General features: G+C 31.0%; 14 protein-coding genes across 21 annotated transcripts; 6 read left to right on the top strand and 8 right to left on the bottom strand.

Moving 5' to 3' along the window:
* Positions 1 to 880: 880 nt before the first annotated feature.
* LOC114168963 (uncharacterized) lies at positions 881 to 2056 on the bottom strand. Its single transcript, XM_028053967.2, has 2 exons — positions 1851 to 2056; positions 881 to 1482 (listed from the first exon to the last, which is right to left on the bottom strand). The coding sequence occupies exons 1-2, from the start codon at positions 1978 to 1980 to the stop codon at positions 1112 to 1114; spliced, it is 501 nt and encodes a 166-aa protein (XP_027909768.2). The 5' UTR covers positions 1981 to 2056; the 3' UTR covers positions 881 to 1111.
* Positions 2057 to 18126: 16070 nt separating this feature from the next.
* On the bottom strand, positions 18127 to 19034 carry LOC114170392 (uncharacterized). The gene has a single exon (XM_028055869.2). It carries the CDS (start codon positions 18930 to 18932, stop codon positions 18225 to 18227), a length of 708 nt encoding a protein of 235 aa, XP_027911670.2. The 5' UTR covers positions 18933 to 19034; the 3' UTR covers positions 18127 to 18224.
* Positions 19035 to 26327: 7293 nt separating this feature from the next.
* Positions 26328 to 29249, top strand: LOC114168272 (uncharacterized). Its single transcript, XM_028053023.2, has 2 exons — positions 26328 to 26450; positions 28884 to 29249. The coding sequence occupies exons 1-2, from the start codon at positions 26345 to 26347 to the stop codon at positions 29171 to 29173; spliced, it is 396 nt and encodes a 131-aa protein (XP_027908824.2). The 5' UTR covers positions 26328 to 26344; the 3' UTR covers positions 29174 to 29249.
* Positions 29250 to 32922: 3673 nt separating this feature from the next.
* LOC114170559 (copper ion binding protein) lies at positions 32923 to 36124 on the top strand. Its single transcript, XM_028056062.2, has 4 exons — positions 32923 to 33076; positions 33482 to 33620; positions 34739 to 34777; positions 35526 to 36124. Exons 2-4 carry the CDS (start codon positions 33507 to 33509, stop codon positions 35724 to 35726), a joined length of 354 nt encoding a protein of 117 aa, XP_027911863.1. The 5' UTR covers positions 32923 to 33076; positions 33482 to 33506; the 3' UTR covers positions 35727 to 36124.
* A 1471-nt stretch (positions 36125 to 37595) lies between these two features.
* On the top strand, positions 37596 to 38489 carry LOC114168964 (Late embryogenesis abundant (LEA) hydroxyproline-rich glycoprotein family). The gene has a single exon (XM_028053968.2). The coding sequence runs from the start codon at positions 37649 to 37651 to the stop codon at positions 38207 to 38209; it is 561 nt and encodes a 186-aa protein (XP_027909769.1). The 5' UTR covers positions 37596 to 37648; the 3' UTR covers positions 38210 to 38489.
* A 3656-nt stretch (positions 38490 to 42145) lies between these two features.
* LOC114168292 (uncharacterized) lies at positions 42146 to 43039 on the bottom strand. The gene has a single exon (XM_028053049.2). The coding sequence runs from the start codon at positions 42956 to 42958 to the stop codon at positions 42242 to 42244; it is 717 nt and encodes a 238-aa protein (XP_027908850.2). The 5' UTR covers positions 42959 to 43039; the 3' UTR covers positions 42146 to 42241.
* Positions 43040 to 44582: 1543 nt separating this feature from the next.
* Positions 44583 to 48141, bottom strand: LOC114168291 (Rho GTPase activating protein with PAK-box/P21-Rho-binding domain-containing protein). Of its 4 annotated transcripts, none has more exons than XM_028053047.2 (6): positions 48060 to 48141; positions 47239 to 47632; positions 46300 to 46420; positions 45970 to 46089; positions 45613 to 45843; positions 44583 to 45396 (listed from the first exon to the last, which is right to left on the bottom strand). In XM_028053047.2, exons 2-6 carry the CDS (start codon positions 47622 to 47624, stop codon positions 44857 to 44859), a joined length of 1398 nt encoding a protein of 465 aa, XP_027908848.2. In that variant the 5' UTR covers positions 47625 to 47632; positions 48060 to 48141; the 3' UTR covers positions 44583 to 44856. The 4 variants fall into 4 exon arrangements, with proteins under 4 accessions (XP_027908848.2, XP_027908846.2, XP_027908847.2 ...); XM_028053045.2 differs by lacking the exon at positions 48060 to 48141 and adding an exon at positions 47716 to 48007; XM_028053046.2 differs by lacking the exon at positions 48060 to 48141 and adding an exon at positions 47709 to 48007.
* Positions 48142 to 55195: 7054 nt separating this feature from the next.
* Positions 55196 to 56026, top strand: LOC146881896 (uncharacterized). The gene is made up of 2 exons (XM_085669391.1): positions 55196 to 55412; positions 55533 to 56026. Exons 1-2 carry the CDS (start codon positions 55196 to 55198, stop codon positions 56024 to 56026), a joined length of 711 nt encoding a protein of 236 aa, XP_085525517.1.
* Positions 56027 to 62064: 6038 nt separating this feature from the next.
* LOC114169671 (sec23/sec24 transport family protein) lies at positions 62065 to 71503 on the top strand. The gene is made up of 14 exons (XM_028054929.2): positions 62065 to 62533; positions 62638 to 62703; positions 63479 to 63532; positions 63622 to 63794; positions 63913 to 64099; positions 64220 to 64365; positions 64439 to 64593; positions 65043 to 65124; positions 65211 to 65326; positions 67904 to 68002; positions 69426 to 69549; positions 69796 to 70073; positions 70724 to 70938; positions 71021 to 71503. The coding sequence occupies exons 1-14, from the start codon at positions 62203 to 62205 to the stop codon at positions 71230 to 71232; spliced, it is 2238 nt and encodes a 745-aa protein (XP_027910730.1). The 5' UTR covers positions 62065 to 62202; the 3' UTR covers positions 71233 to 71503.
* A 2124-nt stretch (positions 71504 to 73627) lies between these two features.
* Positions 73628 to 80131, top strand: LOC114169425 (heterogeneous nuclear ribonucleoprotein Q-like). Of its 3 annotated transcripts, none has more exons than XM_028054566.2 (9): positions 73628 to 73909; positions 74626 to 75105; positions 75187 to 75303; positions 75484 to 75624; positions 75851 to 76024; positions 78840 to 79047; positions 79125 to 79303; positions 79637 to 79722; positions 79854 to 80131. In XM_028054566.2, the coding sequence occupies exons 2-9, from the start codon at positions 74635 to 74637 to the stop codon at positions 80005 to 80007; spliced, it is 1530 nt and encodes a 509-aa protein (XP_027910367.2). In that variant the 5' UTR covers positions 73628 to 73909; positions 74626 to 74634; the 3' UTR covers positions 80008 to 80131. The 3 variants fall into 3 exon arrangements, with proteins under 3 accessions (XP_027910367.2, XP_027910369.2, XP_085524982.1); XM_028054568.2 differs by having other exon boundaries at positions 73767 to 73909; positions 74569 to 75105; XM_085668856.1 differs by lacking the exon at positions 73628 to 73909 and having other exon boundaries at positions 74389 to 75105.
* Positions 80132 to 80789: 658 nt separating this feature from the next.
* Positions 80790 to 82777, bottom strand: NF-YB11 (nuclear factor Y, subunit B11). 2 transcript variants are annotated; one of them, XM_028053900.2, is made up of 3 exons: positions 82512 to 82777; positions 82135 to 82253; positions 80790 to 81121 (listed from the first exon to the last, which is right to left on the bottom strand). In XM_028053900.2, the coding sequence occupies exons 1-3, from the start codon at positions 82667 to 82669 to the stop codon at positions 80943 to 80945; spliced, it is 456 nt and encodes a 151-aa protein (XP_027909701.1). In that variant the 5' UTR covers positions 82670 to 82777; the 3' UTR covers positions 80790 to 80942. The 2 variants fall into 2 exon arrangements, with proteins under 2 accessions (XP_027909701.1, XP_027909700.1); XM_028053899.2 differs by having other exon boundaries at positions 80790 to 81124.
* A 1626-nt stretch (positions 82778 to 84403) lies between these two features.
* LOC114168242 (glucan endo-1,3-beta-glucosidase 14-like) lies at positions 84404 to 88207 on the bottom strand. Of its 2 annotated transcripts, none has more exons than XM_028052989.2 (4): positions 87992 to 88207; positions 86549 to 87576; positions 86268 to 86413; positions 84404 to 84666 (listed from the first exon to the last, which is right to left on the bottom strand). In XM_028052989.2, exons 1-3 carry the CDS (start codon positions 88017 to 88019, stop codon positions 86342 to 86344), a joined length of 1128 nt encoding a protein of 375 aa, XP_027908790.1. In that variant the 5' UTR covers positions 88020 to 88207; the 3' UTR covers positions 84404 to 84666; positions 86268 to 86341. The 2 variants fall into 2 exon arrangements, with proteins under 2 accessions (XP_027908790.1, XP_027908789.1); XM_028052988.2 differs by having other exon boundaries at positions 87944 to 88202.
* A 6354-nt stretch (positions 88208 to 94561) lies between these two features.
* On the bottom strand, positions 94562 to 97145 carry FD3 (ferredoxin 3). Its single transcript, XM_028056299.2, has 2 exons — positions 97012 to 97145; positions 94562 to 95276 (listed from the first exon to the last, which is right to left on the bottom strand). The coding sequence occupies exon 2, from the start codon at positions 95267 to 95269 to the stop codon at positions 94802 to 94804; it is 468 nt and encodes a 155-aa protein (XP_027912100.1). The 5' UTR covers positions 95270 to 95276; positions 97012 to 97145; the 3' UTR covers positions 94562 to 94801.
* A 9362-nt stretch (positions 97146 to 106507) lies between these two features.
* Positions 106508 to 109076, bottom strand: LOC114168697 (myb-related protein 2-like). The gene is made up of 7 exons (XM_028053605.2): positions 108783 to 109076; positions 108480 to 108698; positions 108280 to 108356; positions 107933 to 107990; positions 107757 to 107850; positions 107592 to 107661; positions 106508 to 107422 (listed from the first exon to the last, which is right to left on the bottom strand). The coding sequence occupies exons 2-7, from the start codon at positions 108691 to 108693 to the stop codon at positions 106748 to 106750; spliced, it is 1188 nt and encodes a 395-aa protein (XP_027909406.2). The 5' UTR covers positions 108694 to 108698; positions 108783 to 109076; the 3' UTR covers positions 106508 to 106747.
* Between the last annotated feature and the right edge of the window lie 16790 nt (positions 109077 to 125866).

Below are 125866 nucleotides of genomic sequence, written 5' to 3' on the forward strand. Positions count from 1 at the left end.
ATGATTTTAGTTCCTAAATTTTGATGTGAAGTTAGAATTAGTTTTTGTCTAAAATTTTGATACAGTTTAGTTATCATATTTTAAAAATGAATAAATATAATTCTTTAAACTCAATTATATTAAATTGTTGACGTTTCGAACGTATTTCGTGGTAGTATTAGAATTATTTACACCATTTGACACATTTTCACTTTAACATCTACTTGGAAATGCCTTCAATATGTCAACAAAAGAATTAAAGTAATTGGGGGTTAAAAGAACTATATTTATTTATTTTTAAAATTTAGGGACCAAAATGTATTAAAATTTCATACAGCGATGAATTCCAAGATTGGATCAAAGTTTAGGTACTAAAAACATACTTAACAAAAAAATATATAAATTAATCGGTGATATAAAAAAAGGTCATCATATATACGTGTAAAATCAATATCATATATATATATATATATATATATATATATATATATATATATATATATATATATATATAACTATAGTCTCTCAATAACTATAACCCTATATAAAAAAACGAAAAATATTTTTTTAACAAACATTTGATTGATAAAATTACTAAATAGAGTAATTTTTATTTTTATATAGAAGTTACAAAATTAAAGTAATAAAATTTTAGATTTTTTTTTTATCAAAATTGGTTGTTTGTCAAAAGTTTATCGAACAAATATTTTTCAAATTATCATTTTCCCATGAGAAAAATATATAATCCCATCAATAAACCGTAACAGATTTAGACACCAACATCACTTTCCTTAACAGATAGCAGTGAAGAAAAATTACAAAGAACTAATAATGTTATAGTTTGACATATATTTATAAGCACTAAAAAGATGAAAAAAAGAAAAAGAAAAACTGAAAACAGTTTCATGATTTGCAAAATACATATATAAAAAGGTAACATAAGTTGACAAAAGCAATTAATACAGTATTTATGAGCTTTCAAACCAGGAAATTAACTTTCCTCACAAACTATATCATACACTGCATATATATATATACCACAACTATCTGTGGCATTATATCTTTCACACTACATATGATACGACATCTATAATCATATGTTACAATAAAGTGACCTTAAATGACATGATGATCAAGGTATTCCAATGATAGGGAAGAAAGGAACATAGTAGCTACTTGGTGCCAAACCCCACTCCGGAGGAAGAGGAAGATCCACAGTTTTGGATGAACCAACCTGTTTCCCACTCTTGCAGTTTGTTCTTTGGGGGCACGATGTTCTGAAACTCAGAGGGGTGGAGATGGTGTACCTGTTATACTCTTTGCCCTTAATAATCTGGGATATCTGCTCCTTCCCTGAGGCATAAAGCTGAACCGGTCCACCCAGGACTTTTGCAAAGCAATTCTTTTTGTCTGATGGAAGGTTAGCTTTGAAGGAGCCATCATTTTCTGTAGTCGCCATAACCAGTTTTCTCACACCATCACACTTCACTGAAACCTTAACATCTGCAACAACAAGAAAGAATACGAGATGCCTAAAACACACGTACAAAAAGTCAAACCAGACAATTTTGGTCCTAATATCGTATTAGAATTAGAAGTGTAATTTAAGCCTAAATCAATTTCACAAAATCGACTTGTAAGTTGAAGTTTACACTTCATTGTACATTATGAAATTGTCTTATCTCTGGTCGAGACTTCTTATCGTGAGAGAGTGTGTGTAATATGCATGAGATTTTAGGTTATGACAGTAAAACAAAAGAGATAAACAAAACATGCACGTGCTATTTGGCTAAGAAACAGAGTAATGGATATAATGAACATTGGTTTAGATATAACTAAAGGAAGTAGAAGATGGAAGAAAGTTGGCAAACCAGATAAGGGATAGTTAAGAGTGCAGTCAACGCAGGAGACTTTGCCCTGTAGCGTTTGAGATGTTGAGGGTTGAATTTGAGCTAGGGCAAACGCTAGGAGAAGAACTGTGATAACTTGAAGAGTGGCCATGATATGGAAGGAAGAAGAAGGTGACAAAATAGAAGGAAAAAAGGGAAAGGAAAAGTGAAGAGAAAGTGGTAAGTTTGGAGCTTATAAATACAAGAAACAATGAAGTGAGGACATTAAATGTGAGGGGTCCTTGGCTGATATTAGTAGTTGGTGTCAACAGAGTGTAGTTAAGATACCTTTGGTAGAGGTTATCAACATATGACAACAACTATAGTAGCTATAGTGTGCATTGGAAACCAACCTACATATATATAATATTCCTATAAAAATTATTTATTAATATTAGAAAAATTGATGTATCAACATTTAATATTTGTTTATAGAAAAAAAATTGACAAGTTCATTGATTATCCGAGATGAAAGGAAAAAAAAGATGAAAAAGAAAAAAGTTAAATACATTTTTATTCTTAAATTTAAATATGAAATTAAATAAATATAGTCTTTTAATTCAATAATATTTTTTTATGCATTAAAAAATATCTTAACTTAAATATTTGAGTTAGAACGTTAAAAAAATTAAACACGAATAAATTAAAAATATTATACTTTTTTAAGAAAAAAAAAAGCTAATTTTAAATTTTTATTAAAATTAAGGCACTAAAATATATTTAAAGGATATCATTACTCACGTGTAGTTAGATAACTCTGAAAAGCACTGTCTTATAGGTAGAAAGATTGAATTCTCACTCCATAACTAAATCTCTTAACAGAGTTACCTATATATAAGAAAAAAAGATGTTTTGTTCTATTAAATGTTCATGTTTTTATTTATGAATAAAAGTAATTATTAATGTTAGTGAGAGGTCACAAATGTCATGCTTTTAATTAAGATTAGTTATTTTTATTATCATTTGTAGAAAATTAATTAAAGAATTGAAAACATGATTTCTTTTACTAAAAACCATATCAAAACATATTAAAAATTATAAAAAAGGAATTTTTTTTCAAATTTTGATATAAAAATATTGTTAACCCGTTAGGGATGTTAAAGGTAGGTATAGAGTCACGGAACACTAGTTGTTCACATTAATTTAGTCCCTGCAGCTTGTACCAGGTAAAGTATTGGCCAATTTATAATTGTGAGTTTACACGGGTTAATTTACCTAATTTGGTTCAATGTGTGGATTAATTTCGTGAGTTTGAAAATTTTAAAAATATTTAAATTTTTTTTTAGTTGTTCTAATATACCAAAATTTCATTTTAAGACGACCCAATCAGAACCAACAAATCCAAATTTTTTGCTGAGTATTTTTTTGTATTGTTCTTTATTGAACATAAAAAACATATTATTTTTATTTTTTAAAAATAAATTTAATATATTTTAAAATTTTAAAATTATTGTACATCAATATATTTTGAAGACAAATATCAGACCAAAAAATTAATAGAGAATCCAAACTATTGAATCAACTCACAAAGCATTTTTTTAAGGAAGTTTTAAATCAATCACGTATGAGTTTTTTTTAGCACCAAGTAATCATATAGTACTAATTAACGTAAGGAAACAAATAAGAACAGTATAAAAATCCCCATGCATTTGTTGATTCATCAATTAATTTAAAATGAATAGGGATTATGGTTGATCCTCCAAAATCCTAAAACCTAATTTATAATAATTAATGAAACAACAAACAACACATTAACAATGGAATTTGGAAAATGCTTTTAAAGAGGGTTTTGATGAGTAATGTGTAAAATTTTAAGTTGTACATGTCGAAATATTTATTATCGTAATAATCTATCCATTGATTGGTTAAAAGAAAATTCCAATTTGATTACGATTTTCAAGGTAAAAAATTATATTTTTAGAAAAATTAGAATTGGAGCAAATGATGTAAGATAGTTTAAACAACTATAATGAAGTTGCTTAAAAATTATGCTTTGAAGGAGAGAAATGAATATACAAAATATTTATATGTAGGTCAGTTTTAAGATTTATATGATTAAGTTAAATACTTTTGTTCTCACTATTTTAGTTTTAAAGTAAATTTTTGAATATAATGGTTATGTAATTTGTTGTCGAAATTATCTTATTTGATATGTTTTTGACTAATTATTGAGGACAACAAATACGTTGATCATCATTCATGAAAGAAAATAGGTAAAATTAAACAAATAAAAATAGTGACATTTTTTTTCCACAAAACTTGTTGTGTTGAAAAACACTTTGCTATGTGGCATGAATGAATAAAGTGTCTGCAACAAAGTCAATGACAGTTTTAAACAGCTAGCATGTACCACATACTCACTTAGCTTAGTTGTGTTGAAAATTCATGCAGTGTAGAAATTTCTGGGTTACAGTGTTTTGTCAACCGTAAGATAAACCTTGAAAAGAAAGAAAACAAAATAGCTGATTATTGGGATTAAGACGAAATTTATAAGTTTAATCACCTTGAATGATAATTTTTATATTTGTTTATATATCATAAAAAATAATTTATTTTCTAATTAAAGTTAAATTTTTAAGGTTAATTATGTTTTTTATCTTTAAACTTTGACGTGAAATTGGAAATTGAAATCCGTTAATGTCCGAAATTTTGATATTTTTTAATCGTCAAGCTTTAAAAAATGAATGGATATAGTTTTTTTAATTTAATTACATTAATTTTTTTATGTGTCAAACACATTTTTTAATAAACATTAAAACGAAAATGTGTCACAGAATGTAAATAACTCAAATACTAATATAAAATACATTTGAATATAAAAAAAGTTTAACGTAAGAATTATAATAATTTATTTTGAAATCTTGAGAATCAAAATGTACCAACATTTTATATATAAATGAATTTTAATTTTGTATCAAATATTAAAGAGGAAAGATACATAACCCAATTTTAATATATTTTACGAATCAAAATATAATATTTTAAATATAGAACTAAATATTAATAATTATCTCATAACAAGTGATGAATGATAATATATATATATATATATATATATATAATAAATAAAAAATCTCGTTTAAATTTGTTTTAGATAGTTTTAATATCGTCTTGAAAAATAAATTTGAAGTTCAACTTTACAAAATTTACTTAAAAATAAGATTTATATCTATTATATACTATAAATTTATTTCATTTTGAATGAATGAACTCTCCTATTATTTAACTCATATTTCATTTAATTTTGGGTTCAGAAGAAATTATTGGAACTGGAAAGAAAAGAAAGTAAGAGGAAAGAGCGTCAAAGATTTTCAACATGGAAGTCAGAAAGAGTTTTCAATTTTGGTTTGAATGTGAAGAATAGGTGAGATGAATTAGATGGGAATAATAAAGAAGCTAGGTGATGCAGTGGAAAGTAGATATATAAGAACCAATGACAAAGATTTTTGAAAATGAATGCAAATATTTTAAACAAAATAAAAACACTAAGCTTTAACTCATCATCACCTTTGTGTTCACCTTTACTCCTACTTCTGACATGCCATTAAATTCACTTTAATGCTACTTTGCATCTGTGGATGAGCTTCACTCAACAATTTTCTTCACCCATATTAATTTTACTATTTTCGCATTTATGCTTCCTCTGCAAATATCTCCTTAACTTATTACTTTTGGATACGGGTCTCTTCGATTAAACATTATACCATTTCTTTAATCATAATAAAATAACAATAATTAAGACAATACAAATAAAAACTTTAATGGGACTTTAACATTATTTTACCTTTATAAAAATTACGTTTAGTATCCGAAGATTAAATGTATGTCCATCTTATAAATTAATTTTGTAAAATTAAATTAGGTTTAAAATCTTCTTTTTAATATAATATATAAAATTGTTCTTATTATGTTTAATAATTTTGTATTGTGTGAGAGTCGAGGTCAAAGATAGTTTAAATATTTTTTTCTCCTTTTATCCTCTTAAACGTCTTTTAAAGATCAAACGGTGATGAAACACAAATTTTTAATTGATATGAGACTATTAGACGTGTTATCTATTGCAACCAAACTCGTGGGACAACAAATCAAAATAAAGTTTAAAACAAAGAGAGTTTGAAGTTGTCATCATAGTTTATTTGAAAAAACAAAAAAGTAATAAAAAGTCCACACAAAAAATCAGATTTTGGGTCTGAGAGGTTTTTATGTGTGGAGATGGTATATTAACACTCCACAATATCCGTTTTATGCTGTGAACCCAACGAAAATTGACTTTTCTAAATAATTTAGAAGTGTAAAATTTTATGAGATTGAAATAGACATGCATCTTCTTAACAATTAAGAAATATTCATTTTCACAGTATAAAAATGGAACTCCCCTCTCTCATTCTTTCCGTATCATTCTTCTTCCATTTTGATCCATAGTGTAAAGTTTGAACAATGAGTACACGTGACTTTAAATTGTGTTGGATGAATATGAGTTCCTTTCCAATGTTTTTAATGGAGATATATGCAATGATAGTGTCACCCCACAGAATGGAAATTCCTTTTAACGGTTTGCGAAGAACATTCAAAAAATGAATAGGAAGAACCAAACTTTACATACTTTTTGGATGATTGTCTAAATTAAGAAATAACAAAAAAGAAAATTACCTCTCAGTCCAGGGCCCGATTTAAGTCGGTTCCGAGGCTTGCTTGACACAAAATCCAGGTAACCATTCTCATTTTAAGAAGGGAAGTGGCAGTGATTCCAACGCAAATGTTAATAAATATATTAAATGTTTTTATAGTATGTAATAAAGGAAGGTATTCTTTTCTTGTTTAACCCGATTGATGATGATGTTTTTTTCTATTTTTTTATCGGTAATGGTAATTGTTAGAAGTTGCTAGCACACAGAGTTGAATGCATTACTGTTATTAATACATCTAATAAAGTATCACATTGTTGAGATCTAAGTAAATTTAAATATTTTTTCTTTTTTCACTTTTGATATGTCTTTTCAAAACAAAATTGTGATAGGTATTTTCTAAAATAAATAGGTTTAAATATATTTTTAGTCTCTGAATTTTAAAATTAGTTCATTTTCAAATATTTTGACTAATTTAGTTTTTTATTTTTAGAAATATTTGAATTTAGTCATTTTAATCAAATTTTGTTAGATTTATCTGACTTTTCAAGCACATCTCATAATAGTATTTGAATTACTTATCCTATTTGACACATTTTCGTTTTAATGTTAATAATTTGATCGTAAAGTGCGTCTGAAACGTCAAAGAAACTTAACAAAATTTGGTTAAAATGACTAAATCCATGCATTTCTAAAGTTTGAGGACTAAATTAAATCAAAGTTTCACAAAATAACTAATTCCAATTTTCATCTAAAATTAAAGGACAACAACATATTTAACCCAAACAAATAATATCAATTCCATCGTCAGATTTGCAACTAGTTGGAGCACACACTTATCTCTTCTAATTTTACCATTAAGTGATCTTTACAACTTCACTTATTGAAGATGACACTAATTCAATTGAAAGCCTTAAGGAACGGAAGAGGGACCATATGATGCTCCATGGCTCTGCCCGCGATAAAAGGAAATGTTTTTGGAAGTGAAGTGTGGTAAGTGTTATGAGAAGAAGATTGTGATAGGGTTAGGTGGTGAAGCCTTTGGAATATTTATAAGGTAGAAAGAATAATTATTTAGGAACACCTAACATTTAAATGTTATCTAAGTGCTGGGAAAGTTTAACTCATTACAAAAACACAGGTTGGTGTTAAACAATGTATTGTCATCTCATGGAGCAAGTGTTGGAGAATTAATATAAATTATTATTTTTTAACTCATCATTCTAATCACTCTTATATTATTATTAGCGTACACACAAACACACAACAATTGTGTGTACCTATTTTTTAAAGATGCGTAATATTATATTAATAGGTGATGATAATGTAATGTTTTTAAATTAATATATAAAATAAAATTATATTTCGGTTAAATTACTCTTTTGGTCATTTTATTTGTCATGAAATTTCAGTTTGGTCCTCAAGTTTTTCGTTGTCTCAATTTGGTCCTCATTTTCTTAAAAATGACTCAATTTGGTCATCACGGTTAGTTTGACCAAACAGTGTTAAAGTCAACGCCACGTGTCAATTTCTGGTTTTTTTTAATTTTTTAATTTTTTTTTTAATTTTTTAAAATTTTTGACACGTGTCACTTCATAGTTGTGCCACGTGTCAAAATTTTTAATTTTTGACACGTGGCACAACTATGAAGTGACACGTGTCAAAATTTAAAAAAATTTAAAAAAATATTACAAAATATTAAAAAAAAAAAAACAGAAATTGACACGTGACGTTGACTTTAACACTGTCTGGTCAAAGTTAACTGTGATGACTAAATTAAGTCATTTTTAAGAAAATGAAGACCAAATTGAGACAACGAAAAACTTGAGGACCAAACTGAAATTTCATAATAAATAGAGGGACTAAAAGAGTAATTTAACCTTATATTTATTAAAAATAAAGTAAAATATTAAAAAAAAACTTGATAAATAGAGAAAAAAAAAAGAGCAGAAATAAATGATTTTTTCAAGAAGCTTCTAAAAGTAACGATCAATTTTCAAAAATATAATAAATAATTATATTTTAAAAGATAAAATTAATATTTTGAAATGTGAAGACAAAAGAGAGAATTTCTATTGTTATAAATATCATATTATTAAAAAAATTAAAATAAATAATTTAAATAATAAATTAAAAGTTTATCAATAAATAAGCGAAATGCGGTGCATTAATGGGTAAAAATAAGTGAATTATGGAGAGGAAACAATAATGCAGGAACCATAATCTTACCTGTCTGCATTAGTCTTCCTTACCTTTAAATGTTAAATGGGCAATAATGAAGTAAGATTTGATATAAATATATGGGTTGAAGGAGGGGTGACGTGGATATCATGATCATCCTAAATCCTAAATACAATTATGACTTTTTATTTCCTTTTTTTCCAACTTTTGTTGAAAAATTGTAAGTAGAATTTATCTATGTTTTTATTTCAGTTAAGTTTTAATTTTTTAAAAATTTATTAATTAAATATTTAGTATCGTATCAATGTTAAAAATATGTTATGTGGTGTCCGTTTGTAGTTTTTCTTTTTTACTTTTTTTTTCAAAAAAAATTTGCCCATATATTAGGAGACGTTGATAGCGTCACGTGTTAGTGTTAATATTAATATCGCGTGTTAAGTGTCATTATTTTATATTTAAATTAAATTTAATATATATATTTTTTATTTAATTTAATTCTAATTTCTTTTAAATAAAATAATGTTATCCCGTTATCCCTCTTCAAATTAAAATAAAATTTGTATAGATCTTATAATAATATTTTTATTAAAATTTACTTTCTAACATATTAATTATTTAAATTATTGAATATTTGTATTTTTTTAATTAATAACAAAAATTGATTTTTTAAATTATTTTTATTTTTCATAAAAGAGTAAGTATTTAGAACTATTATATTATTCATGCATATATTTTTTATAAATAATTTATTTAAATAAAATCTAATAATATTGTTAGAGGTGATTTAAAAATGATTTTAGAAGTATTTAATAAAAAAAATCAATTTTAAGATAAATATCACCATAACATTTATTCAAATAATAAATTTGGTCTTAATCTTGAGAGTGTCAACATTACTCCATTTTAAAAAATTTAAAAGTTGATTGAATCGAGACCACATACATATGGACTGAATCAAATACAACACAATGACATTTGACACGCAGCACTAACATTGTAAGGTGAGGATTGTTGCATCTACCTTACTTATCTACACCCCCTCACAACATAATGACATTTGCACTTAGTGGATGTTTTGTTAGTGGCCCGATAGCGGGTGTAACATAATGTCCAAGAAATCTCATTGGGATAGGCTCTAATTTGATTCTAATATCGTGTTAGAAGTGGGCTCTAAGCCTAACTCAATCCCACAAAACCAACTTGTAAAATGAGGATTTCACCCACTTATATATTGTGAATTGACCTTATTTCTAGTTGATGTGGGACTTCCAACATCTACTAACTAACACGTGACATGTCTTTAACGTTATTGGTTTGTTGGTAAGGTAGTAATTGAAATGACCTAATTGAGTCATTTGTTTCAAAAATTAGGACTTCAATTGAAACAAAAACAAAAGTGAGACCTATTTACAACTTTTCAACAAAAAATTTAACAAAATGAGTAATTAAGACAAAAAATATTAAAGATGTCATGGTATTTAGCACATGATCCATAATGATATAGGGATGACAATGCACGATAGGTCATGGGGGCTGCAAGAAGAAGTGTGGGGTAGGTTGAGTATTTTATTCTGTTGGCCTGTTTAGGCTCGTCTCGCATAACCTATCGTCGATTGGCTAGTCTGCGTTTAGCTCTCATAGACTTAACCTTTTAAAATCCAGGAGCATTAACACAACACATCATTTATATTTATGTTAAGCAACTTGCTCATCATTTATTCTCTTACTCATTCAAATCTAATAAGAACTCTCTCATTCACGTTTCTTTCTTTACTTCAATCTAGTTTAAAATCATTTTTATTTTTAATAAATTTTTACTTAAAATTAAAATTATAAAAATATAAATATTACTTATTTTAATAAACAAGCTTATAAAAATAATTATTTCTACTAATTTAATTAAATACAAATAAAATTATTAAATTTATATGCAGGTCACGAACTAACCCATGAACTAATAAACTAAACATTCTCGAGACGAGAAAAAAAAAATTAACTTGGCATCTTTTGTATGGATAAACCAATCTAATTCACTTTTTATAGACCAAATGTAGGACATACCAAAATAGTGTGAATATCATAATGATACATGATTTTGATTGTGTTTTCCAAGTTCCAACACTTATATAATAAACAGTTTTGTGTTCTTATATGTATCAGTAAATTTAGGTTAACATTTTTATTCTAAAATTTTGGGTGAGATCGGGTGAAAAAAAGCCTTAAAAGTGTCATTTTCTATATGAAATGAAGCTTCCTCAAGTGTTTTAATTATTTATAATTATTTTATTTAGATAGAATAATTAAAATGTTTTATATTGTTTTATTTAAATAAGATAATTAAATTTCTTTTTAAGATAAAATTTCATTTAAAAACTGTACTAAAAGTAAAATTTACAAAAAAATATTAGTTTAATCTATATATTTAAATAATCTACGTAGATGTGTTCATTCTTTTCATAATAAAATTATTATTTATTATAATTATAAAAAAAATTATAAATAATTTACACAATTTTACTGTAAACAATTATTCTAGCTTTAAAAATGATTAAATTTTAAAAAAAAATATCAATTATCAAATCTTTAAATTTTAAAAAATGGTTACTTAAAAGATAAAATTAGTAAAAAAAATATTTTAGTTTAAAAAATTGTTATTTAAAGGATAAAAGTGAAAGAAAAAAAAAATATGTGAGAGAAATATCTTTATATAATGGTTTAAATAATTTTTTAGATAATCTATACTTATAAATATGAAGAAATTATTTTTTTTGTGTACATAATTTTTATTCTCATTTTATCTTTTATAATATAATTATTAACTTAATTTTTTAAGATATATAATTGTTAACTAATTTTTTAGAAGTAACCTATATTTTAAAATATTTGTATAAGATTGTCACATGTATTTTTTTTTTATTATTATTATATTTATAGTTTCTACTACTAACATTGCTGACATTTAGTTAATTACTTACTTCTTACTATTTTTATTATATTTCTCTTATATATACTTACATATAAAGATAATACCTCATTTTTATATACACACTTTTTATTATTATTTTATCTTTATAATATAATTATTAATTATTTTTTAAAATATAAACTTTAACTGATTTTATAAGAGTAACCGATAGTTTGATAGTTTGAGACATTGATATAAAACTGTCAGGTTTTCCTTCTTTTCTTTTTCTTTTTTATTCTTTTACTATATTTTTAATAATTATTTTTCTATTATATATTATCTTAATCAATTTACATATATTATTAATTTATAACACAATACAAATATTTAAAAAATACACATCTATGTTTACACCAGTGTGTATAAAAAGAATAGTTAATTATAGAATTTTTAATTTCTTTTGTGTGAATTTTAAATTTTATAATTATTTTTATTTAAAATATTTTTTTAAAATTTTGAATTTGAATTTTCTTTAATTTTTTTTCCAAACAATTATTTGACTTTAAAAAAATTTCAATTCACGAAATAAATAGGTCATTATCTTAAATTATTTCATCCAAATATCTTATAAAAAATTTCATTTTTTTTCAATTACGGAATAATGGCCAGGTTCTTTTTTCTGGATTTTTCCCCATAAGGCATTTTCATCAGTTTTTGTTTCTCTCTATGACAAAGTACTTTTAAATTTATTCAACATTCGTTAATCGGGTATTTATTTTACTTGTGTATATTTCTTCTTTTCATTCTATACTCATCTAAAACATGAGAAAACAAATTAACTTTCTTTCCATTTTCCTTTTATCAAAAACCGGCTAACTAATAATTTCAGTTTCTATTTAACATTTTCATTTCCGATTTTTTATTATACCATTTATTTTAGTAAGCTAAAATTTAATATCTATATTAGTTTTAATTTTTTGTATTTATTTAAATAAAAATATGTATTATTACTTTTATATTTAATGTGTAACCTACAATTTAAATGAAAAGAATCTTGGAGAAATAATATAAATGACTAATCTGGATGAAAGAAATTAAAAAGAAGAAGAAGTAAATGTAAAGTGGAATAAAAATCCTAAAATGCACTTATTATATACTCTTTTTTTCTGCAAATTTCTTTCAAATTGCACTTGTACCATGAAATATCTCCAATGCATGACGCATTTTAAGTTTAAAGATTATATCTTATTTATATCATATTGACATGACAAAATTTTAGAAAGTAAATCTTATGATCCTATACCATAAGAATAAAAAAATATTTTAAATTTAAAAAAAAAAAAGTTCAGTGTAAAAAAATTATTAAAATGTGAACAAGATTCTTCTATTAAAACAAAACTTGCAAAAAGATTTTAAACGGATCTCTCAGTAGTCATTCTAATTAAACGTAAATATTTATTTTAACATGAATTCGAAATTTAATTTCTTGAATTTTGAAAAAAGCAACTCTTTCTGTTAGATTCAATTTCTAAAAAATAATTCTAAAAGAGAAAAACAAGAAGGAAAACAAAATTAACTATCTTCATAAACTAAAACTAACTTATAAAATAATCAGAAAATTTTCTCTTCTATTATTCTCTAAAAAAATCGATTTCTATGTCATACATAAACCAATTTTATTAGTTTAAAAAATTATTTCAGTTTCTTTATTCTTTTCTACAAATTTAGTTTATTAATCTATATGGTTAGTGTTTCGGGGTAGGGACCAAGAGCCTACTAAAAGAACCTTTCCCAAACTTGCGCTACCCTTCTCCACACCAGTAACTTCAGCGAAATCCAATCCTTAGCTCGATCGGCTGGAATGACGATCGGGGTACCTATCTAAAGTACTCCGATGCTTAAGTCAGTAAAGGACCGATCGGTGTATCAATATATCTGCTGTAATATATGCGAAATTAAGATCCTCACCAACCTACCTTTGGGCCCTATTTATAGTTTTCTGTGTGGGCCTGTGATTAGGGTTCCTTAATCACAGCCCAATGATCCTTTAATCAAGATTATTGACTCGTTTAACGTTAATTAACTCGATTGACTGACTGTCTGATCATGCGACCGATGGCCGCTTGGCTGGGTTAGTTATACTGTTTTTAATAAGTGAACCATTCATGTACGTTTAGCCGACCGACAGACACATGCGAAGGACTACACAAGTCTAAAGGGATTGATCAACCGAGGGTTGGTTCATTGATTGTCGTGTTATGGTTAGGTGCTACACATACTTGTCCGATCGACCGGTGTGCCATCGAGGGTCCGTGTCGCTCATCCAGGTGTTACTGATGGACCGGTGGGCATGAACATGGTTGGCTCATGACTTATTTGTTTAACCGTTTGACCGATGGTCTCATAGTTTATTCGTGATCCGTTCGACCGATGGTCTTATAGTTTAACGATGCTACGTTGATGGTTGACATAGCCGATTCTCTGGTGGTCCTGCAATTTATTCGTGAGGCCGTTCGACCGTTCGGCCGATAGCCTTTCATGTACTAGTTTTTCAACTTTGGCTGATGGGTCTAAGAATTAGATTTGGCCGATTGACCGATGGGACATATAGTACAGTTAGTTTACTTCATACCTTTTTAATTTGTGACAAGTATAAAATGATATATGATTAAATTTCACCTGTGAGAACACGACATAAAAGAGTTGTAGATGTTGAGCTTCTCCCAAAAGACACTAATAAAATCTTTTTACCAATGGATCATGACATGAGTCAATTATAAAAGTGATTTTGTGGGCACACATTATATTTAACCACCACACTAAATTTTAAACCTACCACTAACTCTAAAACTATATTTATAAGGATAAATAATAAATTTAATATAATAATTATTGATTTATTTTATTTTCAAAACATTAAAAAAACTAAAGTATCAATACAATAACTTTAAATTTGTTAGTTTTATAATCAGGGATTTGGTCTTATAATTTGTTTTTTACATATTTTGATCCTCTTCTATTATTTTTTAATTTAATTTCGTTCTCTAATTTTTTTAAAAAAATTTCGGTTAAATTTAAGTTTATATAAATATTGTGTCCATTCATATCAACTGTCATTTTTGTATAATATTTTTAAAAAAATATAAACAGTCATGTGACATGTTTATTCAAAAAAATTTCAATTTTTTTAATTAAAAAAAGAAATATTCACGTTTTAGTCATGTTCAAACCATGTGTCAACATAATAGTTTTTTCAATTTTGTACTGTATTCAACTTAGTATCCATATTTTTCAAAATGTTCCACTTTCGTTTCTTAAAGGCGAAAATTTTAATTAAATCTATTTACAATTTATATATACATGTTAAAATTAACTTTTATAATTTATATATCAAGTTATTCTACCTCAATATTCAAATTATTTTATTTTTTACATTAGTAAAAAATTTTAAGTATAAAAAATTACAAGTGAAGAAAATATAAAATATAAAATAATATAAGTATTTATGAGTGATTTGATATTATAGAAAAACATTTTAACATAAATATATATAATAAATATATATAAGTTATAATTAGGTTAATTATTAATTTGATCTCAACTGAAAAAGGATAAAATTAAATAATTTTTAAAAATAGAGAAACTAAATTGAATAAAAAACTTTGAATAAAATGATTAATGAAAACAACCAATAATACAGTGATACATGATACAGTTATAACTAAACATGAGATAATTATTTTTTTAAATTAATTTTTTTTAAAATAAAAAAATGTCAATTCAATATAAATGACTAAATTAAACTTTTTCAAAAAATTAAAGATTAAATTGAACCAAAAAATAATAAAAAAATCAAAATAAACAATACTAACAAATTAGAAAACTAAATCAATAATTAAGCTCATAATTAAATATATATTTACTTTTTCTAATAATTAACACATGTCATTATTAATAAGAAAATAATATTAATAACCAATTACCATTGAACTAACCACTAAAAATTTTAAATTTATAAAATAAAAAATAAAGAATTAAATTCTCCTTCACAGTTAATCACATTACAATTACTAAATATCAAGCATTGCTACTGATAAAAAAATGCTAAAAAAATTGTTTTAATTATCCCAACCATTAAAAGAATCCAAACAAAATTAAATTTTTATAATTTTTATATGTAATTGTTTCATTATACTAAAAACTAAACATATCAATACTTATTGTCTTCAAATGATTATTTATCATATTTATAATTAATCTCCAGAAAATAGTTTTGAAACATACAATTTCCTATATCTATAAAAAATAGCAAAATCTAATAATATCTATAAGAAATAACAAAACAGTTTCACTCAATTATAAATTTCTCTATAATCTAGTCAGGAATTAAAACGTACCAAGAAAAAAAAAAACAGCTTTTTCTCTTGTTTTTAGACCTCCTTTTCACAAGATCAAAGAACAACTCTTAAGGGAATACATCTATGACAGCAACCAATCCACATTCATGACATATTAAAATAATGATAAATTTATATTAAAACCTATGTTAAAATTGTTTTGATATTATTTTGAGCTTCTAATTAATTAGACACTTGCAGACACTATATTCGCGCAACAGTTGTTCAAAATTGTCATCCTACTTTGCCCACACCATCGCTTTTTTCTGTTTCATAATTTTGAGGACTATGAGAAACCAGATGCTCAAAACTCTCTTCACCCAGGCCATTTCCTTCGCCAGCGGGTTCTCTTTCACAAGAATTTTTGTGTCCACTTTTAGAAGCATATTATAATTATAAAGCTACTAATATTATAATAAGCTCATTGCAAATGACCAATCTTTCTGTTTCCCATTTTATCGCACTGAAATCACATTGAAGCATACTAAAGAAGATAGAAGGTATTAAGAACATCTTCAAACAGAATTTCATATAATGGCCACAAAAACAAAACTCTTATTATCACATTTGTCTGACTTTAGGTTATCCTTTTACGTTTAAGTGAGATAGGAATAGAGAGAGGGAGAGAGAGAAACACAGATATAGAAGTTAAAATGTATGTCCAAAAGCTCTAAACCATCCCTCATCTTTTCTCGTCTATTTAAGGAAGAGAATAGATTGGTACTTAAGAGAATGTTCCCATATCGGCATTGCTATTGTATCTGTAACCTTAAGTATTCATATACTCAGACCCGAAACCATCTACATATCACAGTTAAACTTGAATATGGTATTTCAAAATAATATAATGCATTTGTTCAACCAACTAGCAAGAACAAATGTTACTATAATAATACATTAATAATAATAATAAGCCAATAAAAGAAAATATAAATTGATGTACATTCTCTTCATTCAAATATATTCAATGATAATTCATTTCTACTTATAAAATATTCCAAAATACATAAAAATCTTTCATCTTCTAATCATAAATACATTATGCAGGTTTTCGCAAGTTTAAGTACTATAACACCTATAATGTTGTATCCATACACGAAAAAAGTCTTGGTAAATATCTATACAGGATCAGATCCATTGCAAGAAACTTATATTAATACTCATCAAATTTGGGTTTGATTGTCATCCCTATTTCCATTCCATTCTTTCATTCATAAGCACAGATTAAGTTTTCTACATAGTTGCTAACCTACGTAACCAGAGTAACAATATTTCCACCCCTACCTGTTTTTAGTCTGTAAATTATTGCCGATAATACAAATCAGTGTCATCAACACTGAAATAAATCAGGTCCCCAATAAACAAGACCAAACAGAACCACCATATCCGAATTTGCCAGATACATATATCTCACTGTTCACTGTGGGGGCAAAGCAACGTTGGGTAATCAATGCCCTGACCAATCTGTTTTTTACTAGATGACCAAACATTGAAATTCAATGGAACTACAGGTTAAAGGAGAAGTTATCCATTTACCATTAACCCTGAAAAGGGGAGCTAGACCAAATCTGAGCATGACAGCTTGAATGTACCAACAATATTCATTAGATTTAGGGTCCAGTTGGAGCTTCCAATTCCATGGTCACATGTTTAAAGCAGAGAAATAAACCACACTCAACCCTAGGAAGATAGATGCATTAAATCATCCAAGAAGTCATAGTATGTCAGAGATTACATAGTCCATTACTACATATGCATAACCTCCTTAAATCATCAGCATTCCACAACATCTAAATGCCCAATTTTACATAACTCATTCTAGAAAGTAGATGTCAATATAACTCATTCTAGAAAGAAGATGTGAATATAAAATTATTCCCTAATCTTCACATAATTACTTACAACTTTTGAAATAGTCAGATCACAGCATGACACCAGAGCTTCAACAGTTCCATGAGAGAATAGATGGTCCGGGGTTACACACTCTCGTTCTTAGACAAACTAAAATTCATTTTCTCTATATACTTCACCATCGTTAATTAATTATTTTTTCATTCTGTAGGTAAGCGCATGATTCACATTTTCTCAGGCAAACAAAGCGAAACGAAAAGAGGAAGTGAGGAACCTAGGAGTTGCGATAGATAAAGAGATTCACTAGTTCAGGACAAATCCAGATTCAGTAGAATAGAATTCAATCAATAAGTTAAAATTAAACACTAATCGAACAATTTGAATTGAATTGAATGAATCAACCGAGGAAACCTGTTTGGCGCCAAACAGCATTTCGAACCTGACGCAGGTCCCTCCCTTTCAGGGTTCTCCCTATCCCTTCCATAACCGAATAAGCAAGAATCGGGGATTGCGCTGAGTTCCTTGCCACGATTTCGTGCGGCGGCACCATCTCCTCATCTTCATCCTCCTCGTCGTCGTCATCGAACTCACACTGCTTCCGCTGTGCCTTCACCGGCAAGATCGGGACGTTCACTGGCGCGGACTGGTGAAACTTGAAGGAGGATGGTTGCGCCGGAGGTAGAGGCCGCGGGATGGCGGGAATGACGCGCGAGGAAGAGGAAGAAGAGGAAGCGGAGGATATGGAGGAGATTGAGGCTTTGTGGAAGTGCTGCGAAACGTTTCGGAGGCTGCGGGAGGTTTCGTTCTCGGGAAGTGCGGCGAGTATGCCATGAGAGTGGTGGCTGTGATTGTGATGGTGATGGAGGTGGTGGTGGTTGGGTGTGGCGGAGACAGAGGAGGACGTGGAAGAGGAAGGAGTGGAGGCCTGGTAGTGGTTTAAATCCGTGTGGTAGTCGCCGTTGAAGAAAACTACGTCATCCTCTTGGAGCTCAACGTTGGTGGCGACGAACGGGGAGTGCGGCGGCGCGTGAGATGGAACGCCGAGGTAGCGCTCTGTGGCGGAGGGCTTTCGGTTTGGGAGACGGTTCGGGCCGAATGGATCCATGTCTGTTCGGTTTGGAACACCGAGAGAAACGGAAAGAAAATAGGAATAACAGAGCACTGAGTGGTGAACGGTGGACTGAAGGGGCTAATGGCTAAGCTTTTTCTTTCCTTTTAACAAAAAATACTTTTCCTACATATTAAAAAAATTTGGTAACTGAATTGGACGGTTACAATTTTTTAATACAGAGAAAGAGTTACCTTAATAATTTTATAATTTTATTTCACATACATATAAACACACTATTCAAATTACTGTCTGTCATGACAGTAAATACCATATGCTTTATCAGAATTTTAACTGGTTTTTGTATGTTTAATGATTCTTCTTATAAATGTTTGGAAAGTCATATCTATCATATATTTTGTTAATTAATAATATAAATATAAAAAGTTAAACTTTCTGTTATTTTTATTTAATTTTATTCTTTCTGTTATTGATTATTTTTCTTTTTTACTTATTTGAGTAATTATTGACAAGCTTATAAATAATTAAGATAACATAGCTTTTTATAAATTGAATTTGAATATTTTATTATTAAAATATAAAGTTTTTACAGAAAAATCAATTAGTTTAGTTTTATTTTATGGAGATTATCATTCCTTAAAAACTTTTTTTTCTTTTAATTAATTTTTAAATATTGAAAACAGTTATGAAAATCTTGGCATATAACAGAGTAATTTTATCTAATCTTAGTTTATCAAAATTTTCTTGTGAATAATTTATCTTTACTTATATTTTAAGTTAATTGTTGAAATTTTGCAGGTGTTTATACCGTGGTTAAAAATCGTTCAAGATGAATATTTATTTAATTAAGATTGTTAGGACATTTAATTAATGTAATAGTTAAGTATATTATATTCATCTAAGTCAATATAATCTTATTAACAAAGTGGATTCAATTTAGTTTTAATTAATTTGCAAAAAAAATTAAATCTATTTGATCTAGTTAAAATGAATCTAAATTTAAATTTAAATTCGTTTTAATGAAATGGACTAAATTTTTGTTTATAGATCCAATATAGTTGTGAAATTTCAATTTTCTTTCTCTCGAACTGAATTTGAAATTCAATTGTTTTAGTTATTTAGAATACCTTCTTAAAATTCTTAAATTTATTTTTCTTTTAATTTTCACATACAAACAACTCAATTTACTTTAAATATTTTCAATTTCACCAAATAAGTTAGTTATTATTTTAAATTGTCTTATTCAAATACAATATAAAATATGGATATAATGTATTTCTTATTATTTTTTAAGTATTTCCTTTTATCTTATACCTATCATAATCGTTTATCTCTTCATTTAGCATCACCCCCTTAGTCCCTCTCTCCTTTTTAGTTGTCATTGTTGCTCTCATGAAACATTTTTTCTTCATTATGAGTCTCTCTTATTAACCTCCATGTGACTCTCTTCATTAGAGTTCATCGATTGTAAAGTTAAAATTTTCACTCTTAACCACTCATATTTCTTATTACTTAATCCTACTTACTCATTTAAATTCAGTTTAGCAATTCATTTGGTCTTAATATTTGTCAATTTTTTTCATTGTAGTTCCTTAATTCTTGTTGTTTGACGGTAGAAAGAGTTGATGTGTTCTCTATTGTTGTTAGATTGGTGCTGACACCATCTAAAAAGTGACAATGTGATAATATAAATGATAGGTGTCAATGAAAGGTTGGGGTCACATTGTATAGTCCAATCACATTGGATAATGACACATGTCATTTAATGTTGTCACTTTCTAAACGATGTGACATTATAGATGACACGTGGTAGTCAAATATGGGTATCACATTGGATAGTTTATCATACTAAACAATATCAAATGAAATGTAATTTACACTTTTATGTTGTCATTCTCTAAATGGTGTAAGTATAAATTTAACTAAATGAATCACATTCAAGGACGGCTCAAGAGTTTGGAAGATCTCAAGCAAACTTAAAAAATTGAGGCATTTTATTTAAAATTTATTTTTCGAACTTTTTCCGATGCAAAATTATTTATTAAATTATCAAAATTAATTTAATTTAACATTCTTTTTTAATAGATAATAGAACAAATTCATTTGATTTTTCTTGAGACATTGTTGATCTTAAATAAGTTTTTTTATTATCTTTAGTTATGAGAAACTTCTCTCGGTCGAAATAACTGAGAGTGAAATTGCTAATATTATCCTCATCACTAAATATTCCTCTTTCTCTATTGTTGTTTTCACCTATATTTATATGGTTATTATCTTGTTCATTCAAAGAGTACCAACTTGTATTTTCTAATTCATTTTTCTTATATATTTTTATAAATTTATATATATCTCCTTTTTGTGATGCAATTTGTGTCTCAATTCTTCTCTTTTTTTTTTGGATTTCTGAATAGCCTAATTCAATTTTTCTAGTTGACATATCTATATATTTTTATATGAAATAAAAATTATAATATATATAAAATACTACTAAAGATAAATATATAAAACAAATGAATTAAAATAATGAAATCTAGTTTTGGTTGTCAAGGGAGTCAACTTGATAGTAGACTAGTAGTATCTTGAAATTTCAAACCTCTTTCTCCTTCTCAAGTCTCAATTTTTTCACAAACCTGCGGAATTTATTTTAAGAATAATCATTAATGAAAATAATTAGAAAAAAAATATTGTTCTTCGATAGTAAATTGACAATATATATGAAAAAAAAACTCTTGAATTTCGTAAATCGAAAATTACCGAAAAACAACACTAGACAGAAGAAACACAATTCCATTTCTAATACAAATTCAAAACAAAATAAAAATAACAGCAAAACAAATAGAAATAAAAAACATACTAACCAGATATGAGGATGAAAATATTGGTACACATAGACAACATGAGATTCAAGATGAGGAGATTCAAGGAATGTAATATGTTAAAACAAAAAAAAAATGACTCGTAGAAGAGAAGAAAGTAAGGAGAGGCAAGAGAAGTCACCAATAGATAAATGAGGAAACTAGAATAGAGATTGATTATAAAAGAATAAAGATATCCCTTCTCCTTCTCGTAAACAAAATTATAATTTACTAAAAAAAGTTTTAACTCATTAGTTATCATTTTTAATACCAATAAAAAGTATCATACAATAATAATTTAATTAAATTTTATTTTCAAACATAAAGTTATAATTAATTTAATAGAGTTATATTAATAAAAAAATATTTTTTGGGACCTTCTTTTTTTGAAACATAATTTTATAATTAATTTAACAGAGGTATATTAATACTAAAAAAATTTTGAGGCATTTTTTCTTAAACATAATTTTATAATTAATTTAAATATGAAATATTAGTAGTAAAAAAAAATTGAGGTCTTATTTTGCTGGAGGCCTAAAACGAGAATTTTACTCGTTTTACTCTTGAGTCGGCCTGATCACATTGACTCTTTTAATAAATAAAGATTATATTGAGTCAAAACATATTAAATAATTCCAATAAATATCAAGAAAAAATGATATTAAATTTTTAAAGCGTTACTTTTTTATATTTGTTTATTGTTTATTGGCTTAAATACCTTTTTCGTCCTCATTTTTCATTTTTCGTAGTTTTTGTTGCGGATGGTCCTCATTTTGATAAAATGTTTAAAATGGTCCTCATTTTTACCAAAGGTTTAAAATGGTCATCATTTTCGCAACTCGTGTTTTATTTGGTCTATTTCTCTGACGCCGTTTAAATTAGTAACGGAGCAATGTACAGGTGGCACTATTTTGTATTATGTTGCATTGGGGTGTGTTATGTGTACTGTACAAATGACTAATTAACGTTAACTTTTCAATTTGGGGGAAATTTTGCAATTAGGGCTTGAGTTGGATTGCAGTCGCGCTCTTCATCGTTGGATGTGATTTTTTCATTTTCGTCTTTCTTGAGCTCAAATTTGCAGAAGAAACAGCTAATACTTGTCATTTCATTGTTGGATTGCAGTTGCGCTCTTCATTTCAAATTTCCAGTTAATCATCATCAACGAGGTAAGTGGGTTTAGGGTTTTCTAGGTTGTATTTGCTCGTGGGTTAGGGTTTTCGTAATTCTATTTTGGAGTTTGTTTGTGCTTGGATTGTTGTGATGTTCTGCATGGTTTCTAAATTACCACATATGTACAGTACACATAACACACCTCAATACGACGTAATACAAACAATATCACCTGTACAGTGCTCCGTTACTGATTTAAACGGCATCACAGAAAATGACTAAATAAAACACGAATTGCGAGAATGAGGATCATTTTAAACATTCGGTAAAAATGAGAATCATTCTAAATATTCTATCAAAATGAGGATCATCTGCAACAAACACTATGAAAATGAGGACGAAAAATGTAATTAAGCCTTGTTTATTTAAGTACAAACATTATTAGTTTCAAATTTAATTTAATAGATTCTCATATTTGGGTTGTTTCTGCTTGTTTTTATTGTACAGCCAAAATGTTTAATTATTGTTATTATTTTGTTCAAATTTAGTCATATAAAATGTTGATTTTGCTAAGATGATTTTGTTTAAATTAGGTAGATTTGGAACAATAACACTATACTAAAATTCTATATCCAATAGACCTATAATTGATAAAAAGCGGCACATTCAATATCACTAACACCTATATAAACTAATGTTGAAATCCACACTTTCTAGATATGTGATATTTACATTAATTTGTCTATTAATGTAGAATATAGAAAATAATAAATGCATAAAGTTTATATTACATTATAGTACAACTATTAATTGTTTTACAAATTTCTCATATATTACATAATAAATTAATGAGAAGTTAATAGATGATTTGTAATTGTACATTTCCTTTGAGAAATAATATTAAACAAATATAATTATGATAAATATTTTTATAATATTTTTTAAAATATGTCTATTACTTTTATAATAAATACAATTATAATATATCACAAAATATTATATTATAATAAATACAATTATGAGCATAATATGCTACAAATACTATTAAATTGATAATTGATGCAACATTTTCATATAAACTATCCACTCAATCTCATATATTTTTTTTTTTTACCTTTTTATACATCGTGTGCTCTTCCGACATTCGTTAATTTGCTTAATAAAAACATCGACAACAAATTTGATAACTTTTTTCTTTTTTCATGACAAAGTCCACACTATGGATGACAATGTATCGGATCGGGTCAGGTGCAAGTAGTGTCTATTCGCTACCTGACTCGCAATAAAATATTCGTTCATTACCTGGTCCCGTTCATTCTCCGCCCTCGTTACCTATCGAATATATGTTTAGAAAGTACCCGTAGACTTTTTATAACCCGTGGGTATCCTTTAAAAAAATTAATTTAGGGCAACCATTCCTTCTCCTCCCTCTTCCAATTAGTGGAAAGCGACCTTGGTCAAAGAAGTCTCGCCCTTGGCCGAAATAGTTATCATCGTCGTAGGAGACTGCTATCGTACATGAGCGCAAGATCGAATCTCTACTTGGAAATTTCTCCTTTCAACAACGCCGCCGTCGCGACGGTGACCAAAGGCGTGAAGGAAGAAATTATCTAAGAGATGAGACTGTTCAAGTTGGTGTAGGTGGGTCTCTTTTCCTGTAGATATCATAAATGACTTCACTGTCCAACAGGACAATCATGTTGGTGTGCTCGAGGAGAGAGTGGAAAAGGAAAATGATGAACCCTAGGTCAGGAAAGGAAAACCTAATTTTGAAAGGATGTGTTAGGTTAATACAAATAAATTATAAAATTATAAATTGGTTTTTAACGCGTAATGAATATTACAGCAATATAGGTAGTTTGATGTGAGATCTCATCCCATTAATAAGTGGGTATTACTTCTTAAGATATCCACAAATTATTCGTAAACAAGTTTTATCAAGAAATATGATGCAAGCGTAAATATTTGTCACTCTTAATCCAAATTATTTTATAATTGAATTAATTTTTGTTTCTCCATACTACCCAAACATGATGTACTTAAAAGAATAAAAGTATAATTACTGATTTGGTACCCCAACTTTTTGGTTAAGTTCAATTTGGTACTCATACTTTTGGTTTGTTCAATTTAGTATTTCACTTATCTAAAAAAATTCAATTTGGTTTTCTCCGTTAAGTTAAAGTTAATAGCGTGTTCGTACATGACACGTGTCAAGCTGTGAAATTTTTAATTTTTAATTTTAAAATAAAAATTATTTAAAAAAAATATATTTTTTTTCAAAAAATTTTAAAACTGTCACGTGTCAGTTTTCCATCGTGCCACGTGGCAGCTTATAATCATGACACGTGACAATGGTAATAATTGTGTTCAATTTAGTCTTCTATCTAAATTTTTGGTTTAATTTAGTAACCAAACTTTTTAAAATGATTCAATTTCGTCCTCTCCAATTTGAGACCAAATTAGTAAATAAGCTTAATTACAACTTATATATACATGTTACAATAACTTTTTCTAATATATACATCAAATCAATTCACCTAAATACTTAAATTATTTTATTTTTTACATTTTTTACCTTTGTAATTTTTTACACATGAAATTTTTTATACTTGTAAAAAATTAAATAATTTGAATATTTAGGTGTAGTGATTTGATGTATACATTCAAAACAATTATTTTAACATGTATATATAAATTATAATTAAACTTAGTTACTAATTTGGTCTCAAGTTGAAAAGGACGAAATTGAACCATTTTAAAAAATTAAGATACTAAATTGAACCAAAAATTTAAATAGAGGACTAAATTGAACATAAATATTACCACTGCCACGTGTCATGATTGTAAGCTGTCACGTGATAAACTGACACGTGACAGTTTTTAAAAATTTTTTGAAAAAAAATTAAAATTAAAAAAATATTATTTTTTTAAAAAAATTAAAAAAAAAATTCACGGTTTGACACGTGTCCTGTACGGACACGGTGTTAAATCCAACTTAACGAAAATGATCAAATTGAATTTTTTTAGATAATTGGATACTAAATTGAACAAACAAAACATATGGGTACCAAATTGAACTTAACCAAAAAGTTGGGATACCAAATAAGTAATTATACCAAGAATAAATGCACCGACAAACTATTTAAGAAATTGCATGGACACATTAGACACAATAAGCATTCTAGCCTAAACAATTTTCACTTTGAAGATCAATTTGGGATTGAATAACAATTAATTATTTTTAATCTAAAATCTTGAAATAATAAATTAATTTTATTTTTGTATAGTGTTAACTTTTTCTTGTGTTCAATCCACACTTACACATTACACTATATTTGTATAAATTCATCAATTTAAAATATATAACTAAGTTGCTTCAACTAAAAGAAAAGAATCAGGAATGGAAGAAACTGGTGCTATATAACACAAGTTAATTTAATGTTGATGTCAAAAACCAATTGAAAGCATAGCTTGCTTATAATGGAACACATTTGGAAGCATGTGAAGTTACTGTACCTGCTGCTGCTGCTTCATCTTCTTCTTCTTCCCGTCAATTCAGAACACCAAATAAACTCTTCTAATTTAGGTATTTTCCTTCTCATTTATTTTTCGTATATACTTGTGATTCTCTAAACTTAATTGGTAATACAACTTATTATTAATTTCTTAAACTTGATTTACGTTATGTTTGAAAAAAAAAAGAGGTTAAATATGTTTTTGTTCATTAACTTTCTGTGAATTTTGGAATTAGTTCATTATGAAACTTTGGACTAATTTAATTCGCCATCTTTCGAAATACGTGAACTTAATCATTTTAATCAAATTTTGTTAGGTTAATTTGATGTTTCGTATACATTTTAGAAGTGTCTTTGAGTTGTTTTAATGTTAAGTCACATACTATTATGAAACGTGTTTGAAATGTCAAATAAACTTAATAAGATTTGATTAAAAAAGACTAAATTCACATATTTTGAAATATGAAAGATTAAATTGGTTCAAAATTTCAAAATGAACTAATTCCAAAATTCAGTGAAACTTAAGGGAAAAAAACATATTTAACCTTGACAAATTTAAACCCATTTGATATTCATAAACAAATGTGTTTTGTGAGAAATTTTTGTAATACATACATTATCTAAAGTATAATTATAACTTTTATATTATATGGAAAAAAATTAAGTGTTACTTATTTCATTCATTTATTTAAAAGGTAACTTCGTTTGGAATTTATTAATGTTTGAGTAAGATTATTCTTGTATTAACAGAAGACATTTTCTATTTATGTGCAAGCAACACATAAATCTTACTTTATTTTATTCTCAACTTGAAAACAAAGCAACCAATTTTCTGCTTTAATAATAATAAAAAAATAATCAACCGTTTAAGGACCATCACGTTGTGCGTTTAAGTTGTTAACTAACTTCATTAATGATTTTATGATTTAATCTTGTTTGTTTGAAGCCCTTATTTAACTTTATAAAACATGTTTAAATAGTCATGTGGTAGGTTTCATGGGAAAATAATTATATTCTTGTTTATACCACTAGGTGTTAGACCCTATTTTTTTTTATCATTCTAATTTATGTATTCGTGGTTGGACATATGAATGGAATGTTTAATACCTAAGATAGAACATGCATGCAATTATCTTAGCCGTCATCATTCACCTATTACTCCACTAAGATATTGTTAAATTATCGTCAAAATTTCACCAATAAACAAAATTCTGCCGGTCAAATAAAATTTATTAATGAATTTTACAAACATATATTGTTAATGGATAAAATTCATCGATAGATTATAATTTTTATTATTGATAAAAATATTTATTGGTAAAACTTGTTAGTTTACTGTAATTTAAATTTTTTGTTAGTGGTAGATATTTTCATCACTTAAATGAACATCAAATTTTATGCTTTTAGGCTTTAACAATTTCGTAGTAAAATCTATCATAAATTTATTTTATAAGGATTTAAAAAAAAAAAATCTTCCATAAATCTATCGATAATTGAATTTTTTGAATACCTTTACTGTAAATTCAATGGTAATTAAATTTTCTAACTTGGATTAAGTATGTTTTTATCCTTTAACTCTTAGTGAATTTTGTAATTAGTTTATCTTAAAATTTTAGACCAATTTAGTATTTTATCTTTCAAAATACGTGAATTTAGTCATTTTAATCAAATTTTGTTAAGTTTATTTGATATTTTAAGCGTATTTCATAATAGTATTTGACTTAACATTAAAGTAAAAATGTGTCAAACAGTATAAACAACTCAAATACAATTTTGAAATGCGTACGAAACATAAAATAAAACTAACAAAATTTGATTAAAAGGACTAAATCCACGTATTCCGAAAGATGAAAGACTAAATTGATCCAAAGTTTCAAAATAGACTAATTCCAAAATTCACTAAAAGTTAAGGGACCAAAAACATATTTAACCCTTCTAAATTTGTTGGTAAAATAAACAATTTTTTTTTTTGTAAGTTTGATGAAATATTAATTATAATTTAATTTAATATGAATGAGAAGAAAAAATGATAAAGAAGGAGAAGGGGTAGGAGCGAGAGGAAGAGAAAGAGGGAGAACCAAAGGTAGCACGAGTAGAAACAATAATGGTTGTGCTGAAGTCAAGAAGAAGAAGAGAATAAATGAGGAAGAAAAATTGTAATATTTATTAATGGTCAAAATTGCTAATAATTACTGACAAATAATTATTGTCGAATTTGATTTATTTGTTATATCAATAGTTTTTTTCGTCGTTCGTAATTTACGACATATATTTCTTATCTGTTGGTCAAATTGATCGATGAATATTTTATAGATGAATTTTTAATCATTTACTCCATCTATAACTTTTTATTGACAAAAAAGTTGGAATTAGACAATTTTTTTAGACAATTTTTTGGTAATTCTATATATTTTTTGTAATAAATTTTGGCATTAAAAACATATATTTTTTTTATTAGGGTTTATCAAATATTCCATTTGTAACAAGTTCAACAAATATTGTAGCATCAATTAATAGAGTTGGTTCTGGTGGTGGAGGCCATGGATCTGGTCATGCAAGCAGCATGGGAATGCACGGTGGTAGTAATGGTGAGCATGGAAATTTGCCACACTCGGAAGATGGAAGCACGGTCCCTTTATATGGTGCTGCTGCTGCTGCAGGTTCTGCTCGTGAGAGAAACAATAATCATCATCACCATGGTAAAAGCAATGCCACATTAACTTCTCTCTGCTTTTATAATTGTCTTCTTCTTCTCTTTTTCTCTGCACCTATGGGGATTTTTCTGTGTACCTGACAATATCCATATTACATAGTCATTTTATGTAACCACCACATGCGATCATAATAAAAATTAATTCAATTTATATTAATTCTGCAATTATCGAATTAAACGATCTTAAAATAGAAAACCAAGAAAATATTCTTACTAAATAAAATAATTTTTTTTGAATGGTCCGGTAAAAATATTCAACCGACAAACTTTTAGATGAAAACTTACGCTTCTTCAAGGTCTGCTCGTTTGAACAGATTTTCTGTTTGAAAATAAATCAAAAGATGGATTAGGCGTTCGTTTCAGATAACTTAAAAAGACGAGTGATTGCAACAATTTGTGGGGTGCATGCATTTTCAAATATCTTGAGAGTATAACATATTTGAAGGGATCATTGTAGCAAAGACAATTTTATCATGAGTCACGATTTATCTACGTGTTGTTCATGACTTTTACAGTGTTGTGCCAATCCACTTAAGGATCGATCCATGGATCGTTGGATCCAATCCCATGGTTATTTGGAATGGATCTAGGAAGTTTCATAGTAGAGTGGATTGATCCCATGTATGGTTGGAACCAATCCCAACTTGTAGCTCCGATCTCTTGTTTGTAATGGATCTGGTCGACTTCGAGAGTGAGATTTGATCCCTTACTCGTGGATCCGATCCCTTGTGTGCATAACATTTTTTACAATACAATGAAAATATTAAATTATTTTATTAATTTTTATAATTTATTTCTTTCAATTGTAGTAGTAAAAAAAAATTATAACTCATACAAATACTAATTTATACTACTTACTACACAAATCGTAATATGGTAATCTATCTTTTATATCTTTTTAAATATTTTTTAATTTATCATATCAAGAAAATCAATCACCTATAAATCTCTTAACAAAAAAAAAAACAACCCACATTTTACTCTCAAATTCACTCAAACCCATCAGCTCCCTCTCCCTCTCTCTTAGAACCACCACAAAAGTGAACAAAGCCTCAGTGAGTTATTTGAATGATGTCATTGATTAAAAAAATTAATAAATAAAATTTGACAATGACTAAAATATCATTGATGGTAAAAAATAAAATTAAATGATTAGTAAATGAGTTAAAAATATTAAAATTCAACAATATTTTAATTATTATTAATTAATATACATATTTATATTTTTTGTCTTTATTAATTATTATATACATATATTAATAATAGTAATAATACTTATTATATATATATATATATATTATTTTTTAATAATATTTAAATTATTATTAATTATTATACATATTAATTATCATATACGTATATTAATAATAATAATAATTATTATTATTATTATTAATATATATATATATTTATTTATTTATTTAATAATAATATAATAATAAATATTAACTGTTTTTTTTTTTCATCTCATATGTACATAGGGTTATAAAAGTAAAACAATTATCTGTCCAAATCTTTCCACAATTGAAAGGATAAGTTTGAGACTGATCCCCAAATCCGTCTTTGCCTTTCACATTAAATTGTTTCACGAAAATACGAAGATATTTCATAATTCATCTTTACAAATGAGCAGATTTACACAATCACTTCAAACGAACATAGGCTAAAAATCATACTATACTTTTTCTTTTTTGCAAATTTAAAATTATTAATAGTTTCTTCAATATAAAAATTAAATGCAGTAGTAAAATAAAATTATTGTATTAAGATTGTAATTTTTTTATTATTATACACTAAAAATAATATATAACGCTCTAAAGTAATACTTACTAATAAAAAAATTATCTATAAAAAAAAAATATATATATATATATTAAATTTAATTATATTTTTATTTTAATTCTGATAAACATTATTTGTTTATTTATTTTTATGTTCTCATAATAAAACTAAGCAACTAAGCTTTGGTGTTTTCATTAGATAAACTTTATATATTTTTAGTTCCCATTCTAATTTACTCTCCACATAAATAATTGAGAAATATACCTTGAGATGATATACTTTGATTCTCACAACAAAATAATTAGATGACTGCTGTTTCAAGTAATTACAAGGTTTAAATATATATTTGGTACATAATTTTGTTATTTTTATTTGATTTGGTCTCTATTTTCGTTTTGTGTTCAATTAGGTTTTTATTTTTGTAAAATTATAGTTAATTTTATCCTTTTTACTAACGGTGTTTAAATAGTTCACGTTTTTTAACAATACATGACACACAATTCCTGTATTTTTTTTTATTATTATTTTCTAACTTCTTTAATTTTTTTAATTTTAAAAAAATTGTCCACATGTCAAGTCACAATTGTGCCACGTGTCAATGCTAGTGTCACGTGTCAGTTTGTGGTTGTATTATTTCTTTTTGTTCAATTTAGTCCCGATAGTCATTATTTTTGTTCAGTTCAGTTTTTATATTCATTATTTTTGTTTAATTTAATCCAAAAATTTTTTAAAATAGAATCATTTAATTTTTAAAATTGACATTATTATTAGTTATTTTTTAAATTCAATTATAAATTGTAATATTTAATTATAAATCGAATATAATTTTTAGATTTAATTGTTAAATAGAATATAATTATTTAAATATTATTAAAATATAATTATTAAAATTTTAAAAATATATATTAACATTTGTAAAATTCACATTTTAATTTAAAATATTTAATATTTTTATTACATTTTAGATATTAAAATCTAAAATATTTTATATTTAAATATTAATGTTACAAATATTAGTTTACTTTTCTAAAATATTTTGAATATTTAAAATATTTTTATATATCATTTTTAAAAGTATTTTAGAATATAAATATTAGAAAAAAAATTAATAACTATATTCTTATAATATTTTAAATAATTATATTCTATTTAGTAAATAAATATAAGAATTTTATTCAATTTATAAGTAAATTTAATAATTTATAATTGAATTTAAAAAATAATAAATTCAAATGTCAATTTTAGAAAAAATATTAATATAATTTCTATAAAAGATATTAAATTTAATGTCAATTTGAAATTGACAAAATTGTTTTATTTTAATAAAAATTGTGACTAAACTGAATAAAAATAATAAATATAAGGAATAAATTGAACAAAAATAATAATACTACCACAAACTGCCACGGACACGTGGAAAAATTTTTTTAAATGAAAAAAATTAAAAAAAAATCAAAAAAAAAATCAAAAAATTAAAAAAATCAGAAACTGATACTTGACGTGTACTATTAAGAAACGTTAACTATTTAAACACCGTTAGTGAAAATGACCAAATTAATTATAATTTGACGAAAATGAAGACCTAATTGAACATAAAACAAAAATAAAATCCAAATTGAATGAAAACAACCAAAATAGGAACCAAATATATATTTAAACCTAATTACAATAAAATAAGACGTGCTCTTTACAATCATATATGCTACTTTAATTTATTTATTTAAACAATAAATTAATTTTATACTTTATTTTTTAACAGGCTGTTTAAATGAATTTCTCCGTAAACAATTTTTTAGAAAAATACAAAAATTTAAATTATGCTAGTCTCTGATGTCTCTTCTTGCTCTTATTTACTATTAGAAGTGTTTATCAAAAAAAAAAAATATTCTAGACGTTTTAATTCTTTTAAATATTAAATTTTAAAAATTATATTTCCCAAATATTTGCTTACATTGAATTGAATTTTATGACAAATAGTTTCAATAAAAAAAGTTAGAATATTACTATCTATTTTAATTAAAAAAAAAAAGCATCATCTTAAGGAAGGAGTCGAAATACTTGGTGCTAATGCAAAGGCAAAATAGAGTAGTTCCAAACGGTGCCGTATATGAACCCTCAACCACAAGGGAAGGGCTTCAACACTAATATAACTCACGTTGCTTCTGCTTCCTAATCTCTGCGCTCTACTCTGAATTCAGTCTGGTAATTATTCCGATTTTTGTTATTATGGATTTAGTGTTTTCTATACAAAATTTTTCAAGTAAAGTTTGATCGGGTTTTGTATCTCTCGCGAATCGGTGTGTAGGAACTTCCGAAAAATGCAATGTTTTAAGCTGACTAGAATCACGTTTTCGCATCACTTGTTTATTTAACCAATCCACGAAAACGAGAGATTTTCAGTTATAGTCTTAATATAGCGCCATTTCTCGGAAAACCCCATCAGATTTGCGTACCACTTTTATGTTTTCTTCTTGCTATATACACAATCTGAAATTGTTGAGGTTTTTGGGAAATGTTTGGAATATGTGAAATTGAGCTCTGATTTTAATGTGAATCTGTTTTTAATTAATTTAACGTCGGTCTTATGATTTTTTGTTTTATTTGCAGTGGAGAAGAAATACAACTAATTGCAATGGCTGCGCGTGTGGCTGCACGGTACGGATCTAGAAGGTTGTTTAGCAGTGGTTCTGGTTCTGGAAAAATACTGAGCGAGGAGGAAAAGGCTGCAGAAAATGCTTACTTCAAGGTAACCTCCACAGTTTTGCATAATTATGCTATGGATGGACAGTTTTTCTAATGTATTTCTATTTCTATTGGAGTACATTCGCGAGTTCAGAAGTTTTGTCTTCGCATTTTTCTTACCTGTGTTGCTGTTGTCCGTGTTTGTTAGGATTGAGGTATGTCTTTATGCTAGGGATATGAATACCGCTGTATAATTAAGGTTTGATTTGGTTTTCTAGGGTTTCGGAAGTTTTGTCTGACATGAAGTGAGCTATGGTACCCTTATACTGTGATGCAAGCGTTTGTGTCATTTTTCTCACGCCTTAACGTTTTTTGAATAATTGGTTCATGATGTGGAATCAGAGCCTTTGTGATTAAGTGGGTAATCTAAGCACAAGGTAGGGTGGGCCTGTGCATTGTCTTAGTTAAGACTCAGAGGGCTTTTTGTGTGAAGGGATATGAGATCTGAGACTATTTATCTGCTTTCACTCAACAGCTTAAGCTTTTGGTAATTGGGAAAGTTGCTGCGTAGCATGTGTGATGAGTTTTTATGCAGGCACAATATGATTCTGAGACATTCTTAGAATTCATGTTGAAACCAGATCTTGGAGAAAATTTGCTTCTAGCATGCATTGCTAATAAAATTTATGATGTTCAGTTATGTTAGTGCAGACAACAACTTTATGCGTCATTGAATCATTATTTTCTAAAATGCATTGAAAATTTTTGTTTGTTTTAAACGATCCTGCTATTGAATCATTATTTTCTAAAATGCTTTGAAAATTTTTGTTTGTTTTAAAGCTTACTTCTTTGGCCTTTAATAGTCTATTGAATTATGTTGTTTGGATCATTCATATTGTTTCAGGCTCTAACTTCTAACAGAAGGAAACAATTACCTTTTTATTTTTGTGCTCTTCTAATATTCAATTATAGTCTAGCAGTTGCGTACAAAATAGATTACTGTTCAACATTTTCGTCATGTTATTGAAAATATAATGGTATAGATCCATCTCTTTTGCTAATTCAATCTATTACCGTGGAGAAAGTTGCTGGTTCTGGTTTCTAAAGTTTCCTTACATCAGTGGAGGTTTGTGCTTGACAGTAGTATACATGTTGGGTGTTTATTTATTTTTCATTTTGCAGAAAGCAGAGCAAGAGAAGTTGGAGAAGCTTGCTCGCAAGGTATGTCTTAAGTTATACCCTCTTAGTCTTTATGATTTATGTGCAATATTTGATAACTTCATTGGATCAACAATTTTCCTATGTATATTTTTCTGAATGTGAATGCTTACTGATTTTATTTGGTGGAAAATAGATGGATTAGACGGGAGTGAATTTTTTACACATTTCAAGGCCATTACACCCACTCAAAAGAATATACTAGAGCCAACCAACATATATGCCCGATCTGTTTTAAGTTTTATTTTGAAATTCAAATGCTAAGCTGTTATTTGTATAAAGCCGAGGAAAGTTGTAATTGGGTGTAGAACATGTTTTAGAAAAAAGAAAAGTTGTCACCCCTTTATTTGGAAATTTCAGTGTTGTCTGCTGTAGGTTCAGCATAACTTGTTGCATCTTCATGAAGATTATTCTGTATACACGGATCATGATAACCTTGGTTGCTCATTAAACATCCATAAAGAAATAATATGAACATATTTATACACCTTTTCTTTTTTTTGCTAACTTGGGTTAGATGCCTTTTTTAAGTTATATTGAAAGCCCATTGCATATTTTATCCTGCTCTTGGTTCTATCTTAAAGACCAAATAACTACAATGTTGATGTTACTTTATATCCTGTTACTATTGTGTGTTTGTGACTCTGTTTTTGTAACGTTTTCAAGAATTTTTTCTCCAGTTTCGTATGCATTTGTTTGTCTATCGGAAGTCTTACTTTGAAGCTAATGATAATTGTATCCTCTAATTTAGGGTCCTCAACCAGAAGCAAGCTCAGGGGGTTCAGTAACTGATGCCAAACCAAGTGGCTCAGGACACACTGGAGCATCAGCTGAAAGAGTTTCAACTGACAAGCACCGGAATTATGCAGTGGTAGCTGGCACCATAACAATTCTTGGGGCTTTGGGGTGGTACCTTAAGGGCACTGCAAAGAAGCCAGAAGTGCAGGATTGAACATTTCAGCTGTTCATTTTCTCATTTTGGTATTGGTTGCAGCAAGTCGCACAAAAATAAATAACCACACTACTAACTATGATTTTATTGCATCGTTCTATTATCACGAATTACTACTTTAATGTTTTATGTTTAAACATGTTGGTGATATTTTCTCATGCTACTTAGCATGACGAGCATCAATTTTTTTCCCAATCGTTCAAATGTCATTCACCAGCAGCGGGTGAGAGATGGTGATGAAAAAGGAGTGGAGATTGTATGTTGCAGGAGCCGCAATTAGCGTATGAATGTAATGTCTAAAGTGAAGGATATTTGGAATAGTAAACGAACCTTCATCGAGATATAGTTTAAATCTATATCGATTTTTTTTATAAAGAATTCCCATATTGACTGACTGAGGATGGGATGAGTACTTACTTAATTTTTTTTTAATTTCAAATAGCTAAAATCTTTTAAATTTATTAGGTAATTACAAAATTTGTTTTGATTTTTTGATAATTTATTTGTATAATATATATTTAATTATTTTTATTCTTTTTCATAATTATTTGATTTTTGTCATTGTTATTTGATAATTTTAGGTGATATTTACATAATTATAATTTTTGTTTTTTATATTTAATATTGGAGAAAAATAAATGTTTTTTTATTTGAATATTTACTAACTTCTTTTAACGTTAAATGGATGAATATATAAGATAAAAAAAATAAAATCATATATCATGTGATTTTATTTTCATCATTTGACTTTATATACTATTATATATATATATTATATCTTTTATATTTTTATATGTATTAAAATTTATGATATTTTATACTATAATTATATTATATAATTCTTAATATTTCATATTATAATATGATTTTAAAAATTTTATAAATCTACGTCAAATTTTAAATATTATGTTTATGTAATTGAACGAAGATAAAATGAGATTGTCAAATTAGTATTACTTTGATTGTCATTTCTTTCCATGTCTCCTTGATTCTTTCATCCTGGGTACCTTGGGATGAAACTAGATAAATTGAAAGCATATTAATCGATGTAATAGATAGAAAATTATAATTGTTCCAGTGCAGAGAGATGTTGATCTCTTCTCTTAGAATACTTAATATTTGTTGTCTTCTTTTAGGTTTGATGATCAACTCCTTTATAGTTGCTCATAGACTTATAATTTTTATACTAAAATTAAGATTTGTATCCTTTATTTACCTAGGGGGTTACTGTTTATTTTTTTAATTACATATTTATTCTTTAACTGTAATAAAATCTTTTTATATTTATATGGTATACATATTCTTATTGATTTGTTAATATGTATATTACTTTATTCTTAATTAATCTTAAGTGATAAATCTTATTCTGAATATAGATGTTCACTAGTTACTACATATTTTTTTTTTAAGTCCGATTGACAAGATTTATCTTACACCAGGTGAGGATCATATCCATCATCACACACTTTCAAGTTTTTCAAGCATAAACGACTTATCTTAAAAGTTAAGATCCTACTTTTATTGATACATTAAGAAAGATAGATGCAACGTACTGGGAAAGACGAATTGACAATTGAAGAGAGGCATAGTTAAGGTGTGTTTTGTCGTGATTTCAATCTCCTGTTTCTACCCAACTCTTTTTTGGTGTTTAGTAAGCTGTTGGGTCAATTAAAATGGAGCTTATTAGTGATATAATATTTAAGGTAATTAATATAAAACCTAACAAATTTAGAATTAAAGGTATTGTGTAATTGAAATAAAAACTCCATGCTTACATAATCACGTTTTGTACATGCAAAAATTAGTAACGTTTTCTACATCACAAAATTTGCTTATATAAAAGTACTTAAAAAAATGTATAAAATTTTGATTTCATCACTACACTCACACCAAGTCCACTGTATAATCGCACCCGAATTGCAATGGGCAAAAAGATAAAATGGAGCTGGAGTTCTGCGATAATCGGAGCAGCGTCCGCGGTTGCAGCCACCGCCATAATCTCCGCCAAACCGAAGGACCCAACGTTCCACCTCATATCCATAAACTTGACATCCTTCAAACTAAACCTACCTCTCCTCGACGCAGAGCTTCTCCTCACCGTCCACGTCACTAACCCCAACATTGCTCCCATCCATTACTCCTCCACCTCCATGTCCATCTTCTACGAGGGTTCTCTCCTCGGCTCGGCTCAGGTTCAAGCCGGCTCTCAGCCGCCACGCTCCTGCCAGCTCCTCCGCCTTCCCGCCCGTCTCCACGCGCTCCAGCTCGCGCACCACGCCAAGCGCTTCCTCCAAGACGTCGCGCGCCGCGAGATGGTGCTCGACGCTACCGTCGACATCTCCGGCATCGCCAAGGTCGTGTGGTGGGACCATAACTTCAAGGTCCACGTCGACAGCCACGTCACCGTTGATCCCGTCTTTCTCGACGTCATTGATCAGGAGAACACCTCCGAACTTGAAGTCTTCACCACCGCTGCAGCTTAGGCCAGTGAGAGTGTACACTCTGTGACTAGTTGTTGTATTCTGCAATTGAATTAGATTTTTCAGTTTAGGTTTTGTTTATGCCTTCGAGATTCAACCTGTTATTCCGTTTCTCATTTCTGCATACGCAATATTGGGTATGCTTCTGAAGCGAGCTTAGAATCTATTTTGAGACCAATGATTGTGGAAAGTTGTTGCTTATAGTAGGCATTGTTATCAAGAAATGTGATGCTCAGTTATGATAGTACAGAATCCTTATCCTATGAAATTTTGTTGTCTTGAATGATTTCCTTGTGGCTTTGATTAGTTTTTTGAAATTCTATGGATTTGGGGCATACATATTGACTTAGGTAGTATCTACTAACAAAGGATACTATTGTTTTTCACCACTGTGCTTCTCTTTGTTAATCTTCAATTTTAATCTACCTCGCTTGCTTAGAATTAGAAAATAGATTGTTGTTCATCATATTCTTGTACTGTTGGTAAAAGTATAACAGAAAGTATACATTCTTATGTTGTGATGATACACCCAATTAATGTAGATAGAGATGCTAACTTTTGTTGGTAGTGTTTATCAATAACAGTAGAGACTTGTGCTTGCTTATCAATATCAGTAGACGTTTGTGCTTGATGATGGCAAGAGAAGCTTGCTCTCGAGGTATGCCCTTGAATTTTACTCTCTTATTCTCATGATTTCGGTAGAATATGTAATGAAGTACTTGAAAGTTGAAAGTGCTTAATCCATGGGTCATCAAAGCATTGCTCTGCATTTATTTTCTGATCGGGTCTGTTCAATGATCTAGGACTGACTTGTTTTCCCATTTAAAAGCCATTACACACACAAAAAAGGGAACTCTAAAATCGTAGCATGAAGGGTGTATTGTGCATACGTTTTCAATGATATACTTGGCTACTCATTAAACAACCATAAAGAAATACTGATACCATCAAGTTCATGAGTTAATTAGTCTATTACAGAACCTATGTACAGTCTGATACAATAATCATTCATCATGTCATTTTTATAGGATATTATAGACTGTTTCCCAAAGATAAACTGTTGTTGACTTTCTTGCAGCATTTTATAATCACGTCAATAATTGGTGGTACCTTCACGTGCTTAAATGTGCTAACAAATGCTACCATTGTTATGTAACTTGATTACTATTTGCCGGTGCCAGAAAATGGTGCATCATGTATTGTATGAGTCAATGAATTGTGATTCTAGATAAGGTCCCATAAGGAGAAAGGAACAACATGCTTTTTTTGACACTTGGTGATTGGTAAAACGGGAACTCACAATGGGTTAATTGGCATAACGAAAAATCCTATGTGGATCACTTTCAATCTATGTAAATTGTCTGCCAAAAATTGTCCTCCCTAATATGTGTATGCATTTGTTTGTCCATTAATACATGCTTTGAACTAAATGGTAAATTATATACTGAACTTTAAGGTGCTCAATCAGAAACAGAGCAAGATGCAGGCTCATGGGATACCAAAACAAGTGGCTCAGTACATGCAGGAACATCAGCTCACAAGGTGAGGAGAAAATATTTCTATCCTAAATCGTCAATCAGTTGAGAAGAAAATAAAGATGTATGAACTTCATGTAAAATATTCTGTGATCAAACAACATACATATTCCAGATCTGATATGCAAATGGTTTCTACATATTGAATACCAAAGGTTAAAAGTTCACATGCTGAATCCAGCAAAATATTTGAAGCCTTAACGCAAAAATATTTTGAAAAAAGAAGAAAAAGGGTTTTTGCATCACGTAAAAGAGAGAAGTGCAGAGCATGATGATGACATTAACCACGCACATTGAAATAAAAAGTCTTAATAATTCAGAATAAAATTACTATGCTACCAAACAAGCCGACCCTTCTTGGTTTGTGTGGGTGACAACAGAGTGAAGTGCACAGATACTTATAAGATTCCAATTCTCTACAATAGAATAATAGAATGTTTTAATTAATAAGATAAGATAATTTTTAAACATTATATTATTACCAAAGCAAGACAAAGTATCAAAATATACCATTTTTACGTTAAGCTCCTCGAAAATTGGAGGACACGACTTTTACGTTTAAACAGACGAGGTGGAAAGTGATATCAGTAATATATGATGCCACTAACAAAATAAAGCAATTACTTCCATACATTTTTATTTGTCTTTGCTTCATCTTCTTCTTACATTGGTGCTGCACTCTTTCTTCCACTCCTTAAGTTTTTGTTCCAGACTCATTGCTAGAACACCTTATCACTAAGACACCAACTGTCTTGTTATGTGGATCGAAGAGATTAACATTTGTTTTTGTTTGACTTGCAAAATATAATTTAGATTTTAGATTTTACATCTTATAATATATAATTTTATATTTAAAATTGTATATTCTGAATTATTTTTGGATTATACATTCTAAAGCTCAAATCTAAAAAATGAAAATCTTTAAATAAAGAATAAAATTAAAATTTGAATGTGTATGAGGTGCGGTTTGAAACCAGGAAGAAACTACTTAGAGACTAATCCATTTATATTAAGATATATCAAGATTGATTTGCTAAATATATCAATGGTTTTATCAACCAAGAGTATTCTTGTATGCTGGGTCTTGAATGAATGGTTTACTGAATAGATACAATATTAATATTAATAAGACACTAACTCAACCTTCATAACACTACATCTAATCCAAATTTTTAAGACAGTAAATTTAAGAATTCTTTTGTCTTATATATTATTCAAATTTTTTTTCATTTCTATCCGATATTAAACTTAGACTCGTACAATTTTCTAACATACATTATTATAAAGAAGGATCTTTGTTTAACTATGTGAAGAAATAAATATAGGGCTTCATTCTGATTAAACTAGCTAATATAAACACTTCAACTAATTATGTCTTTATAATCTGTTTACTTTGTGGCGTTTTAATTAGATAGACTGATATAAACTTTTTGTTTATCTTCTTATATGTTTACTTGTGTTTAATTATACGAGACATATTAATAAACTTATTTCAAGTAATATTTAGTAAATAATATATCATACTTATTTTTCGAAGAAAGTATAACTTTTTATTATTTTTAGTTAATGAAAAATGGCCTGTTGGCCTGTGATTCTAAGATAGGATTCAACTAATTACAAACTATTCTATGAATATCTTTCTTTTATCTTCTTTGATTCTTATCAGTGAAAACACAGCTACAATTATTTTGTATTCGCATTTTTTAATTTTTATAAATATTTGAGTTAAAAATATATAATTATTTTTTAAAATAACTGTTAAATATAAAATTAAAAAAAAAATATATTAAAATTTTTAAAATAACTGTTAAAGATAAAAAAGATTTTTAGAAAATCATTAAAGATAAATTATTTATAAAATTATTTGTAAAATAATTAAAATTAAAACTAGAATAATAAAATGTGAAAAAAAAAAGATATTTATATTGTTATAGATATAATATTCTTCATTTTCCCATCATGTATTTGTATATTGCTTTAGGTGTTTGAAAAGATATTCAACCATCATATTTTTTCTTTCCATTGATCGAAATCAAGTGTTCATCACTCGTGTTTGTGATCCATTCAAAAATAGGATGCAATGTATATCAGTATTCGGAAGAAGAATAAAGGAAAATGTTCTTATTTAAAATATTTTAAAATTCTCTTTACGTGTATTTTTTTTTCATGGGTTATTATTTTAAATTATTTTACACATCTTTTTATTTATTTATCTTTAATAAAAATCTAAATATAATTTGTCATTACTAAGCTCTCATTACCACGATAGAATGTCTCTTTATCACCGAGATGGGATCCAGAGACTACATTTAACTGCTTATACAAAATAAAAATAATTCTAAAAGACATAAATATAGTTTTACAATATGTTTTGAACAAGGAACACAAAAGTAATCGCCAAAAATAAATACACAAATATAAAAATTTCCTTTATTTATTTATCTGCAGAGTGGCTTACACAAGAGTTTCCTTTTTCTTCATTTACTTCATATCTGTCACACTAACAATTTTCTTTTCCCAGATTTTCTTCTCCCATTTCTACAACTTCTGCTTCATCTGCTTCTCCATGGTTGTCACCATCAGCACCATCATAATCATCACCTTCTTCTTCTGCCATAAACTCTTCGTCCTCATCATTCTGCACAATGTGAAGCTTTAACCTCCCATCTTCCCTATGAGCTCGCAAAAACTCTTGAGAGGGTGTTCTTATTTTCTTAAGAACAAACCTTCCATTGTTTCTATAAGAGATGAAGTTCCCCATGCACGAAATCGGAGGAGGGTATATATATTCCACCCTATATGCACTACTCACCCTTCTCCTCCAATGTTCTCCCAAACCTAAACGCTTCTTCCCATAATAAATCCCACCATCTTTCTCTCTCTCATCACTTTCCAAATCCCTCACCTCCTTCTTCCACTCTTCACCATCATCGGAGCTCTCAAAGCCAAGCCCTTCGGTGCACACGTGCAGGCTCTCAGAGCCCAAGGAGGAAAAACTGTCACTTCTCTTGTGGGGTGTGCATGTTCTTGGGGTGATGTTTGAAACAGCATTTGTGTGGTGTATGGGGTTTTCCTTGAAATGGAGTTCACCAAATAAGTCAGTGAAGGAGTAGAGGGGTTGTTTGATTTGGCTCCCTGAGAAGGATTCAATGAGGGTAGGGTTTTCTGGCAGTGATGGCTTCTCAAACATGTGTTGTGAGCTTCCACACACTGACATGGCTTGTTGCTGTTGATTTTGTGGAGAAAATAATTAATAGCACAACCGAAGATTCAGAAGGAATACAGGGAAAAAAATCTAAGGGAATGTGTTGTTGATGAGTATCTATTTATAACAGAGGAGTCTGTGATTTTTGGTATCTTTTTATCTGATGATGATGTTGACCTGCATATGAATGAGTGGTTATAGAACTAGACCTGTGGAATTTTCACACATTGTTCTGAGATTTGCTATCTCATTAACTTAAAATTGGAATCTTGTATGGTACCAAGTAGCAACTGGAGTTATGCATGCTGAAAACAGCATCACCAATATTCGGTTACCTCATTTTTACACTTGCTCGTTCAATAATGGTTTATTCTTCTCACTTTCACTATCAGATCTTTGAGATGTAAAAAGGAATGTCAAAATATCAAATTTTGTGTTGGTCATGCTCTACACCTGTTTTCCAAAGTTACATATCCGTATATGCCAAAGCATCGTATTTGTTATTGCACTACTACTGGTACCACTTGTGAGAGCAAACCAAAACCTACACAAATTCTAAATTCTAGATCACCCTTTTGTCATCGAAATGTACTGATTCTTATTTTTGTTGGGGAATTTAAATCTTAGATCAAGTAAAAATAGAAAAGTTAATTATATAGTTCATTATATAATAAGAGATTGAAAGTGGTGATGTCAATCCATTATATAGTTCATTATATGTGAATTTAACTCATGTTTCGTTGGTTTTATATATTTCTTATTATACTCCTTCTTGTCTCATTATTGGTCTCATCTCAGCCTCATAGTGTAGTACATGTTTCTTTTTCTTTGTAAATAATAAGAGATTTTAAAGGAAGATATTTATACAAGTTACTTAAAGATTAGAATAAAATACAAATGATAAACCAACTGTGGCCTCTTATTATACATAGCCATGAAAGCACAAATTAGAACAAAAAATAAAAACCAGAGAAAAGGAACACTTAGGTTGACACTATATAGAAGTTGACAATACCTTTTAGCAAGTCAAACTTGGGTTGGTTGGTAACAAACCATAATTATTGAATGTTTCTAACCTTACGCAAATTACTCATGTTAGAGAGAAAGGGAATTCATGATCCAAAGTTACTCACATTGTTAGTCCATTATGGTCCAAAAACAAAAAGCATGATGCAGGAAAAAAAAAAAAACTGATCTTCGCTCAATACCCTGGTAAAAGCATAAACTTTTTCTTCTGTGGGTCCGACCATTCCCATGCATGATTCTTCCCACTTTGAAAAATGGGAATTCCATTGTACAGTTCCAAATTGATAATCTGACATGAGTTGAAAGGGGGAATCATGAGTTATGATTGTGTCTATTGTATGTAAACTTTAGAGCCATGATGAATAAAAAATACTGTAGTCAGCTTTTAGGAAACTAATGTGTCTGCAATAATTGCATTATTTCCAAAGAAAAGTTGAGGTTCATGCATTACAATGTTGAGTTTTTTCATCAAAGTTGATACAGAGGATCCTTTACTATTGGAAAACAAAAAATCAATTTTATACACAATTCTTTTAACAGATTGTTGTGAGAACTGAGTTAGGTATTAATTAGCATACCGTATTTGTACCTTAGTATTAGCGAACTGATAGAACAAGAATCCAGAAGTTCTTATTTATTTCTACATTGCAACATTGACATGTGAATGGCCTGCAGTTCAGGAATAATTATGAGAAGTTGAGAACACAAATGAACACACATAGGAAATGTTATTTCGGTACAATGTCAGTGTGATTCTAGAATCCAACAAGTTAAACAAACAGAGGAAATAAAACTTGAACCACTTCACAAACTTGTACTTCAACCAAACTTCAATTACAATGCACAATGTCAGAATCAAACTACATTTCACAGGGATGATTCTTTCACCGCCAGGCTTCTATTCGCTCTGATCTTGAATCTATGCGGCTCAGATTACTGATACCCTTTTTCTCAGCAGACACTGTTGCATTGATCACAGGTTGTTGCAGACCTCCGGTTTTTTTGGACCCCTTTTTAGCAATGGAATCACTTGATTGTCCACTCTTACTCTTTCCAAGGTTTCCTTTGGTTGGAAACTCACAATGCAGTTCCTCCTCAAAATCCAGATTCTCAGAAGAGCCTATCAAACTGCCACATTCTCCAATAGTTGAATATTTGTTTTGGAGAGATTCAGAGGAACATTCTGATACATTTGTCTCAGAAACAAAGGTTTCTCCAGACTCTTCACTTTCAGTGCCAACATCATCTTGCTGGCAGGACTCCAAAAGACTGTGATCTCCATTCTCATCAGAGGGCTCTAAACAAAACCCAGGAAACGATTCTACCACACAATCCTTTCTCTCTCGCAGTGTCCTTAACACAAGTGTCTTCAGAAAGTTCATCACTTGAACTGCATACATCAATGCAGTCAAAGGGTCTGCCATCTGCAACCAGAAAGATAGAATTCTGTGACTGAAACCTCTACCATAGTAAGATACATCAACTATATCACATTGGCCTCTTTTTACCTATATACATGACCAATATCAAACAGATAGCACAAAAATAGCTTCACTTTGAGAATAAAACTTGATTTGGATTTCCATGATGTCTACTTTCAATGTTGTACATTAGAGAAGAAAAAAATAACAGGAACTCACATGAGTCATGTTTGGTGCAAAAACCATTGCGATGTTGCGTGCATTCATCTTATTCAGACGTTCCTCTTGAACAACATCAGCCATCAGATTAATAGCCCAGTCCAAGAGGGAAGCTTCAGTGTGAGGAAGCTGACTAACCAGTTCTGCACAATCATCTTCGGTCTGGCATTGCATTACATGCTCTGGTGATAAAGAATCCAGAACACCACTAGGCAGTTCCCTAAACCAAGCCTTCAAAAGCACAAGAATTTCAAAATCAAATTATCAATGTAGTACATACACATACACCTCTGATCACACCAAAACAGAAATCATGGTATTTCCAAACATGTACCATGTTTCTCTTTTATATTATACCTTAATCAGTCCAGCTAAACAATGTATATCAACATCTTCTGGGACCAATCCCCTGTTCAATTGATCCCTAACATTCTCTTCTTGAGTATTGTCTGCATTAATTCTGAAAATCCCCTCTGCCTGCAAGGGTAAATTCAATTGTTTAACTGAGAAGGAGCAGACATAGAGTCATTTTGTAAATTGAAGTAATGATTAAATTTGTATAGAGTGGTGGATTACAAAACAGGACTGACATTTTTCTTTTTGGCATATTCTAAATTGTTCTCAGTTGTTTAATTCATTGTGAATTGAAAAGAAAAATCAAAACTGAGAAATGTGTAGGTGATTAACCTGCAACCCTCCGAGAGCATACAAGTGCCTTTGCATTAGTAGAAGTATGGTTGGAACACTGTTCCCTCTCGTGTCATATGATAACTGCATGGATTCTGTTGAAACTCCAAAAACAGTGGCACTGCATGTGAAAATCAAAACAAATACACCAAAATCAAACAACATAATAGTTATTTTCATCATAAATCATGATAGAGACAAGTAACAAACTGAGTTGGCAGAGCTCTCAAATTTTCAGAGCAAACTTTTTATACAGTGTGTCATATAACACGTGCAGGTAACAAGCAGAAATAATCCATCATAAAACATGCAATCCACAAATTAAAATGCTTTTAAGTGATTCAAAAACATTAATAAATAGTGTTGTACCCCTCTTTGAAGGATTCACACATGCAGAACCTTCCAATAGAGGATGAACCTCATCGTAACCACAAATCACTGGATCATAGCCCAAAAATCTTTTAGAGGCAGATTTTCTTAGAGTTTCTTCCTCAGAGGCATTTCCAACACCACCCCAAGTCAGAAACACCAAAATAACTCAATCATGAACAGTAGAAATAGGCCAAAAGAGATCTACTAAGGTATTTTTCTCTAATTTTAACATTCAACTCACGTTATGTAAACATTGCTTAACTGTCAGAATCATATTCTATAATGTTTGACTTAAAATCATATCTCTCCAATTTGAACAATTTACTCACATTCTACAATCATGGACTAGTATATTGCAAGAGATTATTACCATAAATATATGTCACTTCCGAAATAATTTTACTAAAATGGTTTCACTTTTTTCATAAATGCAATACTTTTTGAAAGATAGATGTCAGAAAATTTAAATTTTTTGATCAGACTAAATCTGAAGTAATCATAAGCAGCATGATAACATTATTATGACATAAGATAAATCAAAAAAGGAACAGTGTGGTGAGCACGTACCTAGCACTGGGAGACCTTGTGGAGACTTCTGGTTCGAACTCACGTGGCAAGCCCAAGAAGCCATTGAACCTGTCGAAGGTGACATGCGCAACATGGCGCACGTTAGTAGGCCAACTAATCTCCATGGTGCAGAGGTCACCTCTCCCCTCACTCTTGCAAGCAATCAACGATTTCCTCAAAAGGGTCACAAGAATGGCCAGCAGCGACAGTTCCTGCTGCGTTCTGTCTGTGACCCCGCGCGCCTCACAGTCGGTGACCGTGGCAAACCCTTCCACCACCGCAGACGAGGGTGGCGCCGGTTCTTGCTCGGCGGAGACAACCAGAATGCCGTCAGAGGAAGAAGCGGTTGGCGACGAAGAAGAAGAGAAATGAAGCACCTCGGTCATGACTCACACTGAAATGGAAAAACGAAAAAAAAAAAACTCAATTTTTTTCTTGGAAGATAAAAAAATAGAAGAGAAGAGAGAGACCCTTAACCAGAATTAAAGAAAATTTTCGGTTTTGATGGACAAGTTGTTGTCTTTTTGGTGTTGGATCCAAGAAAAGTGTCCAGAACAATGTGGAACGTGAGTATCATTAACTGGGATTTATCTTTTTTAATGTTGTTTATGTTGAAGTGTGTGTTTTGTTTTGGAAGAAGTTGAAGAAAGATGATGAAGAAGGTGTGAGAAAAGTGGTGGGAAAGAAAAGAATTGAAGAGGGTGAAATTTTACAGCACAACAGTAGTTAAGAGCAATAATAGTGTTTGGTGGAGAGAAGGTGTGTGAGTTGTGTCATTTATCCAACTTCCATTTCACAAGAATCCAAAGCACCAGCCACACCTGTAAAATCTGGTCTGCAATTTCCTTTCCATTGTCAATGCCAGAAACCTCATTATTTGATCATTCAGTCAATAGAGTTGTTAGGTGTGAGGATAACAAATAAGAGAGTTATGTATTTATATGGAAATTATTAGCTGTAAATTCAATTCTAAAAGGCTATATTTTAGTAATTCAAATATTATATATATATAGTGAATTTAACTAATAAATGAAAATTTTCATATTATAATAACTATTTATGTTAAACAGTATTAAAATTGACGATACACAATAATTTATATTTTAGAATAAGGTTAAATGTGTTTTGTCCCTTCATTTTCAGTGAATTTTAAAATTAGTTTATTTTGAAATTTTAAACCAATTTAGTTATTTATCTATTGAAATACGTGAATTTAATCATTTTAATCAAATTTTGTTAGGTTTATTTTATGTTTTGTACGCATTTCAGAATTGTATTTGAGTTGTTTATATTGTTTGACACAATTTTATTTTAATGTTAAGTCAAATACTACTATAAAACATACTTGAAATGTCAAATAAACTTAACAAAATTTGATTAAAAGGACTAAATTCACGTATTTCGACACATAAAAGACTAAATTGGTCTAAAGTTTCGAAATAAATTAATTCCAATATTCACTTAAAGTTAAGGGACCAAAAATATATTTAACATTTTAGTATAATTTAAAATATATATTATATAAATTTTATTTATATAAATCAAATATTAAATAAATTTATTTTATATGAATATAATTTTTTGTATATGTAACAGGAAACAGGTTTTTAACTACAGATTTTTAAAGCAACATAATTTAATTGAAAGATCTATATATTTGATGTTACATTATTTAAACTATCTCTCTATTTTTTATATGATATCATTAATGAAACATTTCAAATTTGTATATATAAGTAAAAGAAAATCATCAAATAGTTTTAATAAAATCTTCAAATAGATAAGTTAAATAAGAATATAATATATTAAAAATAACTAAATAGTTGTCTAAAACTAGTTTTAGACGTCCGTTTTGTAAGAAAAATAACGAAATTGATATTTTTGTTTAATTTGATAAATAAATAAAAATAAATTAATCATCATAAAAATAATATATTTATATAAAAATATTTAATAAATTAGTCATCATGGCTAAAAATCATCATTTTGTTATTTAGACGTGCAAAATCACGTTTAAATTGATAGTTTCGTATTTCAGCAATTTTAAATCATCAATAAGTTAAAATTAAATAATGTGTAATACTTGAATTCTTTCGATGCGTCAAGATACTCATTTGGATAGAACTTAATTCGAAAGAAGTCAAAATGAGCTCATTTAAGGATTACTAATTTCCTTACCATCCGGACTAAAAGGTATTTGGCACAATTTTCTTATTGATAGTTAAATTATTATAAATAATCAATGAGAATAAAAAAAAAACATAGTTCTTCTTAGTTCGCAATAAAATACAATTTCAAGATAATTTTCTCATAAAAAACTTAAATATAAAACTACTTGCATTTTTTAACATTTGAACATCGTAATTCTAACTTAATCATAACACTTAAAGCTATATTTCGATAATGGTTTAATTCTCTTAAAGAATATTAAATTTGAAAGTTTTTGTCTCTAATATTTGACATTTACCATAATCAAATAATCTTATGGTTTGATTCTAATATTTGTTGTGTTTACTTTGGTATATAGTCTTGTCCTTTCTATTTTATCGTGCATTGAAGACATTACATCAACTCATACAAAATTTTGTATACTTTAATTTTTTAAAACACCATGTAGATAAAACATTCAATGTTACTTTTAATAAATAAACACAATACTAAGTTTTCATAAAAGCTACAAATCTCTACTTAAAAGTAAAATATTAATCACTTCAACTCGTTAACTTTAATAAATAACTATGAGGGATACGGGACAAACAAAAAAGTTGTGACATATAAGATAAGTTGTTGCACAGGTTAATACTAAAATATTACGTGTTTATACATTGTCTATTTTATTTAACATGTATAGTATGCCAAAATTTACATACTAAATTATTTACATGTGTTGTTTATTTTGGTTTTTACGACTTTCTTTTTAAAATGAAAAAGTTTATTTTTTTTTTATTTTTTTGATTTTCTAAGAGGGATTAAATCTATGACCTTTTTCTTCTTTCGTTTTTTCTGATCACAAGATCATTTTATCACTCATTTTTTTTTTGTATAGGTAATTGGTTACATTGAACAATTAAGCTCATGGTTTTTTATGTTGAAGGAGACTGCAAGTAAGTTTTGGTACCCAGTTGTATGCACATTGCAAGTTCATTGATTCTATTTTCCTGAGTTATTGATTTTTCTGTTCACTTCTATTCCAATAGATATGTATTTTTGAATGTATGTGTCTAATATGTGTGTGCATATGCTCTTTATAAAGTATAATTTGCTCTCAAGCTTTAATATGATGTTGCATAATTTAAGAGGCAAAAGCCTTATTTTTTGTTGACTTTTTTATTTCATTTCTGCAACAATGTAGATTCATATTCTAATCAAGGTATTTCTTGGTTAAATTTGGCGCAAATCTGTATTTTCTTTTAATTCCATTTATTTTTACATTTGGAGCTTTTAATTTTTTTTTTCATTTACTTGCACTTTTATTTTCTTTTTTCATTGTTGTTCGCATGATTATTACGATTTGGAGCTGCTTGCGTGGAGGGAATTATAGAGAATTTAAAACTTTTCCACTCATTAGGCGAGCTAGAGCTCATTTAGAGAGTCAAAACTCGCTTGGACAACTCGATAAAAGAAGTTCTTAGGGCTTGAGTCACTAAGTGAACTAAATAATCACTAGATAAGTTACTTTAAAATTTTCAAAAGCTTGGATTGGTTTGGGACCGCAATAAGAGGACTAGCTTCATTGGGCTAATTTCAAGTATTTTAGTTCTAGTGGCAAAGTCGTTGTGTGAGTTACCTATTCGTTGGGCAAGTTTACATGCATAGGTCTCATTAAGCGAAAAAGGGAACTTGTTGAGCGAGTCTGAGATGGTTGAGTGATATATGATGAGTGAAAATATGAGGTTTCAACTATGTTTATGATGTTGATTGAATGAAATGTGATTTTAAAAGCTTGAATACAGTGAAACATAACAGGATGATAATTTTGGAATAATGATGAATGTTAAATTGCATAGAGAATGAGAGTTTTGTATTATATAATCATGGTGTTAATTGTGCTATTTTATGTGTGGACTAACTTAGAAAGATGATAATGGTGTTTTCTAGATTTTAGCTTGAGATTTGTGATTGAAAAGTATGGTTAACTTGTATATTATGTAAATGTGGTTAATTCTAATTGTTATGTTATCCAATGTTAGGGTATGTATTGAGTAGGAATCTAGATAGTGAAGTCATTGTAACTCTACTAAACTCACATACTCATGTAGAGAATGGAGTTTAGGTGATAAGAGCTTAAGGAGATTAGGAGATTCATATAGCGGGATTTGGTGTGGGATAATACATTTCTAACTAGGCTATAGTGAACTAACTTTGTCATAAGGGATTTTTAGACTAAGTGGAAGCCATACTGGATGTTACACTGTTTTGCAAGGTTACATGATAGGTGCATGACTTCATGGACAATGTATTTATGTAGACGAATTGTTATTATATTATATGTTTATGAGTATTTTAAATTTTATGTGTTGATAGATGTGTGAGCCTATAAAATTTCACTTACTCTTACTTTTTGGTTGTGGTGGTTTCATGATCGTATATTATAGGTTAGGAGAGATAATGCATATAAGAGATATTAGCAATAGTAATACTCTTAAGAATTATTGTGAGTAACTGTAACTTAAGTATTGTGATTTATGGATATTTTATATATATCAAAATCTTAAATTATAATTTAAAATGAAAAAATACAAATACATATTGTAAACCCCATTTTCCAGTTTATAAATCTTTGGGCCTGGCCTTTTCGTAGGACCAAGGCCAGCCCTACTGTAGGACCCCAATACCCCTTTCAGCTCACTCAGTATGCTCTTGTCTCCTTTTTCAGAAAACAATTTCCTTTCCTCTCTTGTCTTCTGTTAGGAGCTCTGTTAGGGCACGATCTTCATCCACCTTCGAGCTAACGAAACCCATCTAGTACCTTCTGGTAAGTTGAACTTCAGAGTTCATTGGTCTATTCCCTCCTCATTTCGTTGTTTGAGCATGTTGATTGGGTAGGGTTCCAAGTATTTACCTCGTTTTGTCCTGGTTTTCACTTTTCAGCTCACTCCTCGAGTTCCTGGAGCTGTAGTACCCCTTAATTAAGATCTGTTTGCTTTTGGTGCTCAAAACATAGGTAAGGGAAGCTAGGTTTTGAATCTTTAAGAGCTATTTCTGCATTATCTTTGGTCTGTACCATGATTTTCTGCTTGATTGATGTTTTGGATAGTATGAACTGGTTGTTTTGAGCAACACGCTGTCTCGCTCAAGCGAGAGTGACTCGCCCAAGCGAGTTCTCGAAGAAAACTTGGTATCCTCTGCTTGCGTTCTCGTCCAGGCGAGGGATTTCGATTTTGGGCGAAGTGTGATCTCGCTCAGGTGACGGAGTCTCGCCCAGGCGAGAGCTCGTAGAGTGCCTCTGTTGCAGATCTCGCCCAGGCGACTTCGCCTAGCTTAAGCGAGACAGTTGTGTAGCTTAAGCGAAGGCATTTAGCCTAGGCAAGAAAGGGGCCATGTTTGGGTCTATTTCCTTTGGTTATTTGTGGGTTGGCTGTATGACTTGAAAATGCATGAATTCCTGATATATATATATATATATATATATATATATATATATATATATATATATATATACACATATATGCCCTGGAATTGGTATGTTTGGTATGAGTAATGGCATGGACTTGTACATGATGGTTGGGTGAAATGAGAATTGAATGTATGAGATGAAAGTGGTGGTTGTGGCATGAGAGACATGAAAATTGTATGTGATAGGCGTAAGTCCATGAGTCTCGTGGGGAGACTTCGTGGTGGCGTGTAGTGTATATATTAAGATATGAATTCAAGTAAGGATCGCATCCCGAAACTCTAAAGGGTCAGTGAGTCTCAGGTAGAGCAAACTGACCCAAGTGGTGAGAGTGGCAGGAGGCCTTAGTCTTTGGCAGGATAATGGCCTTAGATGCTTGAAGGTTAACCTTGTGCGTGGTAGGGTGAAACCCATTAGCAATGGCTCTACAGAGCAGTAGAAGCCACCACGAGTGCAAGCGTCCAGAATTCGATCTTAGTATATGTATCCGGATAATTGAGTCATAGTGTCCTGTGTGTTTGCTATAATTTGATTCTTTGTGCCTACTGTGATGCATGATTGAACTGTTTAAATACTTGTCTGCTATACCCTGATAAAATCTATATTGCACTAGCTTATCCTTGCATTTTTGTTTATGTTCCTGTTACGTTTTCTCTTTTGCGATGATCATCCTTGGTGGGAGCAGATGGAGAAAATTCTGGGAGTATGCCTGGTGGGAGTAGTAGCGCAACTTAGGGGATCTGTTTGTGTGCCTCTCAGGAGCATTCTATGGCCCTAGTGCCTTTGTAACTCCTAGCTCTAGGAGCTTTTCTTTTGCATAACTATGAACCTTGTTGTTTCTGTTTTGGCTATTACATGGTTGTATGCCTAGAACCCCTTTCAAGTACTCTTTTGGATGACTGTAAAAGTGAATTCCATGTTTATGGTTTTTCATCAGTTTGCTTTGCTCTTTATTATTATGATCATGTGATATATTATTAAGTAGATTATTCTATTTAAATGGGATGTCACATTTTTATGGTATCAGAGCCTTCGTTCCTAAGTGTCTGTGGGCTATGTGTTTGCTTAGCTTTCGTTGTGTCTTTCTTTTCGTGTTTAGATGAGTTTCCAGTCTAACCAAGTTCTGACGATTCTTTCTATGTGTCCAGTGTTACCCCCGCGTATCGCTCCTCCTCCAGCCCCTCAAGGCGATGGGCAAGACCTTGCTAGGGCGATCAAGGCAATGGCTGCTGCTTTGACCCAGCAAAGCAATGCCATGTTGCAGCAGCACGAGGCGGTGATGCAGCGCCAAGAAGCCTCTCTTGAGCAACAGAACTTTGTGATGCAGCAGATAGAGCTGCTAAGCAGGCTGCTGAGGACGCTTAGAGGCAGCACATGGATGCTCTCCGCCAGTTAGGGGAGAATGCTGTTGGTGCTCAGATATATGGTCCTCATCCCCAACCTCCACCCCCTGAATGGAGTTTGGAAGACTTCTTGAAGCACCACCCCGCCAAGTTTGATGGTAAGACGAGTCTCGACCAGGCGGACCAATGGATGAAGGATATGGAGCGCATCTTTGATGCCAAGAGGTGCCCCGATGAGAGCAGGCTTGCTTTCACGATCTACATGCTCATTGGAGAGGCTTAGCATTGGTGGGCCAATATGAGGTTGGTAATGGAAGAGAAACATAAGGATATCACGTGGGAAGCCTTCAAGAGGAGGTTTCTTTCATAATACTTCCCTGACAACGTGAGATACGCAAAAGAGGTGGAGTTCTTCCAGCTGACATAGGGGAACAAGTCAGTGGCTGAGTACGCCGAGAGGTTCAAACATCTGGGGCGTTTCTACACCATGCCGCTCGATGAGGAGTGGCGTTGCAGAAAGTTTGAGAATGGTCTCAGAGGAGACATTCGCTTGATGGTGGCCCCGCTGTCCATCAAGGACTTTGCGGCCTTGGTGGAAAAGGCCAGGGTCATGAAGCGAATGAAGGTGGAGGTGGAAGCCCATCATCAGCCACAACAGAGAGTTAGTGGACCATCTGGGTCCAGGCCGAGAGTTGAAGAGAAGAATAAGCCATATGCTAGGCCTCATCCACAGCCACAGGGGTCTAGAGGTCTTTCTTCCTCGCCCAGCAGAATTCAGTGCCATCATTGCGGAGGGCCGCATGTGAAGAGTTTCTGCCCGCAGCTATCCGGGTTTCGTAGGTGCAACCATTGTGGCAAGGAGGGCCACTTTGGTATAGATTGTCCCATTTTGAGGAGGGCAGTGGCACGACCTTCATCACAGACTCCGAGCCAGATTTCTGGTCAGACTCAGTAGAGGAAGGGAGGCAGCAGGCCTCAAGCTACATGCAGGGTTTTTGCGATGATTGGGTCAGAGGCAGCAGGTGCATGTAACCTCGTCGTTGGTTGTTGTGTGATTTCTGGCAAAGCTTGTTGTGTTCTTTTTGATTCTGGAGCGACACACTCGTTTGTGTCAGAGTCTTGTGTGCGGGAGTTGGGTCTGCCGGTGTGTGAGCTACCGTTTGACCTTGTGGTATCTACCCCAACATCTGGGTTGGTTAGGACTTCTTCTGTGTGTGGTAGATGTCCAGTTGAGGTAGAGGGACGCATATACAAAGTCAATCTCATATGCCTCCCTCTGCAAGGGCTATATGTGATCTTGGGAATGGATTGACTCTCTGCCAATCATGTTCTCATAGACTGTCGGGAGAAGAAGTTGTTGTTCTCCAACTCAGAGGAGCCTGAGTTGTTGTCTTCTAATGGGGTTATGAAGGAAATTCAGAACGGTGCACAGTGTTATATGATCGTTGCCAGGATAGAGGTTGAGAAAGAGGAGAGGATCACCGTGATATCAGTGGTCAGGGAATTTGAGGATGTATTCCCCGAAGAGGTACCCGATTTGCCCCCGAGGAGAGAAGTTGACTTCTCCATAGACTTGGTACCGGGAGCTGGCCCTGTGTCGATAGCTCCTTACCGCATGGCCCCAGTAGAGTTGGTGGAGTTAAAGAAGCAGATAGAAGGACTGCTCGAGAAACAGTTTATACGACTGAGTGCTTCGCCGTGTGGAGCGCCCGTCTTATTGGTAAAGAAGAAGGATGGCGGCTCGAGGTTGTGTGTGGATTATAGGCAGCTGAACAAGCTGACTATCAAAAACAAATACCCCTTGCCAAGAATAGATGATTTGATGGATTAGCTACATGAGGCGTCGATGTTCTCCAAGATTGATCTCCGGTTAGGTTATTATCAGATTTTGGTAAAGGCAGAAGATGTTGAGAAGACTGCTTTCAAATCCAGATACGGGCATTACGAGTATGTTGTCATGCCATTCGGTGTTACTAATGCCCCGGCCTTGTTCATGGACTACATGAACTAGATCTTCCGTCTGTTTCTAGATAAGTTTGTCGTGGTCTTTATAGACGACATTCTCATTTACTCCAAGACGCAGGAGGAACATGCCGAACATCTGAGGATAGTGCTTGGTATCTCGAGGGAGAAACAACTGTTTGCCAAGTTGTCAAAGTGTGACTTTTGGATGAGAGAGGTGCAGTTCTTGAGGCATGTGATATCATCTCAGGGTATAGTTGTGGATCCAGCTAAGGTGGAGGTTGTGATACAGTGGGAATGTCCCAAGCCAGTGACGAAGATTCGAAGCTTCGTGGGTTTAGCTGGCTACTACAGGAGGTTTATAGAGGGGTTCTCCAAGATAGTGGTACCCCTGACACAACTGACTAGGAAGGACCAACCGTTTGCATGGATTGATAGGTGTGAGGAGAGCTTCAGAGAGCTTAAGCAGAGGTTGACGAGTGCTCCGGTGTAGGTGATCTCGGATGTGAGTAAACCCTTTAAGGTTTACTATGATGCCTCTCATCAGGGCCTGGGGTGTGTCTTGATGCAAGAGAGGAAGGTGGTGGCTTATGCTTCAAGGCAGCTGAAGGTTCATGAGAAGAACTATCCTACTCATGATCTCGAGTTAGCAGCGGTGGTTTTTGCTTTGAAAATCTGGAGGCACTACTTGTATGGTGCACAGTTCCGTGTGTTTAGTGACCACAAGAGTTTGAAGTACCTTTTTTGATAAAAAAGAGCTAAATATAAGGCAGAGGCGGTGGATAGAGTTTTTTAAGGACTACGACTTCGAGCTTCTCTACCACCCAGGGAAGGCGAATGTGGTGGCAAACACACTGAGTAGGAAGACAGTGCATGTGGCACACTTGATGATAAAAGAGATGGAGTTGTTTGAAACCTTCAGAGACATGAAGCTACAGTTTGAGCTAGAGCCGAAATTCATTAGGTGTAGCACCTTGGTCATATCTAGTGACTTCCTGAGCTTGATTAAGGAGAAGCAAGCAGAGGTTTGCAAAAGGTGAAAGAGTTACTTGGATCGGATCAGGCCAAGGAGTTTGCCTTGGGTAGTGATGGTGTGTTGAGGTTTAAAGCGAAGGTCTGTGTACCAGAGGATGTTGAGTTGAGGAGATTGGTCCTTGAGGAAGGACATAAGAGTCGTTTTAGTCTGCACCCTGGCATGACTAAAATGTACCAAGACCTCAAGGAAAACTTTTGGTGGCAAGGCATGAAAAAGGAAGTTGCACAGTTCGTATCGGCCTGTTTGACTTGTCAAAAGGCTAAGGTGGAGCATCAGAAACCTGGTGGAACGCTTCAGCCCTTGGATATTCCGATGTGGAAGTGGGATAGCATAGCTATGGATTTTGTTACCCACTTGCCTCGCACCGTGAGAGGGCATGATGCTATATGGGTGGTGGTGGATCGGCTAACGAAGAGTGCTCACTTTTTGGCAGTGAATCTCAGAATGTCTATGGCCAAGTTGGCCCAACTCTACATCCGAGAGATAGTGGGACTTCATGGAGTACCCAGTAGCATAGTGTCTGACAGAGACCCCCGGTTCACTTCAAGGTTCTGGCAGACGCTGCAGGAGGCTATGGGTAGTAGGCTAAGGATGAGTTTTGCTTATCATCCTCAGACGGATGGCCAGTCAGAAAGGGTGATTCAATCCTTGGAGGACATGTTTAGGACATGTATCTTGGACCACCTTGGCGGTTGGGATAAGGTGTTACCGCTGGTGGAGTTTACCTACAACAATAGTTACCAGGCGAGTATAGGGATGGCGCCTTATGAGGCTTTATATGGGAGGAGGTGTAGGACTCCCTTATGTTGGTACCAGGATGTCGAGTCGGTTTTAGTAGGACCTGAGTTGTTGCAACAAACCACAGAGAAGGTGCAGTTGGTGAGGGATAGGTTGCAAGCATATCAGAGTCGGCAGAAAGCATATGCAGACCGAATGAGGAGGCCCCTAAAGTTTGAGGCTGGGGAGCATGTGTTCTTCAGGGTGACTCGAACCACTGGTGTGGGGAGGGCTATCCGCTCAAGGAAGTTGTCTCCTAAGTTCTTGGGTCCGTATCAGATCTTTAGGAGGATAGGGCCCGTGGCTTATGAGATTGCATTGTCACCCCAGTTGACTAATCTACACCCAGTCTTCCATGTCTCACAACTACGAAAGTATGTTTTTGACTCGTCACATGTGTTGGAGGTGGAGGATGTGCAAGTCAGGGAGGATCTCCGGGTAGTGGTACAGCTCGTGGCCATAGAGGATCGCCAAGTTAAGGAGCGCAAGGGAAAAGCCACTAGCCTTGTGAAAGTCATCTGGGACCGGAGGACAGGTGACTCTACCTGGGAGCTAGAGGAAGATATGAGGAGTTCCTATCCACATCTTTTCTGGTAAGTCTAATTTTTCGAGGACGAAAAATTTTTGTTGTTGGGGAGATATTGTAAACCCCATTTTCCAGTTTATAATTCTTTGGGCCTGACCTTGTCATAGGCCCAAGGCCAGCCCTACTATAGGACCCCAATACCCCTTTCAGCTCACTTAGTATGCTCTTGTCTCCTTTTTCAGAAAACAGTTTCCTCTCCTCTCTTGTCTTTTGTTAGGAGCTCTGCTAGGGCACGATCTTCATCCACCTTCGAGCTAACGAAACCCATCTAGTACCTTCTGGTAAGTTGAACTTCAGAGTTCTTTGGTCTATTCCCTCCTCATTTCGTTGTTTGAGCATATTGGTTGGGTAGGGTTCTAAGTATTTACCTCGTTTTGTCCTGGTTTTCACTTTTCAGCTCACTCCTCGAGTTCTTGGAGCTGTAGTACCCCTTAGTTAAGATCTGTTTGCTTTTGGTGCTCAAAATAAAGGTAAGGGAAGCTAGGTTTTGAATCTTTAAGAGCTATTTCTGCATTATCTTTGGTATGTGCCATGATTTTCTGCTTGATTGATGTTTTGGATAGTATGAGCTGGCTTGTTTGTGTTCTGGTATGTTGCTATTGAATTTGAGTCCCTGCTGCATGCACGTAACAGTGGCGAGTACTGTTATTCTTGCCCAAGCGAGCTCGTCTCGCCTAGGCGAGAATAGTTGAGACTCGCCCAGGTTCTTTTCGAGCAGCTCGCCCAGGCGGAGTGCTCTTGTTTTGAGCGACACGTTGTCTCGCTCAGGCGAGAGTGACTTGCCCAAGCGAGTTCTCGAAGAAAACTTGGTATCCTCTGCTTGCGTTCTCGTCCAGGCGAGGGATTTCGATTTTGGGCGAAGTGTGATCTCACTCAGGTGACGGAGTCTTGCCTAGGCGAGAGCTCGCAGAGTGCCTCTGTTGTAGATCTCGCCCAGACGACTTCGCCTAGCTTAAGCGAGACAATTGTGTAGCTTAAGCGAAGACATTTAGCCTAGGTGAGAAAGGGGCCAGGTTTGGGTCTATTTCCTTTGGTTATCTGTGGGTTGGCTGTATGACTTGAAAATGCATGAATTCCTGATATATATATATATATATATATATATATATATATATATATATATATATATGCCCTGGAATTGGTATGTTTGGTATGAGTAATGGCATGGACTTGTACATGATGGTTGGGTGAAATGAGAATTGAATGTATGAGATGAAAGTGGTGGTTGTGGCATGAGAGACATGAAAATTGTATGTGATAGGCGTAAGTCCATGAGTCTCGTGGGGAGACTTCGTGGTGGCGTGTAGTGTATATATTAAGATATGAATTCAAGTAAGGATCGCATCCCGAAACTCTAAAGGGTCAGTGAGTCTCAGGTAGAGCAAACTGACCCAAGTGGTGAGAGTGGCGGGAGGCCTTAGTCTTTGGCAGGATAATGGCCTTAGATGCTTGAAGGTTAACCTTGTGCGCGGTAGGGTGAAACCCATTGGCAATGGCTCTGCAGAGCAGTAGAGGCTACCACGAGTGCAAGCGTCCAGTGAATCCGATCTTAGTATATGTATCCGGATAATTAAGTCATAGTGTCCTGTGTGTTTGCTATAATTTGATTCTCTGTGCCTACTGTGATGCATGATTGAACTGTTTAAATACTTGTCTGCTATACCCTGATAAAATCTATATTGCACTAGCTTACCCTTGCATTTCTGTTTATGTTCCTGTTACGTTTTCTCTTTTGCGATGATCACCCTTGTGGGAGCAGATGGAGGAAATTCCGGGAGTAGGCCTGGTGGGAGCAGTAGCGCAGCTTAGGGGATCTGTTTGTGTGCCTCTTAGGAGCATTCTATGGCCCTAGTGCCTTTGTAACTCCTAGCTCTAGGAGCTTTTCTTTTGCATAACTATGAACCTTGTTGTTTCTGTTTTGGCTATTACATGGTTGTATGCCTAAAACCCCTTTCAAGTACTCTTTTGGATGACTGTAAAAGTGAGTTCCCTGTCTATGGTTTTTCATCAGTTTGCTTTGCTCTTTATTATTATGATGATGTGATATATTATTCTATTTAAATGGGATGTCACACATATTATTATAGGTTAAATTATTAATTTGGTCCCAATTTTCGTAAGGAAATATGAATTTGGTCCCTTAATTTTTAAAAGTGTTATCCAAGTCCCTAATTTTGATATTTTGTATCAATTAAACCCCTTCCGTTTAAATGGAAGAAACGGCGTTAACAGCACAGTGACGTGGATATATTCATATATTATACTGAAACGTGTCATAGATTGATAAGAGAATTGATTGAAAGAGAAAATGAAACAGCAGGGTGTGACTTGAGAGACTACATTAGTTTTGTGAACGAAGATGAATGAATGCTTTGTTTAGAATCAACTAAAAAACAAAATATTTCTTAGGTTGTCTATTTCGAATTTGCAGTCACCAAATGTTGTGAGCCCCAATCAGGATAATCCCCAAATCTGATTCTCGAGGGTTTCGAAGAATCCTAAATCCCCAATTTCTTTAACCTTTCATCTCTCGCGTGGGTTTCAAACCCTTCTTCTTCATTAAGCACGACCAAATCACGATGAAGAAGACTGAACCCTTTCTTGAAGTTGCGTTCTCATCGACGATGGGTTGCTTCGCGGTGGTCTGTTTGGTCTGGTTTTTTGCAGGTACCGTGGTGGTTGTTGCAGTGGTGCGATTGACATCGGTTTTTGTCGTGGTGGCCTGCTGTTCTGTTTCGAACGGAGGTGGAGGATTCTCGCGATGTAGATGTGTTCGCATTGGTTTCGCGTCTTCTCCGAGAAATGTTGTTTGCATTTGGGTTTTGATTTCCCCCAACATTGCATGTGAAAGATGAACATTGCACAAACGAAAGTTTTTACTCCACACACAGAACTTGGGAGGGATGAACATCAACAATAGAGTATTTACATATGACAGATGACACGTTTCTATTAAAAATTTTACATCGTTTTCAAATGTATGTAAATATAAATGACATAATATATCCACGTCATTGGGTTATTAACGTCGTTTCTCTCATTTAAATGGAAGGGGTTTAATTGATACGAAATATCAAATATTGAGACCAAATGAATAATTTAACCTATATTATATTATATTATATACTTATTAGTTTGTTTACGTTTAATACTTAATCCATACTATTTTAATTAGTAAAATAATTTATGGTGTTACTCATAAAATTAAATATTATGTTTAAGACTGCACTATAATTACGTAAAAATGTAAACAGAAGAAAAATGAAATTTATTTTGGATTTAAAAGATTAATTATAAAGTAAAACTAAAACCATTAAAAATATGAATGCATTATTAAGCTTCTCTCACAATGATTACTAAAATATGTTTAACAAATGAATGATCTTATTTAAATATAATTTTTTAACTTAATTTAGTATTGTATATACATTTAGGGAATTATTATTCACTGTTTTTTTCATATTTATTCTGCATTTTATAAATTTAAGTAGTTTAGTGTTAAAATTCAAAGCACACCTGAGAAAAATAGAAGAGCAAACCAAAATCGTGAGACAAGTGCGGGAACGAGTCTAACTCGGTCTCCACACACTGATCTCAGAACACAACAGAACGCAAACAGGGTCGCGGCGAGGAAGAAAGAAGAAACATGGCGGTGCGGGCCACAGTGTCGCGTTTCCCGATGGATACGGACGCGCGCGAGGCCTCCGGCCTTCTCTGGGGAGTCACCGTCACGCCTTTCGCCGCCGCCGACGAGAACAATCGCGCTCCGTCGTACGGTTCCGGAGGAGACCTTTTGCCGCGCTGCGAGAATTGCTGGGCCTACTTCAACACCTACTGCGAGCTCGAGCAGTGGGCCTGGTCCTGCTCCCTCTGCGGCAACCTCAACGGCCTCTCCTCTGACGCCATCGACCGCTACTCTCGCCCTCAGTCATCCGCCGAGATGATGTCCTCCTTCGTAGATCTCGAATTGCCTACGCGTAATTATCGAATTTACCTATCGATTTTGTTTCCTCGCTGTTGAATTGGATTGCTCTTGTGCATTGTTTTCAGATTTGAATGTTTTGAATTGGAATTGTTGCAGAGGAATCGGCAGAGGAAGCGGCAATGCAGGCGTGTCCGGTATATGTTGCTGCTGTTGACTTGTCCTGTAAGGCTTCTCATATCTCATTGCTTATTGATGTGCTAATTGTGATAATTGGAACTTGATTTTGACAATTGGATGGTTCGGTGAGGTAATTGATTAGGAGTTCGTGGTATGCTGCTGATTGTGAGTTTTTGCGTTGGGTTCTCTGATTAGGACCTGGTTCCTGCCTAATAATTTTGTGTGTGAGAGAGCAGTGTGGCATTTTATTTATAATTCTGTGGGCTATGTTGCTTATGGCGATCATAACTTTTATATGTCTAGTTTCCATATGGTTTTAATATTATCAAATTTCCCCTTATTTAAGACTTGAGACCGTCGGTAATTTTTTTTTTCTGTATTAATTTTATCTTAACAGACTGGGGAATGAGACGCAGATTCGAAACACAGAATTTTGTGTCTGGATATGGGTGAATGATTATTACATTATGTGGCCATATTTTTTAAGTTGTACTGGCCATGATTGCTACATGATAGACTGATATAGGATTCGGAACTGTTATGAAGGCTGTGTTAATACCTTTGGTTTTGATACTTTTTCTCCTATTAAGTCATTTTACCCATTTCTGCCTATTTGTGGTCCTTTTGAATCTGTATAGAAGGATGCAATGATTAAGGTGAAGATAGATGTGCCTGGTTTGCATGTTTGTTATTCTACTCTGTCATTTGTTTCCTTCATTAGTCTTCTTCAAAACGTCATTGATTTCCTAAATATACAGATGTGTCTTCCTTATCATTGTCATTTTTGTGATCGAGAAAAATGTTTTTGGTTGTACTGCAGCTTCTGAGGAGTTTCTAGAACTTACCAAAAGTGCACTGCTGGCTGCTCTGGAAGGTATTATATTGACCTAACTATTTATTTCCTGCACAAGGGCGATATTTTGGATGTTGCTCTTATTTTTTTCGTTTTGAGTTCTATTTCAGCTCTTGCTCCTGGTTCACTTTTTGGGCTTGCTACCTTCAGCCATAAACTAGGATTGTATGATGTTCAAGGTCCAATACCTGTTGTGAAAAATGTTTTCATCCCTCCTGATGCAGAGGAAACCTTGCCTATTGAGCTGGAAGATGTCATGCCTTTGTTACAGTTTCTGGCTCCTGTATGTTCATCATAAGCATTGTTTTTAATATTTCAGAAATGAGTTTTCATGTTGAAGAACAGAGTTCACAGTATATGGAAAAATGTGTCATATCTAAATTCTGTATTTTTAATGGAAGGTGGACACTTGTAAGGACCGCATTGCATCTGCACTCGAAACACTTAGACCAACAACTTCATGGGAGAGAACCACGGCAGCAGGTCAAGGACTGGATGGTGTTCTGATAGGTGGACGTGGTTTTGGGATGGCAATGGAGGCTCTCTGCAATTACCTTGGATCTGAATATGGGAATACTTTTGCTTTAGGTTTGAATGGACAAATACAAAACTTGCCCTTTATGACTTTTGTTAGTGTGATTCTTTTGATGGTTAATCTTCTATATTTAAAAAACTTTAAGAAGATATTGTTTCTGCTGAGAACTGCAGCTAGAGTCTTTGCCTTCTTGTCTGGTCCCCCTGATTATGGAGCTGGACAATTGGACACAAGACGATATGGTGAGCAATATGCAAGCAAAGGAGAGGATGCTGATCGTGCTTTACTCCCAGAGCAGACACCCTTCTATAAAGATCTGGTATTTAACTTGTGTTATTGTTACTCCTGTCTCCCATTTTTTAGAAATAGAAGAATTGACATATGTATTACAGGCTGCTGTTGCTGTTCAAGCAGGTGTATGTGTTGACATATTTGCTGTAACAAATGAGTACACTGATTTGGCATCCCTAAAGTTTCTGAGTATTGAAAGTGGGGGTTCCTTATTTTTGTACACAAGTACTGAGGATTCAACATTGCCACAGGACATGTAAGTCTTGTGTGTTTACATAATATGCCAAGACGCGCTTCACCAGTAAATATAGATCAGTAAGAGATAGTTGTTCGGTATTTGCTGATTGGTTGTGTGACTGCGTCTCAATACAATCTCAACTTGAGTTGGTATTATGTACCACTTTTCTCCTTAATCTCATCAGATTTAAATTAGCCACATATGTTTTATGTTAACCATATCAAAGTAATGCTTATTATTTTGTTTAGCTTCTTATTACTTAAACTAATCAATTGCAATAGAATTTACCACATATTGTTTTATTAATCACTTAATTTAAGTGATAAGCATTAAATATAATTTGGTAACTGAATCCAAATGTAGTTGAAATTACAAGTGTTAGCAATAGCACCTTACCTATCAATATTTGTGTACACACTTTCACATATATCAGAATGGGTGACTATGGTGATCTGTCCTTTTTGCAGGTATCGAATGCTTAGTCGACCATATGCTTTTGGTTGTGTCCTGCGACTAAGAACCTCAACTGAATTTAAACCTGGCAATTCTGTATGTGTTGTTTGGAATGGATTTTTAATTCACAATTTTGCATGTACTTATTGTAGTATATAGAATAATTTGTTATTTTATTGCAGTATGGTCACTTCTTTCCAGATCCACAGTATGAAAATGTTCAACACATCATATGCTGTGATTCTTATGCTACATATGCTTACGACTTTGTATTTGAGAACAACATTGGATTTTCAAGGTATAAACTGCTACTGTTTACAACCAGGGCTTTCAAGCTTTAATGCTTATACATTTTTAATGTGTTTATTTAAGTGAAGTGAATTAAGATGCAAGTGTCATGTTAAGCCTTATACTTGTATTATTTAGATTTGATACTTTTTATCATGACATATCCCTTCTACTTCATTACTTACTCCACCAATTGCCATGTCTGTCATTTGTCGTCTTGTTTATTGTAAACATGGAAACTCTTCATTCTTTGTGCATAAGCTTTAACTCCAGTTTTTGGTGTCTTTTTTGGTGATTGGAGTTCTGGAGAAGTAATTTATAACATATCAAATACAATCTTATCTAGGCAGTTGAAATCATCTTTATATTAATCCATGCTGCTTTTGCCAGACAATTGTGATTTTCATTCCTTGTGATCTAAATTCCTAGGGTATCTTGTTGGCAAATGCTTAATTAATTGTCTGCTGCCTGCTTTAATTCTTCATGTGTTGAAGTGCTGAACTTGAATTACATAGTTCTTACTGGTGGAAAATAAATTGCTCTTCGTACTCTATCAAACAGAAATATTAATATTATCTCTATTAGAATATGCAAAAAATATTCAAAACTAACATAGGTTATCTTCTATACTTAGTTTCCTTTTTTAATTACTATATTTCCTTATCATAATTTACTCCATTAATTAGTTCCGATTAGAAATAAGGATTAGTAGTTCAGGGTTTATGAATATATCAAACATATCAACACTATATAATACATTGAAATTAATATCATTTATTATTTCATTCTGTTTCATCTCTCTGTCTGCCTCTTCTCCTAAATGGTAAAATCCCATAAGTCCACTATGACACACCTTGCCACTACTTCATTGCCAAGCTTCCTAAAATTTGGATTTGTGCTTTAATTTCCTAATTCATGCTTCAAATTAATCATCTCGTGTTGAATCAACCTTTTGTCATCTTTTTATGTTTCTCTCCCTTCTGCTATATATATTTCTTCTGAAGAATTGAGCCTTCTTCTGGCTGAGGTTCTTTCTTCCAATCTCCTCTTTCTCCATCTTAGCTTTTGTTGTGCAGCTTTTACCGACATGTTTGTAATACTTTTTGACTTATAAGGTGAAATTTGTACTTATATACTATAATTTGATCATATCTCTAGTCAGTATGTGATCTCCAATGCACTCGTCATGCCGGATTGGACATATCGAGCAAGATACTAGATATTTGTGAGTTGTCTGATGGAGGGTGACATAATATAATCAATAAATATTACTAGAATATACTTCGATACCATCTTAGAAAGTGGATTTCAGCCTCATTCAACCTTGTAAAATTAATTTGTAATGTGAGATTTATACTCACTTATATATTAAAATTTAACATTATTTCTAATTGACGTGATGTGATATCTCAACAAACCTGTGACTTCCTTGACTCAATTTTGCAAATTGGCTCAAATCATGCTATGCAACATAGTGACATCAGTTTCACCGCACAACTTTCCTAAATATGAGCCTCGCCTGTGGCTTTCTCATAGAACTCAGCTTGGTTTCTCAGCTTTACTGAAAGTCGATTTGGTCTCTTGACTTTGCTAGAGACATCAACTTGCCTCTGCTTTCCATGAGATATACTCTTGGCCGCTTATATCTCAGAGAATCTTTTTGATCCCTTTATTCCACTGACTCAACTCTAAATTATATGTTTGATTTTTCATATTACCATAACTTAGATTATCATATAGGATTAATGTCTCTAGTACTTTAGGTTTTAAAACGGCTACACATTGTAATACATCTCACTTGATACCAATTCAGAATTTCATTATATTTTATCTTTTCCTCTCTCTACACCTAGTCTCCCATAATTCCAACAATCAGAATGACAAAATTAAATTGTTAATAAGGTTATATGATGCAAGGATATGGTACATGTATTGAATGCAATGATATGCTCTTTTTGAAAATAACATGATACAATTCGTGATAAATGTACATTTAAATTGTATAAAAATTCTTAAAACATAATAATATATAATTGCAATTGTGCGGATTCAAATTAAAATCACATTTGTTAGGCATTTTCAAAATAAAAAAAATTATAAATTATTATCATCCTAAAGTATTAGTGTTTCATAGATTGGATACTTCATCCTAAACATGACACAAATTGAAGTACCACTGTGCAAAGAGATTTACTTTAGTTTTCTCTTAAACAAAGAAATCCTAGAGTATGACAGGCATGCAAAAGGCAGAAGGAGGAAAAGACTAAACCTCCAGATATTTGGCCTAGGACTACGGTGAATTCCTCAAATATCTAAATAAGCTTTTCTCTACATACCAAAGGAACTCTTCATCTTTGATTACGGGGTTTAGTTTAGACAGTATAAATATATATTGTTGTTAGTTTGAGTATGAATGCAAAACATAATTTTTGAAATTAAAGAGTAGCGGAATTAATTTTTATATTATATAACATAGCTTCTATAACTTGATATTATTTCTTTCACAAGGTAGCTGTGCCTTTTGTTCGATACATTTCCTGTTCTGATAATCTGATTATGGTTTACTGCTACTTCTTCGTTTTGGCAGAACTAAAGCAGATGTTCCTACAATTCAGATTGCATTTCAGTACTCAGTTGTAGTTCCTCCTCAGGAACTTTCTAATTCAGGAGGGGTTTCTACAAATAGGTATGGTAATAAGCAGAACATTACATTGATTGTACTCATGTTCTTCTGTTGTTGATGTATGTATGGATGTTTTGAATATTTTCTATGGCAGGTGAAGTCCAATTCATTCGTTTAAACAGGTTGATTATATTTTATTTAGTTTTATCTATTTTTCATGAATGGGCACACACAAAGTATGTCTCTTCCAAATTTGATAGCTTGTTCTTTGACCCTGGCTTTTCTTGTGCCACTGGAGTTTCTGTTTATTATCTGATTTCAAATTCCAAGACTATATCCATGCTGGTTTCTAAAATATTCCAAGACAATTAGTGCATGGAACATGTGTCCTGATGTCTAGCATCTCTAATAGCGGAACAGAAATTATTGATGGAGTTTTGTACCACTTTTTTCTGTCATCTAGTATAAGTGGCATTATCTGTTGGTTTTACCAGTCACGAAACATTTTTCATTATTTCTTGGTTTTATTGAGAATACATCCTCACTTTAGTCTCCAAAATTGTAATTTGTAACTTTTAAGCATCAGTTGCTTTGGTAGTTATTTTACAAAATTCTCAATTTATTCACTAATTTTACAAATGATATTCTCTTTAAATCTTTTGGTGCAAAACTAGTGGAAAAGCATTACACAATGAATGATATTTTTGACAAAGCTAGGGACTAAAGTAAATATTTTGTGAAGTTAGGGACTTGTGTGATTGATGCTTACAATTTCAGACTAGGATGGGAGTTTGCTTGTTTTGTTTAATGTGAACAAAATTATAATTTATCAATAAAAAGGTGAACGTGAGCATGTGTATGATGGTTTTCACATCCTCTTTGAGAAAAGCAAGTTTGAACCAATGCGTCAGCTCATTTCAAACACACCTCTTCAATGGAGTGTCCCTGTGCCAGACACGTATCAAACATATTGACACATGTACAACACTCATACAATATGTCAATATGTGATATCTTTAAATGAATTATATTTAAGTGAATTATATTTCTTTCCTTCTGCCTGGTACTCTGCTTAGGACTTGCTCCATAGTGATCTTTATCATTATGTGATATCTCTAGAGGTTGCATTGGTGCATAAGGAAATTTATAACTGGAGTAAAGAGTATCAGTGTTTCGGTCTTAAAATTACTGTTGTTAATCTGATAACTTTATGTGATCATGAAGTAACTTCTAATGCTCAATTTTGCAATAGTTACACTTGTTCTGCATTTTAAAAATATGGTTTGGGTTTGTTTTGTTCTGTAACAACTGCTTTTTGGAATAGTTTGTATTTCACTGTTGGAACTTCTAATGGATATAATCCTGAGTCCCTTGTTTTCTCGATGATTTTACTTAAAATTATTATTTCCTTCTAATATCCAAAAATTACTTAATTATGGAATGAAGGATTTTGGGGCTTAGTTTGTTGTGCTGACTATTGATACAGAACCAAGCATTCCCTTCAGCGTCGGCTAAGGATCCGAACATTGCAATTTGGTGTTGCTCAGAACATTCATGAACTTTATGATAGCTGTGATCCTGAAGTTGTTCTATCTCTGCTGGTTCACAAGGTGAATTATGAAATCAACCTATAACTTTGCCATTTGGATTGATGTTTGTTTTCAATCCCATTCTTCAAACTTAATTCTATATGCGGTATGCTTGCTCACTTTTTTTTTTTGGTTTTTTAGTTTTTTAAATCTTCCTACTGTTGTTACGAAAGGACCACAATAATATTAATGTCTTACCTTTGACCCTTTTTTTTTAATCTATTGTGTTTCTTCAACTTTTTTTTATTAGTATACTCTACTCTGCAGGTTATATTAGCCTCTTTGGAGGAAGGAGTTAGGGAGGGTAGAATTTTGCTTCAAGAATGGCTAGTGATCCTCACAGCTCAGTACAACGATGCATATAAGCTTATTCAGTATAGCAATGGAAGTTCCTTAAGATCTCAGATTGATGTTGCATTGTCTCAATGTCCTCAATTGCAGCCCCTACCACGCCTAATTTTTGCTCTCCTTCGGAATCCTCTTCTCCGCTTCCATGAAGAAGGGGTTCATCCTGACTATCGCATATATCTTCAATGCCTTTTCAGGTAATTACACCTCATGTTTATTTGTGCTATTTGTACTTTGCATAACCATGCCATCGGTGTCCTGTCAAAGGAATTAAACAGAATAAAGTAAAGCTTTATGAATTATTTTTGACCGGGTAAAGCTTAATGAATTTGAAGCCAAGATTTTTTCCATAAATAATGGGCAATATATTTTAGAATTGCTAACATTGTCCGAGCCTTAGCATTAAAAGTAATGTAGTAGCATTTAATAAAGAAAAATAATATGGCAAATCTTTTAGTCCGGTTACATTTTGTTACAAGAAAGCACATAGGACTTCGAATCATATTCAACATGGATTTTAGAAGCAAGCGAATGTATAAACAAAAGTTATATCTGGTTGTTTTCCCTGTTTGTAACGTATCATGCCCAATAAATCAACAGGTGTAGAATCTGTTTCCTAGGTTAAGCTATGAACTTAGGATGGGCGAAATTAGAATACTTTTCACAAAAAACTGACCGTGCAACACTTAGTACCTTCAATGAAGGATAAGGCAATGAGAATTGGGAGGTTAGTTGGGTAAGTGATTAATAAACATTTCAAGCTTCAACAACGTGGTCTGTATTGTATTTCTAGCTTTGAATTTATATTTTCAAGAATTGATTGTGTTCATTTTCATTTGTTTTGCAGCATGTTGGAACCCAGTTCTCTTCATCGTGCTGTGTATCCTGTGTTGACATCATATGCTACACCGGATAAACAAGCATATCCTCGTCATTCATTAAGTCGCGCCGCCCTGATTACCAGCGGCAGTCCGATATTTTTCCTTGATGCATTCACAATTCTTATTGTGTTTTACTCTTCGACTGCAGACAGGACAATTCCTTTTCCTCCACCCCATGATTGTAAGTCTTCTTTTTGTATCTTCTGATTGCATTAAGTATACCGTTTTTCTGCTTAAATTGTATGCAAAAAATACCCTGTCAGGTTTGTTAAGGACTACAATCAACAAATTGAAGCAAGATAGATGCATCACTCCCAAACTCCTTTTTATTCGAGGAGGGCAGGACGATGCGTCAATTTTTGAGAACTTTCTGATCGAAGAGCAGGATGTTGATGGAAGTGGTCTAACCAGTGTAATGGGTTTTGTTTCTTTCCTAGAAGATGTTACACAAAAAGTTTTGGAGTTCGTGAAATAGGGAATCCCTTTGGAGTTCACTTTCTACCTATAGATACAGGAGTTATATACATTGTAGGGGCTTCCATTTTGTAAGGATGGGTTCTAGTTCGTTAAGAACCAACCATGGAATCAAGTAGGTGGTTGGTTATCCTTGTTGTTATCATTTATACCCTTTTTTGAAGTGCTAGTTAATGTACATTATAATACTATCTTTTCATTTGTAACACCCTTTCTTCTTTGTGTATGGAGTTAACGCTGATTCAGCAAAAAAATAAAGTAGAGTTAGCGCTGATGTTAGTCTTTATTGGCACTAACTGATTTTCTAGATTTAAGTAAGTAAATTAATTGATTATATTAATGACCTAACGTGTTGGAATTTGGATGACAAAGTTATGTGTCGAGAATTCAATCTCTGCGAGTCGTTCTTTCAGACTAGTTCGCAGACAAATTGATTGTCTTTTGCAACTTATATTCGAGGTGACAATTTATTTGTGCATAATTATTCAGTAATTTTGTTTGTTTTTTAATGTTACACGATTTTGATAATCACCAGCACAAATGTCTAGCAAATAAACTAATAGGATATTCTAGTACGTCTTTATTTCGAAACCCTTCCTTTTTCGCTACTTTATACTAACTTTTAATTTATGTAAGAAATATATTTTTGATTGTTTGAAAAATATTACTGCATGAGAGGGGATGTTATAACAGTTTTCATTCTTGTTTGGTAGAATAGTTGATCTCAAACATGATTTTTGAATTTCAGATAAGGTAATAGCAATAGTGAAGTAGACGTTATGAAATTTGTAACCCTGTATTGTTATGGATTAAATATAAATATACATATTTTTAATGATCTTTCTCAATTATGTATCTATTTTTGGAAATTTGTTTCGGAATGTGTTAATAGGATTTTGGATTGTCTATTTTAGAAGGCTCCAAAATTAATTTAGTTGTAGATTGCCTAATACAAAAACTCCTAATACATTGGACACAAAATTTAAGCTTCTAGAAAAAACAATTCCATAATATATTATCGAATAGATCACCTTGGTGCTTATCTGGAACACGTAACCGGAAAGGAGGTGTTCGATGTGATTGAGATCCAACCAGAGTAACCAAGATCAGTGAAGAAAAATGGCTATATTTAATTCATCTGGTAAAATTGCATTATGAATATTTTAAGGGCATCTAGACACCCAAGTAGGGAATCGAGGTAGGAAGAGAAATCGACATAAGTAAGAGATCGATAAGTAAAATAGAAATAAAGAAGGTTCAAATAAACAAAAGATAGTAAAATATTTATAGATCAATGCGTCATGAAAGATAGTATTGAGAGAAATTCACTCTCGATAAGGTTGAGAAAGACTAAAGTTGAAACAAAAAGGAAGGAAGTCAGTTTATGATAACTACAAAAATACGTGAGAAAATAGACACAACTAATATAATATGAACGATTTTAAAGTCGTTATCACAAGTTATGTAATTTTTTTTAATTTTATTTTGGATTTAATTGTCAAAAAAAAGTTAAAGATATAATTAGGCTATTTAAATGTGGAATAGTGATGGAAAATTGTGGTTACAATTTAAAAATTTTGTGAATATAGTAAATATGAGAAATGACAAATTCAGTGATGAATATAACAATTTGGGTCATTGTTTCATATATTTTTTTATCAATTTATACTTTATCCTTGGTAATATAGTTTCTCGCAATTTATATTCTTGCAATATACATTTCTATATATTCTATTTCAAATCACTTTCATCTTGGTTTACATTTTCTTTATTTTCTTTAAAAAATAGTTATAATTGTTGAAAAAAAATGTATGAATTCTTCATTAAAATACACATTAAAAAGTAAGCTAATAAATTAAATATATTTTTGAAATTGATCCACAACATAAGTAATTTATATATTAATTTTGTCTTGTAAAATCTTAGACATCATCACACTTTAATTTAGATTGAAAATAATAGTTTGCTAGTCCAATCCTAAAAATACATATAGAGGTTTGATTTTTCCTATATTTGTCGTACCAAAATCTTCGAGTAACATAATAATTAATAACTAATAAATAAACAATTAATTACTCTTAAATGATTATTTTTGAGAAGCAAAAATTACATTCAGACAAGTCCATAGAATAATAAATAAAAGAGATGAAGTTTTAAAAAATGGTAGATAATTAAATGGTGAAAATGAATTGAATAAGACTAAATTATTAGGCTTAACCGCATGAGAGAAAAATAATAAAAATTTATAGAATAAATCTCTAACGAAAAAAGAAAGAGGTAATAGGAGATATAATTGTGACATAATATAAAAATCGAAAAAAATATTATCATCTAATATTATTAAATAATACAAAACCTTTAAAAATCTAAAAGTCGAATTCCCACAATTGTACTCAGACTGGTCCTCCGTTTCTTGATGTCTTTAGACGGAAAATCGGAAACGGCTTGTAGCATACCGTTATTTCGACAAACAAGAAAAATCCAAAACTTTAATTAACGGCGGCATCACAGTTCCCGTTTTGCAAACATCAGTGACACAGCACTCTCTAGGGTTCGTAATTCGTATCTATCTAATTTAAAAGCTCTTCTCCGAAGTTTGCAATAAATTCGTTTTCGCACCCTAAATTTTCGATCCTTTTGGACAACGTTGTGCTCCAATTTCGGCAACTTACCTTAAGGTACTCTCCTTCCTTTCTCGCTCTGAAACTCTGTGCAGAGGCAAGTTGGACAGAGATTTTGTAAAATATTTGTTATTATATTTCATTAGGGATTTACGTGAAATTTGATGTGTTGTGGTTTAGGTTGTATTAGTAATTAGCTGGTAGAAGTGTATAATTGAAACCCTATCTTAGTACGTATCTGTAAATTTGTGGCAGGAAGGGGCACAGATTGGTTTTGTTTGGAAACTGCTATTATTTTTCTGAGATTGGACACTTCATAATTCTCCTTTTTGTTCTGTTCTGCCTTCTCGTTCCTTTGATGCCTAATTGTTTGTTCATCACCTTGCATTTGAGTGGAAAATTTTCATATTTACATTTCATGTTGTTCCTGTAAATCTGGATTTTCATTGACCCTCGTTTGCCTTTGTGTAACATAAGAGCTTGTGCTCGCCAACATGCCTATTGTTCTCGTTTCCTTTCGCCGCCTTCGTTAGTCTCTTTTATTGTGATAATTATGTAGTCATTGACCCTTTAATAAAAGTCTATCGCGTTGCGGCCGTATAAGTCTTGTGACTCTTGTCTCATTGCACGGCTTCCACTGAGATTCATTCGCTGCGACCCCTTGTTTGGCCTTTCTTTTTGTTTCCTCCTTTCGATATGTGTATACTTCTTCCCAGGATTTCTTCTGGCCTCTGTGCCTTCTTCACAGTTGCCTCACGAGCTTCTTTCATTAGTTTCATAAGATGCCTCGGGGAAAAGCAAATTCTTCATCAGCTGCTAAGCCATCTGACCCTGAGAAGCCAGTTGAATCTGATGAGAAGGTTGATTTTGAGGAGGAAAATGATCCAGAAGAAGCTATGGAAGAAGAAATTGAGTATGAAGAAGTAGAAGAAGAAGTGGAAGTGGAAGAGATAGAAGAGGAGGTGGAAGAAGAGGAGGAGGATCCAGAGGAGGTAGAGGTAGAAGAAGAGGAAGAGGAGGAGGAAGAGGAGGAAGAAGAGGAAGAAGAGATTGAAGAAGTGGATGAAGAGGATGCCATGCAAAACCATAGCAGTGATGAAGCAAAGGTGGAAGATGAGGACGAGAAGAAAAAGCATGCCGAACTCCTTGCTCTTCCTCCTCATGGGTCTGAAGTATACATTGGTGGCATTCCTCATGATGTCTCAAACGAGGATTTGAAATCTTTTTGCGAGAGAATTGGGGAAGTTGCAGAGGTAAGTCTGTGCCATTGTTGCTGTATTGTGCTCATGTTTATAGATAATGTCATCCCCTAACTTGAATTTTGAGGAAAATAGGTTCGAGTAATGAAGGGAAAGCATTCCAGCGAGAACAAGGGATTCGGTTTTGTAACATTTAGAAGTGTGGACTTGGCTTCTAAAGCCATCGAAGAGCTGAATAATACTGAATTTAAGGTAAGATGTTAATCTCAGACATTAAGCATTCATAACTGATATTCCTTGTAAGTTCATTGCTTTGTTATTACTACTCTAGTATTATAAACATTGCAGATGCTTTATGCAAAAATTCTTAGCCACAATGCTTTATGCAGATTCTTTGTTGTTCCTAACTGTGTTAATGATCAATTCTTTAAGGGTAAAAAAATAAAATGTTCTACATCTCAAGCCAAACACCGTCTTTTTATTGGCAATGTTCCTAGAAGCTGGGGTGTGGAAGATCTGAGGAAGATTGTTTCTGAGGTTGGACCTGGAGTTACTGGTGTGGAACTAGTCAAGGTATGTACTTTTCTGTTGTGCTATGCTTTCCATTTCCACATTAAATTATAAGTGTTGTCTAGGGATTTTTGTTCTAGTCATTCCTAAATCATCATGATAGTCATGCCTTGCAAGCTTTATTATACTGCTTTGGCATTATGCCCAGCTACATGTACACAAGAGTTAGCAATGTGTTTTTTTTATTTAATTGCTCTTATATTTCTGTTTGTTCAATCCTTTATTTCAGGATATGAAGAACACCAATAACAATCGTGGCTTTGCTTTTATTGACTATTATAATAATGCGTGTGCTGAGTATTCTAAGCTAAAGATGATGAGCCCAACATTTAAGCTAGGTGAGAATGCTCCAACAGTGAGCTGGGCTGATCCTAAAAATGCCGATTCCTCTGCTGCATCTCAGGTTTTGACTCACATGTCTTCCTTCTCTTAAGCTTGGTTGATAATTGATAGTTATGGTTAAAGTTATGAGAAACTTTTTAGCTGACTTATGTGGTACACAAGCTAGATTTTTTGGTTTATCGTACAATAGGATAAACCCTTGAAGGAAATTTGTTATATTGTGAATTTCAGATTTCCATTTATTTTTAGTGAAAAGTAGTTTGTATTGCTGGAGAGAAGGAAGTTAAGGTTTGCTTATTGGGAAAGAAATAGAGGATAAAGTGGTGTTTTTAAAGGTGACAGCGATCGAGGACAACAACCACCTTTTAATAGGAACTGATAATAACTGGTATGAGCAGTCATGTACTGTTAGATGCTAGTATAATAATATCAGTCATGTTGGCAGTTATGGGTAGAATATGTGCTAGAAAATAACTCGCATTGCGTCAGCAGTTCTTTATTAGAATTAGATACTACTGTAATGACAGTTATTCGTAGAGAATAACTGAGGGCAGTTATTTAGAAGTTGTAGAGTGTGTAATTAGGCAAAGGGGATTGCTATTTGCAGTTTTTTTGCCGAGAATAATACTGTGTAGGATGTCTGTCGGACAGCAAGTGCATTGCTACATTGTTTTTGATTTCATGTTCAGCGTGCTGGTTCACCTATTGGTGCTTTATCACTTTTAGATTCTAAAGTTTTGAAGATCAAGGAGGGTTGTTGGCAAGATTGTCAAACTTGAAAGTTTACGTAAACTTGTGAAAACTGGGTAAACACGAGTCGTAAATTCATAAGAGTTTACTTTGACATGAAAAAATTATATAAACAATAAAATCCTAATTCAAATCAGTCCACAAAATTATATAACTTAAAACATAAAGAAGTTCATACAAATATTATAAAACTAATTCAAATGTTTAGTGTCTATGCATAATCATCTAATCCTCTAATATCTAATGACATCATCACCCATTAATATCTATCCCATGTTTCCATCTAATATCTGACCTGTTCTCTAGAGCATTTTTACTTTTATTTTTAATAGATGAAGATGCACGTGGATTGCTCTCAATTAAATTAGAACCATTCCTAGACATCCTGTTTTAATTTCAATTCACTTCAAAATTCCAAAATAAAAAGTAATCTAAGTGCAGGCAGAGGGAAAAAGGGTTATAAAATAGCTTATAAAAAAAATTTCACTATGGTAATAAAAAATAATCCTAATTGCTGATAAAAAATTTTCACAGTGATGACAAAAGGGACATAAGGGTTTGCAGAAGGGACAAAAGGATTTAGTGCTGCAAAATGAAAAATGCAAATGTGAACAGGCACGAAACACGAATAACTGAGAACGAAAACCAGATGCGAAGGGCGAGGTGGAAAACGCAGACTCAACCACTGCAAGAAGCGACGACCCACAGCAAGCGACGACGACCCACGATGAGCGACAATGACCTTGGGTAACGGTGACCACGACTGTGATAATGGCTGACGGAAATTGCGAGTGATGACGCCAAATCGAGAGCAGATTGTTGCATTAATGGAATCGCAGAAGACAAAGGAAGAAGATGGGCTTCGTGAGTGACCCTAAATTAGAAACTCCTAATCTGGTGAGCCCTAAAAACGACTTTGTTTCACATTAAAATAAAATCTCGTCGAACTCGCCAAATTGGAAGCAAGCTTGAGAGTTCGATCGAGACTCTTGATTCTACCACCAATCCCATGATCCTACACCAAAACTGAGTTTGCTTCCGAGTTAACTCGAAAGTACTGAGTGAACACGCAAATTCGTCCGAGTTAAGGAATTAACTCACGAGTTTGATAACCATGGTTGTTGGAATTCAAGAAATTATTACAGCCAAATAACAAAAATAAAGAATAAGGTTGAATGATCACGATCCACACCCATTGTTGTGGGGAGAGACAAAAAATGAACCAAAATTAGTGAGAGAAACAGATACTGAAATAGTCAAGATCAAGATGTTGGTCAGCCATTTGAAAGAGTGGAAATTTTGGGGTAAAGAGACCATCTTCAACAGAAAAGAAAATTGAAATGCTGAATCAGACGGGATGGAACAAGTGACAGCAATGGAGGTTTGTGTTTCATGCTGTCTGGTCAACCCTTCACTGTCAACCCCCAGGCTGACTTGGATTGACCATGCAGGCCAACAGATCATCAATGTCGGGTGATCTTTGGATCTCATGGAAGCTGCTGAATCAGCCACTGCCAGATCTACCAGAATTGGTGCACAGCCAACTGGAAGAGAGTAATGGGACTGAGACATAATGGGAGATGCGTTTCAGGTTTTAGGAACTTGGTAGCAGAATAGTGACAGATTACGGTCATGGAGAATCTTACTGCTTTGATACTTTGATGAAAAAGAGTAATTTTGTTTGGGCTAAATTTTTTTTTTTTTTTTTTTTTGGCTCAGTGCATCTTTCTTTATATCATGGGGGGATTGAATAATACGTACAATAACTCGTCAAGGACTAATTACCGCTACTCACTACTTTTGAAACTATAGGACTAATATCCTAACATGAGCTAATTGTGCCAATGGATGTTGAGACGGTGTATTTAGCTTTACAGGAGCTGTCAAATAGTCTATATTATAACTTAGTACATTGAGTGCAAGAGTTAATTAATAGTAATTAAGTATTAATAGCATTACTACATTAATTGTTATAACTTACAAGTGACTAATATTCTGTCATACGCTATATGCTACTGAATGTAGACTACTATGCTGTTGAATATGGACTATATTTCAACCGTTTATATCCTATGTGCATTACTCTGTAAACAAAGAATTTAATAAAGTTGCACATGGGTGAACAGGTGAAGGCAGTATATGTGAAGAACCTGCCGAAGAATGTAACTCAAGAGCAGTTGAAGAAGCTTTTTGAACGTCATGGGAAGATAACTAAGGTGGTTCTTCCACCAGCAAAATCTGGACAAGAAAAGAACAGAATTGGCTTTGTACATTTTGCAGAGAGGTCCAATGCTATGAAAGCACTGAAAAACACTGAAAGATATGAATTAGAAGGTAGCACATTGTCTAACCTTTTGTGATTGTTTTTGTGAATGCTTGTCAATATTCATTAGCTTTGTTCTATGTTTCAGGTCAAGTTTTAGAGTGCTCTTTGGCAAAGCCACAGTCTGATCAAAAGTCTGGAGGGTCAAACACACAGAAGCCGGGACCAGGATTGCTTCCAAGTTATCCACAACATGTCGGTTATGGTTTGGTTGGCGGTGCCTATGGTGCACTAGGTGCGGGATATCATGCTCCAGGTCTTGCACAGGTGACATGTTTTTCATTTGTTTTTCCATTAGATGCTTGTTTCCAGATCTAACATCACTATATTATGGTCTTTATTTTTGTGTTAACAGAAATCACTATATTGATGCTAAATAATGGAATTATAGAGCTACTAACTTCTACAGAATCTAATCCTTATCGCATTGCATTTAAAGATGTTCAATAATATATTTTAAATTACATTAGAAATCATGCATATGCTTCACGAAGTGTATTTACACACAAGGTGATCTATGTACTATATATGTGCTATTGATAATCACATCTGCTATCTATTAATCTGAGATTCTGATGGCTGGAGTTGTATCTGCTGCAGCCATTGCTATATGGAGGAGGTCAAGCTCCCGCCGGAATGGCCATGATGCCCATGCTTTTGGCTGATGGACGAATTGGATATGTCTTGTAAGTAGAATTGTTGCTCTAAATGTATTTAGCTCGTTATATCATTATGATGTTTTGTATGAAGTTCCAATGGAAGAGTGCGACACCTAATTGCCTGAATCCAATGCCTGAGAATTTGTTTCATCATGCAGGCAACAACCAGGAATGCAACCACAAGCCCCATCTTCACATCATAGAGGTGGCCGGAGCGGTGGCAGTGGGGGTGGCAATAGGAATGCTGGCAGTTCTAGTAAGGGAAGGCACAACAATGATGGCGGTCAAGGCCGCAGATACCGCCCATATTAGCGGTCTTGATATAGATAGTAGCACTTCCTTCTCTCAAATGTACTTGGGCTTTTATAAAGCTTATTTATTGCATTAAAATGTGCTACATATTTTTTAATTAAAAATTTATTCAGTGTAGATTAAATCTCGATGTCAAGGCGTTTAACGCGTAAGTTGAATGAATTTGGATTCTTCCTGTGTTGATAAATTAAAGACTTTTTTGAACGGAAAAAGAAAAAAAACTGATGCAGTCCTTTCTGTGTATTATTATCGAGAATAAAACCCAATGGTATTCCATCAACTGCCATAATCACTGGTAACAGCCCACTGATTTAATTTTTCATGGATTTATTCTTTGATATACGCTTGTATGGACCCATTATATTTCAAATACAAAATTGTTACAATTAAAATTATCTACAAAGCTTCGTGATTGGTGCCACCGTCAAGAATTTATATTAGAACTCCGGTAGTGGCATTCCAATATAATGACCCTTGAACTATCTTACATAAACTTACCCTAACTTTGATCCAAAACAAATATTATTAATTAAAATTTATTAAAGATCACAAAAACTATACGTCTTCTCTTTTTCAAAGATTCTCATTTATGATTTAGGTTTTCAAAACATTGTAAATAATGATAAAATGCACGCGCTAAAGACTTAAAAGGTAAGCTTTTCTGAGATCATCCTGCAACTTCTTTGTTACACCCATTGTGAAAGAATGTAACTCATAAATATAAATATTTAGTATCCTTTCTTACCTAAAATGTTTCTATCATCAAGGATGTAGGGGGGGTGTTTTACCGAGAAAAATAAAAAAGCTATATTAATAATACTAAGTAGCATCCAATTGATAAGGGGTCATGCACATTAATTATCAACATACAAAATTAAAGAACTTGTTCAGTCACAACATAATGCAGTTGCCTTCATCGCAGTAAATAATTGGTCTTATTCATCGTCTTCGCCCTCACCTTTATCAGAACCCTCCGCTTTATCAGATGACTCGTCGTTAATGGAAGCCTCACCTTTGTCAGATGACTCAGCTTCCAATTTCCTTTTCTTTCTCTGCTCTTCTTCTTTTCCCTTTCCCACAGCCGCTTTCTTTCCAACATTCTTCTTCCTAAACTCTGCTAAGCAACGAAGATAAAGTATTAGGCTACAATACATAAGCACAGAAAATTACCTCTTCCAAAACTAACTGTCTGTGAAGTGCATTCGCTAGTAAAATCAATACAAACATACAACTACATATATCAGGCATTTCCAATATGAAAAATAAATGGCATAAAATCTTTGGACATTACTAATGCAAAACATTACAAAGTATTGTCTTGTATGCTTCAAATGTACAATCCTTCTTCTAGTCTCCCACTACTGTATATATGTACTTATTTATGAATAAAATAACAGATCCTCCTAATATCTTTGAACCAAAGATTTTCCTCTACACTTCATATCAATAATGGCGTTTGGTTTGGCATTAGGAGTCCTGGACCCACGTTTCAAATGCGAAAAAAACTAAAACTATTTAGAGGAGCTTCAACTTGACAGTGAATCATGTATCCGCAGTTAACTAGGCAATACACGACCAACCATGCACTAACTAATCCTCAGGTTCCACTTCATATCTTCGAACCTATTACTTTCCACTAGACTAACTAATCATGCTTTTAGCAGAACAACAGAGAACAAACTTATTAACAAGCCAGGATCATATGTTAAAGCTGATAAAATAAAACAAACTTAATCTCAATAAAAGAGTCAAACAAATTAGAATAAGAAGAATGTCCAAGATGGACATATAATTGAGATTAACTTATATATCTCTCATGTGGCTCCTCTCTCCCCATAGAGAGAGAGAGAGAGAGAGAGAACATATCAAGTGAGAGGATTTTCATTATGAGTGACTGAAAGAAGTGAATATTGGCCATTGAATCAGATCACAAAAACTTAAGATTATATGATCTTCATACAACTTCTAGTCCTCTCAGTATCTCGATATGTCACAATGTTCTGACTTTCAGAACAAGGTAATTTCACAAGAACTTGACAAGTTCCAAAAAAAATGAATCAGAGCTAGTAGACCCTGATCTGTGGTGCTAACCAACCAAAACATTTTAAGTGATTAAAAGTAATCTACCTTCAAGGGAAGCTTTTAGAGGACGAATAAACTCAGAGAACTCGGTTTCTTCAAGAGCTTTGAAAACATCTTCAGCATTGACAATTTGTCTCTTTGACTCCTTACATATGTCATTAGCCCTACATCACACCCATCACATCAGCTAAGGTCACACACATTCATACCATATCATTCCATAAAAATACCCATCACTGTTCTGTTTTTTCTATCTATTTTTTTTTTTCTTCCATTTTTACTTTCTTCCACTGTTCAAACCATCTATTTATCAATCACCCAATTCGAATCCTAAGTTTTCTAAGTAGGGGAAAAGGGATTCGATCATCAAAATTGACAATTTTCAGTGAAATTAATTAGGGGGAAGGGGTTCGAGGGCTTACGTGGCGGAAAGGTAGTGGATGAAGATCCTACCGCTTTCTGAGAATGCGAGAAGACCATCTTTGCTGACGGAAATTTCTCCTTCTTCAGAGCATCGGGACAGTTTATCCTTCACAACACGGCGCACGATAGACCGGGGCAGCTCATCCGCCTCAGCCATTCTGTTCTTCGAATCGGAATTGGGAATTGGAATGAATTTAGGGTTAGGGTTTTCTACTTACACATCTTTTCCCGCCATTTTCAATTTCTTTTTTCCCATGCAATGATTATTAAAATTAACATTTATATTTAATGGACACGACAAGTAAGATAAAATATCAGAAAATATATATTTTACACATGAATATAAAATAAACCAATAATTAAAAGTTTTTGATTTTGAGGAAAGTGATCTATGTATAGAATTAAGTCTGGTAAAAAAATATAGATAATAATGAATTTTATTAATAACAGAATATATATTACTTTAAATGTCAGAAACTTGTAGCATACATTGAACATCAAACTAAATAAATAATAATAAAAAATATTTGTAAAATAGCAGAAAAATGTTAAGAGATACTTCATTACGACAAAATATTTATAAATATTTGTATTATTATTGTAATGTTTTAAAACTTCTATATTAAAATAACATATTTCAAATACAAGTGCACATGTTTTAGTATTAGTATGGACACATATTTCTGAATGATTATAAATTGAAGACTTTTCGATTACTGAAATTAATAGACTTAAATAATTTAATATTTAAAATAAAAGACATTAAGTAAAATCATAAATTTATTCTTATTAAAAATTCTTATTTAGAAAACAGGATATTAAAAGTTTTAATGAAAATAAAATAAAGACAATAATGTTTCAAAATGGTTGCAATAGTAAATAATTTATTCTAAGGTAGAAAAAAACAAGTGTAAAACTAGCATATTAATACAAACAAGTGTCACTTATCTGCTTTTACTTTTTTTTATGACAATGAAACCTAAAAATACAATTAAAAAATTAATTAGTATAAGAAAATTAATTTTAAAATTATTAAAATTATAAATACATAAAAAAATATTTATAATTTTTATCATATTATAATTATTTGATAGAAACCTTCATAAATTATTGTTAAAATAAAATAAAACTAAATAATCCTACTTTTATAATTATTCAAGATATTTTCTAAAAATAAAAATTTGAGACACAAAACAGATAATTCATGGAATGTAATGATCGATTCTAATAATAATATCTCAAACATATTTAAAATCGAAACATTAACATTGTCTAAGATCAAAAGTAAAGTTTCAAAAACGATTTCTTGGTATACACGAGAATAAAATTTCAAAGATAAACTATTATTTCCTTAATTTTAAACATGAACTATTATTTCCTTAGTTCTCAAAAAAAAAAAAAAAACTCAAAATACTCTTTTCTTATATCTCGATTATACTCTCAATAATCTTATATCAGTTAAGAGTTCAAGATAATTTAAATATACATTTTTTTCAAAACTTTGAGATGAATTGGGAAAGAGTTATAAGTACTTAATAAAAAAATTATAAACTAATAAGATTAGATTATTTATTCCCAATAAATATATGGAAAGTGATTGGTAAAATTAAATTATCATTTCTGATAAAAAAAAAATGGAAACATGCTAATCAATTATTAATTATAAGATAGTAAGTCTCAATAATTTTAACAGCAATTTTAGAGAACTAATACAAATAGTTAAAATTGAATGTAACTAGTTAAATGAAATTAACTTTTACTCAGTTAATTGGTTAAAATATTTTTCTAAAAGGCTGTGCCCAAATTAGTTGAAACAAAAGAAGGAGTTGATAACAAAAAAAAGAAGTTTTTTTCTTTGTGTGTGTTGGGGGTTAAATTGTTGGTTCAAATATCTACCTCAAAATCCAATATTTTATTCAGTGGATCCAATATACATCATAGTTCTCTTATTTTCTGAAAATTAACAAATAAACTAATAGTTGTTACAAAAATCACTATACTCTTTTTTACACCCCAATTTCTGAGATTTATTTTGGTTTTTGATACAAGTGTATGAATGATTTTAACAATGATGCATCTTCCATTTTCACGTGAAGTGTAGGATTTTCCTTGGACAAATGAAGAGAAAGTTGAGCTGATTTAGTTTCCTTCTCTCTGCAATCAAAACCAATAACATGTAACCAAATGATTTGACTTAGAGATTTATATTCAATGCAGTAAAAAATCTGAAGAGGAAAAAGAAAAAGCATAAAGCTTTAACAATATTTAAGCACAGTTTGAAAGATCCCTCAGACTTATAATGCTTTAACAACTGCTAAATCCAATTACAAGACAAAAAGGTACACATTTTTTATTTTCACTTTTTGTTTGAAACGTGGTGCAACAATTTTCCTTTATCAATAATACTAATTCAGAAAAAAAAAAAAGAGCTCTTTTTAATGCACCAAAAAGTTCTGGTACACATGGAATTAGTGTTTGAGCTGGAAATTTTCCAGTGGATGCTTTTCTTTTACCTGTCAATTTATCTTATCAGGTTTGGAGCAATAAGGCTATAACCAATGCATGCAACAATTCACTTTAGGGTCAGAAACATGTCATGTTCATGTCCAAAAGCTATTAGCAGCTAGTGTTGTGAAATATTCCTAATGTTTTTTTTTTCCAGAAAAAGAAACAAGAATAATTCTTGATCAGGTTCCTTGAGTGAAAGTTTTAGTCACTAAAATGCTTTTAGTTGTTTAGTCATATCTGATACTCAAGCACATAATTATCCAACACTGTCTTTTGACATTGAAACAATCGACACAACACATGAGCATGAACATGACTTCACCAGTAGATATACGAAAAATTAACCACTCCAAGTCTGTTAGGTATTTTTCATTAGTCTATAATCTTTTTCAATATATTCTGATTTTTGTTTAGTTACCATACTACATCCTGCATCTGAAATTTTGAAAGAAAAATTGACTTTTTCTCACTCTGAAACCACACTCTTCCACATTCACTGTTTGTTTCATACTAAGTGGACTAAATGGTTTATATCTGATACATCAACCATTGAAAAGAGGTACATGGCATGGGAAAATGGCAGGTATATGATTAAGAAAAAATTATGGAAATTATTGGAGCAAAAGGGAGATATATGTGAGATAAGTTAACACTAATAAATCAGAGCCATGGATAAAACTTGTGGGGTTTGAAGTTCTAACTAGAGGTTCTGAGGGATTTTCTTTTTAATCTGATGCAACTGATTTGGACTTTTGTTCAGCTGAAGACAAGAAGAATTTCATTCACAGAAGGATTCATATGCATGATTGCAAGTGGGAGATAAGGAAGATGGAGACTCATTATCTTATTTTAATATTCAAAAGAGTAATGAAGGTTTTCTTGGGGTAGTTAAGGTCGGCACAAGAGTCCACTTGTGACATGCATGAATTTGATAGCATTTGACAGGTTCTACTTTAATTCATATTTTGACAGAACCTTTCTATAATAATGTTCCAAAAACTTCTACATTAAATTATTTTGTTCTAATTTGTACGTAACTAGAAGTGAAGATTAAAGTGATGACATCAACATAAATTTTCCTTTGAAGCCTTGGACTGAACTTTCTCACACAACCATATATTTTTTTCTTCTTCAGAAATTTAACCATATCATACTGAGAGAGTATCAATAACCTTGAAAATAAAATACAAGGAAAATTATTCAAATGGGAAAGAAAAATACTAGAAAAAATTAAACTTTTTTCTCACCTTAATAGTTTTGTATGACAAGATATGACGTATGGAAATTCCTCTGTTTTCTCATGATACTTCCCTTCTTCTGATCACCATCTTGAAAGCTCCAAAGCAAAGATGAAGCTTACAACTATGCATACAAAAAAATTGACTGACAAAATCTGCAGATTGGGAAGATGGAAGCATTAGATACATTAGAACTATTGAATCAAAATATCTAATCTATTAGCCATATATTAAAAAAGGGATGAAAATTTTTAGATGTAAGGTTAAAGTTCCATCATGTTTCTACTTACATTGGATTTAGCTGCCATAGGCATCTGTGGAAGATAACCCTTCAATCCAATGTTGTAAACTGGAGTACCATTAGGATAGTAAAGGCCATAGTTTCTCTCTGATGCTGGACCAGGCTTCAAATCCTCATTAAAAAGTGCAAAGACATATATATCAATAGGAACAGATGGTTTTGCAGGAGTGCCTTGTTTCTGCTCTATCCTTTTGAGCAAGTTACCATTGTACAGTTCTGCATTCTGTGGTGTAGCTCCAACCTCATCAGGGTCACCATTAGAAGGCCAACCAGTCTCAGAAATCCTCACTTGAATGTCATCATGCCCCATTTGTTTGATGGCAGCATAGACAGCATCAATTTGAGCATATAACATGTTGTCATATTGCAAATTGGTATTTGGATCAACCGTGCCTTGATTTGGCTGAAAAAGCACATAGTTTAAGGGAACCATATTTGGGTTGTCTTTGTATGTAAAGAAAGGGTATGCATTGATGAGGAAAGGTGAGTTGATTTGAGCATGAAAATCAAGAAGGGGTTGGATATATTGTGCAAGATCTTCCCTAAAAACCCCAGATGAAGGAGGGTAGGAATTGGATAATATGTTGAAGGAATGAGCAGTTGTGACAGTAACTTGCTGGTCCAGTCCAAGATTAACAAGGGCATCATGCACAGTTTGCATTGCTGGAAGGAGGTTCAACATTAGCTGAGTATCATTGCTGTTGAACACCTCATTTCCCACAGTGATGCAAGTGATTTTGGTCTGCGAGAAGTAAGGTTGGACATGCTGCTGAATCCAAGTTTGAGCTTTGGAAGGGTTTGTCATGTTCTCAAGGTACTCATTTCCAAGTCCTATAACGAATTCCACATTGGTTTCTGAGAAGGCCACTAGAACATTTGGATCAGCATCATACAGTTTGATCCTACTCACATTCAAAGATTTTATAAGAACAGCTACTTGAGATGGAAGAGGTAAATTGTTGGCTATCTGTCCGTAGTTGATTCCAAAACCAAGGCCATGGATTTTCACCAACAAATCTGCAACACATTTGGAAGAGAGAGGAAGAAAAAAAAAATCAGCTTACAATGCTTAATGCAGTTTCACTTGCACAAATGATCAAACATTGAATCGACAAAGCTCTCTAAGTCAGATTAAATATTGAACAATGTGGAGAATAGAAACTATTCCAAGTTGAGAGAATGAATTGGCTAAAACAATGGTTGATTCCTCATATAAAGCTATTCTGATCAGAATAACTCAATAAAAGTAGATAGAATGTTCCATTTCCAATGTGAGTATGAATAGAATAAGACTATCTTAGATAACAAAACTTTCTTTTCTTTTTCATCCACTTTTCTGGAATCAAATGGGATCAAGCACAAGTAGACAAAGCAGATAACAAACCAGAAATGGAGAGAAGAAACAAAATCGTTGATACAAAGAAGGAACAACTTGTTATTACTGATCTGATCATCATCATGGCCAAGGACCCCAGCTGAGAGCACCACAATTTTAGGCACAGAAACTGAGATAATGCTTTTCATTACATGTGAGAATCAGAGCTTTTCATATTGTATATACATACACACACATATATACACACATATATAAACATATATGTATACAGATATTAATCATTGTTAAATGAGAATCAGGGTTCTGTTTCCAAGAGCAATGCTATTATAGCTGTCAATTTAATTACATCATTCTCAGAATACTGTTACTGAGATAGATAATACAACAAAAAACAACATGCATTTTAATACAGTATCGCTTCTTTTTCTGTAAACAAGTATGAAATAGTGTAAAAAGTGAACAAAAAAAATGATGTTAACAGATATAACGTGAAGCAAGATAAGAAATGCAAAACAACAAAAAGTAAATAAAATAAAACAAAAATACAAACTCTGTAGATGAAGCCTGATTCTCATTGTAAGTGTGGGTCCCGCTCTTTCAAAATGTGGACCAGACATATAGTAATTAATTATGGTTCGTTTTAAAGAAGGGATGTCCCATTTTTTTCTTTCTATAATTGTAAAGTTAGATACAAAAATGATTTAATCAATCATTATTATTTTTTATTCAAATAAAGCTTAATTCAATTTTACCCTTCTTTGATATAAAGTAACAAGTACCCTAAAGAATGACATCTTTTACCAATTACAAAAAGCTTATATATTAAATTAACATCTAATTAGAAGGCTAGTGTTTATTTTTCTTTCTTTCTTTATAATATATATATTTTTTATAGCAACTTGCATCCTATGCTTTCTCGCATGGCTACAGCTATGATCAGAAAGTAACATGCATCACCTTGTCCTGAAGAACAGTGTATTAAAATTAACCTAAACACTATTTATAATCTATTCTCTCACAAACTGAGATATCAACACAATCTTAATAATCATTTATTTTCTTTTATGTATAGGGTATGATGCTATAACATTTTGTTTAGAAGTTATTCAATAATCAAATAGTTTTTAATATATCACACTTATATAACAAATTATTTTAAGTTTACTTTGTATCTATAGTTTACGTTTTTTGAAATAATTTTTTAACAACTAAATTTTGACAACTTTATCTTATATTCTGATATGACATATTTTAAGTGGTTATCAATTTTTTTATTTTCTCATTTCTCTATATTTCAAAATCACTTAAAAATATCACCTTAATTGATAAGAGTAAATTATCAAAATACTATTCTCTTTTGAACATATACATCTTTAATAAGAAATAACATAATAGACTTAAATAAATCTAATTAAGATAATATGTAATATCATTTTAGTGAGGGAATTTATACTTAACTCAACTTTACAAGACAAATTTATAAAATATTATCTTTACTTATATAATATAGATTAATTTTATCTTTAATTAGGATGAAATTTATATAATGAAATAAATCATGGTTCAACTCTTTATTTATTGAGGTTAATGATTTGCTTTAACTTTGAAGACAATTCCCTAAAACATAAACTGGGAAGAGAAGCAAAGCCTTAAAACTTTGAACGTTAAATCTGCCACTAAAATGGTCAGATGTTAATTAATTAATTAATTAATTGATTAATTGAGTAATATGATGAAATAATGTTAATGGTTTTTAAAATGAAAATGCTTAGATGGATCTTAGTGAACGCACGTGTTGAGCAAAAAGGGCTGCATGAAAACCGCTGATATACCTTCGAAGTCGCACGTGTTTGGTTTTTTTGTGAAAAACGATCTTTCGATCTACGTAATTGGATCTATTCATTCATTATAGAAAACCTAAAATTGTAAACACCAAGTTATTTTCTTTTATTAAAAAAAATATCCATTTTTAATTCTAAAGTACTACTTGTGCTAATGATGTAATTGAATTTGAATTTATTAGCCATTATAATGGATTATAATTTTCAAAGACGATATCAATGACACTATATTATTTAAATGTCATGATAATAACTGTGTTAGTCAGGACGAATCTTAAATTTAATAAAACTTGGTATTATTGAAAAAAAAATCTTAAACATAATAGGGCATGGTGTGACTCAGTTAAAATAAGATTAGATTTAATAAGTATTAAAAAATCTTTGAATTATAAATGTTTTAAAGTAAGAGTGCGGGTGAAAAAAATACTTTTACTTTAATTAAGGTTAAATCATTTCATAGGTCTCCATTTTTGTAGCGAAATCTCAAGTAGGTCCCCCCATTTTCATTTGACTCAATTGGGTTCCTATTTTTGAAAATTCGATGCAATTGGTTCCTTTCCGTTAGTTGACCGTTACTGGTGCTAATTATGTGCCACGTGTTAGCACGTGGTTTTTTTGACTTTTTTTAAATTTTTTTTTTTAATTTTTTTTTAATTTTTTTTTAATTTTATAATTTTTTTTAAAAAAAAATTTTAATTGCCACGTGTCAATCTGACATTGTGCCACGTGGCAGAGACAGTGTGATGTGGCAGTGGCAGTGCCACGTGTCAATATTGGATGTGAAAAATCTCAATATAGTCCCTGTATTTATTATTTTGTCTCAATTTGGTCCCAATTTTTTAAAAACTGAATCAATTTTATACCTATATCAGATTTAATTTTTATATAAATCTACAATGGTATTCTTATTATAATTGATATTTTTAACAAAATTAAGTTTATTTAAATGTATATTTTGCATTGAACTTTATTTAAATATTGTTTCAAATATTTATATATCCATAATTTATAGACAAATGTTAGAATTGTTATAATTTTTTTTTTTAATTTTATATTTGAATTTATAAAGTTTTTATTTTTAAAGCAACTCTAACATTTATCTATAAATTATGGATATATAAATATTTAAAATAAAATTTAAATAAATATTAGTACAAAATACACATTTAAATAAATTTAATTTTGTTAAAAATATCAATTATAATAAAAATACCATTGTAAATTTATATAAAAATTAAATCTGATATAGGAATAAAATTGATTCAGTTTTAAAAAAATTGGGACCAAATTAAGACAAAATAATAAATACAGGGACTATATTGAGACTTTTCATATTCAATATTGACACGTGTCACTGCCACTGCCACATCACACTGTCTCTGCCACGTGGCACAATGTCAGATTGACACGTAGCAATTTTAATTTTTTTTAAAAAAAATTATAAAAAAAAATAAAAATTATAAAAAAATTATAAAAAAATTATAAAAAAATTAAAAAAAAGTCAAAAAAACCACGTGCTGACACGTTGCACATAATTAGCACCAGTAACGGTCAACTAACGGAAAGGAACCAATTACATCGAATTTTCAAAAATAGGGACCCAATTGAGTCAAATAAAAATGGGGGGACCTACTTGAGATTTCACTACAAAAATGGGGACCTATGGAATGATTTAACCTTAATTAACTTGTTAAATATGACCAAAAATAAGTTTTTTTTGTACATAAAAATATTTTTACAATTTTTAATTTAATTATTTAAGCTAGCTAATAAATTTTTATTACTACCCTCGTATTATTTACTTGAAATCCACCTTTATAATCTCTCTTCTTTTTTATTTTAAAGTAAATGCCGGATTCAATTTTAACAATGACAAATGAAAATGAATTGAATATGTAATATGTAATACAGAAAATACGTTTTTTTTTCTTCACACTTTTAATTATTAAACCGAATTTACAGTTTAAAATGTATATATAGCAGGGATACATGTTCAAAACATGTCTTTTTATGTGGTTAGGCTTTTTAAGAAAAAAAAAAAGAAAAAGAAGTTGATTTGGACTGCTTTCAACGTCCTCATGATTTGTTTCTTTCTAAAAAGTTGGAAGATAAAATGTTCAACCTCGTGCTTGAATGGTTTATAAGAGATTCTCTCACGATCTACGGTGAGTTAATAGTTTTATATTAAATAAAAATAAAATTATTATATATATAAAAAATTATAAATATTTAATATTAATGTTTTGAATTAAAAGGTTATGTTATATTATTTTTTTATATTCCATAAACTTTTAATATACGGTAGTAAATCGGATCACTCTTGGTCCACCAAAAATAAGTAAGAATGGACTGATTTGCCATTGAAAAACAGGTCAGGAATTGCAATATGTCCTGTCATAGGATAGATCGACGAACTGGCAGACTGACCCGCTAATTTCTTTTTTCAATAATTTTATTTTTAGAGTTTTCTATTTATAAAATTTATTTGTATATATACTTATAAATGAATATTTAAAATATATTTAATCGTATAAATATTTTATAAATTTTTAATTGATCAGTTAATATTTATAATTGGACAAATTAAAATAATTATTACATGTTAAATTATTCTATTATAATTAATAATTTAAATTTAATTTATAAGTGTTAATGATTTAAATTATAACAGTATTACATATTTACATATTTTAAAAATTTTAATATAAAAAATTTAATCTTTTTAGTTATTTTTAATTAAAAAGATAAAATAAATAAATAAAAACAGACTAAAAATGGACTAGCCCAACAATTTGGCGGACTAGACAGGTCGGGCAAAAATGGATTGATACGTTGAAAATTTCAACTCGATCCATTCCATTTCGGCCAATTGGCCTGTTGGACCCAACCCACTTTGTCACCCATCAACATCTTACAAACTGATTTTTTAAATCAGGTTTAAATTTCACTTATCAAAATACTATTAGAGTCATCTAAAGCATATTATAATAAAACTTGTTCATTATACTTGTAGTATTATCAAAGGTTAAATATGTTTTTGATCCCTCAAGTTTTAGCGAAATTTGGAATTAGTCCCTCATCAAAACTTTTGACCAATTTAGTCCTTCATCTTTCAAAATGCGTGAATTTAGTCCTTTTAACCAAATTTTGTTAAGTTTATCTGACGTTTCGAGCGCATTTCATGATAGTATTTAAGTTAACATTGAAGCAAAAATGTGTCAAACAGTATAAATAATTTAAATACTATCATGAAATGCGCTTGAAATGTCAGATAAACTTAACAAAATTTGGTTAAAAGGACTAAATTCATGCATTTTGGAAGATGAAGGACTAAATTGGTCAAAAGTTTTGATGAGGGACTAAACCCAAATTTCGCTCAAACTTGAGGGACCAAAAACATATTTAACCCTATTATCAATTGTCATATTATCGTTTGAAATGTATATATCCTGACATGAAAATAATGTATTAAAAATATTACGTTTACTTAAATTAAAATAAGTTCACAAATTTAGAGTGGTGATGGTGATACCAACTATTGTATTGAAATCCCTCATTTTCATTAGGAAGGGTTGGTGGCGGTAGCAACAACAACCATCAATCACCGGAAAAACACCCACCAAAAAAAGTTCCTACTTCTGATATTCAATGCACCAAACACCTTTTGAAAATTTCAACTTACCCTCACCTAATAGAAGAAGGTAGTAACCAAATAATGAAAGCAATAGTAAGACTTAACAAGGTAACCATGATTTCAATGTATTTCATCCAATTTATGATACTTATAATTCCTTTTATTTTTCTATTTTATCTATGCTTCTCTTCTCTTATAAACTTTAGATGTTTGAGCTTAGTGCACTTCTATCGAAAAACAAAAACATTAACTATTATATTTCACACTTTTCAATGTATTTGTTCTGTAAAATTTAGTGCTTTAATTAAATAATGATGTAACTAGAAAAATATCATAATCCATTCTCTGGGGAGAGGGTCAAAGTGGAACTAAGGTTTCATCATGCTTGGGCCTTACCATGTTAGAACACAGTAAATTAAGGAAGGCATTTACTTCCTGCACCTCCACAATATCTTCACAAGTATATACCATGTTAGAACACAAATTTTTCATAATACCCCTACATGAAATATATTTCCCAGCTTTCTGCAACACATAAAAAATACATTCCTAAGAAAGCTTTTTGAAACCGAGTTCTTTTTTTTTTTTGGTGCATTTTCTCTCTGGGTGGTGACTACATCGGCGGCAGCAGCAATGACGGTAGGGTCCAGTAATAAAAGCGTTTGAGTCTTTTCCATTATTGTGGGGTTAAGTTAGTAATTATGGGGGTACAAGAAGCAATAGGCTTAATGGAATAAGAATTTGATCTTTGTGAACCCATCATTAATAGTCATGTCAATCTTTTCCTTCGGAATGGCAGATATCCATTACTTATTATGTGCAATGTACACCAAAGGCAGTTATGACATTTCGTCACTGCATTAACTAACCAACATTTTACAATTTTTATAGATTAACTGACATTCTTTTATATACTTAGATTTATATTTTTGTTTTGGGTGTGAAAAACACTTGATTATAATAAGTTCATAGTAATAGAAACGCAAAGAGTACTTTTGGTTCCCGATTAGAAAAGTGAACTCCTTAATTAAATCTCAATAAATATAAAAACGCCATAAGGGTGGGAAGTCAATTTTGTAAATCAAATAGGTTTTTCCATTGCCATTGAAAAGTGCTAAAGTGACAGGACCAGGACACATAACATGCAACAAGACTAACTTTCTTTGTTTTATTTGTTCTAAAACCATTAGATTGTTCTAAAACCATTAAACATGCATACCCTTATTATTACATTACACTTATACATAAAACAATATCATTCAAATGCCAACAAAGTTATTTATCACGTTGCTTGTTTGCACAAACAAAAATTCATTATCCCAAATCACTACTAATAATCCCAGAAAAAAGGTTGATTCTAAATCAGAAGAAGAAAACTAGTTGCAAAGTCTACCTTGAATTCCCAGTTCCCAAATCTAAGGCCAGAGATGTTCAGTAGAGTTCTCCTTCCTTGTGAGTTTCAATTACACAATCTGCAGTTGGATAGGAGACACAGGTAAGTAGAAAGCCTTCTCCCATTTGGGTGTCATCAAGGAATGAGCCATCAGACTGATCCACTGAACCAGAAACAATCTTCCCAGCACAGGTAGAGCATGCTCCGGCGCGGCACGAGTAAGGAAGTTCAACTCCAGCATCCTCTGCTGCATCTAGAATGTAGGTATCATCTGAGGCTTCAAATTCATTCTCTTGTCCATCTGGGCCAATCAGCTTAATCTTGTAGGACGCCATGGCAGTGACTCTAAATGAAGAGGATGACTTCAAGCCAAAAGATCTTGAAACACTCTTTGCAGATCCTAGAGAAGAAGGACACTTCACTGTGGTGCCAACAGTGAATTGATTTTTGCTTGGAGTTTGAATCATGCAATGGGAGGAAACCTTCACACTTGACAAGGTTGCCATGATTAGCCTGAAAACAAATCAACACTGCAGAATTAACATCTTGCAGAAAAAAAAAAGTGGTTATCTATATTACAGGTAGAACATACTAATTAATACAAATTTAACACTTGAAATCCAATCCAATTGGATTAAGATAAAGTTCTACAAGAATTACATTGCTAGGTAAATATATTCATCATATATCAATCAATACCCTTCCAAAAAAACTAAAAGAAGAAATTTACTTTGTTTATAACTGTATGTAGGCCAAAACTTTTACACAGGAATGATGTTTCACCTAGCATGTAAATGGCATACACAATATCAGTTATTGCTGCTCTATGTTGCACATATACGGGGTAATTGAATACGACATGGGTATGTCCAAAGTTTAACACTGTTCTTTAGGTATCCAGTGGAGTGCAGGTATGATTTGGGTATGGCATCAACAATGTTGATTGAAATGAAGTAAAATTATGATGCATGTGCAAGAACTGAATGTACAACTATACTTTATAAATTATATCCACAAGTAACCGTTAGATTTTTTTATTTTCGCATCATTACATAGTTGTCTTAATATGTATAAGAGATATAAAACCAATCTTATGTCTTTGCTTAAGCTTTTAGGACACACACCCCGCGTCTCTTTCAGATTCCACTCAATACTGACCAACAAACATTGAAAGACACAGAACAATGGTTTTTATAAACATCAGATAATTTATTCATATTACATAAATTACAATGCAGTAGCCAGCACATTTAACATGCAGAAAATGATTGGAATAAAGGGTAACATCTTTGTGTCTTTATGCTAAGACCACCCCTTCGTAGTGAACATTCAACATCCTCTGCTAGGCCAGGATGTTAAATTGTTTCACATTACAAAACCAGAGAACGCAACTATAAAACTATTACAACAACGTCAGAGGCAGACAGGTAATTGAGAAAAAGTGTTTTAATCCTACAGAAAATTGTAGTGGTAATTCCACACCTTGAATTTTTAATGAATTTATGCCACAAAAGTTAACAAAGAATGGAATCCATGCCATTCATGTTCTATACAAAAGGCTCTTGATTTATGGAGCAGTATGAGAAGAAGCAGGATGATAACTCTGCTCTTCACTCGATGCTCCAATTTACAACAAAAGCAAGCCACTAAATGGCCTCATTCTCTCTCAAAGCCAGTATTCTTAAAAAACCCATCGCACAAAAAGCATAAAAACTCTTTCATAAGCAGCCAAAAGACAAACCCAGACACTCCAGAAACAAAACTCGAATGCATTACTGAACGTCAAAGAAACAAAGTTAACCCACAAAAGAAAAGTTTGTTTCTTTGCATTAAAACCTCCTCATTAGATTACCATCCCGATCCCTAACTAATCAACAATGCAAGACACAAAGAAAAAGAGGGCAAAGCAACACATGCACAATCATTCAACCAAATATTTAGTCACACTAAACCCATACTCCATCGAAGAAAAAAAGATAATTTTTTTTCTCCTCTTCTCATAAAACAAGCAAGGGCCATGTTCCTAAGAATCCGACAAATAATCGAATATGCTGAAAATATAAAATCTATACGTCTGTCTGTTCCCACAACTGGTAAGAGAAAAAAAAAACCCTTACGAAAGATTGATAAAAAGAGAATAACTGATTATAAAAAATGCAGCTTTTAAAAGAAAACCAATCCGTATAGTGGGTAATGAATTAGAACAGAAAAAGAAACCAGGAATCATATGAACATGAAAAGGGCTTACAGAGAGGAGAAAATTGTGAGTGATGAACGCGGAGAAAACAAAGTGGTTGACGACAGAGAAAATGACGCAGACTTTGGGGTTTATGAATGAATGTTTCAAGTGAGTCAGTTACGTTTTTGCCCCTTCTAGGTGCTTCTCTCGCCCACGGTTTTACATACACTAATTCTTTTTATTGATATAATATTGTTTAATATAATAATATGTTGGAGTTAATTAATAGATAAAGCTATAGCAATTAACGTATTTCCGTAATATTTTTACGTCAAATTTAATTAATTTTATGATGAGAGTGTATTATTGGTGATTATAATTTTTGGTTTTTAATTCATTTGAATCGGTCATAATCTTTATTAACGATAAACTATATTAACTATATTTATGTATTTTTAATGGCTACATATTAATTGGATATGATGTAAATATATTCAAACTAGGTTAGTTATAAATGTGTATTTTTTTTCTAAATACAGAAAAAAAAAATCGCGGTTAGAACTTATTATGTGAATTTGAGCATATTCAAGGTGTTATTCACTTAAATATTAAAACATATGCACTATTATGTTTTTTCAAAGCTCAAAGTATATTTTAGTTAGATAGGCCCCATCTCCAATCTCAAGTGAAAAATTAGTCTATATCTAAAATTCAAATCAATATTTTATATCAAAAAGTAATATTAAAATAAAAAAGTCCACGAAATAAATTAAAATATACTACAAAAATTATTATCTAGTTGATTTTTAGTGATTTGTTTCTTGCAATAACTTTTGTTTTGCAATTATTTCGGCAATTTACAAATAATTAAGTAGTTAAAATTAAAAAAAAAAAGCATAATTAATATCATAATACTGGAGTTACTAGAGATGGATATAAAGTATTTTAGTTTATTGTATTGTTTTATTTGGAATTTGTGGTAAAATATGTTATTTGTATTTTACATATTTTTATTCTTTTATCGAGACTAGTATATTTTTGGTGTTTTAAATCTGTGCAAGAGTATTTTTCTTTTTCTTTTTTGGATAATTTAAAACTAGAACCTACATCTATCACGTTTTTAAAGAATTATATTATTCTAACCTAATGTTGAACCCAAACTTTAAATAAGTATATTTTTTCTATTAGTTTAGATATTCTAAACAGAGAAAATTGTAGGGTAAGTAAAAAGTAATAAAATTTTCTTTTTGTTTTTTATTTTATATTCGTGTGTGTGTGTGTTTTTTTTTTTTATTATCATAGGATTGATGCTTGATGATAATTGATTTTTTTTAATTATTCTCTTGTTTCTCTTTTGTTGATTTTATTCATGCAAAACGTTCAATTATTCAACATTTTTTATAAACACTTAGACGAAGATCGGGAGTTAAAAATGTGTTTAAAATCATAAGAATATATTCAATCTTTAAAAAATAAATAATGAACTAACAAAACTATAATAAGTTTTAATACCAGAAATTTGGTATTAACCATGACTAAAATTTATTGATAATTATTAAGGATGATAACGTGCGTTGATCTCTTTTGTATAAAAAATACGAACTAATTGATCTGATTTTTTAAAAAAAAAAAATTGGCTAACAAGTATGTGATTAACCACGAGAAGCATGTGATTAACCTCAAAAAAAATTTATTTGTTTTATAATCTTCTCCAGCTATATCACGTAAAATATTAGGATGTATGATTTTAATAACCTTATTTTATTTAATCAAATTATTATACATAATAAATTTTATAAGTTTATTTCTTAAAATTAGTAATATTCCCAATTTCATAATTTTTAATTTTTCAACAAGTCTAATGTAAACTCCATTTAATTTATAATCATAATTAAAGAAAACGTCACATAGGATAATACAGAAACGCAGTCTTAGAGTTTCAACACTACTCCTTACAATATCCAAGACACACAATTATGCCGAAACTAAACCAGATACAATGTTCATCAGTAATCAAAATAGGAATTTAAAAGACAAACTAGTACATCGGTCATAGCCCTAAAAATAAAGCCCAGAGCAGTAGAATCCAGCCCAGATGGGCTACGCAGCGGAATCATCATCTCCCTGTTGGCCACGAGTGTTTCTCGCATCTGCTCACACCAATAAATTGATGATTATTGCAAAAAGAGAAAGCCACACACACAGGACATACAACCAACAACAGAAGGGTAAGCTAGAGCTAAAAATACTTTTATCTTACAATCATATACATTCTCACAGTCAATTATACATACGTCACCCAAGCATGTTATGACCTTCCAAACAATACACTAAGACTCGACGCGACTCATCCAGATACATATAATCTAGTCGGATTCAGCGGATGCTTGCACTTGTGGTGGATTTTCCTGCTCACCCCCGAGCTAAGTGGTACAATGTTTCAATCCCCCACACACAAGGTTAGCCCTTAATGAGTTTCAGGCCTCCTGCTACTCTCACCATAAGAGTCAGTCCGCTCTAAGTGAGACTAACTGACTCCTTAGAGTGTCAGGATGCAATCTTACCTTGAATCTTTACCAAATTATATAGATGGAGCACCACCATGAACTCTCACTAATAGGGGTCATGGAATTACATCCCGACCACTAAAGCACCACCATGAGGTCTCACCTAGAGGCTCTTGGAATTACGTATTGTAAGACCCGGGAAAAATTAAATAGTTAATTAAATAATTATTTAATAAATGTGGGTAAAGAGAACCTTTAAGGTAATAAATGCGGAATGTTATGATGTGGAAGTGTAATAGTTCAAGTGGTTGAGAGTACTTTGATTGTGTGAGAGGATTTCGGTTCAAGTCCTATGTATGCCATTTTTGTGTGCTATTAATTTGGCATTATTTTTAATATATATATATATATATATATATATATATATATATATATATATATATATATATATATATATATATATATATATATATATATATATATATATATATATATATTAATCATGTGTGAAATGTTATAATAATTGAATCATATTAGTTAGCATGAAATCTGAATTGGTTGAATGGTTTGGCGTTGGCTTGGTATGTGTAGGGGTGTGGGTTCAAAACTTTGGAGGACTTAAATGAAACTCTATTTTTTCTATTTTTAGTCTTGTCTTGAATTTGAAGGGTTTGGTTGAAGGACATCTCTTCAAATTCGAAATTGGGGCAAATATATCAGGTTAGGGAAGTTATTTATTGTATGTTTTACTCATTTTTGAATGGTTATATACCGCTATGTAAAGATTGCATGAATTTCCCTCTTTTTGACGTCGTTCTGCACTATTCCATTGAGGTTTCTGGATTTTTCCAAAAACCGCCTGGCGGTTCAACTCCTACCGCTAGGCGGCACATTAGACATTGTGGCTGTTCTTGATTTTGGCTTGAACCGCCTGGCGACGATGAATATCTGCCAGGCGGTGCGACGTTGTTCGCGTATTTTCTTGGCTTCTGATTGATGTAGTGGTTATTGGACTCCTGAAAGTGATTTTTGTGAATACTATTGTGTGTTTGATGTATTTTACATTAGAGTTTAATGGTGTTTTTAGGAAGCCATGTATGAACAATCACGGTTGGAAATTGGGTTCTTGTATGGGAAGGGAAATAAATTTATGTAATGCTAATAGTGGTTATGACACGAAAAGGGATGATATTGAACTATGTAATTGGTGGATTCGAGGGAATTGGTGTAGGATGGTAAACTGAATTGGGAGTAAAACCAAGGAAGGGGGGAACACGTGGCAGAAGCAGGAAAACCTGGAGTGTGCAGGTACTGTGATACCGCTTGGCGGCATCGTGCTGGCCACCAGGCGACGCCTGGGACAGGGATAGTGGAGTGTTTTGATTGGATGACTGCGAGGGAAGTTGGTAGGAGTGGATTAGGATAGAAGATTAGACTCTTTTAAAATAAGAAGAATAGGTGTTGGGAAGAGGTAGTGGTGATTAAGGTCTGGGAAGGAATTGGTGAGAATGTGATATTTGGGTGTTTTCCCATGTTGATAGCTGCAGTGTTAGTTTTGGTGGTCCAAGTATAGGTACCATACTGATCAGATTGGGGAAGGAATGAATGATCTGAATAATAGAATGTAGGACTTTAGAACCTGAGTATATTGAATATGAGAACCGGGTTAAGGTAACCAAAACGGAAAACGATAGGAGCAAGAAATAATTGTGTATATTGCAATACTTTGGGGTATGGTAGCACAAACTACGTAACTTGTATGATGGTAAGTGGTAGGGATACTATTGTTGATGGAGACTGGTTCCTTTAGAGAATCAATTGAGGTAAGTTAAGACATGATAATATTTTGTGTTAGACATGAATTGATTGTACTTGGTGTGTTTTAGACATGATGTTATGTATTAATTACTAGGAATAATGTGTGAAAGATATTGCCAGTTGGAGGTCTTAAGATCTGTAAATAGTGCCAAAAACCAGTAGCATTGCGCTACTGGTATGGCGCCTGGCAGCGTGGGGCGAGCCGCCAAGCGGTAGAATTTAAATCAATGCCAGTGGCCACTGTCTGCAGGAGGCGCCTGGCGGTAGGGTTGTGTCCGCCAGGCGGTGACGGAGCAGCGTGGCTCCTGTTTGCCCGCTGGCGCCTGGTGGCAGGGGTTTGGCCGTCGGGCGGTTGACTTCCAATTTCCGCCTAGCGGAGTCTAGGTGGCGCTAGACGATTTTGGTTGCTGTGGAATTGTTGTTGCGTGGATTAGTGGACTTGAAGGACTAAGTTCACTCACCTTTATGCTCGGGCTTGATGGACTAAGTCCAATAGGGGTCTGGGATGTGCTTGGTGGTGGGACGCATGATGGGCATGGAACTGGTTAGTTCCCGTCGGCTACTATTGGGCGAGGAGTCTTTAGTATGGTGATTACATGCGTCGGACGCACGATGGGCAAGGGATAGGTTTATTCCCGTTGGCTACTATTGGGCGAGGAGTCCATAGTATGGTGGTTGCGTGCGTGCCATGGTCCAAGCTAGGAAGGCTTGGATGTTTTACTACAGACGAGGAGTCTGTGGGGTTGGACTATGAGCAGGATTGGCTCGTAGGGTTGGACCACGAAAGGGATAGTTTCGTGGGAGCACAGTAAAGTCCCAAGACCTAGTTTCATGCATATGACTCATGAAGGAATATGAGATCATGGGTGGGAAATTTGCAGTTAACACATATTAGTAAAATTTATTTCTTGGGATGGGTGTCATACTTATTTTATATTCATATGTGCATAGCTCACCCTATCTATTTGTGTGTGGCGATGATCGAATAATTTATTATCCGGGAGCAGATGTTTTGACAGGTGAGCCAGGAGACGCTTGAGATTGGAGAGCGGGATTATATGGGCTTTTGAAGACTTGAGTTTTTGATATTTTTTTTATGTTTTGAACATTAGCCATTTTGGGCTTTTATAGTTGTAATAACTTTGGATTGCGAACATTTATAGTATGCAACTTTGCGATTTTAATTTTCCCGTATTTTGGGAACATGTGATTATAAATGAGGTATTATCAATATTATCGCGTTTTAATTTATTTTATTTAATTGTTTATGTTCTTTTCAAAGTAATATTCCTTAGGGATGTTACACGTATTGACTGCATACCACTCATACTCAATCAATCAAGTAACATTTATCATGCATAAAGAACTCATACCAACCTATGTAACCAATCCTCATTCATATCACATGTGGAATCCATACCAACCCATTCTTCCCAATCCATGAATGTAGAATTTCATCTCATACCAATACCATGCCACTTTAATACCAACCATCTCATTTAAATCACATGCCAAGAATCATACCAAACTCATCATTCATCACTCATGCCTAATCATTCAGAACATGCTTTAATACAATAATCCAACTATACATGTAGCATTCATCCAATAACACAAAAGAAATCAGAAAAAGGATGCATCCTCACCCAACTCTCGCTCAGGTTGAAGGTGCTCGCTCAGGCGAGAGGTTTTTCTCGCTCAGGCGGGCTCCAATCGCTTAGGCGAGAACTCGAGGAGTGGAAACAGTGACTTCCTACGAGATCTCGCTTAGGTGAGCCCTCCTCGCCTAAGCGAGACTGCATCTCGCTCAAAACGGGGACTCGTCGCTTAAGTGACCTCTCGAGCACGAAACCTGGGCGAACCTCTCATAGTCTCACCTGGGCGAGATTATCAGTTCTCGCCATTGTTCGTACTGCATCAGTTGTACTCGCACATCCAAAATACAGAATAGAGCATTTTATTTAACCACTGCAACATACACTTCACACACAGGCTCGAGGCAATCAAAAACAGGCAACAAAACTATAAGAAACGCGATAACCCTAGCTTCCCTTACCTGGAATAAGCAGCACAAGACTTCTAAACAAAAAACTAGCGAGCACAGCAGTTCCGAGGATAGCTCAGTGAACTAGAGATTAGTGGAACAGAGAGGAAACTGGATCAATAAGGGAAATTTCAGTTGAAACCAAGACAACAGAGCTAAAATAGGGGAAAAAAGTTGGGAGGTTAACTTACGTGGAACAACAGAGTCATTCTAGCTCAACGTAAAAGTGGAAGCAAAACCCTAACAGAGGTTCACAGCTGCTCAAGAAATGAGTATGGAGATATGTTTTTTTCTAAAATGAGATGGATGAGTGGGGTTAGGTTAGATTAGGGTGTTTGGCTCCCTATGGGCCAGCCCTAGACCCAACTCACATGGGGCAACCCTTTTAATATAAGACAAAATAAAAAGTGGGCTTTACATCTAATAGAAATTTCATAAAAAATGTATATAACTAAAACAATAATGAAAATGAAAGTTCAAGTAAATCAGGTTGTCAAATAGAACTAAGAACTAATAAAAGAACCTTTGAAAGCAAATTAATTAATGGTAAATCTATAATAATACTTATATGAGTGGATACATCGTAAGTCGTAATCACATTTTGAGGCTAGCTCATTTCATCTCATCGATGACCCATGCGAGTTACAAGTTATGCAAAACGGGCCACGGGATCAAAATAATTAGTTTGTCCTGCACTTTCTTTTTACAAGTACCTGGGCCGACCCACATGACTTGTCCCGCAATGTCATCCTTATTAATCATAAAAAAGTTGGTAAAGTAAAATTAACAACGATAAAAATCTACCGGTAAAATGTTGGTAAATAAATTTTACCAATGGATATGAAATTTTGTCAATAATTACCAATAACTAAAATTTTTCGATAATTATCCATCAATAATTACAAACAGACAGTATCCATCGATTATTACTGACGATTTAAACCCATATGTAAATATCTATCGTAATCGCATACATTTTTTTTCGCTGATAAAATTTGTTGGTATACATCGCAATTTGGTATTCTTTTTTTTTCTCTCTTCCTCTTCATTTTTTTTTTCTGTCAACATTGTTATGTCAGTTGTCGTTGTTGCTACATTCGCCACCTTTGACTGATTGTTCTTCTCCACCACGATTGTCATTGTCGTTGTTGTCACCTCCTCTCCCTCCTCATCCCTTTTTCCCATATTCATAACCATCCTCATTCGCATCCCCAAAGAAAAAAAATCTTCACCTCATATATATACCTAACGAATACAAAATCTGTCTCAGCATTATCCCACTAGAGAATGGATATATATATATATATATATATATATATATATATATATATATATATATATATATATATATATATATATATATATATATATATATATATATCCATGCTCATACCCACTTTCTAATATTATTTTAATATCAATTATTTATTTTTTTTGAAAAAATAAAAAATTATACCAAAAGAACAATAATATTATCAAATATTTAATATCAAATTAACATTCTCGTTATTTTAATATAAAACATTTATAAAAAAGTTATAATTGTATATATTTAAAATTAAAGTACCTAATAAATTTTCATTACAGTTAAAACATTTATTAATTTTATAAACATTAAAATTAAAAAAGTTATAAAAAAAGTTCAAGTTTTAAAATGTTTTAAATGTTTTTTTTACTTTCTTTATCTAAATTCTAATGAAATATCGTATTTTATATAACAAAAAATTATAATACAATACTTGAAACAAATCGTAAAAAAATAAAGATTAAATTAATAATAATTACAATTTAGTAATAATCTTTTCATTTTTTGAGATTCAACTTATGTTTAATGGTGATAATTTATGGAATGAAATTAAATTATTGTATTATGGTAAATGAAATACTTTTATATAATTATAGCAGTAAAATTATACTTATGACAAAGAGTCGGGAAATAAAGGTATTTATATAAAAAATCATTAAAATCATATTCTAATATTATAAAAGAAATAACAAATAAAAATTTTAAAACAAAATTAAAATTATCAAATTTGTGTCTTAGAAACATTTTGATAATGAAATCACACAAGAAAAAAAAATGTATAATTAAGGGTATGATAAGATAGAAAATTTAGAGATCTAAAACATTTTAGATATTGAACTAGTTGAACTCTTGAGAGATAATGATAATCATTTAAAAAAATGAAAGTTGTTCTAATAAAACAAAAATTAAGAATCCAAGAGAATAAAGAAAAAAAAAATTATATTACCTAACCATAAAGTTTATGTGATTAAACACTTCAAATGAGAATCAAACTTGCTCATGTAAAAATAATAAATAATAATTAAAAATATTAAAAAAAGGTAAAAATATTCAAAACATAAAATATATTTAATTCATTGTTATATATAATACATCATTTTAATACAACGGCAAAAAGATTGTAATAAGAGGGAAAATACTTTAAAGACGTGAGTGAATTTCATAAATATAGAATAAGTCAAACAATTTAAAAATAGAAGAAAAAATGTGTAGCACGCGTCCACACACACATATTATGTTACCTAGTAAAATGTGGGTACTTTAGTCATTTAAACTCATGAGAATGATGACGGGAATAAATATTAGAGCGAGTATGTGATGATTTTCCATCAAAACAATGAGGTTGGACAATATTTATGGAAATAATTTTATTTGTTATCCTTACCAACAAATTTATCAGAACATAGTCAAATCTAAAACGAAAATTTTGATGTCTATTTTATTGATGAAATTTATGAACACAAATATCCATAACTATAAAAATTAAGAATTATTAATAAATTTTAATGACAAAATTATTAATAAAGTTTTTCATTCTCAATTTTATCTAAAAAATTATGATCTTTATTTTATTTCACTTCTTAATTTCTGGTTTACAAATTATACTTATTTAATTTTTTTCTATTAAATCAAACATGAGTAAATTTGGTAATAATTATTATTTGCGATAATTTTATACTTGGTATCCTCATGCACCATGAATATTTTTTTTTCTCTCTTTATCTGTTTCTTCTTTGTATTACTTTTCATATTCACCATTTTTTTCACTCCAAAATCAAATGGAACATAAACTAAAATTTTCCAAAATATATAAAAGAAAAAAAGGAGAAAAAAACTGAATTTTTTTTCTTACACTATTCAATATCATATGTATCAAATAAACATGGGGCATGACGTCTTAAACTTTGAATAAGCTAATTATATAGAATAAAACCATACTTATATATGTCCATTATGATTACTGCTTACAAATTTATGGTAGATTTTTGTCAGATGCATGTTTGCATTCTGCTAAAATTAATTCTTATCAGGCCAATGACCCTTTAATCTGAAAGAAACATCAGCTGATAGATTAAATTGTTTACAGGATCAGTTACATTGTTCCTGCCACAAATTGGATTTTCCATTCTCTTAGTTCCAACTGAATCCATTCAAGTCCAGTTCTTTACAACTAGTTCTAGTGTTCTTATCTTCAGTGGCTAGGTCCAGTTTTGGTGCAGCAAAGTATGAAGGCAATCCATAATCTTGAGAAACTTTCTCAGCCACTGGTTTCACTGATTCTTTCCTAATGGTGCTTCCATTCTCAGTTTCTCCTTCAAGTCCAATGCTCATAGACAAGTTGCTTGGACTTCTTCTGCTCAATGGGGTAAGGAAGGTGTTCTTCACTGGATCACACCATTTGAGGTCAGTGCTTGGTAGGTTGTTCAGATTAGGACCCTCTATGACCTCCTTTCGTTCCATGAATGTGTGGACATTGAAAGGTCTTAAGCTCATTCCTCCGTTTTGTATCTCTTGCTCTTTCTGTGACACTTCACAGGATGTGAGGCAACTGTCCATAGAACAGTCATTTGGCTGGTTGGTTTGTGTTTGGTGAGGGCTAAATCCTTGTAACTCTTTCAGCTCTAAAAATGCTGAATTCAGACACTGAGAAGACACTTTTGACACTAAATCTGAAAGTTGAAGTTTTGCAGCTTCAAGTCCTACTACTCCCAGATTTTGTCTGCCAAGTGTTTCTTGAGCCTTCTCCAGCACAGCTTGAAGGTATTTTCCTTGAGCTTCTATCCGGAGCTGCAGAAGTCTTTGCACCTAGATTTGTTCAGATGGGTTTTTGTTAAAATTTATGAAGAAATAGTTGATAACACTCACTTACTTTAGATATTATGTGAAAATTAATCGAAACCCTTTTGATAATTTATCAAGTTTACAGGCTGAAAATACATGTATGGTAGTAATGGTATAAGTTGGTTTAACACACCTCAAGTTGCTCATTTAGTCTTCTTTGAACCTCTATTTGCATCTGCAGTGCCTCACTGATGTGTAAATCTCTGCCACAAGGTCACCGAGTGTTAGTTTAAAACCTTATTAGAATGTTCATATACCACAAGAAATCATGTGTGAAAACCGAGTGAAAGCTTCTTACTTGTTATTAGACTGAGGGGCAAGGTTTAAATTGTTCACATGAGTTCCATTGTTTTCTCTGAGTCTTTCATCCGTTGCTGCACCTGGGTTTATGGCTGAGAAACCAGACTATTGTTCAGAAACAAATCTTTGCGATTCATTATAGATTTAGACATGATAGAGAAGATCTTGTCTTACAGATTTTGTGTGTCACGTTATTACTTTGTCCATGCAGACTCTTGCTCAATCTGTACTTCTGGTGGGGAAAAGAAACGGATCAGTAATTGCACCATAGAAGTCACGGTCGGAAAGTAATTATGCTGGGTTCTTAGTTGTGTATACATCAACATATCTTTGCCTAAAAATTTATCAGATCTATATATATGGAATATAATTTAGCAGAAGTATATGTTATGTACGAAGCATGCTGACTAATATATGCTGGGGTCAACTCCTTTTCTTTTTGTTTGAGGAACAAAAGCAAGATTTTTCTATAGTTGAGAGCAACACTGAAAAACATTATGCAGAAAAGTAATGATTTTTACCTGAAGGTGGCTCTTCAGATGATACAAAGTAAGGCCTGAAATCCCCATGAGTTTCATTACCGTTTTGGGAGTTGCCTCTGCAGAATAAAATTTGCACTTGGAATCATTGAACTAATAAAAAAGAAGTAAAAAAGTTCTGTATATATATATATCCTCTTCAAGATTATGATGATGAACAAATATATGTTTTAAATACTCACTGTCAGCTCCTCCTAACTGCTGCACAGCTTCTATGAACCTGGCATGAAGATCAGGTGTCCATTTCAATCTAGGCTTAGCATCAGTCGAGAGAACAAGACCAGAATCACCAGATCCATTTCCAGTGTGAAGGAACATGTGTCTCTCAGAAGGGATTGGCATTCTGGAAGAAGAATGAATGTTCTTTCCTTGATGTTGCAGATGAGGAGAGTACATTCAACCTGCAAAAAGACACTTTATAAGCACCATGAGTTCACAACATATAGAAACAAACAACGTATATAATCATCTGATTGTGCCTTTACCTATCACTTTGCTACCTCTGAAAGGTGAAACTCGATAATGCTCTACTTGCAAGTAGTATAAGACTTGATAGTATTAATATATAAATATAAGTGAACCTCTCTCTCTCTCTATTTATGAGTCAACTTGTGGAGTTTTTGTAGCTTGTTTCTTCACTGCACATATCTGTTCAGTGCAAAGCCTCCTTAGAGAGGTAGTTATATATGAGAGCTGAGGTGAAGAAGTAACACATGGAATCTTTGGTAGAACCAATGGAAAACAGAACTCAATCCTTTATGCATGGTTACCTGACAAATAGACTCCTTCCTTTTCCTACTTTTTCTCTTCACTTGTGTTATATATGCTTGTGGACCCCTTTAGTTCCACTTTCTATTCTAAGGCAGTGCAAAACATTCCATTTGAGTTCCTTGTTTTAGTTTTGTTGTTGCACCCATTTGAGTCCATCTTAATTAGTGCAAACACACACACACACACACACTTTATATATTGTATAACTAGAATGGATAAGTGAAATTTAAAACTGATGAAAATACTGTTAAAGGTCTGAGATTTTATGGCTTTTTTACCTCAGTTTTATAGATATGTTTCCTGCTTACACACACAAACAGTTAAAAATTTGTCCAATATCTGTGTAAAAAGTATAAAATGTTGAAAAACTAATATGCAAATATCTAGTTCCTAACTGCATTAGATTCTGGCATTGATCCTTCAAATTTTAACCAAATGTGCATTCATATTCGCTGGTCTGGCAAAAGTGGGAATCATATTCCCAAATTTGAAAATAGGATTTTATTTTTGTTTTATTTTTCATGACTTGCTTGGTTCTGGGGAATCTTATATTCCTCTCTACTTGGAACTGCCAAAGCTCATCCATTATATACATTTTGCTGTAGTGGAAGATTCTTGCAAGTTAAAGGCCTAAACAATGCTCATGTTGTGATCATTATAGCAGTCCTCAACGTGCTAAAGGAGCTTCTTAATACATGCATGAAGAAGTTATAAATAAGAAGGGTTAACTCCATTGACTAGAGCACCTTGAAATAGAAGAAAAGGTGTATAAAAAAACAGTTCAGATGCTTGCATGGGACTGTTTGGAGGTAAGGAATGGAATAAGAATACGTTCTGTTTTGTCTGCATCCATAAGTTTGGAACTTATTCAGCCCCCACAAGTGAGAAAAATTGAAATAGGAGGAAGGTGGACCCAAAATTTTTCATTCTTTCTTTGGCACAAAAATTCAATTCAGTCCCATCCTCTAGAATCATAAAAGCGGGACCTAATTAAAAGTGAAAGCAAGAAGTGTACTTGTTTCTATACTTACATTTGGTTAAATGCAACATATTATATATATATATAGAGAGAGAGATAGAGGACCACTTACCTTACCCTTGACTTGTACCTTGGTTAATGAAGCAGATTCTTGTGCCAGCTTTCTAATTTTCTGAATGGTTATAATTCTTATCCGTGTGCAACTTTCACTTATTCATTATGATCATCATGCTTCTGCAGAATCATGTATCTAGACCTAAATGATGTGCTATCAAAATGCTGTGGTAGAAAATGATTGATTGTTATTAGCTGCTAGTGAAGTAGGAGATAATCACATGCAGATCACCTTCATGTTAAATGTATGTTTTCAGTGTAGGTATTTAGTATAGATATATCTAGACTTTCAACTTGAGATTATAGGTTAACTTAATCACATAACTTTGTATCAATTTTTTTTTTGTTCTCAATCCTTCAATTTTGTTAAAACGAGTTAACCTTTTTCATGATATTGGTATATATTGTGCCTTTTATGTAACTACTAGGTTACCTTATTCCTTTTTTTCTTTACTTTTCTTCTTCTCTTCTCATGAATTTAGGTGTTTCCTCTTCGTCGATGTCTCATTATCAATTATCATTTGTCTAGAAGTAAGTGTGAGTCTAACACTTATAGAGTAAAAATTGAAAAAATTTAGTATTATATAAGATTGAAGACCCATAAACCTCTGTTTTAAGATTTTGGGTTGAAAATAATATTAATATCTATATAATAAACTCATATCTTATTGAAATTGTATCTTTCCTTATAACTTTTTATCTAATATCTTTTCCATTACTTGTTAGGCATAAGTGAAATCATATCATTTAGATTTCAAATATACTCATGAAAAATATTATATATTTTTTTAAATTTTAAATAAAATTATTTTAAAAAGTTTTTAAAATATAAATTTAGACAAAAGAAATTATTTTTTAATTATAATTCAAATTAAATTACTCAATAAAATATTAATGCATTAATTCCAATCCTTCTAATTTTAGTAAATATTGCGATTAAATATTAAACTTAAAGTTAATTTTCATATGAAGTGTAAATTTGGCTTCAGAATTATGCAATTTCAATACTTTAATATTCTAGATGAATTTTATTTTTCAAAATAGATTTTGGTTAAAAGTAAGTTTAAAGTGAAATAATTAAATTTATACTTTTGTTTCATAGGTTTAATTCAAGCGAAAATAATTAAATTTATATTTTGTTTCATTTTTAATTATGAGATTTTTTCTATTACTTAAAAAATACCCTCAATTCATTTATTATTTAAGGATAACTTTTTTAATATAAATGTTATAGTATTTTTTTTAAAAATTCATTTTTAAATAAAGTTTATAGTAATATAAAATTCCCCTCAGAACACAATATACTCTTTTTTTTCCTTTCACTTTTAGTCTGATGTATATATTAAGAGTAAAAACAATTCACTCTGAAACACCAGACATCACATCTTCTTTTCTGGTTCAGTTGCCTGAAACTCCCCATTAAGACCTTTGCATGCCTGTCAAACATAACCTAAATAAAGTATTCTGGAAATATGCAGCACTCACTTTCTCAGACTTGTAAATTACTTCATCCATGCATGCATGCATGATATATAGATATATATGTATACATATATATAATATATATGCAATGATTTGTGTCATTTTCCACTATTGTTATAGAATGCATGGTAGATTTGGCTATATAGGAACTCTAACTGCATGGCATTGGCATATACCAGGCTAATCCACTGGGAAAAAAACTAAAGAATGTGAGAGAATCTGATGCAGTTTTATTTAAAACCGGCCATTTTCACAGGCAATGCATGTGTCAACTGCATGCAAATCTGCATTAATAATAATTGGAAAACACCAAATATGTAATTGTACCAACAAGAATAAATGGTGATTAAATTAGAAAAATAAAGATTTCATAGATTAAAGCTAATATGGAATATGTTTTGTGCGTCATGGAAGACCGAATAGTCTCTAAAACCAGTTGTGATGAGACACAAATAGCAGAGATTATTTATAAAAACCGTATCTGATGTGTGGTGATACCCATTGATCATGCAAAATTAGACAAACATATTTGAGAGACAAGTTACAGAAACCATAAAAATAAATAGGAACAAAGATTCCTTGAACAGTATCTTCACATCACTTCCCCTTGTTCTTGTTCTTGATTCTGATTTTTGAGAATATTTAATAAGGGCAGGAGAATCTGTGAGCGACTTTGTGGAAAGTTAAAGCTGAGTTCCTAAGTGGTTTGAAGCATGTGGATTGGAATAATTTTGGCATCAGGACTGATACCGAATCTGCTCCCTTAGATGGACTTAATATTACCACTTGGCAAATTCTCCATATCATCATATATATCTGACCAACTTATCATTACATTAACATCTAAAACAATTCATTTTCTCACAGTTGATAAGATAAATTTGCGATATATAAATATATAAATGAGTGCAAACCTTACTTTATAAACTGTTTTTGTAAGATTGAGTTAGGTTTAAAATTTTCTTCTTAACATGGTATATCAAAGTTCTACATTTGAGTCTATATCTATATATGTCTTGGCATGAATGAGTATAAAATTGGATACAAACCTAATGTTACATGTTGATCTTAATTATAAGGTCGAGTTAGGTTGAAGTTTACTTCTTAACATGATATTAAAGTCATGAGTTTGAGCTTATGGATATGCCTCGACATCTCACATCAACTAAATATAAGATAAATTTGTTGTATATAAGTAAGTATAAACTCATTTTACAAATTAGTTTTGTAAGATTGTATTATAATTAAAACTTACTTTTTAACATCCTTTTGAAAAATAATTCTAACAAATATATACATAATTGATGGTCAAATTAAAAGATTATGTGGATTTTCTTTACCATTTTCTAGTATATTTTTGATAGGTTTATTGTTTAATTTTAGATCTTATAATAATAATAATAATAATAATAATAATAATAATAATAATAATAATAATAATACGAAAGCTTGTTTCAAATTTTGCTATTAAAAGAAATTTGTAGTGAGTTTTTGCAATATACGGCAAAAATAGTGATCAAAATATATAAACATTTTGAATTTGATGATGTCATGCTGACGGCTGAACATAGCCAAGTGAGAATCTTTGAATGGTAGTTATAGATTTAAGAGTAAAATGTTTTTTAATTATTGAAAATACTAAAACTAAATTTTGAACTTTTCTTAATTACAATATTCATTATTGTCCCAACCATACTCGAGTACACGACCTCCAGAGAGCACAATGGCCGCCTATCACGCAGAGACGCCTTCGCACAGAACCAGACAGCCCCCAGAGAGCACAATAGCCGCCTACCACGCAAGAACACCTCCACATGGAGAACACGGCCCCCACCTAGCTCCACACCCCCCGTTAAACAACACGGCCCACAACCAAAACCCGATGGCCGGTTACCACGCGAAAGGCACCTTTCCAAAGGAAAGCCACCTTCGACGCATCTCATGGTCGAGTACCGGACACCGCCAACACCCAAAGGACCCCTTGGTAAATTCCTCCCTTTTACACTGGATCCAAAAATAGCCAAAAAGGGAATATTGGGCCAGAAAGCCCATCCCAGGTAGGACCCACAGGTAAAAAGGTATAAATAGCACATTGTCCCATGCATTCATTACGCATTAATTATTCTCTGAAACCCTGACATCACCAGTGCTGACTTAGACATTTAAGTGTTTTTTGCAGGTCTCCTGCGCCGCCCTCAAGCCCCCTTTAGACAAGAGAAGACCGACCCCGAGGAGACGCGCAAGACCCTTGGCTAATTTGTGTACTACAGACCTCAGTCCCATAAGAACAATTATTGACTAATGAAAATGATTTTTTTCATTATTTATTGATAGCTTGATATAATCAAGGACAAAACTTTATACATATTATGTTTTTATACTAATTGTGGAAGGACTTTAAATACTCGTAAAAGATTAATTCTGAAATAATTGTTATGCATAAAAGAGAGAGATTAAAATAATAAAATCTTAAAATTGTTGTGTAAGTTAATAAGTTTGAATAATGATTTATAATGACAATAATTTCGTTGACGTGAATGAAAAACTTTAAAGCATGGCCATTGATTGATTTGAGAAAAATGAGAAGTGATAAAAACGAATAAGGAACAAATGAAATGAAAATATTTGAGTGAGATATGCGTATCAAAATTGTGTGTGTAAAAATATGAGAATTCATTAGTCATTATTAACCCCATTCATATTGGTTCATCTTAAGGCTACCTAACATATGCATAATTTTAAGTTAAGATTTATAGTATATAACACCTTTGATATGGTTGTCACAATCCATCCAAAATCAGACGCATCTTTTGAAGTATTTAAATTCACATTATTTTGTTATTTTATTATACTTTTATTTAAAGTTTTTTTTTAAATATGTTAAAAACGACTAACTAGCTAGCATAATATTGTTGGATTGGGACATCGTAATATTTTTTCACTAAATGAACTATATACTTTACTTCTATATAAAATCCATGTTGAAAAATTCTCATTATTTTTAGGTTGTCACCATAAAACATTTGTTTTAGTTATGGGTGTTAAAATAAGTCGATTCAGTTCATTTGTCACCATAAAATATTTGTTTTAGTTATGGGTGTTAAAATAAGTCGATTCAGTTCATATGAATTAATTTATAGTAAGTCAACTTAACTTAATTAACTTTTTGATAAGTGATAAATTTTGTAATCTAATTTGACAGGTCAATTTGGTTTTGATTTCAATTTATATATATTTATTGTATTAATTAAAGTTAATTGACTCACATATTTTATTAAACATTATTGTAAAGATGGAAATTGAAAATTGAGGTATAAATCTACATAATTTGATAAATAAAAAAATTAAATATATAAACTGTATAAGTATTATTGAACAACATCTTATTTTTTAAAAGACTCTGCCTTTATAATTAGAAATAACAAATAATTGTAATAAAAAGCTTATGAAAAAAGGGTAAAAATAGAACAAAAGATTATTGGTTGGTTAGAGATCAATCCACTTTCAACTTCAACATAACTTGAATTTGTTTAACCTACAATTGACTCACAAATTTAAATCTATTTTGACAACTCTATTCTTAATTTCTTGAACTTCTACATGCAAAAAATAAAAGGATCAACTTTATCATTAAATCTATGAAATTTCTTTTATTTTCAATGTTTTTTTTTTCCTTTGCTATATATAAAAGTATCCCTTTTAAGAGTTGGGTGACTTTCTATAAATTTTATGATTTTTTATTTATTCATCAATAAATTTTGTTTTCTTTAATAATCATGTTAAAAATATATTATAATGAATATTTTGTAATGATTAATCTTGGGGTGATTTTTTTATTCGTATATTATATTGGATAAAACTTGATATTTTGAATGTGCCTTGGAATTTTAAATCCCATCATTCTTTAGAAGTGTGCTTCAACACCCATTTTAGACTTGATTAAAAATATAGATTTTGACAATGGTTTAAAAAGTTAAAGTAATAGGGAGCTATGTTTTTGGTTTCTGATTGGTGTATTAATTCATTCTTTTGGATGCATTGTTTAAGCCTCAAAGCTTTGGTGCTTTAACTTTCTAAAAGGGTTAGGACTTAAGTACCTCCACCTTGTACTCTATTTCAATATATTTCTTTACATGCATTAGGTAATTAACCTTCGATCTAGAAAATTTTTATCATTTTAATTATATGGTTCCATAAAAACGAGTTACATTAGATGTATAATTACAATTTCCTTTTTTTTATAAAATGACTCTTCGTTATGAAGTTTGAATATCGAAGCAACCCTAAGCTGATTTACAAATACAATAGTTTTAATTTTTTTTTTGTTTTTAAAATTAAATTAAGTATGTTTTTGGTCTCTCAAATTTCAGTGAAATTTAGAATTGGTCTCTCTTTGAAACTTTTGACCAATTTAGTCATTTATCTTTAGAAATGTAATGATTTAGTCCTTTTAACCAAATATTGTTAAGTTTATCTAACGTTTTAAGCACATTTCATGATAGTATTTGAATTGTTTACATCGTTTGACCAATTTTCGCTTAAATGCTAGCTCAAATATTATCGTAAAACATATTTGAAACTTTAAATAAACTTAACAAAATTTGATTAAAAGGACTAAATCCACGCATTTCTAAAGATAAATAACTAAATTGGTCAAAAATTTCGATGAGAGACTAATTTTAAATTTCATTGAAACTTGAGGGATAAAAAACATATTTAACTCTTAAAATTATATATGTATACATAATAAAATGAGACAAATGTTAAGGATTGAGGATTTTGTACGTAGAACAAGTTGCATGGAGGCCAAATTCATATTCCAATTGGGACATGGGGACATATACATTTTTATTCCTCATTGTACTTACATTTCCTTTTACTAATTTTCCTTTTACAAATGTTATGTTAAGATACATAGAATTATGGATCCACTTTATAGAGTGTTGTAGTAAGAAGCTTTGAAACGAGAAGCAACACATGTTGGAATAAACCACAATAGACTAGAGGTCAATCTCGTTATAAGAAAAACATATTTTTTTTTCTTAAAAGAAAAAACGTTTGTTTAATTAAGATGGTAATTGGTTAGTTATGGTGATTTGGTTGAGGAAGAAAGAGTTGAAATAATGCAAAGTGAGAAATGACCACGGAATGGTATTCCTCACGGGGAAAAGAAAAAGGGAAAAGAAAAGTTTGATGAAAGATTCTTTGCAATGAGAAGATGGGAATATTATCTCGTACTAATGCTCATAAATCATATTCTCAAGCAAAGAATTTGGTCGGAAAGCCACCAAAAATGGATTCTCATTCCCCACCAACACACCCTTTTAGATAATCTAATAAGATGCCTTTTAGCATTCATCATCACTATCATCTCCTCCTTAATGCCATTGCTATCATTTTCATGGAATTGCCAACTTTGCTTATTCTTCTTCTTTTTCTTCTTCATGTTCATCATTGTTTTGAGTAGATATATAGAGCCTCCCTTCATCTTTTTCTCCTATAGTTCTTTCGCCAACTACATTAGGTTTCACACTTTCATACCTTTTCCATTTAGTAACACAAGGTTTTGATAAATATTATGCATTAATAATCTATGACGACACTTTATAATTGACACATATTTAATATTTGTATGTGAATGGGTTTTTTTTTACAAGATATGTAATATTGATGTATATTAATTTGTTTAGTTTGTTTGTGTAGTGCGAAATAAGATATCTTAGTTAAGATAAAATAATATGTTATACTCTTTTAGTAGGTAGATGATGAGTGTAGAGTTCTCATTTGGATAGCTCATAGAGTTTTGCTCTCTTGTCTCTTATCAATGAGTATGAGTTGGAGTAAAAAGGTTCACAAGACAAAAAAATTCATATTAAAAAATAGTACAGAAGGTCAAAATAGTAATAAAAGTCTTTTGAGATGATTGATCTTTGTGAGTCGGTCTTAGAACAAGATCAATTAATCAAAACCAATCAAGTAGAGGTTATTTAGGTTGGATCCATATCAAGTTACATCTAGGTCAAGCCAATGTTGATATAGTTTGAGTCAAGTCAGATACACTTCATGCTAAGCTTAGTTGGTCCGTATTGAAAGTCAAGCCGAGCCAATTAGAAACAAAGGTTAAGTCAAGCTAGTTAGGGCCAAAGCCGAAGAATTGAGTCAAGTTAACTCATATTGAAGGTTGAGCCAAAATCAGTAAGCATCAAGGTTTGGTGAATCAACCTGATTAAAGGTTGAGCCAAATGTGCACCCAGGCTCAACGTCAACTCGAGTCAACAAGGTTGAAGAATTGAGTTGAGTCAACTCGAACCTCATAATTAAGTCAAGTCGGTCTAGTCAAAGAATCGAGTCGAGTCAACTAGGGCTGAAGCTTGCTTGGACTGAAGGTCGAGCCGAGTCGAGCGACTTTAGGTCAAAGGTTGAGCTGAGCAACTCAAGTCAAAGTTTGGTCAAGTGGCTCAGGTCAAAAATCACATTTAAAACATCAGATAAATTTAACAAAATTTGGTTAAAATGACTAAATTCACGTATTTCTAAAAATGAAAGACTAAATTAATCCAAAATTTTAAACATAGACTAATTTCAATTTTTGACTGAAAGTTAAGGGATTAAAAATATATTTAACCTTTTTTTTATCGATGTCGAGTGAAATTGTATCCTATTGATGTTTTTTTATGACATCATTATTTGTGGATTTTGTTTGTCAGTTTCTTGTCTACAGGGGTAAGAAAACTCTCAATAAACATTGATAAAAGAAAACTTTAATTAATGTTGGTCAATTTTTCTTAAGTACTAAGAAAATTTCAAAAAATTATTAACAAATAATAAAAAAATAATGTCAACCATTGATTGAAAAAATTTAGTTCACATCCTTAAAAAATTAGTTTTCTTGACATTAACCAATAAAACACTAAATTATGTACAAAGATAAATAACAATTTTTAAAATTATAATTAACCATGTAAATCAATAAACTATTCTTTTAAAAAGGAAAATTATAGTCAACATCAATAAAATGATAATTCTTTCAATAATAATTAAGAAAATTATAATTATTATTGATTAAAAAATAAATTTGATTTGCATTATATATCGTTCTTATCGTGATCTAAAATATGGACATATAGATGGCAAGATCCAAGTGGTGTGGTTTGAGTACTTATGATGACTACACGAATGCCTCCTTATTCAAATAGAAAAAATTTACCTCTAAAAGATTTTCCAAATCTCAAATTAATACGGGAGTTCTAGAATATATATATATATATATATATATATATATATATATATATATATATATATATATATATATATATATATATATATATATATATATATATGAGTGGGATTGAAAAATACCACATGTAAGATTTCTAGGCCTATATTTGTAGGAATTTTAAGTCCATGAAATTTGTTATAAAATAAAATATATTAATAAATAATGAAAATTTATAAAATATGATAAATCATCACTATAATAACTATAATAACAATAATATATTTAATCAAATTTAACCATATATATTTTGATAAATGGTATATTATGATTTTAATTAGATTTGACCACATATTCCTTCATTATTATATTATTTAGTGGAACTACTGATAATTAATATATGGTGTAATATAATCATTTCTTGGACAATATAGATACATGTATAAAATAACTTCAAATGATATTAAATAAAAAAATCTAATCGGTGATTTAGTCATCATTTATTGGTTTGGTTCATTTTGTTTTCTTGGTTACTTTTGGGTTCAATTTAGTTTTCTAATTTTTAGAAAGGTTCTATTTTGTCATCCAATTGTTTTAAAATGTTTAATTTTAAAAAAAAAATAATTTAATCACTTTATTTAAAATTTTGATTCAATTTAATTCTCCTATATTTTAAAATGATTTAATTTTATCATCTCTAATATGAGACCAAATTAATAATTAAACTTAATTATAACTTATATATACATGTTTAACTAATTTTTTTATAATTTATATATCATATCACTCTGCCTAAATACTCAAATTATTTTATCTTTTATACCCCTTCTATATATTCAAATTTCCAAATTTATTTACATGTAGGAAGGGTGATTTTATCTATAAATTCTAATTTTTAATATATATATATAAATTATAGTTAAACTTAATTACTATTTTGACCTCAAATTAGAGAGGACAAAATTATATCATTTTAAAAAAATAAAAGGAACTAAATTGAATCAAAAGTTTAAAATTAGAGGATTAAACAATAAGATGACTAGGTTGAACCTTTCTAAAAAGTTAAAAGATTAAATTGAACCTGTTAAAAAAATTGAAAGATTAAATTAAAATAAAAAATAATAAGAGGATTAAACGAAACAAAATAATAAATTAGAGGGTTAAATCACTAATTAAACCTAAAAAAATAACTAATATCAATATAACCTGAATTGAAATAAATTGAAAAATAAATATACTTGTTAAAATAAAACAAACATGTCATATTAAAAACTAAATATATTCGATAAGGAAGAAGACAAGTGCACCTTAAGCCGAGGACTATTACTTCCTGCACCCCATCAGATTTCTTTCAGCAACCTATCCGCTTTCAGAAATTATATTTTTTAACACAATAAACAATTTCAGATTTTTTTTTCTTCCGGAAAGCAATCTTCCCCTTCTGTTACAGAAAAAAAAAAATCCGGAAAGCTTCTCCATGGGGCCACAAAATTGTTCTCATATAATTCCAAGATAAAAAAATCATTTTCATATTTGTTTACTCACATTTTTTTTCTTTCGGTTTCTCTATTGTGCTTTTATTTTAATGATTGTATTATTTTGAATGTATTATCGATATTTTCTCTATTTTTTCATCCATTTTAAAACATAATAATAAAAAATATCTTACTCCAAAAAATATAATAAATATATTAAATAATAAAATAATAAGATTAAATATATAATATCATTAAAAGCTAATATCATATATTATTGTAACCAAATATAAAAAAATATGAAGAAAAAAAATTAAAATATACTTATATATATACAAAAATAAGTCAACATCAATAAATATGAATCAACAATTTAAAATCAAATTTAGCCAAATCACCAAATACATCAATACTTAAACTCTCAAATTATATACATTGTCTATGTAATTACAACATATAAAAAGTAAAATATCATCACTTAAACTTTAACAACATGTTCTTTCATTTATTTTAAAAAAATATATATAAGAAATTAAAAAAAGTTCTAAAAACATATAAAATATATTAATCACTATAAATAAAGAATAATCTAAAAAATCAATATATTTTTATTATTAGTAAACTATTATCTATAATATATATATATATATATATATATATATATATATATATATATATATATATATATATATATATTACATATTGGCAAGTGTACCAAATCGTACAATAAATATCATAAACAATATTATGGTCTCTTAGAGGGATTAATGTGATTTAAATTTAATGGATTGTTCACTTGTTTACTAATAAAGGTACAAAGTACAAAACATTTTTGGTTTAGATTATAAAAAAAAATTAGAATTTAAACGTAACTAATAACAGAAGTTGGCACAATGAAAATAAATAACTTGATTAACATAATATAAGATAAAAACTTCACCCGGATTGAGTTTCATGATTCCATTCAACCTCAACACAACAACCCGTGTATTCCTAATCTCGTTTCTCACACTCACATAGTTTGTAACATGCTTTGATTTCTTCGTAAACAAGCCTAAACTAAAATAATTAAAACTCTATATCTAACCATTTTTACTATCACAATCACACGGAGAATTAAGAATACATTACACCCAACCAACCCCGTGAGAGAGGGAGTTAGGTACTGAACATTAAGACTAATGATGGAATTGAATGTCTTCTGCCTTCAAAATGTCCTTCTACCTTCGAGTGTAGAGAGATCAAGTTTGTTTCTCTCCCAGTGTGGCTTTGACCTCTGTCAAACCCTCATTTACTAAGTTTTTCAAAACACACAACTGACTAGGCAAATTAGGCATGATTTGCTAGGCAGTGGTGAGGTGATTCATTGCGTGAATGGTGCGAATCTGATTTGGGTATACAGCTTTGTACTTAATTTTGTACTGAAATTCCCTGATGGATTTATTTTTTAAATCTTCTAAAACTCCATATTTTTTAATTATCTTCAATTCTTCTGACTTGAACTTGAGTAAGCAACTTTGTGGATAATTGATACGGTTGATAATCTTTGATTAGTCAATATTTCACTTATTCTGTTGATAAAAATTTTCAAATATCTAAGATTTCCACTTATTTGTAAAATATATCCCCACCACTTATCTTTTTTACTTTTATTGAATAAAACTTGAAATATCAAATAAAATAAAATAAAAACAATAAAACATAAGATAATTAAAATAAAAACATAATAATGTTCATTATCAATATATATAGAGAGGTTAAAATGCATATTTTGTCTTTATCTTCGTTCAATTTTTTCAATTAAGTCATATATATATATATATATATATATATATATATATATATATTCAATCAGGTCGTAATTTTTGTCATTTTGTTATTTTTGCTAACACGGTTTGAATAATGAAGGACAATAAAATGTGTTTGCCACTCGTATCAGTTAATGTTTTTTTTTATTATTATTATTATTTTATTTGTTTTAATTTTAGAAAAAATGTCCACGTATCATGTTTATATAGTGCCATGTGTCAGAGTCAGTACCACATGTTAGGGTTAGTATTTTATATTCAACTAGTATACTAACCCGTGCGTACGCACGGGACGTATTTGTTTTATTTTGTATATTAAAGTAATAAAATTGTAAAAATATTATGTAATGAAATATTATGAAAATTAAGTTATATTGTTATAAATGTTGTTATTAAAGTAATGAAATAGTATATCTAAGTGATACAATAATAATTTAACTTTTATATATAATAAATATAATTGATATCATAATATAATACAGTTAATTGAATTTATGAAATGATTATAAAAGCTTATGATATGTGTGAATATCTTTTTGTTTTTTTTTTAAAATTTTTTTAGAATAATAATATAATTGTTATTATATTTATTTAACCATTAAAAATACTAATAATAATATTAATATAAATTATAAATTATAAAAACCTAAAATATTAACACTCTATTTAGCAAAAGTATTTAGTATAAGAACATTTTCTATAATTAGAAAAAGCACACTTATAATAATAACACGAATAGTAATAATAATAATAAAAATAATAATATTTATGCTATAAATATTAATATTAATGCTAACACTAAAGCTAATGTCAACTACAATAATTTATAATTATATATAAAGATATACATTAACAACAAAACAAATAAAAATAATAAGTAATTGAAATACGATCCTATAGTAAAATAATTTAAGATGTGTGTCTAACTATAACAACAACAATAATAATAATAATAATAATAATAATAATAATAATAATAATAATAATAATAATAATAATAATAATAATAATATTAATAATACCATTATAATAATATCTCTTAGTGATAAAAATAATAACAATACAATAACTACATATATATAAAGATATATATATTTGTTGTGTCCTCTTTTGTTTATACAATTTTATCCTCTTAATCATTATTTGTTAAATTAAAATAATTATTCATAATAAAAATTATTTGTCCATTTTATCATTTTAATAATTTTAGTAACTATTTTTTTAATTCAAATAATTACACAAAATAAAAATAAAATGAACAACAAAACAAATAAAAAGTATAAGTAATTAAGATATGATCTCGTAGTGAATAAATGTAAAATGTGTGTTTAACTATAATAATAATAATAATAATAATAATAATAGTAATAATAATAATAATAACAATAATAATAGATAATACTAATAACACTAAAATAATATCGTGTAGTGATAAAAATAATAATAATAATAACAATAATTAGAATTATAATTGATAATAATAACAATAATATAAAAATTAAATAATAAATATCATGAAAATTAGGTTATATTGTTGTAAATGTTATTATCAATGAAACGAAGTTGTAAATTCAATTTTAAATATAATAAATAAAATTAATATCACAATATGGTGTAGTTAATTGATTTTAAAAAATAATTATAATAGTATATGACTTTTGTTACGCATGCTTTTTTATTTATTTCAAATATGTTTAGAATAATAATATAATTTTTATTATATTTATTTAATCATTAAAAATAATAATAATAATATTAATATAAATTATAAATTATAAATTTTTTAAAAGATTAAAAATCTATTTAGCAAAAGTATTTAATATAATAATGTTTTTTATAATTAAAAAAAACACTTATACTAATAACATCACTATGAATAGTAAAAATAATAACAAAATAATAATAATACTAATAATAACAAAAAAATGATAATAATAATAGTAATGTTTATGTTATAAATATTAATTTCGATGCAAATACCAAGACTAATGTTATACTAATAGTCTATAATTATATATAAAGATATATACATCAGCACCAAAACAATTAAGAAGGATAACTAATTGAATTATGATCACGTAGTAAATAAAATTAAGATGTGTGTCTAACTATGATAATAATAATAATAATATCATAATAGTAATAATATCCCGTAGTGATAATAATAATAATACCATTATAATAATATCCTGTAGTGATAATAATAATAATAGTAATAATAATAATAATAATAATATACTAACTAAATATATAAAGAGATACACATTTTTTATGTTCTTTTTTTTTTATTTTTACAATTTTATCCTCTTAATTTTATTTATTAAATTTAAATGATTATTCATAATAAAAAATTATTTGTCAATTTTATCATTCTACTAATTTTAGTAACTACTTTTTTTTTTCAATTCAAAAAATACCATGATATAGAGATAAAATGAATAACAAAAATAAAAGTAAAATATACGTCTAACTATAATAATAATAATAATAATAATAATAACACCACTATAATAATATCGCGTAATGATAAAAAAAAAGTAATACTAATACTACTACTAATAATATTAATATTAATATTAATACAACTACTTATATATAAAGAGATAAACATCTTTGGTGTCCTTTTTATTTTATCAATTTTATCCTCTTAATTATTATATTTTAAATTTAAATAATTATTTATAATAACACAATTATTTTTCAGTTTTATTATTTTACTAATTTTAGTAACTATTTTTTTAAATTGAAATAATTGTTCAAATGGAAAGATAAATGAACAACAAAACAAATAAAAATGACAAGTAATTGAGACATGATTCCTACATAGTAAGTAAAAGTAAAATGTGTAGGGATGTCAAAAAAATTCATACCCATAGGTATCCGCGGATAAAACTCACAATGGGTAGGAAACAAATATTAAAAATAGATACCCGCGGGTACGAGTATCATAGTATCCGTACCCGTGGATACCCGTACTGAGTAAACTTTAATTCACAAAAATACCCTTATATATATATATATATATATATATATATATATATATATATATATTAGTAAAAACATTCTGACCTAATTTTTTCTAAGTTGTACATCTTGTGTTCTGTCTTCATTCTTCCAACTTCAAGTGTTGGTACATTGTCTTCTTCCACCCCTTGACATTCTTCTCTTTCCTTTCTTTGAAATTGGGCATATACATCAAACCCTATGTAGATAGTGACGTTTATGGTATGTTTGTTGTCAAATGATGGAATCAAAATAAGATACTTGGCACGTGGTAGTTGATTTTTATTATTTGTTTATTTTGTTTATTTTGCAGGAATCAATAAGAGAAAGTGAGCTTATTGATCGAAACACTAATTAAAAAATTTTCATTGTGTTGAACGTCATTTTATATTTACTTTTATTATTATTTGGACTTGTATGAACTTAAGTTTATTTGAACTTTATTTAAAATTTAGGATTAAGTATATTTTTTGTCCCTTAACTTTCAGTAAATTTTGGAATTAGTCCATTTCGAAACTTTAGACCAATTTAGTCATTTATCTTTCAAAATACGTGAATTTAGTTATTTTAATCAAATTTTGTTAAGTTTATTTGACATTTCAAGTGCGTTTCATAATAGTATTTGACTTAGCATTAAAGCAAAAATGTGCCAAACAATATAAACAACTCAAATACAATATGAAATGCATACAAAACATCAAATAAACCTAACAAAATTTGA

This window comes from Vigna unguiculata, chromosome 11 (genome assembly GCF_037176805.1).
Source record: "Vigna unguiculata cultivar grain cowpea cultivar isolate G323 ecotype 2 chromosome 11, ASM3717680v1, whole genome shotgun sequence".
Classification (NCBI taxonomy): domain Eukaryota; kingdom Viridiplantae; phylum Streptophyta; class Magnoliopsida; order Fabales; family Fabaceae; genus Vigna; species Vigna unguiculata.

Coding starts and splice junctions, on each gene's coding strand:
- LOC114168963 (XM_028053967.2), bottom strand. CDS start 1,980: ATGGCCACTCTTCAAGTTATCACAGTTCTTCTCCTAGCGTTTGCCCTA. Junction 1,483..1,850: donor TCTTAACTATCCCTTATCTG/GTTTGCCAACTT, acceptor TTGTTGTTGCAG/ATGTTAAGGTTTCAGTGAAG.
- LOC114170392 (XM_028055869.2), bottom strand. CDS start 18,932: ATGGATCCATTCGGCCCGAACCGTCTCCCAAACCGAAAGCCCTCCGCC.
- LOC114168272 (XM_028053023.2), top strand. CDS start 26,345: ATGGAACACATTTGGAAGCATGTGAAGTTACTGTACCTGCTGCTGCTG. Junction 26,451..28,883: donor AATAAACTCTTCTAATTTAG/GTATTTTCCTTC, acceptor CAAATATTGTAG/CATCAATTAATAGAGTTGGT.
- LOC114170559 (XM_028056062.2), top strand. CDS start 33,507: ATGGCTGCGCGTGTGGCTGCACGGTACGGATCTAGAAGGTTGTTTAGC. Junction 33,621..34,738: donor CAGAAAATGCTTACTTCAAG/GTAACCTCCACA, acceptor TTCATTTTGCAG/AAAGCAGAGCAAGAGAAGTT. Junction 34,778..35,525: donor TGGAGAAGCTTGCTCGCAAG/GTATGTCTTAAG, acceptor CCTCTAATTTAG/GGTCCTCAACCAGAAGCAAG.
- LOC114168964 (XM_028053968.2), top strand. CDS start 37,649: ATGGGCAAAAAGATAAAATGGAGCTGGAGTTCTGCGATAATCGGAGCA.
- LOC114168292 (XM_028053049.2), bottom strand. CDS start 42,958: ATGTCAGTGTGTGGAAGCTCACAACACATGTTTGAGAAGCCATCACTG.
- LOC114168291 (XM_028053047.2), bottom strand. CDS start 47,624: ATGACCGAGGTGCTTCATTTCTCTTCTTCTTCGTCGCCAACCGCTTCT. Junction 46,421..47,238: donor ACAAGGTCTCCCAGTGCTAG/GTACGTGCTCAC, acceptor TTTCACATGCAG/TGCCACTGTTTTTGGAGTTT. Junction 45,397..45,612: donor TTGCACCAAACATGACTCAT/GTGAGTTCCTGT, acceptor TTCTGGTTGCAG/ATGGCAGACCCTTTGACTGC.
- LOC146881896 (XM_085669391.1), top strand. CDS start 55,196: ATGATTGGGTCAGAGGCAGCAGGTGCATGTAACCTCGTCGTTGGTTGT. Junction 55,413..55,532: donor TAGGACTTCTTCTGTGTGTG/GTAGATGTCCAG, acceptor ATGTTCTCATAG/ACTGTCGGGAGAAGAAGTTG.
- LOC114169671 (XM_028054929.2), top strand. CDS start 62,203: ATGGCGGTGCGGGCCACAGTGTCGCGTTTCCCGATGGATACGGACGCG. Junction 65,327..67,903: donor AACAACATTGGATTTTCAAG/GTATAAACTGCT, acceptor TCGTTTTGGCAG/AACTAAAGCAGATGTTCCTA. Junction 68,003..69,425: donor GGAGGGGTTTCTACAAATAG/GTATGGTAATAA, acceptor CTATTGATACAG/AACCAAGCATTCCCTTCAGC.
- LOC114169425 (XM_028054566.2), top strand. CDS start 74,635: ATGCCTCGGGGAAAAGCAAATTCTTCATCAGCTGCTAAGCCATCTGAC. Junction 79,048..79,124: donor TGAAAGATATGAATTAGAAG/GTAGCACATTGT, acceptor TCTATGTTTCAG/GTCAAGTTTTAGAGTGCTCT. Junction 79,723..79,853: donor GGACGAATTGGATATGTCTT/GTAAGTAGAATT, acceptor TTCATCATGCAG/GCAACAACCAGGAATGCAAC.
- NF-YB11 (XM_028053899.2), bottom strand. CDS start 82,669: ATGGCTGAGGCGGATGAGCTGCCCCGGTCTATCGTGCGCCGTGTTGTG. Junction 82,254..82,511: donor ATCCACTACCTTTCCGCCAC/GTAAGCCCTCGA, acceptor GGTGTGATGTAG/GGCTAATGACATATGTAAGG. Junction 81,125..82,134: donor TCTAAAAGCTTCCCTTGAAG/GTAGATTACTTT, acceptor TTCGTTGCTTAG/CAGAGTTTAGGAAGAAGAAT.
- LOC114168242 (XM_028052988.2), bottom strand. CDS start 88,019: ATGATGATGATCAGATCAGTAATAACAAGTTGTTCCTTCTTTGTATCA. Junction 87,577..87,943: donor GTTTCTTCTCTCCATTTCTG/GTTTGTTATCTG, acceptor AATGTGTTGCAG/ATTTGTTGGTGAAAATCCAT. Junction 86,414..86,548: donor CTATGGCAGCTAAATCCAAT/GTAAGTAGAAAC, acceptor CCCAATCTGCAG/ATTTTGTCAGTCAATTTTTT.
- FD3 (XM_028056299.2), bottom strand. CDS start 95,269: ATGGCAACCTTGTCAAGTGTGAAGGTTTCCTCCCATTGCATGATTCAA.
- LOC114168697 (XM_028053605.2), bottom strand. CDS start 108,693: ATGTACTCTCCTCATCTGCAACATCAAGGAAAGAACATTCATTCTTCT. Junction 108,357..108,479: donor GCAGTTAGGAGGAGCTGACA/GTGAGTATTTAA, acceptor TTTATTCTGCAG/AGGCAACTCCCAAAACGGTA. Junction 107,662..107,756: donor GCCCCTCAGTCTAATAACAA/GTAAGAAGCTTT, acceptor ACCTTGTGGCAG/AGATTTACACATCAGTGAGG.